Source organism: Eublepharis macularius, chromosome 5, assembly GCF_028583425.1.
Source record: "Eublepharis macularius isolate TG4126 chromosome 5, MPM_Emac_v1.0, whole genome shotgun sequence".
Classification (NCBI taxonomy): domain Eukaryota; kingdom Metazoa; phylum Chordata; class Lepidosauria; order Squamata; family Eublepharidae; genus Eublepharis; species Eublepharis macularius.
The window spans coordinates 41,014,990-41,130,681 of record NC_072794.1 but is presented as its reverse complement, the minus strand read 5'-3'; the positions used below and the strand labels follow the sequence as shown (position 1 = coordinate 41,130,681).

The 115,692-nt window shown below is 43.2% G+C and overlaps 2 protein-coding genes and 1 non-coding gene across 3 annotated transcripts; 2 read left to right on the top strand and 1 right to left on the bottom strand.

Annotated features, from left to right (window-relative positions):
* Positions 1 to 2,916: 2,916 nt before the first annotated feature.
* LOC129330316 (coagulation factor XIII B chain-like) lies at positions 2,917 to 77,914 on the top strand. The gene is made up of 20 exons (XM_054980348.1): positions 2,917 to 2,994; positions 13,249 to 13,449; positions 15,506 to 15,703; positions 18,132 to 18,308; positions 18,412 to 18,588; positions 21,165 to 21,383; positions 22,422 to 22,646; positions 24,029 to 24,235; positions 26,366 to 26,548; positions 27,533 to 27,740; positions 42,841 to 42,920; positions 46,770 to 46,952; positions 56,799 to 56,969; positions 59,427 to 59,615; positions 60,678 to 60,860; positions 61,998 to 62,174; positions 62,662 to 62,838; positions 67,013 to 67,195; positions 67,557 to 67,753; positions 77,440 to 77,914. The coding sequence occupies exons 1-20, from the start codon at positions 2,928 to 2,930 to the stop codon at positions 77,446 to 77,448; spliced, it is 3,411 nt and encodes a 1,136-aa protein (XP_054836323.1). The 5' UTR covers positions 2,917 to 2,927; the 3' UTR covers positions 77,449 to 77,914.
* On the bottom strand, positions 42,605 to 42,790 carry LOC129331505 (U2 spliceosomal RNA). The gene has a single exon (XR_008597164.1). It is a non-coding gene; the product is annotated as a U2 spliceosomal RNA (small nuclear RNA).
* A 1,511-nt stretch (positions 77,915 to 79,425) lies between the features above and the next one.
* LOC129331461 (complement factor H-related protein 1-like) lies at positions 79,426 to 92,257 on the top strand. The gene is made up of 9 exons (XM_054982028.1): positions 79,426 to 80,272; positions 80,643 to 80,813; positions 83,143 to 83,331; positions 84,630 to 84,812; positions 85,993 to 86,205; positions 87,325 to 87,495; positions 89,601 to 89,783; positions 91,249 to 91,446; positions 91,996 to 92,257. Coding segments are annotated over exons 1-9 (1,371 nt in total). The 5' UTR covers positions 79,426 to 80,211; the 3' UTR covers positions 91,998 to 92,257.
* The last annotated feature ends 23,435 nt before the right edge of the window (positions 92,258 to 115,692 follow it).

Here is a 115,692-nt window from a genome sequence, read left to right as displayed (position 1 = left end):
TTGGACAACGAAAAAAGCTGATGGGAAGAAAATTGATTCATTTGAAGCATGGTATTGAATGAGAGTTCTATAGATACCATTGACCAACAAAAAGGTGATTGTGTTCTAGATCAAGCCTGAGTTCTCCCTAGAAGCCTAAAATAAACTGAGGCTATCGTACTATGGTCATGAGAAGATATGACTGACTGACTGGAAAAGACAATAATGCTAGGAAAAGTTGAAGGCAACAGGAAAACAGAAAGACCTAACATAAGATGGATTAACTCAATAAAGGAAGCCTCCTATTTGCAAAATCTGAGCAAGGCTGTCAATGATAAGACATTTTGGAGGTCTTTCATTCGTAGGGTCACCATAAGTTAGAAGCTACTTGATGGCACATAACACAAAGGTAATCTAGAAACGACTCTAAAAAGAATGCACAAGTGTCACCATTGATGTTGTATGTTGCCTGCCTTTGCTTTTGGGGGAGTCATCTTCAATTGATATTAAATTAAATATCTTCCTTAGTTTCAATAGGATGGGTTCAAAGTACCATTAGTAGAAGGCAAGGAAAACTTACTGGTTTTCTGCCAATGGAAACACTACTGGAAGTCTATAGGGAAATTGTAGTGGGACTTGCTGTAATGTGAAGCTGGATTCCCTGCCAATAGCAGGGTGTCCAGCTGGAGCCATCATGAATGAGGCGGAGGAAGGCTTGGTGGTAAGCTGCCAGTGGGTCTTGCCAGCTTCAGTGGAAGCAAAGATTGCTGAAGTCTTTGAGCTTTTAGCCTGCTTGTGCTGCTGGGTGTTCTGCCATTAGGAGGCAGCAGAGCCTTTCTAAGATTTAAGACCATTTCCCCCCAAGTAAAAAAATACATTGATTGCTTTTTGGTGTCACCCACTTTCCAGCAAACATTCCTGTATTATCAAGATGCAGGCGTGCTTTCCAGCAATCAGTTGGTGAAGAAGCCTTCCGGTACAGACAGGAATGGGAAGCAATAGGAGTTGGAAGTAGTGTAGGTCTTGATGTTACCAACTGTCCCGATAGATCAGAGCAAAGCATAAAGCATTATGATTAAAATGTTAATTTTTAGGAAGAGAGATGCTTTGTGCTAATGGTAAATATACTTAACACAGTTGCTGATCTCTTTAGAAATACCTCAGAAGGTCATGGTCATTGGCCTTCAACACTGCTTATTTGTATGCATAGGCTCTTGTACCTCACTTTCTACATTACTTGCTCTAAAATAATTAGCTGTCCTGCTGTTAACCATTCTGTCAAATCCCTGCCTCGTTCAGATTTCTTCTCAGTTGCCACGCTTGTATTGCTGAAACCGGCCTGAGTCTCCGTCCCCCTTTCCAAGTTCTGCATTTTTCAATGCCTAGAATCGAAAGGTGACAATCATAGTACTGTGACCACCCATGTGTCCCGATGCAGACTCACACTGGCAGCAGGCAAGGGATAACTCCCAAGTTGTCCGAGCAGGGCAGCACCCAGTTCCAAGGTTCAGGCACCAACTGGGCACACTCACGGCTTCAAGTCCAAAGGGGGATTCCAAAAACACATCCACAGGAACAGGCCAAGGTCAGGGACAAGAGAATCAGTTCCAAACAGCAGCAAGGTCAGTAGTGAGCGGACTCGTTGCTTCCACGCAGCCACTCCCTCTTCGGCTGCTTTTAAGCCTCACAGTGCTCAGCTCCTTGTGCTACAGCAAGCACCTGCCGGCTGTCTCAGTCCTGCTCCTGCGAGCACTCATCATCACTAATGATGCTGGGCCGGTGCTGTGCTGCTAGCCTGGCACTGCGCCTTCTGGCTTGGAGGGCTCTTCTAGCCCTCCTCTGGCAGCGCTCCCGAGGCTCTGGTGATGAAGGGGGAGAGCTGGCCTGCCCCTGGCTTTCTGTTGCCAGCCCAGGGCTGGGAAGCTGAGGAACCGATGTGCTGGGACCTGGCTGTGGATCAGTATCTGAGCCTTCAGGGCCTGCCTCCTCCTGCAGTGCCTCTGCCACTGGCTGTGGATCTGGGTCAGGTTCACCAGCTGCCTCCTCCTCAGAAGAGTCCTCTGAGTCTCTCTGCTCCACTGGGCCAGGTTGGTCCATGACACCATGTGTCTCACCACTTTATCCTTTTCTGTCTTAGTCTTTGCCTCTCATCCAGAGTTGTTCCTAATCATGGCTACAAGTTGTGTCTCATCCAGGAATTTTACCAACCAGACCAAGAGATTGATTAAATCAAGGAAGAAAAATACTTAGGATATTTGATCCCCATCAATCACAAATCTCACTAGATAGGACAGTTTGGGGTGGGTATGTTGGTCTGCAGTGGAACAGTAGGATTTGAGTCTTGTGGCACCTTAGAGACCAACACAATTTTCAAGGTATAAGCTTTTTTGTGTCGGAGCTCCCTTCCCTGAAAATCTGGATAGGACAGTCACTCTCAGCCTAGCTCACAGATATATTCTGAGGATAAAGTAGAGGAAATAACCAACGAGGCTGCCATGAGGTCTTTGGGGGAGGTATGGAATCTAAATAAAGTTTAAAAGGAATGAATTTGTGCTGGCCCATTATTCAAGTACTTACTTGAACCTGTGAACATAATTGGCATCTAACTGATTCTCTAATGCATGAGGAGAACATGTGCATGCACACATCCATGTGTAGGCCTGGTTGACAGATTCTGATGCGGATGAAGGTATGTGGTGTGGCCAACAAGCACTATCCCACTCCTCTCTTTTCCCCTCCCCCCATGTTAAATTTTACAAGAATAAATGCATGAACTGACCTATTGCATGCTAGAGCTTAGGTGTAAGTACATAATCAGTTAAAGGAATAAACTTGAACACACTGGAAACGAGCTTATGTGGAAGTTTGGCCTATAAATGATTAACAGGATTTCTATGGGAAACAGTAAATCAGCAATTGGAAGAATACAAACTTGCCAGTTGGTGCTCATGATGGGTTATAAAGGCTGGATTTTGGCTTTTATGCTAGTGGCACCTGGGGACCTCTTTGTAGAAGGTAAAGTGGTTTTATTTTTGTTCTGTATGTAGCATATATGAAGGACAGTCTGAGAAGGAATAAAACTAGTCTCTCAAGTGCTCTTTTGCTTCATTTATCAAATCCTTTTTGCATGCATCCATTTTGTTTTAAACACACACACTAACTCCTCTTCAGCATTTACATGGCAGTTCCCATATTTTTTATAGCACTTCCTGTATTCAAAGCCCTTCATGTATGTTCTATCGTAATTCTTAAAACTTATTCCAGACCACTGATAAGCTGAAAATGACTATTGGGCATATCTGTTCAGATGGGCTGGTAAGTTTTGTAGTCTGATCTTGGAAGGCTAGTATAAAAATTTGCTTGCTTTCATCTGAAAGGCAAATGGAGGATGCCAGTTTCAAGTCCTCTTATCCTTGTGTGTGTATCTGGATGTGTTTGCTACAAAGCTATCCTCCACTTAAGTTCTTGTTTTTAGTGTTCACAGTGGAAGTTAACAGCGTGGGTTAGGACAGCAAGTTCTAGCGTTATCTGATAGTCTATCTTCTCCTTTAACCAAAGATAATTTTAAAAATGGGCCACCACTAGCTACAATTCTAGTGCCTTAAAAATAGTAGTTACAAAATATTTTTGACATTTTGTAAGCTTTCCCCATAGCTGTGTCTTTACACAAAGTCAGATAACTTATTTTTATTTTGCATGGAAGTAGGTGAAAGGTAAGTCTGGTGCATATTGTTAAGCTACTCTTTCATTATATTGGGATCCAAAGGACAGTTTACTTAGTTTGTTCACATAGGATGCCTCAGATCCTGCACATACTAGAATATGTTATAAACAAATCACTCGTATATAAATTGGACAGTAAAGGAGCCAAGACACATCCCTGATGGACCCCTCTCCACAGAGGAAAAGATCTAGACAAGTGTTCAAGATTGCTCCAGCAGGTACGTGCGCAGGAGGATCATGCTAGAATACATGTTAAAAGCAGCTTTGACAATACTTTTATTTTTAAAAAATTGACGCCAGCAGGAATATGAAACTTTTTTGCAAGGTGTCTTCCCCCAATCAGAACACTACTCACAAAGAAAGAACTAGAACTTCCTAATGGTGTCTTCTGTTAAACACTACATTGGATATCTTCCAGATCTAATTCTAAGTATTGGATTGACTTTCTCAGGAGTAAAAATCAAATTACATAGGAGTAGTTATACAAATTGTACACCCAATCACCACCACTTTCTATTGGCAATGTGAGATTTTTCCCCTTGTTTAACTGATTCCTGTGGAAGGATTTTCTCTGATAGAAGGCTAAATCCAAAGCAGATCCAAAGTGGGAAAAAAATCTTGTGATGAAGGCAAGGGGGGCCATTGTCACAGATTTCTTCCTTAAGCTGCAGCCCTGCATGCTGTATCTTGTTTTGTTCCTGAGGATCCTCCAATCTGCTGGTGCAGCTTCTCAGGTGATAGGAGGTGTTATAGAAGATAGGAGGGTGAAGCCTACAATTCTCTGTGAGGTGAGTGGGGCTGAGAGAGCTCTAAAGAGCTGTGACTTGTGCTGGCAGGCTGGCCACAGAAGTATTTTCAAGGTGTTCCTCCTATGGCTCATTTCCTTCCAAAACGGCATGCGCAATGAGTTCCCTTGCTGCTGTTGAGAGAGGTCCTTCTCTACTTCCAGTTTGGTTTGCCCTCTGATTTGGCTGGGCACTGGTATCTGGTTCTGAGTGGTCCAATCCCATTGCCATTCCACAATCCATCTGATCACTAAGTGTTGTGCTTCCAAGCCTTATGCAATGAAGACCAATATTAAAACTCACCTGAAATGATCCACCTCAACCTCCTCCTGCCACAGCAGAGAAAGGCACCAGGCACCAACACATGCTGTGAGACTGTCATCAGTCTGAGAAGGAAACACTTCCACTCGCTCTCTCGTGATGCCAGGTTATTCATCCATGCCACTTGTACCTTCGGTTCCAAAGCCTCAGTTCCATGCTCTATTGGCAATGTTCTCCTATTCAGCGGAAGAAAAGATTCTCTTGCACTCTGATATAGCTTTGGAACTCTCATTGGATTCATCACTTGAGGAATCTGTAGGAGTAATGACTTCCCGATCCCTGAACAACGACTTTTGGCTCTTTTAAGAGCAAATGATCCAAATAGAACATTGGAGTTGTACATCATCTTGTCCACCCTGAAACCAAACAAAATATTCAAGAACTTTATTCATATTCTCAAGAAGTCTTTCCCTGCAGTTGAAAACCTACTTAGCATTGCCCATGGTGTTTGGGAGAAGTCTGCTCCTACACTGGTCACATCAAGAAAGCTTGAAAATTTCTACAAATTGAAGCAATAGGATTGTGGATTTTTATTTACCCATCCTCCAAACAAACTTCCTCTTTGGTCATAGATGAGGTCCAAAGCTGCCACCAGCATGGCTCCCACTTAGCTCCCGTTGACAGAAAAGGCTGAAAATTTGATGTTTTGAGCCACAAAGTGTACTCATCAGTAGCCCTAAACTTCTGCATTGCAAACTGCCAAGCAATTATGGCATTATACAACCTCTTCCTTTGGGAATGTTTTCCACTTGTCTGTAGGATCGCTTAGAGGATGGCTGAGTCCTCACTAAGATTTCTAAGATGAAGCTACACTCCTAGTCAAACACAGATAAATGCTGGCAAGCATGCTACAGACTGCTTAGCAAGATCCATGGCTTTGGCAGTGATATTGAGCCATTATTCTTGGCTAGGCACCACAGCCCTACCCCAGGAAAAAATTAGCAAAGATAGAGGATTTTCCATTCAAAGGACACTTTTTATTTTCAGAGAAGACCGGCAACTCTCTAATACAAATGAAGAAAAACTAATAAACAGCCAGGTCATTAGGGATTCCTGCACCACTTCATCAGCTGTCTTACAGATACTGCCACTACCAAAGTCACCAGCAGTGGCAACCGTAATGACAGTACTGTTCATCAAGGTATCCATCTCAACCTTACTACGCCCCAAAATTTTACTCTACTCCACACCTTCAGAGTGAAAAGAGGTCTATTAGACTCAAGAGCCAAAACAGATAAGACGCCTGATGTGTGGAGGACACACGTCGGGTTCCTGCAAGGTTCCACAGGAAGTGTAGTGAGAAAGAACTTCTGCCAAGAAGAGGGAGAGAATCCTTCTTCTCCCCGGCAGAGGTTCTTTCTCTAGACATCTTTAGTCTGCTCAGCTCCCTGTTGCCATTCCTTGCTCCCCTAAAAGCCAGAGGAAGTTGATTGCACGAGTGGCAGCCAGAGGGAGCTGGCAGTGGCAATAGGCTCTTATCCCTCTCACTGCCACCAGTGCTCTCTGGCTCCTTCCCAAGTGCATTTAAGGGAGCAAGGGGACCCCGCTGCCTAGGGGTGCTGGTGGGGGTGAGAGGCACAAGGAGCTGATCACTGCTGCAAGCTCCCTCTGACCATCACCTATGCCATTGGCTCCCTTGCACTGCTGCCCACACGCTTGGCTCCCTCTGGCTGCAGAGTGCTTTTAGGGGAGAAAGGAGAGCTGGCAGTGACGAGGGAACCCAGCAGACTAGACAAGATGCCTAGAGAAAGAACCTCTGCTAGAGACAAGAGGGATTCTCTCCCTCTTCTCCCTGACAAAGGTTCTTTCTCACTACACTTACTGTGGAACCTTGCAGGAAACCAACACATGTCCTCCACATGTCAGGCGTCTCCTTTGTTTTGGCTCTGAGACCTAAGCAACCTCAGCCTCAGTCCCCCAAGTCCTCACAGCATGAGAAAAAACCCTGTTCTGACTACCTGAGTCAGAACAGGCTTCCTCCATCTGTTTCAAGGGGAGACAGAGTCCTTTCTACTCAGCTTGGCAGAGTATCACCAACGACTATATAAGCTATACTTCAAAGAACTTCCAAAGTTGAGCCTTCCACCTGCTGCCTTGATGGCTTGCCTAGTGGGACTCGACCAGGCTCTATTGAAACTCTTTTCTAAAGGGTCCTTCAAGAAAGTTTAGGAGTTTAATTCTATTAGGTTTTTATTCCAGGTAGTTCCTGGTGCCTAAGAAGGATGGAGGAGTGAGGCCCATTTTGGACTTCTACCAGTTAAAACAAATTCATTGAAGTTCAAAAATTTTGAATGTTAATTTTGTTCAAAGTCATACAGTTTTTAGAGTTGCATTCATGGTTTGCTGTCTTAGACCCTCAGGATGCATACTTTTGTTTCATCCACCAGCACACAGGAAATGCTTACATATCAAGTGCAGTGGCACCTATTAACAGTGTACAGTAGTACCCTTTTGGCTGGCCAGAGCTCCACAGGTATTTACCAAATGTATCTCTGTGGTAGTTGCATTCCTCAGATACTAGAGATGTTCAGTATACCCTATCAAGGATACCCAGCTGGGGTGCTGTCGTTCTTACTCAGCTCAGAGGCAGAAACGAACAGACACCCAAATCTGGTACCCTGTTTAACAAAAATTACCAAACATGCCACTGAGAGACTAATTCTCACACTAGCCTTGTACGCTGCCACCACTCCCTCTTGTCTATCCCCAGGCTTTAGAGTAGGAGAAACCTCCAAGCCTATAGGGGAACTCAAAACAGAAAAGTTTACCTTGCAAGTTTGAGGTTGCAAGCAGAGTTTCCCAAACTAAGACGATTAGCTTGGTAGGTGGTCCAAAGCAGGGCATGGGGTGTAGCTAGTTCTTTGGGGTATCAGAGTTAAGACTCACACAAGGTAAAAATTTATATTTAATTTATTAGAGTGCAAAAGACAGACAAAATAACACAAGACAGATTGTGGAGATTTTAAAATAACAAAACCTAGAGCAGGTAAGCACTAAATACCCAGTTATCCACAAGAGTTAGGCAGAAACAGAGTCTTTCCAGAGGCACACAGAACTTCAATGGTTCAACAAAACAAAACAAAACAGAAGAATAGTTGCAGGCTGAGCTTCCATCCTACAGAGTCAAACTTAGAGCCGGAAGTGAAGCCATAGCCAGGTCACAGCATAAGCTGGCTGTAACCTAACCAAAGCCCCCTTGCCTTATAGAAGGCAGCAAATGTATGGATCTTGGATTCTCGAATGGTCTGGGCCTGTGACCAATCAAGAATTCAAGAATTAATGACCAATCAAGAATTAATGTTACCAAGTCAAAAGTGCAACCTATGGAAGGAGGAGGGAGGCCAATCTGCAGCTTGACAACAACACCTCTCCCAAGGTCAGGATGGTATGATCAGGCAAGAATGTTAATTTGTAAGAAAAACACTGCACCATGGAAGCTTTAGCTCATTAACCAGATGGTCACCTTATCTCACAAGGTCCCTTCATACCACGAGCCTCTACACTCTGCAAAAGTTTTTCAAGAAGATGTCTGAAGAGGCCTCTGCCTGAACCAAAGATTTTACAAAGGTGGCTGCAGTTTGAACATGCAGTTTCTTCACATACCCATACCTGGATGATTGGCTCCTGGTGGCCCATTCTGAATCTCAATTGCGATCTCAAATTGACCTCACTGTTCACATGGTCTGTCAGTTAGGACTACTTGTTAATTGGAAAATGTCTAACCTCAAACACATGCAGTGCTAAACTAGACTCCCTATCAGATAGAGCCTTCCTCCCAGATTACCATGCTCAAATATTACATGCCTTGGACCTGCTGTTCCTTTCAGTATGGCTTCAGTCAGTCTTAATGATACAGAAACTATTGGGACTCCAGAATTGGTTTGTTAGAAAATGTAGTCCATCTCAACATTCCCAGGACAGCAAGTTTTCTATCCCAAGATCTGTCATCAGATCTCTGATATGGTAGACAAATAGAGATAATCTGGATAAGGATGTTCCTTTTGGTATTTAGTAATCTGAGATAGATATCACACCTGATGCTTTTTACCAGAGATGGGGAGCTCGCTGCGCGGATATCTCAGTTCAGGGTACATGGTGTCCCTCTGACTCTATCATTATCTTTCAGTTGAAAGCCATCCGTTTTGCCCGTCTCCTTTGCAGTTTTGCTATACAGCAAGAGGGTGCAGGTCCGCACAGACAATACCATGGCCCTCTAATACTTGAACAAACAAGGGAGAATGTCAAGCTCTGTGTTGAGGCAGAAGCCATTTGGGAATGGGCATTGGGCAACACAAAACTGTGTGTTCCTCCATGCCATCCACATAGCAGGCATAAGCAACTTGAAAGAAGATCCCCCTAATGCATCACGAATGGGCACATCTTCCAGCAGTGGGCATTCCCCAGGGTAAACTTCTTTGCTTCAGCCTCCAATGCCAAGACCAAGAGTTTCTGTTCGTTAGCAGGCAGCAACCCCAAATCTCTAGGGGATGCATTCCAAATCCCATGGAACTGAGGGCTCTCGTAAGCCCATCCATCCCTCTCATGACCAGGTTTCAGGAGTTCAGGACATGCTGCGTCCTTGTCACACACACCCTTTGACCACAACTGAAATGGTTTCCCATCCTCCTCACCATGTTGGAGGGACACTACATAGGCCAGATCTCCTTTACAGGGACCACATAGTCCACAACGTGATCAAGATCAGATTAATAACCTGGCTACTTAACCCACCACAATCCATTTCTCCAAGGAGGTGACACAGGTCATTCTGAATGCCTGCAAGTTTTCTGCATGCACTTCATATGGTCATGAATTTAACATATTTACTTCCTAGGTCACTTAAAGAGGGGAATTGCCCTTTTGCCCTCTGTCCACTATTCCCAACTACCTACTAACACTGCCCAATGAATGTCATGTTTGCCAAGGTTCACCTGGCAGTCATATCAGCCTTTCACAAAACAACAGATCGTAGAACTGTCCCGCCCCCCATTAGGTTTCTAAACAGTTCTTGAAAGGGTTCTTCAGCATTTTCCCGCCAGTCCCTGTCCCACAGTGGAGCCTGTCCTTGGTGTAGCAAAACTCATGTTTTCCCCATTTGAACCCATGTCCTCTTGCACAAAGGCCCTCCTATCATGGGAAGTGAGCTTCCTAGTTCCCGTCACATCAGCCACATAGGTGGAGGAACTGACCATGCTCATCCAGTTTTATCCCTAAAAAGTGGTATTGTGCACAAGCATGGAATTTTCCCCCAACCTTGTTTTGAAGTTCCACCTGTCTCAGTGCATCACTAACCACTGTTTTTTCCCCTCACCTTTTTTGGACTCTGCTTGTATGATATACAAACTAGATGTTAGAAGAGCTAACATCTGAATAAAACGTTGTTTTATTTGAATAGGACAAATCAACTCAGGAAATTTAAGGGTCTATTTATTTGTTATGCTGGACCTCACAAGGGTCAGACAGTTTCGGCCCAGTCACTCTCAAGATGGATAGCAGCAGCCATCAAACTGTATTATGCACAAGCTGAGGTCTCTTGGCCTGTCGCAATTAAAGCTCACTCCACCAGGGCTCAAGCATCATCTGCTGCTTTCCTCTAAGGTATTCCTCTCCGTGACATCTGTCAAGCTGTGACGTGGTCTTCAGCTGACACTTTTGTCAGACACTACTCTGTTGATACAAAGTCAGTCAGAGAATCAGCAGTTGGAACAGCTATGTTGCATTCCTTATTCAACTGACAGGCTATCCCCTCCTCCATTGGTGAGTAGTTCGTCTTACTCACCACCTTGGTACTGCATAGTTAGATACAACAATGAAAACAGCGTTGCACTTACCTTTAACTGTTCTTCGTTGAGTCTTCTGTGCAGGCACACATTCCCAGGCCCAGTGCGTCCATGGAGGCGGTGCCGGCAGCCACCTCAAGCGCTGAACTCTGAAGGAGGCGCTGTGCCGGCCCGCGACGCCCCCTGACCTGGAAACTGGCCGCATCCCCGCTCGTCTCTCCACCCTTTTGCCACTGCCACCTGCCTTAGCTTGGCCCCTGGTGAGCTGGGAGCCCCGGCAGCACAGCAGTGAGCGGGGATGCAGGCCGTGTCCCCACTCACCTCCCTGCCCCTTCGCCACTGCCGCCCGTCTCAGGTGAGGGGGATGCTCCTGCACAATGATGTCACAAGTGACATCATCATGCATGGCTGGTGCGCAAGCGTGCACGGGGCGAGAGTAGCCACCTCCTGCCCCAGGAGCCCCATGACCATGCTACGCCGCTGCCCCTCCAAATCACCAAGAATACTGAAAGCAGGCTGAAAAAGCTGGAAAAGTTATAATTTTGGAGATGTGTTTAAAATTCATCATTTTTAAGCCTACAGTATCAAGTTGGTTAGTGGGGGGGGGGGCGCAAGTAGGTATCCCACCTCAGGCGCCAGAAACCCTGGCACCAGCCCTGCACATTCCCTCCCGCCTGCCCTACTGTGAGCTCTGTTTTTCACTCATTTATGCTTGACTCCAGGCAGCGACTCGGGAGAACTGACAGAATGGGATGCTCCACCTCTCAAAGTGTGCTGTTTTGGTGGGAAATGAGCCATGTGTGTACCTGAGGTGTGCCAGGGTCCTAGAGTTTGAAAATACATGTCTGTGGCCAGCCTGCACCATCCCAATGTGCACTTGTTCAGAAGACTCTTGATGAACAATAGTTACAGATCAGTGCAAGCCTGTTATATTTTCCAAAACAAGGTTTAGAATTTATTGAGGGGAATATACAAGTATAGGAACTGAAAAGGTACTCAAATATAGGAACAGTGAAATTTTTTTGTTCAGAAGGATATGCGTAGTTAGATGAAAGTGAAAGTGAGCCAAGTGTCTGGCAGAATTCTGTGCCAGAGAATGGCCCTGAAGAGGAGTTGGAAAAAAGGGGGGGGGGATTTAAAGAAGAGGAAAGGAGAGTTTTTAGGAGACAAGTAATGCAAAAACTAAGCCCAGTGAGAGCTAAGAAGTTTCTCCTCACTCTGCTGAGCTTAGAAGAGTATATTGAAGGTAAGAAACTAGGTGGAGCTTCCAATGGTCCTGAGGAAATAATGAGACTAAGGCAGTGGAGGGATGTTCCGACGGGGAGTCCCCCTCCCCCAAATAAGTGGAGTTGTCAGGCAGCTTCTGAGCCAGTGAAGGCGGTGAGTAGGGTTGCCATGTCCCCAGCAGCCAAACTGTGGGTGTGGGGCAGTGGACACTTATCCTCCTTGTATGTGCTCATGTAACTTAGTGTTTAGCGGTGATTTTTAGCAAATCACTCCCCAGCACGACCTGTAGCTTCTGCAACACACTAGAAAATGATATTATTTTCCTGGGCAGCAACAGAGTGCTTTGTGCACATGCCTCCCCCTAGCTCCCTTTCCCATCGCCAGCCAGGTGAGTGAAGGTAGGGGGCAGGGGCTGGGGATCCCCAGCTGTAGGCAGGGGATGGCAATCTAGGGATGAGATGGCAAAACATAGCCTGCTAGAGCAGAGATAGTTATTGGAGCTAACACCAACGAATATTTTAAAAAATGTAAAGTACAGGAATTTGTGGTGAGTTCAGGATGAGACTCTGGGATTTCCTGGATCTGATAAGGAGCGGGGGTTTCCCAGATAGGCAACAAAAGGTGCTTGCATTCAGGCATGGGAATATCCTGGATGAACGAGTGGGTTGGGGTAGGATGGAGGTTTCACTCATGCCTGAGGCAAGCTGGTAGGAGACATCTTGACAACGTCAGTAAAAGGTAATCAAGCCTACCTGGTTGCTTGATAGTAACTAATTAGATTCAGTTCTCAGGATTCGGAAGCCTTGCGTTCGCTGATAAAAGTACAATGATGGTCTAAGGGGAGTTCCCCACTTTGCGAGCCCCTGTGGTAATGTGTAGGCATGCAGATACCCCATTGGTGAATCAGTCTCCTTCCTGTCCAAGGTTTTAGCTGCTTGTTAGCATAGCTTGACTAAGGAAAGCTATAACCCCACCTTCTCCAAAGTGAGACATTGCTAGCTCCTAAAATGGCTGCCAAGGCAAATTTAACTAAAATGGAATCAGGGCAGACAGCACAATCCTCAAAAGGGGGGGCCTTGGTAACTCAGAGCGGAACCACAAGTGACAAAAGACACAGGTTGGACACGTCAGCTTCCCTCAAGTTTTGATGGGAAATGTAGGCATCCTGGTCTTGCAGCTTGGCTCTCTGACTGCTGTCCAATGGACTTTTCAACTGTCACTTGTCCAACATTCCGCCAAGCTGCCTACATTTCCCATCAAACCTTGAGGGAAGCTGACCAGTGTCCAAACTGTGCCCTTTGTCACTTGTGGTTCTGCTCTCACTATCCTAGTTTGCATTAAGGTACATGTACAAAAATCAGTAGAAACTTTAGCTTCCTTTCGCACTTGTACAGAATCAGTTTTCCCACTGAGCATTAACACATTTCTTTTAGACAGGCTTTGTGACTTACCCGACATAGAAAATGGAAGAATTGCTCTGTATTATTATAGCTTTAAAAACTACTATTTTCCAATGAAGAAAGAAGAAACCCTTTCATTTCACTGTCTGGCTGGCTATACAACAGAAAATGGGAGTCAAGAGGCAAGAATAACCTGCGCAATGAGAGGCTGGGTGCCAGCCCCCAAATGTTACAGTAAGTAAGTTTTTATACTTCATATGGTCTTTATTCATTTCAGGATGCAATGCCATAAATAATAAAACAAAGTGTTCCTTACAACTGCAATTTGTAGTTGACTGGATTGATTGAAATTTTTGATCACTTGAACAGGACAACTTTTCTAATTGGGCAGCAGATTACCAAATTCACAGGTAGGAGGTGCCACCTTGAAGACATCCCTCTTCTTTTACAAGGAGGGAATGCTTCTGTTGTCATGGTGCTTGCTGTGATGTGTGGTGTGTGTCATCAGTAAACAATACTTCTCTGCAAATATAATAAATTCACTGTAAAAGTTTAAATCTATAATTTCTTTGAGTGATAGCCTTACTAATATAGACCATACATCATGAATGGAAATACACATTGCGAATTACCTGGGGATGCTCAAGTGCAGGATTTTATGTGTTGTCCTCAATTCATGTGCAGGCTGTTCTTGCTCTGTGCATGTGAATGCTGCTTTCACGGGAGCTCCCTTTGTGTGATCGCATCTGCAAGTGATTCCGGAGGGCAGAGCACCAATTCAGCTCTGTTTTTGCTGTGAGAACAAGTACTACTTTGACTTACCAGTTTGCATTTCTTTAAGATGTGAGAAAGTATCAATATCCGCATTTCAATGAATGGCTGTGGGGGAAACTGGGATACTTTTAGCAGTTGAAGAGGAACTGATATGGAATGTGTGAATGTATTCACATGGAGCAAATTGAAGTGTGAATGTATGACCAAGTGTACGGAAAGTTGGAGGGGGAACATGGGAAATGAGGTTCACTTGAGCATCCCTAGGTGCTTAGTAATGTGTATTTCCACCCTATGTGACAAAGGAAAAAGAGAGATGACTATTTCAGATTAAATGTACAAAGAATCTTGGGTATGATAGCGGTCAGGTATTCTGTTTCTACTTGACCTGACTTATTCTGTATTAAATATTCTGTATTAAAATAATACATGTATCTTTCCTTCAACAAAACATTTCTCTACAGTCAAGCAGACATTTCTTTTTAAAAAATCGGAGTGTCCATTGGGTAGATAAATTTCTGTAATGAGTATCATTTCTGCATATGCAACATTTTATGCAGAGCTCTCTAAGAATGAATCTCCATTACAATCTGAATTCCTCCCATTGACATTTGTGGCGCCTAGTCATCATACTGCAGGCTTATCAAGAGAGGTATATGTGTGCACGTGTGTGTAGAGATGCCTTCTTGGGCAGGGCAGTGGGGTGGGCTAAATGACTACCTACCATGTCCCTTTTGACGCTTTAATTCTTTACCATGTGAGCATTTTGAAGGGTTTTTTTGAAGGATTCATATGCTGCTGTCTTTTTATTTTTTTATTTTTTCTTATATTAAATTTTTAACAGTTAACAATAAAACATTATAACAACAAAGAGCAAATCAATGAGTGGACTTGAGAAATATATCATACAAATCTTACAGTCTTAACATGTTATTACTGTTATTAAAATGTTAGACACCTTTAGCGTTGAAATAACTGAACATTAATTTAGGGTAACCAAAAGAATGATAAATGTTTAGGGGGGTGTATATCCTTGACAATTGAAAATTCAAAAAAAGGAAGCCAAAAGTTGCAAAATTAGAATCTTTAGGGCAGGGTTGTGATTGCCTTGTAATTTCTGAGACCTTTTCTTGGATATAAAAGTCCCATAACTTAATAAGCCCATTTTCAGTAGAGGGGATTTTGGGTGATTTCCAGTTGGATGCTAGTAATGACTTAGCAGCCATCAAAAGGTTGCAAATTAACTCTTTCCTTATTTTAGGTATGTTCACAGTCTCCCATTGGTTCAAAAATATTAGTTTTGGGTCGAGTGGGATAGAATATCCTGTGATATCTTGTATGCTTGTTAAGATCTCCTTCCAAAATTTCTCAACAAATGGGCATGCCCACCAGCAATGTGCGAAAGTACCTACACCTCCGCACCCTTTCCAACAGAGTGGAGAACTCTTTGGGGAAATCAGTGAAAGTTTTTGAGGGGATGCTGCTGTCTTTCTATTCAACGTATCTCATTTTTGTTTAGAGAAATGTACTGTACCTCTCTTGGATCATGGTGTGTTCTCTGATACAAAACCCACCTACATAATATGGGAAAGTCTGCAGTACAGTTGCAATTCAGGCTATTTAACTCCTGGAGGCAGCAGGAATGGAACTGTGCAATGTATTCCAGATGGATGGTCAGCTCAGCCAAGATGCATAGAAGCAAGTGGTATTGCTTTAGGTAATTTTTTTTCTCTAAGGAGTTCATAAGGTTTCAAGCTAACCCCAATTGTCTTGCAAAAGTTTAAATTTAACTCTTTTTGTCTTTGTTTATAATATTCACAACTGGGTTGCATCAAAGAGCCATGAGTAGAGATCTGTTTCTGCAGTCCCTCACGCCGCACCCAAAACTGTTCTGCAGCATTGTAGAGAGTTTGGGGGGTGGTGGTGGTGTGTGGCCAATAGGGAAAAGCTCAAGAATTACAGATTTCTCCCCTTCTGCTGGGCCTCAGCATCCAACCCTGTAGGATGATAGGGTTTTTTTAAAAAAAGTGTACAGCACTGAATTTGGCAAGTTCTTTCCAGAAAACTTAATCAACAAGACTTAAGAAATAATTTTATAAACGAAACTTAACTAAACCTGGGTGTTTCAAAATGAGAAATATCGTACTTGTACTTAATTTTCTATTGCTAATACAAATTACATTTGGAAAAGTTTCATTACAATTTTTTTTTTAATTTAGTTTTACCTTTCAGTATACTTATGAAAGAAAAGTGAGGTGAGTTTAATACGCAGTGAGTTCCTTTGGGGGGAAATTAAAGTTTAACTTAGGGCCAAGCTACAAGTGACAAATGACACAGGTTGGACACTTGTCAGCTTCCCTCAAGTTTTGATGGGAAATGTAGGCGTTCTGCTCTTGCAGCTTGGCTCTCCGACTGCTGTCCAATGGATTTTTCAACTGTCACTTGTCCAACATTCCGCTAAGCTGCCCACATTTCCCATCAAAACTTGAGGGAAGCTGACAAGTGTCCAACCTGTGTCATTTGTCACTTGTGGTTTGGCCCTCAGTATACTCTCCAAATGTAGTTGGGGTTAGTTAATATTTTGATGTACAGTATACTCAATATATTTGCAACCTGACAATCTGTTTTGTAAGGTGGCAGAGTCTCTACTCTCTAGTCAGGATGCTGGCACCCAGACCCTCTTTTGGCAAGCCACTTTTCTGTGGCTTGTCAGAGGAAGGAGCTAATGGCCTGCTTTCTGGTGTGTTAGGCTCTGCCAGTACCGCAAGCCAGAAAATGGGACTCCAGCTACTTGCCTCATCGGCTACTAAATTACTCAAAGGGCCAATAGGATTGCCCTGGCCCTATTACATCTAAAATACTGACCCATTTGACCAAGTCAGTGCTTGTGTCATGGCTAAGCTGTTCTCAGCTATTCATGTATATATTTATTGGCTATTCTGAATATGCCTTTGCCCTGGATAACCTCAGGATGGAGCCTAAAGTTGTCCCAGAATTACAATGATTTCCAGATTACAGAGATCAATTCCTCTGGAAGAAATGGTGGCTTCAGAGGGCAGGTGGGATACTATATAATCTAGGAAAAATGGAAGTGACATCATATTCTCACCAAGCTCCCTTCCTCCCCCAAATTTCACTCTACCCAGGCACTGTCCCCAAATTGCCAGGTATTTCCCTAGCCAGAGTTGGTAACCATATCTAGACTGTTCACTCTAAAACTGTTCAAGATGGACAGCCACGTTAGTCTGTCTGTAGCAGCAGAAAAGAACAAGAGTCCAGTAGCACCTATAAGTCTACAAAATTTGTGATAGGTTATGAGCTTTTGTGAGTCACAGCTCACTTCTTCAGATACAGCTAGAATGTGAGTCCATCTGTCCTTCCTGGACAGCTTTTTTTCAGCTGGAATGCGGTGGAATGGAGTTCTGGCACCTCTTAAAAATGGTCACATGGCCAGTGGCCCTGCTCCCTGATCTCCAGACAGAGGGGAGTTTAGATTGCCCTCTGCGTCACTGGCGCAGAGGGCAATATAAACTCCCCTCTGTCTGGAGATCAGGGGGTGGGGCCACCAGCCATGTGACCATTTTCACCGAGGGTGATTTAAACTTTAAAAAACTCCTCCCTTGTTCCAGCTGACACAAAGTGACATTGTTGTGTGGTCCTGAGTTCCACCACTGAGTTCCACCACCTCTTTTCCCAGAAAAAAGCCCTGGTGATAACAGATGTCAAATGACAATAGCTGGTGAAATACAATAGGAGGTGATTGGATAGGGGTATGCAGAGGGGTAGTTGGTGTGGAGAAATCGGCATTGGTATTTGAAGAATTGAGCTGCGACTCACAAAAGCTTATACCATACCACAAATTTTGTAGGTCTTATAGCTGCTACTGGACTCTTGCTCTTTTCTAAAATTGTTGACATGCAAATGCATTCAGGACACTGGCGCTCACTGGAGTACTGTAACATATAAGGGTTTTTTGATGGTTACCAGTCAGTAGGAGACTACTTAGTAGAGGAAGCATTATGCTTCATTATTCCAAAGTATACTAATATGCTGATTACTGCAAAGGCTCCGCCCTTCCATCCCTCCACCATTCCCTGTTCTGCTCTTCCGTGCAAAAGACATTCACCCACTGCTTGTTATTTAAGAGACCTGTTTAGCACCAAAGTTACTCCATGGCCACTACTCTACAACCCAGAAAGTTTTCAAGTTGAATGCTGTCCTCCAATACGAATGTGATGATGGATACCAGTCAGCAGGAGGCAACACACTGGAGGAAGAACGGTGCGGGCCTGAAGGATGGCTTTTTACTCCAAAGTGTACTAGTATGTGGATTTACAATTTCCTCATGTTGAATAGTCTTTCCTTGCACAATATTTTGCTTGCTTTAACTCTTGCATTGCTTTTTTTTGTGTGTGTGTGTGGAAGAAATCGGATGTTCAGCACTCAGTCCTGTAGAACATGGAGGTCTCCATCCCAGGAAGGAAAGCTACGAAGAAGGAGACGTGGTTCAGTTTTTCTGTTTGAAGGATTATTCTTTAAGAGGTTCAGAGTTAATTCAGTGCTATTACTTTGGCTGGTACCCAAAGCCTCCAGTATGTGAAGGTGAATCTTTTATACTTCCCATGTTGCTCTGTTACCATACTAGGCTGATACAAGTGGAGGGACAGTCTGGCTGAGAGAGTTATAGATGGGAAACCTGAGTGAGAGTCTTATGTCTACATCTCAGTCAAATGGTTCTAAAAGCCATTCCCTCTCTAGGAATCTCTGGAAATTGTTCTAGAAAGGGTTACAACAATTTTCTATAGAGCTACCGTTCCCAAGGTCCCCTAAGAGGAATCCATAAAAGTAAAATGGATTGAAGACATTAGAACTTTTGTAGTGTAGATTTGCCCCCAAAGCTCAGTGGTTTTGATGTCTTTGACATCTTGGTCACAAATATTTGCCACAGAATATTAACTTCTAACACTGGCTTAATACCAGGTTTTGTAATAGGGTTGCCAGTCCTCTGCTGGGGGTGGGGGATGCCCCACTCCCACCCTCCACCTCCCATCCCTGCTTATGTGGCCAGTGGGGGGGGGAAAAGATGGGAATGTGCCTCCTCCAGTGCACTCCCAGGGGGCCCAGCACGCTCCCGCGCACCGCAGTAGGCTGATTACGGCCCCAAACAGGCCAAACCGCGCCTGTTCAGGGCCTAAATTGGCCCGCTGTGAAACACAGGACCTCACCAGAGCCCTCCTGGCAGCACTCTGGTGCTCCACAGCAGGCCGAATTGGGCCCATTCGGGGCCTAAGTTGGGCTGCTGTGAAGTGCAGGAGCTTGCCAGGGCCCTCCTGGCAGTGCTGCTCTGGCAGTCTCCTGCGCTCTGCTGCGGGCCGATTTTGGCCCCAAATGGGCTGAAATCAGCCCACTGCAAAGTGCGTGAGCACTTCAGGGCCTGTCACGCCACCCTGGACACAGTCCTGCACTCTGCAGCGGGCCAATTTCGGCCCCATACAGGCCCAATTCAGCCCCAAATGAGCCAAAATCGTCCTGCTGCGAAGCACAAGAGCATGCCAAGGCCTGTTGTGCTGCCTTGGCAGCACTCCTGCGATCCACAGTAGGCTGATTTCAGCCCCAAATTGGCCCACTGCGGAGCGCAGGAGCGCTTCCAGGGGTGGTACGAGGCCTGGAGTCCGGGAGCACATGCAAGAGTGCAAAGACAACTAAAAAGGTGAGTGCCAGGTCTCCTGCCACCTGCTCGGAGGGTAAGGGGACCTGGCAACCCTATATTATCTTGTGTTGACCAAGCTGCATGGAGAACCCATTCAAAGGTCTTATGTGACACATATGCATCTAAGAGTTACTGTAGCATTGTGGTTAAGAGACTGATCTGTGAACCTGAAATTCCTCTGAATTCCCCTCTGCAGTGTAGTTATTAGCTGGCCTTAAACAAGCCACTGTCTCTGTCTTCAATATGGCAATACTGTAGAGTTGTTACAATGATTTCTTAAAATTTATATGAAGCCCTTAGAGTGTTTAAAAAGTACAATATTAACTAAAAGTATGGTTGCCAGGTCCAAGTTGGGAAATTCCTGGAGATTTTGGAGGTGGAGCATGGAGATGACAGGATTTGGGGAAGGGAGAGGACACAGCAGGGTATACTGCCATACAGTCCACCCTCCAAAGCAGCCATTTTCTCCAGGGGAACTGATCTCTATGGCCAGGAGATCAGTTCTAATTCCAGGAGATCTCCAGCTGGCAACCCTAACTATAAGTATTATTATAATTTAGTTTTTCAAATGAAGTAGTGACAGTTCTAATTCCCAGGTTTACAGAACAAAACCTATAGCGGAAGGCTTCTGCATTAATCATTAAGTTTAGACATTGGGAGAAAAGTCAAAGGTCCTCAGAAAAGCTCTAGGTAGCCAGCTGGCCCAGAGGTCTCTCCAGACCCAGGACCCATCTTTAACTCCTAGGAGAAAGCATGGCACCCATCAAGCTGCAAGCATGTGACAGGAAGTCATGATTCATGTGACATTGTGAGGAAGAGCCAGTTGTGAGCCAACATGCCAAGTGAGCTGGGGACAGGAAACAGAAGTGGAGCACCAGGAGTTGTGCTGTTATGAGGAACAGGCGAGCGCAGGTTTAAAAGCTCTCCCTTGCCTTCTTTTATACTCTTCCCCCACTTCTGATGCACCCCACATTCTTGCTGTTCAGGCAGTGCTTCTTACGTGTGCTTAAAATATAGATCCCCCCTCCCCCCCACGCAAAAATTCAGCTCTTTCAGTGAGAGGGAACATGCTCATGGATAATTGGAGGACTAAATGATGGGGGAAGGCAGAAGCTGTGTTGGGCTGGGAGAGAGAGGGCAAAGGAGCAGTTTCATTGAGGGAGGAGGCCTTCATGCTGCATGAACCATTAAAGGACCAAATTGCGGAGGTAGTTGCTAAGCTGGGTAGAAAGGAGACAAGGGAGAGCTGTTGTAATTTGGAGGACGTGACTCAACCTCCCCAGGCCAAAAAGGAAGTATCTCCATTGCTGAGATACCTCCTCACACAATATTGCAGTATCATTCAAGTGAGGGTATCTGAAGCTATTGGACAGAGGTTTACTTTGAGGTAGAACTGGCATTTCTCAAAGTTTATATGGTGAAGTTTATATAGCACAATCAAATCTGGTGTCTTCCCCCTTTTATTTAGCAAGAAGAAACAAGTGCCCTCCTCCGCCTCAACCCCCCAATACCAAAATACTACCAAACTTAAAAACGTATCAACATGGGGACATGTTGCGTTTGGAATGTGAGCCTCATTTTCAGATCAGAGGAACTGCAGATATCCAGTGTGAAAATGGCAAATGGACTTCCCCTCCCAGATGCATGGGTTACTTACCTCCAAGAACTGACCATCGGAAATTAGAAGGTACTTAAAACATTGGAATGTTGTCAGCTTAAAAGTCTTGAAATTGGAACTAGAATTTATATTTCTGTTAAATAACCCTCTGCTCTGAGTTCCAATGCTAAATTGTGATTCATTCTTGCAATATCAGTAGACAGTTATTGCACATGAGAATGGTCTCTTCTCTGGGACAGGGAAGCCGGTGGAAACTGTCTTATTGGTTCCTGTTTTTTTAACTTGTGGTGCAAAATGCAGCTGGACAATTTAGCAGTAGCTGAAAAATGACATAAGGGGAAATCCCCCATCCCAGGGCAGTCTCGTTTTAGTTTATAGCCTCTACAGCTGCATATTTTTTAAAAAAACCTTAGCAAAAATAGTATCCAGAGCCTTAGGAACTTACATTTGTCACTATCCCAGTCTCCCCTGGCACTCAGCTCCTTCCCTTCTGCCTGCTTGCTTGGCACTGGAGCTAAATTGGTAACTGAGGGATAAGAGAGTAAACTGATGGGAACAAGGAGGTTTCTTTTCCAAAAGTGAGCAAGAACAAGGTCTAGTCAGAAACACACAACTGAGGTAAATATTAACGATCACCCAGGAGATGTGGGATGTTAAGTTTTAAAGAGTACATTCCCAAGGTGGGGAAGAACCTCTCAGGCAGATTTGCAACATATATAAATACAGCATTCTGCTGCAGCAAACCCTGCTGGTGTACTGTAATGCCTGTTTACACTCAGTTATTCAAACGGGAACTTAATCCAAAGAGTTTTTTAATTTACACTCTTGATAGAACAACCCTTCTCACGGTCAGACCTCTACCCCAGTGGTCACTATCCCAGAACACAGTTCCTGTTGGCATATTCAGAGTGCTCTCTCATGAGTTCTTTTGTTACTTGGGGACATTTTTGGGCTCCCTGTCACTGAAAGGTGAGATAAAGCAACTAGGTAACTGTGCAATGTGACAAAAGGCAAACTATTAAGTAATCATATCAGTTGCACATTTTCAGAAGTACAAAGATATCACTGGAGGGTGTTCCTTTGCACAAATTTCTTTTTGTATCTTAGATGTGGGTGAAAAAACAAGCAGTGATGTCAGTCTCAGTTGGGAAACCAATGGGAGTTGTGGAGTTCCTCCTGCAGTGGAAAACAGTCTCATTCTTGGTTTGTTGTTGACAAGCTACGAAACTGGCTCCTCAGTTGAATATCGATGTCCCCGGTATCACCTATTAAGGGGATCCAGTACAGTTCGCTGTGTGCAGGGGAACTGGACAGAGCCACCAGTTTGTTTAGGTAAGGATTGTAGTTGAGTAAATTAAGAAAAAATGGGAAGGGTGCTCTGGGAGTGGCTTTTGTAGTAATTTTTGCTGTTGTGTGAAATCCTGCATTTGTTTAGGCATAACCAAACCAAGTTCCAGAAATCCATAAAATTATTCCTTGCCTTGATTTTGGGGGCTATATTCTCATCTGCTGTCCCTTTGAGCAGAGACCTTGGAGAGACTGCTTACATAAGGAGATGTTTGCAAAGGTAAACTAGATGTCCCTAAAGGGCATTAGTAAATGTGATCACTTTCAGATGACATTGGTATAATAGGGTTGCCATCTTTAACCCTGCATGGTCTAGCCATTTATTTACTACATCAGCAGAGCAAAACAAATTAAGCATTTATTGCCACAAGACAGTAATCATAGTATCTGCTTGTATTGTGGTTGTCTAGTCACATCATACATATATGAAATCACTACTGCCTAACAGGTATAACAATGCTGTGGAAACAGCAGTCACAACCTAAGTGCACTCTACAAAGAACTACTTATTTACAAAAAGTATTTGTAAGATCCAGGGCAGAACTTGTATTAGTTCAGTCGATAACAACAAACTTGCCTTTTGGGCGTAGCTCCTCCTTTGTCTTTTACATGAAATAAAGCAACTAGCTATTCCTGACAGTGCTGCAAAATGGCTGTAAAAATGTCATAAAACGCATTGTTAAAAACGCAGTAATGTTCAGAGCCTGACAAATTATATACATCATATTTCCATAAAACAGACTTCCCTTATTTTTGTTGTTGTTAAAAAGCACATTTGTGGTTGCCTTCCAGGAGCTATTTTCTTCTCAAGCACATGTTGTTGAAAGTACAGGCAGGATTAATTGAAGGCAGGAATGATTCTGCCTTTATGAGTAATATACACACTTTCAGCCTAATCTACCTACAGGGATGTTGTGAAGATAAAGTGGAGGAGAGGAGAATGATGTAAACTGCTTCAGGTCCTCATTGGGAAGAAAGATCAAGTATAAATAAAGTAAATCAATACTCACTGTGTTCTATATTCACAAGAGTAATAAGATGGAAAGCTTCACCCATAACACACTTGCCTCTTATGAAACAAGCTTCTAAAATTATGAATAATCCATTAGATTTATGAATCATTCATTTCTGTTATATCTGCCCAAGGTGCTGGCCTTGCAGAGGATGTTTCACATCCTTTACGGTCATACCAGTTTTGATTACTACTAAGCCCAGCTGCCTGACAGCAAACAAATTACATTTCGGGACCCCACTACTCTACACACAAGGCCTTTGCTTAGTGTCTTGGGTGGAAAATGATTGGGCACCAGATTGTTCAGTCTTTGTGCCTGGCATCAGCCACTTAATTATTGATCTTTGTTCTTTAGAGCCATGCTTTGTGGATGAAGAAAACATAAGAGATTTCCACATAAAGATGAAATGGAGGTTGGATGAAGAACTGATTTTCTTACACGGTGATGTCATTGAATTTGTGTGTGAGCCAGGGCATGTTCTGCCACCCTTTGTTGGACAGCAGCAGTTGCTGGTGCAATGTAAGCGTGGAGAACTGAAATATCCAAAGTGTATTTCCAAAGGTAAAACATTTCCAAAAATAAAACATTATTCAGTTTTATATCCACTGACAAAGCTATTTATTATACATTTTTTATCCTGCTTATCCATTGAAAAGAAAATTTCCTAAGTGGCTAACATATAGTATTTAAAACAGTATGGGTTAGATCCGGTGACTTTCTTTCACTAAGTAGAAGCATCAGCAGTTTTCAAAGACAGCCCCACATGAGGTATATTATGGTAATCAGGGCTTTTTTTCAGGGGGAATGTGGGGGAACAGAGTTCTGGAACCTCTTGAAAATGGTCACATGGCTGGTGGCCCCGCCCCCTGATCTCCAGACAGAGGGGAGTTGAGATTGCCCTCCGCGCCGCTCAGCGGTGTGGAGGGCAATGTAAACTCCCCTCTGTCTGGAGATCAGGGGCGGGCCCACCAGCCATATGGCCATTTTCTTCAAGGGCAACCCACTGAGTTCCACCACCTCTTTTCCCAGAAAAAAGCCCTGATGGTAATCTATCCTGAATGTGGAGCATGGATCCTAGTGGCCAGATCATTTTTGAGGAATGGCTGTAACTGGCATACTAGCTGAAGCTGAAGCTGATAAAAGGTGCTTGAACCTCCAACCATATGCCAGCATTCTCAAGCTACCTGCTCCAAGGGAGTGCAGCCAAGTGGTCAGCCTCCACTGAAAGCAAGTAATTCTGTTTGTGCCTTTGTATTTGAAATGATAGGATCCTTCAGGTACCCAATGGAGAAATCTGGCCGTACTACTTGTCTCTAGTGGAAGGTGATTGAATCACGCAGAGGTATAGAAGCAACCTCCTCTAGGGGCCAAGCTACAAGTGACAAATGACACTTGAACGGCAAGTGAACACACTCGACCACGTGATCAGGGAGGAATACATGTGAGTCTGTTCATTTGCCGTTCAAGTATCATTCGTCACTTGTAGCTTGGCCCTAGGTGGGGAGGGACTTTGAGTTTCCGGGATTTTTTGTCTCTTGCATGAACTTGTGATTCTCTCATGGTGCACCAGTTAACTAGTTAAGACTGTGCCAATAGCCTCCCCCATGGAAATGGGAGTGGGTGAGTGCTAAATATAAACTAGATTGTTGATTAAAGATTACTGATATGAAACTTTAAGTATAAGCAACTAAGGAGAGGAGAAATATTTCATAATTTAGTTGTGTTACCACATATATTGAATATACTTTTCTGTTGTAATTTAAATTGAGCATTCTGTATTTTGTATAATTCTATGCACTTTCAATTGCTATTTGTATTTTTCTTTTCAAATAAAATTTTAAAACATTTTTTTAAAAATAAGGGATTGTTTCATTTATATAGTTCACAATTGCTTCTTTCCACAATCGATAACTTAGCTGCCATTTAAAAAACAAACATCGCAGAAATATGGTAATCTTAAGACAGTCCTATCCAATTGTAGGAAATGTGATGACTTGATTCTGGTACACAGCTAATGAGTCTTGTCTTCCTAATGGTATCTAAATAAGGGCAAAGCTCTTTGGTCCTTATGCTGAACAGGCAAATATTTTCAACTCATTTTGTAGATATCAGAACTAGGGTGGTATACTGTAAGATATCTAGTGGCTGGGAGTGGGGGTTTGAAATGTGTTTCATTTGGTTAAACTCTAGTCTTGGTACACCGTTTGAGAATCATGTTAATATATCCAGATGGGTATCTGTGTTACTCTGTAGTAGCAAAATTACATAGGATTCTAGTATCAATTGAGAAATCGGTTCACAAAGAAAAGGTATGAGCCACTTTCAACCATTTTTTCTCAGTAGAGTAGAATGAACATCACCACTATCTTGCTTCTTCCATTCGATTTGATGTTTCTTTGACTCTGCAGTTAATGGTTGAAAGTGGCTCACACCTATTGTTGGTGAACTGACTTCTCTTTTGATTGGACCTTATTTTACACCAGCCTTCCTCAGCCCTTCTTCTGAGTATTCAGCCCAGCCTTGTGGATGTATAATGCTGTGCATTGAAGGCCGAGAACTCTGACTTACAAAAGCTCATGGTGAGAAACTTTGTTAGTTTTTAAGGTGCTACTAGCCTCTAGTATAGTTTGGGAATCAGGTTAATTTCTCCTATGTCTTCTTTATTTTTTATGCAATTTTCTTCTTTTTCAGACTCAAATGAAAACTGTGCGTCCCCGCCAGTCATAGAGAATGGAGTTGCTATGGAATCATTGACAACAGACTCTGCCCATCGCTCAGCAGTAGAATACAGTTGCCACGAACACCATGTTTTGCAAGGCTCTAGGGCAGTGTTCTGTTTAAATGGCCAATGGACTACCCCACCAGTTTGCATAGGTACTGTATAATACATGAAAAATGAATAGGTGTTTACAGTAAAGGAACTATAAAATGTCCATCTGTGTGTGTGTGTGTGTGTGCGTGTGCGTGTGCGCGTGCTACTTTGAATGAGGAGATGGCAGTTTTTTCTCCCCCTGGATTTTCTCTTAAAGAGTAGTGAATAATTGAATTAGGACAGGGAATAAATTTGTGCACTCAGATACATCAGTGGCTAAATCTGCACCCTACTCCATTGACTTTTGTGTCTTGGACAGTCTCCGGTAACAGGGTTCCGAGTGGCAGCTTATTTACTTTATCCTGGAGAGCCAATGACAGCTTAGTTATCCCTTATCTAAATAACTGCACCCGTCATTTGTGTACCTTTGCTCTGGGTTCAGTTTCTTTGTAATGGAAGCCTAGGAGTTGGGTTATGTACAGATGAATAGTATGTGGTGTTACCACAATTATTGTCATAATTTTCTGTCTTTTAATATAGAGAATGTGACTGTTAAAAGAATATACTGTTCAAAGAATAAATGGTTTGTTGCTTGTCCAAATAGTATGTCTGTTCAATCTTTTACAAATATAAGCAAGTGTTACAGTACCATGTATTTTAATTCCAATTTTTGCAATTATCTGATCAATTAACAGGCATCACAACTAAAGAGTAAGGGCCAAGCTTTAAATGATGAATGACACTTGCCCGGCAAGAGAACAGTATTCCTCCCTATTCACTTGCCATTCACTTGATCAAGTGGAGTGCAAGTGAATGGCAAGTGAACAGGGAGGAATACACGTGAGTCTGTTCACTTGCCGGGCAAGTGTCATTCGTCACTTGTAGCTTGACCCTAAGACATGGACAAGGTTTACAGCTCCAATGTACTTTTTTGTAGGAAATACTACTAAAGATACAATGTCAACAAAAGTGTGATTCTTCTTAATGTACTACTAAATTATATTGTAGGATCAGAAAAGCATAATATTTCATTTGTTTTTCTAAAGAGCCATGTACTTTATCATGGGATGAGATGGCAGAAAAGAATTTGGAATTAGTATGGAGTTTTGACAATCGACCTTATTTCCTCCATGGAGAATTCATTCAGTTTAAATGCAAACCACGTTATTTTAGTCCATCAAATTCACAATCTGATTTTAGAGTAAAGTGTTGGAATGGACATCTGTCATATCCAGTATGCATTGAAAGGAACAGGTAAGCGATGAAGTCAGCAAAAGGTTATTGATGCTTACTCGGTGTATACTTTTTAATCCCTCATTCCTGTGTGACTTAGGGCAGGCTAGTGTGCAGAGAGAGCATATTCTTTGCTGCCCCTCTCTTCTGTAGACACTATGGGGGTAATGAGGTGAGCCAGGCATTCAGCAAGATGTTGTGTGTTTTATCACAGAGGCACATAGGTAGGGAGGGGGCTAACATGTTTGCCCGGAAAGGGAGATTTTGATCTGGGGACACTTTCAACATTGTTATGTCAGGGAAGGCTAGGACACAAACCTCCCCAAAGTGCTAGCATTCACAGGGATATTTTATCTTGGGAGACTTTATCTTCAGACATGACTCCCCCCCACAAGCCTATATGAGGTAATATTAAATGTTAAATTGATCCCATCTTGGGACAGTTGTTATCTGTTTGTTGATTTTATGATGAACTGTTGTTTTATGAATTGTTTTTATATTTGTATTATATTTTTATAACTGCTGTACCTCTCCCTGAGCCTGCTTGCAGGAAGGGCAGGTTAGAAATAATAATAATAATAATAATAATAATAATAATAATAATAATAATAATATGTTTGAATCAGGTTTTTTTAGACTTTCATTTTTATGTAGCAGAGGATAAAGATGCGGTATTACAATCTAAAGTTGGTAAATCTTGCACCTAAGCACAGATTTTGGAAGTATAAGCTATTCCTGGCTATGTTAGAGTGATGTTGGATGAATTTTGCTTTTTAGTTAAAAGAGATATGAAGAAATTATGCTTGCGTGACTCATTGAAAAAGATGGATGCTGCAAGATGGAAGTTTGTTTCAGATGAGTGTTTTTGTTTGTTTTGCCAGAAGACCATTTTTAACATCAGACTATTAAGACAACCGCTGACTTCGATCTAGAATACAATTTGGAGATTTTTATTTAAATGAAATGTCTCTACAATCTGTTGGACTTTGAAATAAAAGATTTTAACACTGTTCATAAAATATCCTGAGGGATTTTTTTCCCGTCTCAAGTTACCTGAAATAGTGCTGTCTTCCCTGGTTGTCCTCCTAATTTTTAATCAGTATTGTGCTCATTAGAAGCACGGGGAGTGTTGTTGGAATCTAATCCAGGTACTTAGAAATTGGAATTTAATTTGAAAAGCAATCTGAGGAAGTAAGGATGCTGTTTTGATTGTGGATCAGATCTAATCAGTCTTCATAATTATTCCTACATGAAGCTCACTGAATGGCCCTGGGCCAGTCTCCATCTACTGGATAGGGTTCTTGTGAGGATAAAATAGAAGAAATGAGAACTGTGTTCTTTTTCCTGAGGTCTTCTATGAAAGGTGAGAGGCATAAAAATATTTTTCCTAAACTTTTCTGGAAAACAGAGATGAGAGTTTTGTCCTATAAGCTTATAGAACTGAAATTAAGAATAAACACTTTTTTTGATTGTGTTGATTCTCTACACTATCCAGGTATTTATTTATTTAAAATATTTATATGCCACTTTTCCACCCAGAATAGGGTCTGCAAGGCTGTAAACACTAGATAATTAAAACATTTTAAATAACATTTAAAATGCATATAAACAAACACACAACCAGAGAGGAGGGCCAGTTAGAGTTTACTGGGGGTATGCCAAATGAAACAAAAAGTCTTCACCCACTGGTGGAAGACAATGATGGAGACAGGTGAATCTCTTTGGGGAGGGAGTTCCCCAGTTTCAGTGACATGACTAAGAGCTGAGGTCTATTCTTGGGTTGCAATCTGTCTAGCCCCTCCAAAAAGACTGGAATTGATGGGTACGTTCATATGTGAAAAGGTGGTCCTTAAAGTATGCTGGGCCCAAACCATACAGGGCATTAAAGGTCAATACTAGCAACATGAATTGGGCCTGGAAGCAAATTGAGAGCCATTGTGGGTGGGAAAAGGCTGGAGTGATCTGGTTCCTATGATCTGCTTCAGTCCGTATTCTGGCTGCAGCATTCTGTACCAATTGTGGCTTCAAATCATATTCATAACGTGGTAAATTGTTCTGATGACTTAGCAGATTTGATTCTTTAGAAACTCCTCTCTGTCAGTTAAAATGGAAATCATCTGACTTCTTAAATTTTAGGGGGAGGGAAATGATAGACAAATACCTCTTCTCCCTTTGCCCAGAAATTATCGTAAATGCTACTTGCATTGGAAGATCAATAATCCAGCCAGTACTGTAGCAGTTATTGGTCAAAAACTGTTCTAAAATTTGTTTTTTCTAGGGTAAAGCTTGGTTCCCTTGCTGTTACCTTCCTTCCAAGTAACCTTAAAATTGAAAAGTTTCACCGTCAACCAGATATTATGGGCCATTCAGTTCTACTTGCTGTTGTGTAGACAACAACTGATGGAGAAAGGGCATCACCAATGTTTTATATTGGCCCAGCAGCAGCAGCCGCCCAGAAAGTTGTTTTGGGGTGTTTTTTGCTCTGGCTGTAATCTGAGCTAGAGAAGAACCAGCTCAGAATTACACATCATATGGAAATCCTTCCATCCATGGATATTTTAAGGAGAATCCAAATGCTGAGCTCTTTAGAGAAAGGGCAAGATAAAATGTAAGTACAGGTTCACTGTCGGTTCCAGTGCAGGCACACATGGCCTGCTGAATTTGGAAATATTTTAGCTCAAATCCATCAGGGGTGCCCCTGCCCCTCAGTGTGCATGTGCAGCTGTCTTCCTGCCGAAATAACACCTAAAGGGGGGGGGCGCCCCCCTTCACCCTCAGTGCCTTTTTGCCGCCGTTGGGTATGGAGGTTCCAAGCTCAATGTCGTCTCTGGAAGAGAAAGATTACAATAGCTATTAGAAAGATGTCTGAAAAGGCTCTCTTAAAGTAATGTGCCTCATGCAATCACAAGATGACCTGCTCGGATGGACACTTGAACTGCTTGTTCTGCCTTAGTGAGATGCATAACACCCAAGCGTGCAAGTTTTGCCACAATTTTACCCCAAAGGCGATGGCCGAAAGAGCTGGCAGACTGCAGGCCTCCCTCTGGCAAACAGCCATGGCAGCAACTGATCCACCTGCTAAGGCACTTTCATCTGTCTGTGCCTCGGAGCAGTCCATCCTTAAACATAGCAGATCGAGAACACCCTGTTCCAAGGCTGTCTCTGCTGGAACCAACCAGTCAAAGCACCTCGAAACTGACGTTACCTGCTCTGTTGGATCCAATCCCATTGGGTTACAAGACCCCTCAGAGTGGCACCCCCTTGACATCGGTTGTGCCTCCATCGACTCAGACGCCACGTTGACCCATCTCGTCGCCTTCCCCTCGGACTCGACTCGACCAGCCTTCAAAGTCGAAGGATCAAAGTGGACCTTCAGATATGATGCCTCCATCCGAGCCTGTGGGGAAGAAGAAGAAGAAGAAGAAGAAGAAGAAGAAGAAGAAGAAGAAGAAGAAGAAGAAGAGACAACATACCTCAAAGGAGGAAAAGGCTGCACTGGAGAAAGTGTTATCCCCCTGCATACCTGAGAGCAACCGGGATGCAGGGCTTGGTTCCGAGCCTCCTCGTAAAAACAGGAAGGAACCCAAATGCCAGAAATCATCTATAGGTATTTCTGTCTCTGTCCGGGAAGGGATGGAAGATGAAGTTATTTTAGTAGAGAGGCCTCTAACGCCCACTGGTCGACACAGATCCCTGACACCCAGATCATGGATGCCACAGTCCTCTAGAGAAGAAGGGTAATTATCAGGGCGGCGCTCAACACCCCACGAGTACCACAGGGATAGCCCCTACATGAGAGGCTCATGGTGAAGAGATTTTACCCCACCCCATTGTTTGGATCATAAACGGTCCTGTTACTCAGATGCTTGTTCCAGATATTCCCTATCATCTGATAGAGTCCGTTATGGCTCCAGATACAGGGCGACATCTTGCCTTTCCGATGAGGGATTAGAGAGGGAACCTTACCAGAGGCCCTATGATTCTCCTCCTTCGGATCCGTCCCCTGATGACACTTTAGGGGTGACAGAGGAAGCTTCACCTACCGACGATTTCTGAGCCTACACTGAGTTACTCCCACATATGGCCAGGGCTCTGGAAATTAATATAACATCGTCGGAACGAAGCATATCTACTCGTGTTCGACCTCCAGCATCACTTTCCTGGTGATCGAGGGCTTAATGGATATGTTCAAAACTTTGAACTTGAAATCTGCCTCTACTCCTGCTACTAATAAGAAATTTGAGAGCTTGTATAAGTTTCGGGATAAACTGTGTCCATACATTTCCCTTCATCCTCCTCCTTCATCCCTCGTGATGGAGGAGATGCAAAGCAAGTCTTGGCAGGGTACACACTCCTTCCAATAAGGAAGGGAGACATCTTGGCACCATGAGACAGAAGGTCTACACCTCAGCAGTATTCAACATAAAAATAGCCAACTATTCTGCCATGATGGCAGCTTATCAGCTGCTACTGTGGAACAAGATTGCCACATTTATTCCTAAGTTGCCAGAGGACCAACATCTTTACCTGCGGGTAATTCAGGAGGAAGCAGTTAGGCTGTCCCAACACCAAATCAACATGGGTCAGAACATAGCTGACACTTCGGCCAGGACCCTCTTGTAGGCGGTAGTCCTCCGTCGTTATGCATGGCTCTGAACTATGGCGCTCCCTCACGAGACTCGAAATAAGGTAGAGGATCTCCCTTTTGAAGAGAATACTCTGTTCTCTGAGAAAACCGATGAGTACCTATCTCAAAAGAGAAAGCATAGATTGAATGCCTATGGAGTTTTTCCGCAACTTCCTTCTGGGAGGGCCCCAGATTGATCCTTCTCTCAAAACTGCTCTCAGTGTTTCCAACCCCATCAAGGGTATGCCTATCAGGCACAATGATCTTTCCAAGGCTCTCAATCCTCTTTTTTGAAGAGGAAACCAAATCACAGGAATAAACATTGAGCTCACCAGCAACCTGCTAAAGAGACAATTACAGGGCCAAGATCCCAAGATTGGGGACAGGCTGAGTTTTTTCTTTCATGCATGGTGCAAGATTACCTCTGATTCTTGGGTTCTTGAAATTATCCATTCTGGTTATAAAGTTGAGTTTATAACCATGTGCTCACAGGGGCAGGGGTGCCCCCTGGTGGATTTGAGCTAAAACCTCTCCGAATTCAGCAGGCCATGTGTGCCTGCACGGAAGACCTTGATGAACAACAGTTACAGGCAAGTGCAACACTGTTTTTTCTTTACAGAGGTGGCCTTTATTTAGCCAACTATGCATGGAATGCAGAGTTTTACCACTTTACTCTTCATTCCTGTAGAAAGATCCCTGTATTGTAGCACCTGTACAGAAACACAGTCCCAAAAGAGTGGAGACTGAAGAAAGACAAAGGGGTGAAATTGTATCTCTTTTTACCCAGCTAAACTGCATTCTCCCTGCAACAACTGGCAAATAATACTGTGTGTAATTGAGGTGGAACGCTGGTGGAGTTAAGAAGCTGAGTGACATCAAAATGCACAAAAGCTCTTCATTATTTACTGGATATTAATCCCAGAGGGCTACCCACTGCAGCAAAATAAAACAGAATTCCAGTAGGACCTAGTCAAACCAATAGGTCACCACCTCCCCTCAGTCTTAGGAAATAGCTGTTCCAGTCATTATTAGTCCATTATTGTACTAATGTTTCATGAATATGTATACAACAATTTATTACTTTTGGGAAAGCTCTTTTATATGTGCTGATACTATCATTTTAAAGCAAAGGAAACATCAAAACTCTATTTTCCTTCGTTTTTTAAAATGTTAAAATTCATAGCATTGCCCATTTTGTAGTAATCACTGAGAAAACTGTTTTATGAACGCTGAAAATGTTTTCCATAAAATGTATTATGATTCTCTATACAGAAACACCACCCTATTCAGACAAATAAGAAAACAAGCAGAGGGGTATTTACATGAAATTTCACTGTGATTGCTATGGTTTGATTACTATCAGGAAGCAATGCTTTTACAATGACCACTGAGACCATATTTTGGACATATCTTATACTCGCTATCAGCAAAGTTGATAAGCCACAAAGAACTGCATAGCATATCAGCAGCTCCATTTTCACTACCTGAAAATATTGAATGTCATAGTTTGCACAACAAAGTTATACATGCATACGAAAAGAAGAAAGCTGAGTGCTCACTCTCTCCCTCCAATTAATAGGGGGGGAATCTGGCAACTCAAGCAGCTATAGGGGAACAAAGCGATGGCCAACTGAGAGCGGGACCACAAGTGACGCCTGACACAGGTTGGACCCTTGCCAGCTTCCCTCAAGTTTTGATGGGAAATGTAGGCAGCTTGGCGGAATGTTGGACAAGTGACAGTTGAAAAGTCCATTGGACAGCAGTCAGAGAGTCAGGCTGCAAGACCAGGATGCCTACATTTCCCATCAAAACTTGAGGGAAGCTGACTAGTGTCCAACCTGTGTCAGGCGTCACTTGTGGTCCTGCTCTGAGTGCCATGGAACAATCATAATACCAAATTTAGAATTATTTCAGATGTCCAGTGCATATTTGTGGCATTTCCGAGCTACATCATGTAGTAATGGCTAGCCAATAACTTAACGTAGTTTTAAAAAGGGATTAGATAAATTAATGTTGTACAGGGGTCCACCAGCAGCTGTTAGCCATGATGTCTACATGAAACCTTTCTTTCTGAGCAAGGTTTGCTCTACCTATGTAAGTAAAAAGGAGAATCATCCTAGAATGTTCATTAATGATGCTTGTTGAAGAGAAACTGTATTCATTGAAAATTTGAAATTTAAATTAAAGAATCTATAGATAGGAAATATTTGACTTGTACTTAACTTGAGAAACAGCTTTGCTTACTGACTGAGATGCTTTGAAACAGGGAAAAGTGATCAATGATTAGGGTGATGCCAAATATAGTTTCAGAGTGCAAAGAACCCGACATTGATTTTGGAGAGATTGTAACTGCTGGGAAAGCCAGGTATAAAAGACAAGACCGAATACAGTACAAGTGCAACCTTGGCTACACATTGGAAGGCTCTGACTGGATAGAATGCAAAGAGCAAACATGGACTCCTCCACCTAAGTGTCTGGGTAAGAAGACATATTCTGTTTTCATATTACACATTTTAAATGGGGAACGTCCAAGATAAATTCTGTGATCGGTGTTCTTCTGAACACAAAGTTGCTTTGTCCAGATCAGAAACAGCTACATGTATTTCCCCCCCTACCAATTCCTGCTTTGCATAAATATAAGTCCTGTTTTTGTAAAGCAGTGTAGGTTTGGAGCTACATATTGAATACAGCAAAGTGGGATAGCTGCCATAGTTGTGGAATAAACTATGAAAAATAGGGATTTTATGCAGTAAGGTATAGAGTGCCTGAATCATTCTATTGTTAGATTGCCTCTGCTAAGTTACAGGCTTTGCTGGATAGCCCAATACCTGTCATTATTTTTCAACACCTATACCTGAAGAATACAGGAGATAATGGCTGTTGCATGAATGGCCAACATGGTAAGAGTCATGCACTGTTATATGAATGACTGTAAAAAACCTCATATAACCAAAGAAGTTGTCCATAAACTTTTGGACAGATCCCTTTTCATTTCCTCCCTTTTAGACTATAGCTCTGACTACAGAGCAGAGTTATACCATTTTTTTCTTAACGAGGCCTTGTAGAAGCATAATAGGACTCAAGCCTGGTATATGAATTTTAAGTATGATATTTGAGTAAATGAGCTAGCATAGACTGAACACAGATATGTGAGCAATGCTTGTGAACCCAAATAAACTGGTCTGAAGTAAAACCTAGCAACCCTGCAAGATATGTAAAAAATAAAGTCTAAGGTTTTCTTTCTTTTTCAGCACCCTGCAGTATCCCAAAAAAACAGCTGGATGGAAAAAATCTGCTTTTGTCTGGTGGACACAGCTGTTCGCAATTGGTTAAAAGTGACAACACAGTGGAATTCTTATGTAAACAAGGATATGTCCTAGTAACCCCTTCAGTCAGAAAGTGCGTTGATGGGAAAATGGATTTGCCTTTGTGTATCCCAACTGGTAAATTTTCTATTAAAGTTGATCAATTTCATTTGGGTTTGTTTACTTGAAAAGGTTGTGAGCTTGTTTTCTGCTGTGTCTGAGCTGGTCTACGGGTAATCTTCAGTGTAGGCTAAACTTCTGCCTGCCCCTAAGCAAAAAAGGTATTTATGTCACTAGATAATAACAAAATGCCCCACAAGGTCTGTGTCACCTCATCTTCCAGTGTAAAAGTAAGGACTTCCAAGGTTTTCCTTCATTTGCTCAGGAAGCACTACTTCTCTTTGAATTACCACACAAAACAATTCATATCCCTCTGGGATTTCCATATCTGTCTTATCTGGGATGGGTCACATTTTTTACCATTATTGCTGCATTTCCTCACACAGGCTTGCCTACGTGAGATAAAAATTTGAAGAGATGACACTTTCACACAATAATTGCGTCATGAATTGATGAGTTGGTGTGATGTAACAGTTAAAGTGTAGGACTTGGTGGCAGTGGGGAACACAGTTCAAACCTCCTCTCAATCAAGAAATCATTTGTTGACCTGGGGTTGCCCAATCTCTCTCAGCCCAACAAATCTCCAAGGGTTATTTGGGAGGATAATATTGAGGAGGAAGAAATATACACAGCATCTTGAGCTTCCTGAAGGAAAGGCAGGATAAAAATATGATTTGATAGCTAAGTTTTAGCACAGTTTCAATGAGGTTACTATTTTTCCATTTCAAATATTACAAGGGACATATTGTGTCATATCCTTTTTCTAGGATGTAACACAGAAAGGATTTTTTGGGGCAGCCTTATGCTACCTTCTCGGCATGGATTCATACGCCATAGAGTTACATCCAGGTCAGGCCTAGGAATACTGATTAAATTAATGCTGGGTAAACATAAATATATTGGTTTTATATATTGGGTTTATTTAGCAAATGCAGCTACAGTCTTTTTAAAGCTGGCTGGCTGCTCCTACAAACCCTGTTCCTTCTGTTTCCCAACTTTCCAAGGCTTTCCAGGGATTTTATTACCCAGGGGAGGGGGGGAGTGAGAAAGGTGCAAGGGGTTGTGAGTGAGTGAGGTTCCCTCCTCTTTGCAGGCTTCCCAGATTTGTCTGGTTTGGTGTTGGTTCTGTTTGGCTTGCAGCAATGTCCTTGCCTCAGTTTGGTTCTCTTTTTTGCCTTTGGTTCTGATGGGATTCTCTAGTTTGGTATTGGTTCTGTTGTGCTTGCATTGGCCCTGGGTTCTGCCCGCCTAGGTTCTTTGAGTGGCACTGGTTCTGTTGAGATTGCCACAGTGTCCTTCCTTGCTTAAGTTTGGTTCTGCTGAGATTCTCTTGGTTGACATTGGTTCTGATGGGATTTTCTGGTTTGACATTTGCTGTGATGGGATTTTCTGGTTTGTTGTTGGCTCCCTTTGCTTTAGTTGTGGTGGGATTCTCTGGTTTGACATTGGTTCTGGTGGGATTCTCTGGTTTGATGTTGTTCTGGTGGGATTGGTTCCCTTGCTTCAGTTTTGTTCTGTACCATATACAATAAGATTTAATCTAAATGGGAGGAATGAATGTCATAGGAGTGAGTAGACCTGCTGGTTGTGTTCTGCCTTGTCTCTGGATTGATGTTAGTTGTTCCCTTGCTTCAGTTTAATTGTGGTAGGACTACCTTGCATCAGTTTGGTTCTGTTGGGCTTTGTTGGTTCAGCTTGCATTGAAACTGACTTTTGGCCAGGGGGTTGCCCATTTGCTTAAGGTTTCTTTGACTGGAAAGCCTTGGAAATGCCTCCCCCCATATGCCTCCCCCCATATGAAACAATGGAGAGTGGCTGGGGGCACCTTGTTCAAAGGCCCATAGAGTTGAACCCTGGGTCTAAATTTCATGAAACTTGGCTGGGGGGTCTTTAGTGGACAGGAAAGACTAGGGTTCCTGCAAATTTGGTTTGCTTGAAAAATGCCCCCCAGCCTTCCTGGATAGTTTCCCCCATAGAGAAAAATGGTTGAATATATTTGGCATTCTCGATTATATTTAGAGGAGCTAGCCATGTTAGTCTGTAGTAGCAAAATCAAAAAGAGTCCAGTAGCACCTTTAAGACTAACCAATTTTATTGTAGCATAAGCTTTCGAGAATCAAGTTCTCTTCGTATTGTCGAAGGCTTTCACGGCCGGAGAACGATGGTTGTTGTGGGTTTTCCGGGCTGTATTGCCATGGTCTTGGCATTGTAGTTCCTGACGTTTCGCCAGCAGCTGTGGCTGGCATCTTCAGAGGTGTAGCACCAAAAGACAGAGTAACACTGTGACACTGAGAGATCTCTGTCTTTTGGTGCTACACCTCTGAAGATGCCAGCCACAGCTGCTGGCGAAACGTCAGGAACTACAATGCCAAGACCACGGCAATACAGCCCGGAAAACCCACAACAACCAAGTTCTCTTCGTCAGATGCATGATCCAAACTGGTCAAATACAGAAGAGGAGGGGAGAGAGGGGAAAGAAGAAGACATATATCAGAAGGGGACAGGATGCAATTAGCGGGGAGGCAACCAAAACATTCCTTTGCTAGTAAATGTAAACATCTCCTTTTGGTGTGGAGTCAGTTTGCCGTGTTAGTTTGCAGCAGCAAAAGCATCCAATTCCTATGTAGTATAAGCCTTCAATAACCACAGCTCTCCCTGCCAGATGACAGAAACCTTTCAAAAACAAAATCCAACGGGAGGCTGCTGAATTGGAATTCATATGCAAATTTGACTCTGTCAAGCTGGGACTGAATAGAGACTATGAATGGTTATCACATATCACAGGTAACAGATTTCCTTTACAGAGGCGTGGTCTGGGGGAGCCCAGTGACGCCTGGTGTGGGCTTTCGGGGACCACAGTTCTCTTTGTCAGATGCATCTGGCAGGGAGAGCTGTGGTTATCGAAGGCTTATACTACATAGGAATTGGATGCTTTTACTGCTGCAAACTAACACGGCAAACTGACTCCACACCAAAAGGAGATGTTTACATTTACTAGCAAAGGAATGTTTTGGTTGCCTCCCCGCTCATTGCATCCTGTCCCCTTCTGATATATGTCTCCTTCTTTCCCCTCTCTCCCCTCCTCTTCTGTATTTGACCAGTTTGGATTATGCATCTGACGAAGAGAACTTGATTCTCGAAAGCTTATGCTACAATAAAATTGGTTAGTCTTAAAGGTGCTACTGGACTCTTTTCAATTATATTTGGATCTAACATGGATATCAGGAATACCAAATGTTTATGGTATCCCTGATATCTGGATTCAAATTAAAGTGAAATTTTTTTGCCACATACCCCTAGGCTCTACCCCCGAATCTCCAAGAATTTCCCAGTACATAGCTGGTAACCCTATTATGACATATAGTCATAAATAGGAATTAAGCTTTTTATTTTGCTGTTGGCAAGGGGACTGGTGAGCACCCTCGGCACATCCCCATTGGTGGGGAAATGGAATTTGTCAGGGATTGGCTGGCAGGCTTCACAGCCACCAGCTGTGAGGGCAGACTGCCTGTGGGATCCCCTGTACAAGTCTTTCCCTCAGGCTCCATGGCTTGGGGTGCTTGGAGCTTTAAGGGGGGATTGTTTGCCTGGTTGGCTGGGTTACAGACATGCACATGGATGGCTCATGCCTGGGGCAGTGGGTGCTTGCCCAGACAGATCAAAGAGGAGGTCCAGGGAAGACCCCTTGGCTTTACCTGTATTGCTAGTATGCCCTTGCCATTATTAAGTTTGTTGATCAATAACTCTCCTAGATTTATACCCCTTGTGTCTGTCTCTTCATTTTGAATGGGGGGGGCAATAACTGTTCTATTTAAAATATTACTTATTTGGAGTGCATATACACAACCATTTCCCAAGTTGAAAGCCAGAGCTGATCTGAACATTGCACCATTGACAGGGTTAACTCGTATCACTTCAGTCTGCTGGTATGTTTTGGGGAGAGGTGTTGTATATTTTAATGTTCCCTGATATGTTCCCTCACATAAGCTTCTTCCATGTAGTAAACTACTATAACCAGAAGAAGTCTCTGTGAAACCTTTATCAGTGATTTTCTATATTTAGGGAATTTTAGTTTGATGAGGCAGAGACCATGAGCTCTACCAGTTTATTCTGGCTTGGATCTAAATAACCACAAGTGGAGCACATTTTAGAGAGCAGGGCTTTTCCATCTCCCCATCTTGTTCCAGCCTATTGAGCGCCCCAAATTCTGTTGCTGCAGTTCAGGGACCCTTTGGAAGAGTGGGGTGTGAGGTGGGGATGTGTCGTGGATGGGGGAGGATAACGAAACATTGTTTCCCACTCCTCCACCAAAGGAAGTCACATTATGCTAGCTTAAATGCTGTTTTGCCTGGGGAATTATATCTTTGGCTTCCTCTACTTTTCTGTAAATAAATGTTCCTTTAATGGACTGTGAGCTTCTGTATCTGAAGTTCTGGAGGTATTTGTTTATTTATCTAATTCCTGCCTTCTTGTTTCAGGGCAGCTTATGTGGCAACTTGTATGGTTCTGAACTACATGTGTAACAGACAACTTCTAAAACTGATCAGTGTTACCACCAAGATAAGTTGTGCTTGGAACCACATGAATTGCTTGAATCAAAGATTCTATACTCACCTTCACAATACAGGAGTAACCAAAGGAATGACAATTCCCATGATATCAAGGCAGCAATGATAAAAGACCTTGTAGGACAGGTCTAGCGTTAAACAAATCTGTTTACTCTGGGAGTCTCCGTTTTCTCACTGGCTGACATTTTAAAAACAAAAAATGAGGGCGACATAAAAACACATTTTGAAATCTGTTCTCTTGACATTTATTTTACTGTAAATGAGGATATGCCTTTGCAACAAATGTTATGCAATCTGCTGTTATAGTCGGGTGCAATGGAAGGCCAGGGTGCTTTGTGACTGCATCGGTGGCTCAAACTGGGCTAGTGAGAATGTTTCCGTTACTCCACTTTACTCTGAAGTTTCTTTGGCTGTAATGAGAGGAATGCAAGCTTTCAGATGAGAATGCAATGACATGTTACCAACATTATGTTGCTGCAGAGGGGCCTCTGCATAACAACTTGGCTCTGCTTCTGACATTGCGAGACCTGGAATGTGCTCCCGTTTTCAGGAGACAGATACTGCTGGCATGGGAGATCTTCACATCAGGCACCGGAATGATATGACAGCCAGTGCTTAGGGTTGCCAGCCTCTAGGTAAGGCCTGGAGATCTCCCAGATTTACAACTGATCTCCAAGTAACACAGATTAGTTTCCCTGGAGAAAATAGCTGCTTTGGATGGTGGACTCTATGGAATTATACCCTGCTGCGGTTCCCGCTCTCCTCAAGTTCGGCCCCAAATCTCCAGGAATTTCCCAACCTTGAGCTGGCAAGTTGCTACATATTAGGCTAGAGACAGGCAGTGATTTTTGAAATTGATGTCCAGTGATCAAGCTATTGTTACCCTTTCATTTCTTTTGCCCCACTGTCAACTCTAGTCCAACAGAACTGTAGATTTTGAAAGCATCACAAAAAAGTGTAAAACATTTGTATGTAGGTGGCAGTGGCCTGGATGTGCATACTTCAAGTAGTGGTGTTTGTCACACTATATTAAGCTCTCTTAAGAACCCTCTAGATAGATAGATATTAGCTATATTAGATTTATATCCCACCCTTCCCGCAAGTGAGCTCAGAGCGGGTCACAACATCATAACAATAATATAGCAATATATAAAACAATACCAAAACTATAAAATACAGCACAAAGCAGTATAAAACAGGAAAATACAAGTCCAACAGGGCTTCCAAGATGCAGCTTTCAGAGCAATAACTTCAGGCATAGTTCCTGCAGGCAGGTATGGCAGGTCTAATTAAATCAAAGCAGCAGAAGCAAAGCAGACCAGGCAAGAGACCGGCAGGATAATTTGCCAGCTCTACAACTTATGGGGTTCAGCTTCTCTTTCCATTCATTACAAACAACATTCAGCACAGTTTAAATACATATATAGATTTTGTATTTATAGCCTCATTTACCCTAATTTTGGTAAAGCTACTTAATAAAAGTTTTGAACATCTGCTTTCTTATTAAGCAAGCTGAAAAACAGAATTTAGCCATTTAGAGTGGTTTCATTAAAGCAGTCTGAAAGGAGAAGGGATGTATAAAAATTGTTGGAGCTGTCCGGGAACTTAGATAGAATAGGGGTGATATATCTTGAATGAATATCCTTATAAGATAGGCAATATAATAAGACATTACTCATTGTTTCATTTCCGTTCAGCTGGCAAAGACAAAGTTATTGAGAGTAGGGATTATATGAATATCTCTCTTCCAAAGAATTGAGGACAAAATGTTAAAGCGGGCCAAAGTGAAGGCTTTGTAGTATTTGCGGAATTCTAAAATGTAAAGATACTTAGCTGCCCCAAAATTTTGGTTGTAATTCCCTACCACTAGATAGAGTGATTGCATAAAGTTGTACATCTTATGGATAAATTAATTAGATGAAATTCCTTCCGTTCTTTATATATTTTATGACAAATAAGTTACATTGTAAAATTTGGTTTAAGAATATTTGGATAGAGACCTTGGCTGCTATCCTGCTCAAAGTTATATCCTCTGGGATATAAAAATCAATCTGTATGATAAGTGGGAAATCCATAAGTGGACCTCCCAACATTTTTTTAAGTGAAATGCAGCTGCAGGGGCAGCCAGCTTGGAAAGACACCTGATTTCAGTGGTAGAGCTCATAGTATGTGTTCAGATGGTCCCAGGTTCAGCTCTTGGTATCTCCAGTTAAAGGATTTCAGGGTAACACACTTTGGAGATTATCTTTCTCTGCACATGATCCTAGAAAGACAATCCCAGTTAGATCTGAACTGGACATCGGATTTATATTAAGGCAGCTTCCCCTAAATTTTAATCCAGTTCCAAAAACCCATTTAATAGACAGTCCTCAACTAGAAGACGCATCAGATATTAAACTGATAAGAACAGATATTACTACTATATATGGTCTATTCAAATGGAAAGGCAGTGCTGTGAAACAGGGAAAAGGTTGCTTAACCTGTCCCTGTTATGTTTTCAGTTCAGAATTGCCATCCTCCCAGGCTACTGTTTGTCCTTCAGTGGAAAACCTATATCCCTCTCCCCCTGCACAGAGGATCAGTAAGTCAATCAATTTATTAATACAGTCAAAGACCAGCACAACACGTCCAAAACAGTACCCTCAAACTGAACACAAATTTCAGACATAAAACATCAAAACATAAAATTCTTACAAAATAAAGAAAACTTTTAAAATAAATAAAAATTGGCCCCAGGGAACAATTTTGAGAAAACTATGCTGGGAAGAAAGGGCTAAGCACTCTCTTCTTCAGCACTACTGTTTCAATCATCGAATCATAAGGTTGGAAGGGACCTCCAGGGTCATCTAGTCCAACCCTCTGCACAGTGCAGGAAACACAACTACCCCCCTGACAATCAAATTGGCAGCCCAGTTTTTCATAAAAGAAGGAAATGCTGGAATATGAATTGTAGTAGTAGTAGTTTGGTCTAAGTATATGTAAGAGGATGGCAACCACTGTTGATTGTTCAAACTAGAACATGTGTTCTTGAAAATCTTGTAATCGCATGGTGATATTGTAAATATAGGTAAGCAAGGAATACCTTTGCTGTTATTAACCACAACTCCTTTTCTGTACCTTATTGCAAGTGATATGCAGTGCCCCCAGCATAGGCAATGGTAACTTCCATCCTGTACAGAGTCAATACAGATTTGAGGACATTATCCAAATATATCGTAACCCAGGATATGAACCTGAAAGCAATGCTACAACTTCTAAATGCACCAAGTATGGTTGGTTACCATCTCCAAAGTGTATACGTGAGTAACTTTTATGTTGTACTACAACAGTTGTAGTATTCTTTTTGCTATCAAAGCTTAATGGATGTAGATAGTTTTGTATTTTTGACTGCTTCCTGCCACTTTTTCTTTTGCTAGGTTTAATCATTGTTTCATTGTGTGTGTGTGGAAACTTTTTGAGTAAAACATGTCTCAGTAGCTGAGGAGATTGAAGGAGGGGCAGGATGGAAGTGTGAAAAATAGGTAGACTTTGACATTGTATGGGCTGTCGCCAAAGACAATATGATGTCAGTGAGGAGCATTGTTATGACTAGTATTATCAGCTGGCACCAATAGGATGGATGAACACTTCTCCATTGTTCATAGGGACCTTCTGAAGATATGAGGCCGACTTTCATAGACAGAAATAGGTCTGAGAAGTAAAGGGTTTATTTTGGTTTGAATATACGAAACAGTGATATGAATCTGTTCTTTTTGATTAAAAACACCTGAGATGATTTCCAGTATTAAACACAAAATAATCCAATAGACGGTTTGATAAAACCCATGAATAAAAAACTCAGCAGCATAAAACATACAGCAGCTCAAAAAGAAGTATTCAGCCAAAAGTATCTCAATGAAAAATCATAAAAAAACTTAAAATGTCAGTGAATTTAAACCCAGTAAGAGGTATAACAACACTGATTAAAATGCCTGGCAAAATAAAAATTTTGTTTAGCCTCAGTTATAACACTCCATAAGTGAGAGAAATAACAGTTATTAAAAGCACATGATAGCACATCGCCAACCCTGATAGAAGTATTGTTGGATATATATAAATGAAGTAAATAAATATCCCAGGCAAGAAAATAGTAGTAGATCTAAATAGTCAGCACTATGGCACATTAGCCTTTCTATATGCTAATTCAAGATGAATTGTACACAATTAAATGCATACAGTTGCTGTTTTGTGTTTTACCACTAAACGGTTAGGAACATCAGTGCAATGCATAATTTAGGTAAATTAATCTGCCTTCATTGCAAATAGAAGGGAGAGATAATAGCCCACACACAAAATAATCAGGACCACTTTTCTGTGGATAGTTAGCTTGGACTTTCTAACACTATATACCATTGCATTCTGCACAGGGAGAATATTGAAGGGTAGGATGTACAACTACATTGCCATCCATTTATTTGGATAATCCAAGAAATATGTCATGTCAAGACTCTGTGCAATTCATGGGTGCATATACTAGGAAAGCCTGGTCTATTTATTACTTTTTACATGTAACCCTAAATTATGAGTGATCATGGAAATATTGTCCATATCACCACGAGGGGGGTACCAAAAAAGTTAGTAAAACATGGGCAAACCATGACATTCTTTCAGTGGGTTCCTCCTTGTAAACCCTGGACTGAATTAAGACTTAGACTTCATGCACTGGAAACTGCTTTTTATGTGATGCAGTTGCATGGAGCCTGCACCCACTGATGCAATCATGGGAGACATCTTCATACGGCTAGCTAAAAAATTATGGAAAAACAACCTCCAAGCACTGCAGCCACTTTGATAGTCACCATGTGAAAGTCTTAACATTGGATTCAGCCTTGAGGTTGCAATCCTAAACCTTCCTGCTTGGAAGTCACAGAAATTAATGTGAGAACTTTAGAAATGAATTTATATAGATACACACAGAGACACGTGTGTGTGTGTGCGTGTGCATGTGTGTTATGTGTCTTGACCTTTTGCCTTAACATCTTCTCTCTTCTCTGCCAAAGCAAAGAGCTGTTTCTATCCCAGTATAGAAAATGGAGTACTGTCTTGGTCTGATATATACTACAGGGAGGAATACTTCCCCAAAAAGGAGGGGCAAACAATAGATTTCTGATGCTATCATGGCTTTCTGCCAGAAAATAGAAAGCAGTGGTATAGAGTTACTTGCACCAAACTTGGCTGAGATCCAGAACCACAATGCTTTAGTAAGTGCACATTTTCCCACCCCTTTACACATTTTTCTTTTATCTAGAAGGGAATGGTGGAGCAATGGCACATTGGTTAGCAGCATCACATACCTCTGCTATTCCCTTTGCATTTTGTTTGACAAAATTTGTGAGCATTCCATGTGCTGTACAAGTTCTATCAAGGCTGTACACGTGCCATGGATCTACAGGTATACATGAAGGGGGGGAAATGTTGTTCAGGGCACAGCATTCAACATCCACAGAATCTCAGTTCTTTTGTTTTTTTAAAAAAATGAAAGGAAGATAAAATGAAGTGAAGAAATGCTTGAAAAATATGTGGGCAATCAGCAGGCATTGCTCACATATTTTTCAGGCAAATCTTCATTTCATTTGTTTGGTTTTTTAAAATGATCTGAGCAGGAAGAGGAGTGGGAACTGGAAACATTTGAGCCAGATGAATAAGGCCAGTTCTGAGCACCTGCTCCTCCCTTTTTCCTCCTTGGACTTGGCCAAAATGAAAAGAAGAGCCAAAGGGCTTTTGGCCCTTGGCTGTTACCCTGTGCACACTGTGCAGATTGGCCTTGTGGTTGTAGTTGACCAGCCTGGTTGGCTGGTCTGGGATCACCTTATGGCTTATCACATCACCCCTTACTGGGGACATGTTGTCTCATGTGTCTTTCTTTATATTATACATCTGTGTACCTTATTTTGTAAGCCATTTTGAGTCCTCAGAGTTGGAGAAAACTGGGGTTTGAATGTTTAAATAAATAGGCAGTGGAACTTGCACCTCTCCAGGAAACGTCTAGCATGCTACCTACTTCATCACACTCTCCTTTAACGTACCACAAAAGAGCTAATTGGTGGTTGTGAGGATCTCCACATACGAGCTAAGTGGTGCTGTTGTGTCAATGCTGATCAGACATGGAGGGGCAGCGCCTGGATTCAGTGCCCTTAAAAATTCGAACATGTGATCAACACAATCAAAGCTGACAGCACCACCCGTCTATCTGGTAGTGCTCCTTTGAGAGCTGGATGGAGGAATATTTGAGGTGTGAAGGTCCAGCTTTGTATATGGATTGTCCTTGCTGAATGGTGGGATTGAATTTTGCATTGTGTATTCATTCGAACTGAACTGTAGCTTGTGAATAATTTGTTTATCATCTTGACCCCCTTTTTTACTCATAAGTATTTATTTATTTGATTTTTAGAACAATGCATTCCACCTAAACAACTACCGCATGGTCATGTAATTTATACCTCTAAGAGTGCCTTCATAGAGGGTGATGATATGTCATTTCAGTGTGATGCAGGATATCATCCTGAGCAACAGGAAGCAAGAGCCAAATGTACAAAAAATGGCTGGTCACCCATGCCAAGATGTGCTGTCACAGGTAAGCTCCTTGTGTATCTTATTATTTCAGGGATATATCTGAGAAGTTGGATGCAACCTATCTGGTTCTACCTTAAGCAAGTCACCAACAACTCACTCCTGCCTGCCACCACCTTACTGTCCTTAGGAAACAGTCAAGGATTCACAGGGTGTTAGCATAGTCAGTCTGTGTCTTGTCTTTGTTTAACTCATCACTGCAAGCAAGTTCCTCTTGACACAGACAGGGACTATTTCTCCCTTTAAATCAGACACATCCACATTGTGGGGGGGAGGGGGGAGGTAGCTGTCCTTAAGGTACTCTCTGAGTTCCTGATTGGTTAATAGTTCCATAATAATCCATTGCCCAGGCCGGTCAATTTTTCTTCTTCCAAGGAAGGAGGATGGGGAGCTGACCAATCAGAGACTCTTTCAGATAGATAAATTTGATGGCCACCAAAGCTCCAATGAGGAGGCAGTGCTTGTCTTTTAGTAAGTGGGAAAAACCAGGAGAGGACAATTCACTAAGATATATGTCTACGATTGCCAGGAGATTTGGGGACAGGGATGGACATACTGGCATCATGTTAGTACACAATGTCACTTTCAGTGAAAAATGGAAGTGATAACATGACATGGGAAGGATGCTTTAAAATTTCCAAAAACGATATGGTTAAACCACAGAGTTTTTGGCAGATCCTAGAGTGTCCTCCTAACATCATGACACCACCCTATTTTTTCCTGATTTTCCTTCCCCCAGTGTTTGAAGTTCTGGAGGGTAACTGTGGGGGGAGGTATTGCTGGGAGGTCTTCTGCCATAGGGGGGCCCCTGGCATCACTATCAAAATGTGTGCCACAATGAAGTTTTGCTGCTTTAAAATGAAACGTGAAACTTCTCTCTTAGTATAAGAGGAACAATATTGTCCTTAAGCAGTTTCCCTGACTCTGACATTAAAGAAGGAGGGGAATGGTGATAGCTAGAGATGGGCACGGACCAACATTTGCCTATGGACCGCCGGTTCGGGGTTTGTGGGCTTCCATGGACCACGGTCCATGAACTTTTAACGGACCAGGCCCGGTTCGAGAACCAGTTCGAGAACCGGTTCGAGTCAGAAAAGGCCTTGGTTTTCCCACAGATTTTCACTTCAGTCAACTTTCCCCACCAAAGGTTCTCATGTAACGCTCCTCGATTATCACTTTTCCAAAGAGACAAACAACAACTTCCCCTCCCCTATTCTGACTGACCCTTACCCACCCTTGGGGGAAGGAGAGAGACTTGTGTTCCTGTCCAGGAGAGGTGGCTGCCCACAAAATCCAACTACATGGGGCTGCATCAACAAGAGATGCCCTCCCCGGGGGCGGGGAGACCAACTCTCCATGATGGGAAATGAATGGATGTACTTGAGTGAAAGCCAACTTCGCAACAGGATCATGTAGCAATTCAAAGGCCCCTTGCTGGAATGGAAGGCACGGGAGGGATGGAAAGGATGTCTTCCACACCTTGAGGGAAGGAAACATATGTTACCCTGTTCAGAGGGAGCCTCTTTGGGCAGTGGACAACGAGTCCCACCTTAGTGACGTGGTGTGTCAGCTTGCTTGCTATCAAGCAAGCTGACCTGGGCCACTGTCCTACTTCTCACTGGACTTTGGGGATTAACCCTCAGAGGGGCCCTTGCGCTCGCAAGAGCAGGATGGTCGCCGACAAAACCCACTTCACCGAACGTGATGCAGTCCATCAAGGAAGCTCATCATGTGCCTTAGACTGTTTTGTCAGCATACAAATCATATCAAGAAAATGAAGAGGTACTTAGAAGGTGCCAGGGAAAGGGCTTGTTGTCGGGAGGAGGATAATATATGTTTGTAAAGCTCAGTCATCATGTGCCTTACACTGTTTCGTCAATATACAGATACAAATCCACTATTTAGGGAGTGAAAAAGGCTTAGAAAGAAGTGAAGCAGACAGAGCCCCCCAAAACATGCTGCCAGTGGTTCTAGGGTGGGTGTTTCACAGAGGCCAGTAGCAGTCTTCCCCCTGCACCTCAAAAGCCAGGCTGGAAATATCCCCCAAGTCACCCACTATTTAAGGAGTGAAAAAGGCATAGAAAGAAGTGAAGCAGACAGAGCCCCCCAAAACGTGCTGCCAGTGGTTCTAGGGTGGGTGTTTCACAGAGGCCAGTAACAGTCTTTCCCCTGCACCTCAAAAGCCAGGCTGGAAATATCCCCCCAAGTCACCCACTATTTAGGGAGTGAAAAGGCTTTGAAAGAAGTGAAGCAGACAGAGCCCCCAAAAACCTGCTGCCAGTGGTCCTAGTGTTGGTGTTTCACAGAGGCCAGTAGCAGTCTTTCCCTTGCACCTCAAAAGCCAGACTGGAAATATCCCCCCAAGTCACCCACTATTTAGGGAGTGAAAAAGCCTTAGAAAGAAGTGAAGCAGACAGAGCCCCCCAAAACATGCTGCCAGTGGTCCTAGGGTGGGTGTTTCACAGAGGTCAGTAGCAGTCTTTCCCCTGCACCTCAAAAGCCAGGCTGGAAATATCCCCCCAAGTCACCCACTATTTAAGGAGTGAAAAAGGCTTAGAAAGAAGTGAAGCAGACAGAGCCCCCCAAAACCTGCTGCCGGTCATCAGAGAGTGGGTGTTTCACAGAGCCTAATAGCACTCTCCCTCCGCTTGCATCTCATCAGCAGACAAGAAAGAACATGGGGGAAAGAAGGCAAGAACTCAGGCAGACAACGCCCAAAGCTGCCTTGCACCCACTGTGGGTCTGTGCGTGGATTGGCATCAGATAGAACCCACCGGCAACACAGAAAAAAGGAAGAGATTTTTTGGGGGGAGGGGGGATTAAGTCCAAGAAGAACCCAAGGACTCAAAACACAGAAAGAAATCAGAGTAACCCAATAGTGCGGTAAAAGGATTTTTTGGAAAGTGTTCTCGAGAAAACTAGAATAGAAAGGAGAAAAAAATTAAACAGGAATGGAGAAAAGAGTAAGCTCTCTTGCAACTGAAGCCCCAAAGCCCCAAGGCACAAGCCGCGCTCTCACAAAAAAAAAACCCCTTCCCCACAGCAAGCAGTTGCTAAGCTAAGTCGTGTCCCCGCGCCAACAAAGCAGAGCGGAGCTTCGGGCGCTTTGTCTTTTATGCAGAAAGGCTGGTGATCTCTGTTTGGCTGACAGAGCTGCCAATCAAGGTTTTCTGGGCTAAGATTGGTGTGTTCCAAACGGGGAAGGTGGCTCCACACCGCTGCCGAGGAAATTGTTTGAGCTGGAATCCTGGCATGATGGGCCAACGGACACACGGACAGAAAGCCCCAATGTTCGGCGGTTTCATGAGAAAAACACGCGCCCACGGGCCACGTGTTCATGAAGGACGAACTGGGTAAGTTCGTGATGAAATTAGGTCCGTTATGCGGACCGTGCCCATCTCTAGTGATAGCAGGTTCAGCAGCTCTGTTTCGGAACAGAAAGCTGGAACTTTACCCTCCCCCCTTCCATATAAACTTCCTTGTCTGAAGAAAACAAAACCTCTCTCTTATCTAAGAGTGAATCCTATTGAATATAAATAGAAAACAGTAGAATTTACTGCTGATGAAACTTGCATACAATGGCTTCATTAGTACTAGAATGCTTCATAAAGGTTTAACATGCCATATTTGCTTTATTCCCATTGCAGTTGCATCCTGGAGAGATGACTTCAATAGGTAAAATTTCTTCTGCACCTTGTAAACTGAACCAATGTCCATATCTGCAAGCCCTTATATGTATTTTTGTAATTTTTCCTTTGCATTACATATGCATTATTGGTTTTTTGTACGCAAAAGCATTTCTTCTTCGATATAATTTGAAACAGCATATGTTAGGCAACATACGAAAAAAATGCAAGCATTCACTGAAAATTTAAATAAAACTTTGTAAGGAACTTATGATGTCTGTTTATTTACTTTTAAAATGGATTGAGAGTAATACAGAGTAAAGGATCTAGGTATAAACAAAGATCATCCATTGCCAGTAATCAGGTATGCCTTTGTACCTCTCTTGCAGCACTGGACAGGTGAGACTTAAACCAACATCTTAAAACTCATTGGCTAGCAGGGACCAGGAATAGATCTGCAGCTGTGTTGAAAACAAAGGCATACAGGCTTTAAAGGGGGATTGGTAAGGCTGCTAGGTCCCATTGGCACTCCTTAAAGTGTATAAGGAATGGAAAGTTCTGAAATCGGAGCAAGAGTGGAGGTCACCAAACTGAGAGAAACAGCAGAAGATAATTCCTAAATTCTCTGTTTATCTGAACTGGGGAATGGGGAGGAAACCATTACATGGGTTAGTACTTCAATTGCACATCAGACCTTTAATAAAGCTATGTCTTGGGTTACCCTAATGATGACATCCTGTGTTTTTTTTATTCTGAGGAAACCTGCTTCCTTGCATGCACAGTCCTCTATTGGATCTATAGAAAGATGTTTTTAAACACCTGTTTAAAAAGAGAATATGACAAAGACACTGCCAGTTATTTTGTGTTCTTCTTTCCTTTAGCCCTCACAGAGCAGTGTATATTGGGTTCCCCCCAATTTTATCCTCACAACAGCACTCAAAGCCATCTGAGTGTAAATTATTGACTAAAGATTATGGCCAAACATGGATTTGAACGAAAGGAGTTTATGTCCTATATACCAGCCTCTACAGAATAATGCCATGCCTCTACAATTAGGTGTACCATTCAGCTACTCTCACCTAGGAGAAAAATAGTAGCCATGCTCTCTGTGGTAGCACATCCAAGTTTCACATAATTATTTGCCAGAGGATGCACATGTATAGAATTAACAGTTTGTCTTAATCTTGGGCTGAACCCCAAGAAGTCCAAAACACAATGGGATTTTCTACCATAATGTTGATAAATCTTTTCACAGCATCATTTTATTCTTAACTTCATAAATTTGATCCTATCATTTATTGAAATCCAGCATAGGGTAAAGAGGAAAGGTTGGGTTTAGGAGATCAAACTCCAGATTGGACAGGGATTACACAGATTCATGGCAGATAGGTCCATTAGTGATTCCAAACCATGGTGAATACAGAGAACCTCCATATTCAGATGCTGTATGGCTCTGAATGCCGTGATCTGGCTAGCCCAGGGTAGCCCAGTCTCATCAGCTCTTGGAAGCTTAAGCAGGGGCAGCCTGGGCTGGTACTTGGATGAGAGATCACCATTATAGGGTTCCTATGCAGAAGCAGGCAACGGCAAACCATCTCTGTATGTGTCTCTTGAAAACTCTATGTGATCGCCATAAGTTGGCTGCAACTTGGCGGCATTAAAGAAAAAACCTTTGAATGGGGGGGGGGCGCAAAATTAAGCCGATGTTGTGGCCTTTATAGCTTGCTTGTTTGCCCTCTATGGCAACTGAGATGACCATAAATTTGTTAAAACCATAGAGCACTAATTTTATACAATGCCCAATCCAGGACTATCCTGCTCAGTACAAAACAGATCATAAATATTTCTATAAACAAGCAGGAAATTTGTGCACATCTTCTCTGTTCATTTACTAAAATCTCTAAACATTCAAGATTCTTTTCACCAGTCCTGCTATTCCACCCTTTGTATGACAGAATTGCATGTCATAGGAGATGGGAGAAAATGATGGATGAAGAGGACCATGTTAACTAGGGGACAGAGGTTGCAGCTGCCTTCTTATGGTATGGGAGAGCATTCAAAGAGTCAGATACCATCTCTGGTTGAAATCTGGCAATTCTAGAACATCCAAGGCTAGTTTCAATCTCAGTCAAAGGCAAATTACCCAATATGAACACTATTGACGCAGTTTACCATTGACAAACATTCTCTCTTAATATTTTCTGCATATTAATGGATCCTTGCACCTTTACAAGATGCTGGCATCCAGCATCCTTGAAGTTTCCTTGAAGTTCTCCCAACAGCGGGATTTCAGCGAAATTGATCTGGACTAGTAGAAAAGAGCAAGTCCAGTAGCACCTATAAGACTAACAAAATTTGTGGCAGGGTATGAGCTTTCGTGCACCACAGCTTATTACTTCAGATACAGCTAGAATGTGAGTTCATCTGTCATTATATCTTGGAGAATGGAGTGATTGCGGAAGCTGAATGATAATAGCTGGTGAATGACAATGGCAGGCGTGATTGACTAGGGTGGAGTATGCGGAGGTGGTGTGGTGTGGAGAAATTAGCACTGTTAATGAGACAGGAAGCCAATGTCTCAATTCAGTCCAGATGGATTGGGGCTTATTTTTCTAAATGACAGAGCTTGTGTTTTTCATTAAATGGCAGGCATGATTAACAAGGGTGGGGTATGCAGAGGCGGGGTGGTGTGGAGAAATTAGCACGGGTAATGAGACAAGAAGCCAATGTCTCAATTCAGTCCAGATGAATCTGGGTTTATTTTCATTAAATGGCAAATTTGTGCTCGCCCGTGGAGACTTATGGATCCAATCGGTTTCCAGAATGCTCTGTGGGAACCAATGCTCCACGGCGGTTCATTGGATGAGCTGGTAGAGGACTGGCAGGGCCAGCTGTCTGTAGCCATCAATGAAATCACTCCCCGTTGTCCTCTTCGCCCCTGTAATCACTGAGCCCCCTGGTATACAGAGGAGCTAAGGCAACAAAAGTGGGAACTAAGACAACTTGAGGACGTGTGGCAGCAATCCCGTGACAAGGAAACAAGAACATCTTATAGATTGCTTATGAAATCTTACAATATGGTAGTGAAGGATGCAAAGAAGGAATTTTATGCAGCCTCCATTGCATCAGCTAGCTCGTGCCCGGCTAAACTATTTAATGTGGTTTGTTCATTGGTCTCCCTTCCAGGTAGAAACCACAAAAATTTGAATTCAGCCATAAGCTGTGAGGTTTTTACGAGCTTTTTTGCTGATAAAATCTTATCTCTCCACCATGATTTACCGGCCACAGTTGACACAGTATGTGAACTAGAGGCCCCTTGGCCATCTCTGGGGGTGATATTTGATCACTTCAGCCCCCTTTCTGGGGAAGAGGTGGACAGGATTCTGCGGGGAATGAGGCCTACCACATGTCTCCTGGACCCGTGTCCATCATGGCTGGTGAAAGCCAGTGTTGACGGATTACGAGATTCCTTGGAGGCCATTGTCAACTTGTCCCTGGGCTCTGGAGTTTTTCCCAGAGCACTTAAGGGGGCTGTGGTGAGGCCTCTTTTAAAGAAACCATCGTTGGATCCAGCCAACCTGCTTAGTTACCACCTGGTCTCGAACCTCCTGTTTCTGGGTAAGGTGATTGAGTGGGCGGCAGAGAACCAACTGCAGAATTTCCTGAAGGAGACCTTGGCCCTAGATTCCTCCCAGTCTGGGTTTCGCTCGGGATACGGGGTGGAGACATTGCTGGTCACCTTCACAGACAATCTCTGCAGACACCTGGATTGAGGTGAATCAGCGCTGCTGATTTTATTAGACCTTTCAGCGGCGTTCGATACAGTCGATTATGATCTTTTGACCCACTGCCTCGCCAATGTGGGAATTCAGGGAACAACACTACAGTGGCTTGTCTTCTTTCTTCACGGTCAGGGACAGAGGATGACGCTAGGGGATAAGTTATTGTCCTGTCGGCCAGTAGTATGTGGTGTGCCGCAGGGGGCGATACTTTTCCTGCTACTGTTTAACATCTATATGCGCCCCCTTGCCCAGTTGCTGTGGAGTTTCAGGCTTGGGTGCCACCAATATGCGGATGACACCTTGATGGATGGACAGCCTGGATCTGCCCCAGATGTCCTGGAGCATGCTTTTGAAGCCGTGGCTGGATGGTTGAGACAAAGTCGGTTGAAGTTAAACCCTGCGAGGACAGAGATCCTGTACTTGAGTCGTGGAAACGTGGATTCGGGACCCTGGCTTCCTGCACTCAATGGGGCGGTGCTTATGCCGGCCCCGAGAGTCAGGACCCTGGGGGTGATCTTGGATGCCTCCTTGACAATGGAGGCCCAGATCACGGTGGTTGCCAGGTCCTTGTTTTTCTATCTTCCACAGGCCAGGCAGCTTGTCCCCTATCTTTTGTCCCGTGACTTGACTACAGTGGTCCAGGCAACAGTCACCCCTAGGTTAGACTACTGTAACGTGCTCTGCACAGGGCTTCCCTTGAACCTGATTCGGCGGGTACAGGTGGTGCAGAATGCGGTGGCGTGGGTCATCACAGGATTGCCGATGCGTGAGCATATAATGCCGGCACTGCATCAGCTGCACTGGCTACTGGTGGAGTACAGAATCAGGTTCAAGGTTTTGGTATTAACCTATAAAGCCCTATGTGGACTGGGACCGGTGTATCTGTGGGACCGCCTCTCCCCATATGAACCCCAGAGGACTCTCTGCTCCAGTGAGAAACATCTGCTAAAGGTCCCTGGCCCCAGGGAGGCTCACCTGGCATCAACCAGGGCCAGGGCCTTTTCAGTCCTGGCCCCAGCCTGGTGGAACACTCTGTCTAATGAGACTAAGGCCCGGCAAGATTTGTTATCTTTTTGCCGGGCCTGCAAGACGGAGCTGTTCAGCCAGGCATATGGGTGGTGCTAGGCAGAGCCCCCCTGGCCAGTTGATGATGGATTGGGCCCTCCCCACCACCAATACCTCCATTTAAAAATCTTTAACTGAAAAGATGCTCTGACGATGATTTAAATCTGGTCAGTGGAATTTTATGCTGTTATGGTGATGTTTATATATGTATTTTAAACTATGTAAATTTGGATGTTTTTATGGTTGCTAATTTATAATAACTGTTTTATATATTTTAACCTCTATGTATCTGTAATCCGCCCTGAGCCTGCTGGAAATGTGTGGAGGGCGAAATAAAAATTGAAAATAAATAAATAACACGACTAGTTCTGTTTGTTTATACATGAAATAATGATATGGGTTTTTCTGTTAATATGTTTCTTTGTTGATCTTATTTTTGAGAAAATTAAAAATTTAAGAAATTGGGACTGTCATTTTCCATGTTCACATACAATCCTTTTAGCAAACGAGGTCCCTTTCGTTTCAAGTTCCTTTTGTTTTACTTTGAGGAGAAACAACACTGTGTGTGTCACACCAACGTCCCACAGCTAAGAGGGTAGTCACTAGTTGGATGTAATTCATGTAAAAGTGGTTGAAAATACTTACGTTTTCTCGAAAAGAAGAAAATTTTGTTTTCATTTTGAACAGCCCTGCCGTCAGCATTATAACACTAAGTTCAATGACCTTTCCGGTAACAGTATTGTTTAGATTGAGAAATTTGTCTGCCTTATTTCATGCTTCTGATTGGCGCTACACCAATCAAAGAAGGTATGTCTCAAATGTAGCAGTGAGCAACTGGGATTAAAGTTCATAGATGGCACCACAGGAGGGGAAATATCTTGGCTGTGTTGCTCTTTAAAGCAGTTACTAGCTAGAAAGAACGAGTGTATTACAGTAAATCTGTAAATTGCTTGACGTACTGAAATGATTTGGGTGAAATATATTCTTCCATTGCTCCTATGGACATGTTGTAATTGTCAAAATGGTAAGTTAAAGGAAATATTTAAGCCAAGGAAATGGATATTTTTCGTTATAGGTAGAGTTAAATGCTGCAAAATTAAAATTTGTGATAGAAAGGATTTCAGTTTTGTGTTTTGGTCCATTAAATAGTGGAACCTAAGAACAGTCAGCTTAGGAACAAAATCATTGGCTTCTTTAATAACTGGCAAGGGAAACAAAGTTAGGTATACAAGATAAAAATACATTTGCACAAAGTAACCAAGAATATCATTGAAAGAATAAAATTTTTGCAAAATGTGAGCAGCTTTCAAAGATGAAAAATAATCCAGAAAAAGAATTAACCAAAGTTGATGATGAGTTTGCTGAATATCATTCTAGTTTGTGAAGAACCACCTGAAGTTGATTTTGGAGAGATGGTAAGTGACGAAAGGGCTATGTATTGGAAAGGTGATAGAGTACAATACAGATGTAACCTTGGATATACCTTGGAAGGGCCTGAATGGATAACATGCAACGGACCTAAATGGACATCTCTACCAAAATGTTTGGGTAAGAGGACATGTTCTATTTGCTTTTTACAAGCCCAGTATTGGAACAGGATTGTTTAGGATTGCTTCTGAAAGTTTCTCAGCAATATATGAAAGTTATGGTTACCAACTCAACTTACAGTTTTAACACAACAAGAATTCTTACCTACATATAAGGCTCTAGAGCCTTGGTAGAAGATATGAAACATTTAAACTCTTCTATACAAATATACAAGAATTTATGATTAATGGAGGAGAGAGCCCAGCAAATATTATAATCCATCTCAAGCTGTTTCAATTTTTATCTTAAATACATGACATATTACTAAATTGTGGGTCATTTTGCAGTGGCTTCTTATATACAGGATGAGGGGTAGTGGAGGGGAGGTCACTTTCATATACCAGTGCATATTAGTGTAATTTTGGGCTCCATCTGGGAATGGGCCATATTCACACAGGGTGTACATGTCTTCTGACCAAGCACAGTAATTGCTACTGTTGGATTTGTATTGTTTGACATCGCTGTTCTTTTTCAAAAGTCCCTTGACACAGAAGCTCGGTACAGATGCCTGCCATATTGACTCATTGCATGGGTGAGGGTGTTAGCAGTCAGAGCCCTTTCTTACACTGAAAGGGCACCTTATGGATATGAAATATCATAAGCCCCTTTTCCTTATGTACTGTAAGCACAGAACACTGCCTGGCTAGGCAGAACAGACGCCAACCCCAGCCGAAAATTACCAGAAGGTGTGTTAGATTGACTAGCTGCCCCTCCAACCCCGGAGATGTGCAAGAAAAGACAAAAGAGGTCTTCCAAGAGTTCCTGAGTTAATCTCATACACCCCCCTCTGACTTTCCCTCACTCACCTTCCCAATCTGGGCTATTCAGGGACCTGAGTCCTTCCAGTCTGGCATTCACTGGTCATCAAGCACTTTTCTCACCTATAGTTCCTCCCAGATAGTCACAATCAAGCCTTTCCCAGTTTATTTCACCTCCGGAGACAACCATTAAATATTGTTTTTAGGAGAGAAGACATAATTCTGCCCTGGGGTATGTTTTACACTATAACTGGGCTGCTCTCAGCCATAGCCATATGTGTGTGTTCTTGGATTCACATGCACACCCTCAGACACGTGTCTGAGCCTTCTTCTTCCTGCTGTGAAGTGCTGGTCACTCAAGCGGCTACTCTATGAATGTCCTCTTTCTCCTAGACTGGTAAATATCACCCTACCCTGAATCTCTCTCCCATTTTCTCACTGATTTCCTAGTTAGCCTTGTGTGTGTTGTGTGCAATTGCTCTTTTACTGCTCCATTAATAAAAAACTTTTCCTGTTAAACACCCACCTGTTTATTTGAGAGTTCTCTAAGGGAACAATCCTGGTATATATAGGTGGAGAGATCTCATAGTTACTCCCTCTCTCTGTGTCTCCTTGTATGCTAATTCCCCCAACTCACAGGGAGACGTCCATTTGGGTAACAAGGGAGAGTGGACACAAGTGTGCAGGTCCCGCCCTCTGCCTCCACACAACTTCCTGGTTGCCAGTAGAGTGTGATCATGCCAAGGAAGTCACGTCACACACCCCCTCTTCCCATAATCAGCAACGTTCTGAAATCAGCAAGTATACATGCAGCCACTTCCTCTATGCGGTTGCACTCTGCAGATGACCAGGCGACAGTGTGAGGCAGGAGGTGGGACCAGAACACTTGTGCCTCATTTCCCTCCCTGCACAGTGAATCAACATTAGAGGAGGGTTATCTTTACCAGGCTAGAAAGATAGTGTATGAAAAGCAAATTGCCATTCAAATGTGACTTGCTAAGGGTTAACCAGACTTGGCAAAAGTATTACATGAATCTTAGTTAAGATATTGATTTAAAATAGGGAATCAGTAATCTGGCAACATGTGGGCAAAGAGCAGTATTTGCAGAACAAACAGAAGCTATTTATTCCCAGAAGTACACAAGAGGCTAGTCCCTGTTCATTTCCAGGCCTGGAAGAATAAACTCCAATCAGAGTTTGCTGATAATATTAATGGAATGTTCACATTGGGAGATTTGTCTGTAACAGAATGAGGTTTTGCATATCTCTCTTAAATGAAGTAAAATGTTTATTGACTATACAAAAAACATTGACTTTAAGTATTTCTCAGATATAATAAAATAAAATGCTAAAGATGATGGTTACTTTTCATCTGAATCATAAAACTGACATGATGTGTTTGGGCATTTTGACTGAATAGTCTGCTACAATTTCTGTCATTAGTAGTGCCCCACTGGTGCCCCATTTTTCAGTTCCAGTTAAAAAATATGATGTTTCTAAATAAGCAGGATTATTGCATGGCCGCAATAAGACTTATTATGACTCCTTATTCTCCCCCAGCCCACCCCCCAGTGTTTTGAATGGCTGGGCTGCCCAGAATCTACCAGATTCAAAGGCAGAAACAGTAATTTGAGTGACAATGTGCCCTTTTTTCTTTTAGCTCCTTGTAGTATTACAAGACAGCAGCTGGAAGCCAAACACCTCCTTTTGCCTGGTGGCCGAAGACGTTCACTTGTGATTCAAAATAATCAGACACTGCACTTCCTGTGCAGGGAAGGATATGTACTTGCAGCACCTTCATTTACGAAATGTATTGATGGGCTCATGAATTTGCCATCCTGTATCTCTGGTAAATGTGTTAGTAGTTCTCCTGATAAATTTATGTTGTATTATTTAAGAGCCTCAAGGACTCTTTGACTTTCCCATTTGAATGCCAGTGGTGGTCACCAGGCCTCCCCTCTTCACATCCTCCTAGATACTCCAGCCCTCATGAAAGTGCTTCTTCACTCAACAGAACACCTGACACACCTCCATGTGAGACAGATTGGCTTTCACACCCCTCTCCTTGCTATCTGCCCACATTGAATGAAAAGGCAATGCTTGGACAGCAAAATGTGATGAAAGTATCAGTTTTTGCAAGGCTCACATTATTGCATTAAGTCGTTGAATGACATGCTTGTCCTCCTGACTAGCTGCCAAGTTACTATAGATGAACGTCAGGTGGTTGTTTTTTCATGGAAAGCAGAAGCTCTACCACTGACCCACGGCCTCATTTACATGTGATTTATGTGCACATCAGTGACTGCACATGAAACAAAAACATCCTGTTGAAAGCAATGGCGCTTATGCATTCAGAGGCACATTCAGTTCGTTGTTTCTGGTTTACATCTCCATTTCCTAATAGCCTTCGTGGCTTGACTGGGGTAGAGTATTATTTATTTATTACTTACTTAGAATATTTCTATGCTGCCATTTCAGAGTCCTGCTCAAGGAGGATTACAATTAAAATAATATAATAATAGAAATAAAATATAACAATAGAAATATAATACTCCAAGTAGGACATAGAGGCAGGTGATGGCAAACTACCTCTGTTAGTCTCTTGCCATAAAACCCCCACCAGGGGTTGTCATAAGTCAGCGATGACTTGAGGGCACTCTCCACCATCACCAAGTAGGACATACTCATTTTATTTTGTATTTTTTACAACCTTAGATCAGCCAGTGAAAATATTATTAACTACCTGCCAAACTCATTTGATGTGTTTAGCTCTCTGTGTTCAACTCTACTCCCTGGCCACTGCGATCAATTTTCTTTTGTGTTTCTATGGGAAACATGAAAATGAATTTTTTAATGTGCAATACTAATGTTTTAAGGACATGGCTAAACCATCATTCTTATTGCTTATTAGAAAGAGGAAAAACCTGTAGCCGCCCACCAACTGTTGCGAATGGGGACATTATAACTTTACCTCAGGAACAATACACATCTGGCTCTTCGGTAGAATTCAAATGCCAACAATATTATGCAATGGAAGGACACAGCAGATCCTTTTGTGACAATGGGAGCTGGACAAAAACACCTGTCTGCTTAGGTAAGAAAAGAGATAGGGGCTTTTTGATTTGAGAGAGACCTTTAAAATATCACTGGAATTAATTCTTTACTTTCTTTTGCTCACCTGTCTTGCAAATGGGATAGATTCAATAATATTACAACTACCAGTGCTTTTCTGTGTTTGGGGAAGGGTCAAATCATTCCGAGGAGTGGGGAAGACTTGCATTGATGGATCACATAGTCACAGATAGAGCTGTCTCAAACACTGCATGCTCATGAGTGAGAATGTAAGATTAGAAGAAGAACTGTGCTGGATCGGAGATCCATCTAGTCTAGCAAACTGTTTCACACAACAAACAGGCAAACAGTTACCCTGGAGGACCAACAAATAGGCCATACAGGCCAAGGCCTTCCCCTGGTGTTGCCTCCTAGCATTGGCTTTCAGGTGTTTCTCCTCAGGAGGCTTTGTTTTTCTTAATGCGCCTAATAATTCTATTTTTAACAAGAGTCTCTGCTAATTTACCTGAGACAGAGGTCAGGCTAACCTGCCTGTAATTTCCTAGATCCCCCCTCCTCTTTTTAAATATTAGTGTAACATTTGCTGCTTTCCATTCCTCTGGTACAGAGGCCGATTTTAGTGACAAATCACATATACTGCTTAACAATTTCACATTTTGAGCTCTCTAAGAACTCTCAAGGACATGCCACCTAGACCGGGAGATGTATGTATTTGTAACTGCACTACTTTGACAGATGGCTGGAAAATCTGTCAGTCTGGTATTCACACTGAAAATTTTACATAATTGAAAACACACAAAAATGTTTTGTTGGCAGGCAACAAAAATATGTCTGGAGGCAGACATCTCATGCACGGGATATTTTGACTGTACCTAATAAATACCCCCCTCCCCGTGTATTTGAGATTCTTCTTGACAATCAATGTGGCATTGATACTTTGCCCTCATTGCCCCTTTCATCTTGTCTAACTGGTTTTCTCAGGCCGCTATTGGCAAACCAGTTGTAATTAGTACTCAGATGAGGGAGAGGAGAGAATTGTATGCTTCCAGTGGCAAAATATGGCAGGTTGAATGATGAGAAGATGCAGCATCTTTGCAAAAGATACATTTTCCCTTTATGACACATGAGTAACAATGGAATATCATTTCCCTGTTAAAAGAGGCAGTCTGCGGAGAACCCCCAACAGTTAGCAATGCTGACATCATAAGGAGAAGAAAAGAGGTTTACCGTCTTGGCCACCATGTGCAGTATCGATGCCGTGCAGGGTTTGAAATGTCCGGATCAGATTCTGTAACATGTGGAATTAAGGTGTGGTCAGAACCACCCACATGTAAAGGTAAGTGCTGAAAATGATCCCAGAGAAGCCATGCTGGTCCCCGCCCCCCAATATGTCTAGTTCTTCTAAATATGCTTCATCATTTGTTTTATAATGGTTTCTACTAGTTTGCCTGGCATAGATATTTAGGATAATTGAGCTACAATTTTCTGAATTGCCCTGGATCACCTGACATTATTTTTAGTATCTATCAGTCCTTTGGTAGGGGGATGCATTTTTACAATGTTACATATTATTTTCATGAAGTATCACCATTTCATCCAAGGATTGAGATTTCTGGCTTTTTAGATGTTCTTGCACATGGAAAAGAAGTTCTGAAAATGCCACCTTAGAAATCCTGGACCTGCCTCTCTTTTTCTTTTGCCTTTTCCAGAGGCTTTGTCATTTGGCTTCTCTCACACTGGAGGAAAACATTCACATTTTTTTCAGGTACTGGAATATTTTTTAACCACCCAACATGCGTGTGCGTGTGTATTTATCATTGCAGATGTCACATGTTCTCCACCAAGTGAAATTGCTCATGGTGAATTAACTGGTCAACTCAAGGAAAGATATATGCCTAATGATACAATGCGTTATCAGTGTGATGATGGCTGGAGGCTTTTTGGACCAGTGGTAGTAACATGCTTGAACAAGCAATGGACAAAACCACCAAGATGCATAGGTAATTCGATGCTCACATTTTATAATCTTCTAAAAGAAGGGTTAGAACTGTTATGGCTTGCTCTTAGACATTCTGATGTGTCCCTCAAGGAAGTGGCCTCCTTGAGAATGGCCAGCGCACACCAGCATAATTTACAACCCACCAAGGTGAACATAGGAAACCAGCCATGTATTGCTGCTATCCACTGGTTTGCTAAAAATCCATCCCCGTCGTATAAAAAATAAAGATTCTGTTTATAGAACACTGGAATACAAAATTCTGTTACTCTGCAAATCAGTATGTTCTTTTGCCCCAGCACCCCCAAATAGGACACGAGACAACAAAGACAAAGACAACTGAATGTGGGCTCAACTAGTTTTTCTTATTTAAATTCATTTAAATGGCTGGTCTAGAGCGCTGCTTTTTTAAAGAAGCAGACTATTTTGAGGGTGTGTGTGTGCTCTAGGCAACTGCTTGAGGTGCCCACCAGGCAGGTCTATGCTGGTTCCAAACTCGGCCAACGATTATCGCTAGCTTTGTTTATGCCAGCCTGTACTGCCGTTCTGTGCCGAGAGGTGCTCAGCTTCGTCCGCTTCCCCTGATGGGATGCAAGGCATCTACTAGATTCAAGAGATGCCACTCAGCACTCGGGGTGCTCCTTCATAGAGCCTCCCAGCCTCATGGCATGTGATGGTCTATTCCAAATTAATCCCCCCCTCTCCATCACCATGATGCTTTAGGATGTTTGCAGGTGGAGAGAGGGCAGGTGCTGGCCTCATAACACTCCACACTTGCCACACCACTGGATGCTCGCAAGAGGGAGAAAAGGCCCAGCTGGTCCCTCTGGTGCTGACTTCTTCCCTTCTTTTTGTCAAGAACACCATGTGATTGCCCAAGATGGGGACCCTGACTGGGCTGCATGATATGCCTGCATCTGTAAGAAAAGACAATTTATAATGTGTTACTCACATGACTGTTTTGCTACGAACCCCTCACCAGGCAGGCCTCTAATATAGCTGCCCCAGATCACCACCTGGCTGATCCATCATGTCACTTGGCCTGACAAGGCACAAACTTGCTGATCTGCTGTATTGATAAACAAAAACAAACAAGCCGTGAAATCTAACTAATGAGTGTCTCTATTATAAATCAATCAAATTAAAGCAACATTATAGTCAAATTAAGCAAGATACAGAGAATATATGTATGCACAGTGTAGGTGATTACAGAAGGCAAAGCATCATATATAAATAATTAAAATATAATTCAACAGGATTTCCTATACAGTATTAAAGTGCTATGTGCTTAGAATTGACCAGAGGTCTGAACAGTAATCACCAAAGTCCCAGTAAGTATATGATGAAACAATGCCTGAAGGTCTTCAGTGCAGTAAGTTTCTATTGGAGAAACAGTGGCCGTTTCCACACAACTCGCCTTCATCCGGAACGCTGCGGAACATTGTGAAAAAAATGCGGAAGATAGCATCTTCTCGCACGAGTTTTGAGCGACGTCGCACAAAACTCGCGCGAGAAGATGCTATCTTCTGCGGGTTTTTCACAACGTTCCGGATGAAGGTGAGTCATGTGGAAACGGCCAGTGTATAAGATCTCATATGAAGACATATATGATAATAGTACCAGCAAGCTGCCCCTCAGATGATTTATCACCAGACTGCAGCCCCAGTTCAGTTCAGACTATGGTATTTCATTCTGTCTGCTCATTTGCAAGTGTGACAATGATGTACAGTCCTAGAGGTAAATGGATTTCTTGTTTGTTTGTTTCATCTTCTTTGATTTGGGTGTGTGCATGTGCATGTATGGGTACCAACAAGGTGCGCCAGCTGTCCTTTCCTTGGCCATTTCCGCACGGCTTACCTCAACCCAGAACGCTGCGCAACATGCCGAAAAAATGCGGAAGATCGCGTTTTCTTGCACAAGTTTTGCGCGATGTTGTGCAACATCGCACAAGAAAATATGATCTTCCGCATTTTTTCGGCATGTTGTGCAGCATTCCAGGTTGAGGTAAGCTGTGTGGAAACGGCCCTTGTGTGCTCAGAGCTCAGCCAGGGGTGAGCTTCTTTGCTGCTGTCCCTGATGCTTTGCACAGAGGAGAAGGAGCCCCCTCCTTGCAAAATGACAGGAGCAACCACTCTGAGCCATGGAGACCTCTCTGGCTGCTTTCCTCTCCCTCTCCCTCTTCTTTCTTCCTTTCTCTTCCCTCCCCCCTTTTCTTGTTTGTGTATTTGAAGCAAAACTGATCCATGATAGCTGGCAGGGAACAAAGGGAGGAATGAGGGTAAGGATGGGTGGGGGGAAGCCCACAGACACCATCGTGAATTCCTATGTTGTCAAGGCGTCTGGGTGCTCTTGCCCCCCTCCCTCCATTCTGCCCAAGCTAAAGTAAAAGCAACAAACATATCCCTCTTGCTGCCCCTCGCCTTACCCTCTTCCTTGCTCCTCCCTCCCTTTTTTCTGGCCTTCTCTCTTTGCTTCCAACCAAGATCAGTGTGAGGCAAGCCAGGAGAAGGGTAAAGCATGGGCTACAGTAAGAAAAGTAAATATGCGCCCCAGCCACCCAGGTCACACACAAGTAGCCCTAATAACCACACCTGGAGCTTAGACTCTGAAAGGCTCATACCTTGTAAATCTAGCTTGTCTTTAATGTATTGTAGAACCTATACCTCTCTCTTGCGTAGTGATCAAGTGGAGTGCAAGTGGAGTGCAAGTGAACAGGGAGGAATACACATGAGTCTGTTCACTTGCCATTCAAGTGTAATTCATCACTTCTAGCTTGGCCCTCAGTCGCTGTGGCAAAATGCCTGTTGAGGAGAAGGCAAAATAAGGAAATAGCTTCCTGTTGCTTTCCCCCAGTTGGCTGAGACCCTTTAGCCCCCACCAGTAATATCTCGTCCCATTTGCTTTGATGTGGGGCCATGGCAAATTGAATTCATGGCATAGTGCCATAAATGTTCTCTTTGATTATAATAAAAGCTATTTTTAAAATTAGGAAAAAAGAAATTGGTAAGCAACTTGCGCCTAGTGCTCTGTGTTCCACCTGGTACATCATCAAAGGTAGTGAAGGAGTGACTTAATTCAATGGTCTGCTCCAGGGCTTTCTTTTTGGGAAAAGAGGTGGTGGAACTCAGTGGTGGAACTCAGGACCGCACGATGACATCACTTTGAGTTAGCTGGAACAAGGGGGGAGTTTTTTAAAGTTTAAATTGCCCTTGGCAAAAATGGTCACATGGCCGGTGGCCTCGCCCCCTGATCTCCAGACAGAGGGGAGTTTAGATTGCCCTCCGTGTCAGCGGCATGGAGGGCAATCTAAACTCCCCTCTGTCTGGAGATCAGGGGGTGGGGCCACCGGCCATGTGACCATTTTCAAGAGGTGCCGGAACTCCGTTCCACCGCGTTCCCGCTGCAAAAAAGCCCTGGTCTGCTCTCTTTCTTAGGTCCACCAGTATATATTTAAATGCATACCCGGAATCTTATAACCTTTGAAACTTAACTGTTAGTTTATTTTCAGTGATCCTGAGTAAATGGATCCTGAGGAAACAGGTACCCCAAAAGGGGCACAGTATTTTATTTGTTTTTATGATTGATTTTAAGTTGTATTTTAATCAATGTTGTACCTCACCCTGAGCCTACTTGTGGGGAGGGTGGGTTAAAAATAAAATAAATAAAAATAAAAATAAAATAAATAATCTTTAGAACCCAAGAAGTGTCTTTCTGAATAAAATCACATTCTTTTTGTCCAGAATGTTTTCCAAGACTCCCAGCAACTGGCAGTTGACAGGCAATTAACTGGAAGCACGGGGGGGGGGATGGGGATGGAGAGACAAACGTTTACAATTTCTGTGTTTAACTAGACCCTGCAGCTAACTATACTTGCAAATTATACTTTGAAAACTGACAGGCTTAAGAAAAATGTTGATAGTAAACAGCTGTGCCAGATTTAGAAACTTGATCAATGAGTTCTGGTCCATGCCAAATTAGATACTATTTACATATGCCTAAAAAGTTTCTAAGGTGCCATCCATGCATGTGACGGCAATAACAATGGAAAGTTAACTATTATTCTTTTTCTTGTTACACAACATTGATCAGACTTATAGAGCTGGATATGTACATCATAATGATTGTAGTTACAGCACCATCTAATACATTTATTCTCTGATTCTCTGATGTCGTTGCAGATGCTGCAGGAAACTGTGGTCGCCCTCCTCCTATTCAAAATGGAGATGTGCTTAACCCTGTCCAGGAGCTCTATTCGCCGGGTACAACGTTGCAATACAAATGTCAAAACTTGTATGTAATGAACGGATCTTCAGAAGTACGTTGTGAAAATGGTCAGTGGACAGAGACTCCAACATGCATAGGTACTGGAACGTTTATAATTATACACTGGATACTTTGAAGCTGATGCTTTAAGTGTATTATAAGAACCATAGCTCAAATCCTGGTTAAGTTTGTACAGCTGTTAATGGCTGTTTCTTGGGGAAGAATCAGCTAGTAGGGCAGGGACGGAACCTCTGGCTAGGGCTTGGAGTGTGGCTGGCTGCTATTTGGAGTAGACAGTTGAGGCAACAGTGATGAACACATCAGCTTCATATGTTGCTTGCCAGTTTATGTGGTGTTCTGGTTCTTACATTTTGCTTTTCACACAACATACTTTTGTCAAAGGAACTCTTCAGAATCAAACTAATATCACAAATTTGCACTGTTTTGTTCTTTCTGCAGAGCCTTGTACAGTAACGGAAGAAGATATGGCACTAAACAATATTCAGTTGAAGTGGATAAATGATTCAAAATTATATACACAATCTGGAGATATAACGGAATTTACTTGTAAACAGAACTATCGGAAGGACCCATCTTCCCCTCCCTTCAGAGCACGATGTATAGAAGGCAGGCTGGAATATCCAAGATGTATCCCTGTACGTATGCTACTTTTAAATCCCAATAGCAGAAAATTTCCCTTGTGCAAATCAGTTGATTGCATTTTCAGATATACGTCAGAATTCTCCAAATTTTTCTGATCTGGCTGCCACCTAGAACCCCAATCTGCAACATTTATTATTTAAATACTAACTCGCATAACTACTCCATTTACACATACCTCTTTGCCCAGGCATTTAGGCAGTTTACAATATAAAACATTAAAATACAAAATAAGAGATCCAAACAATAAAACAGTAGAATTCTTGTAGGCCCTTGGAGAGCTCTTCTGGAGCGGATGACCTGGGCTTTAACTCTCCTGCCTTCTCTTAAGGCTGTCATGAGATGTACCTTAATTTTTTCCACCATTTCCAACCCCTTTTGGAGCTGATTAGAGCTGCTACACTCTCACAGCATATTGCTGCTCCGTTGCTGAATTTTCTTTTCTCTCAAGTTCCCAAGGAGATCCAGAGACTCCTTGTGACCCCAGGATCACCTCCTCTAGTGCCCCCTCACCAGACGCCACACAGGAATATCCCCTTCTGGGAGACGTGGCAGCAGTTTGTATTGGTGAAATAGCAGCAATACCAATCATGTGTCATCCTGATAACCTGGATAAATACTAGTGCAAAGACTCCCTATACACCACAGAGCCTGTGCCTCTGCACAGAAACAAAAGCACAACACACAACTTCAGGAGGGGGAAATGTGAATGAATGATAGGAAAGAGCTGGAGAGTACAGACATGTGCTGTTACAGTCTGATGGGGAAATGGAGGAAAAGGTCAGGTTTTCCTTTCTTCCACAGAGGCTCTCTTAATGTGAATGTGCACAAATGCAGAGAGACAGACTAGGAACAACCTAGAGAAAACACAATATATCATTGGCCAGCAAGGATCTGAGATCTCTCCACCTGCAAAGTCTTGGTCCTTTTTAGAGTTTGCTGTTTTTGCCCACGCACTTTCTGTGAATCCTGCTGCTTGCTGTAACTAGACGCGGCATCTCACCTTTTTTTCCAGCTCTCCTCCCTGCCCCCAGGAGCAGCTTTTGGGCAAATGTAAGGGGTTGGGACGGAAAGTGCTGGGAATGGGAAGCTGAGAAAACTCCTTTTATGAACTCACTAGTTCACGGAAGCACAGGATCCAATCCTTTGTTTACCAGTTAATTATCAAATTTAAAATCAATCTATTAGCAGAGTTGCATAGTTTGCAGAGAAACATGGGGGTGTAGGTGCTTGTGCGTCTGAGTGTACACTGAGTGTGCAAACTTACACTTAACGTCTAACAACACAATCCCAAGGCCTGTTGTGTTGCTGGTACATTCCTGTAGCACCCCTCATCCGCTCCCTACAGACCTTCATGGGAGAGCTAGGCTAGTGGCTGAGCCCAGCGAGGCAAGGTGTGGCTGCAGCAAGAAGCACACATCCCGCCATTTCCCCAATAACCCCACCAGCATCCCCTAATGGCCATGCTGCCCCATGACAGGCCCATGAGTGGCCAGCAAAGGCACAGCCAATGTGCGGGCCACAATCCCCACTGCCTATCAACACCCCCATCCCCCCCCATCAGATAGCAGGCATCTAGGGATATGACCACGACACCCACATCAAGGGCCTTGACCGGGGTGGGGGGGAGCCATCTGGGGAAGAGTCCATCACTGATCAGGCAGGTCATGGGCTTGTGGCCCCCCAGCACTGCTGAGCATGCTGAGCCACCTGATGAGGCCTGGGTTGCTGAACCCTCCCTGCATGTGTGGGAGCTGTTTTTCCAGCCATGTCACCCATGGACATGTGATACCCTCTTGTGCTGGTATCACATATCCAGCTGGACAGGGCTGGCCTCCCCCATCTGGCCATGCACACGTAGATGTGAAGGAGGTAACCCACTGCCCGACCCCCTGGTTGCCTCAAAGGATTTCTCTATGCAGATAAGGGGGGCATCCTGGCAAAAACTGCTCTTGAGCATGCCCTGCTGGGTGATCCCGGGGATCTTACTGTGTGTCCTCCCATAGCTGCTGGCTGGTCTCCCCACACTGGGGCAAAAGTGTTGCTTGCTGGATGGAAAGAACCCTCTGGAAATGGTGGGTGGGGAGACCAGGAGTGGGAGGCTCATCCAGTCCGGGGAGCTCTCGAGCAAGCTACAGCCAGGTCTGCCATGTCCTGGGAGGATGTCTATGGCCAGTAGCAGCTGCTCCATCATCATGGATGATGCCAGCAACCAGATGATGGATGCCCCTTTGGCAGGAAAGTGATCCTCATCTGCACCTGGATGTTTTGCTCTTGTAGATGCTTGGAATGCTCGTCCTATGAGGAAGACAGTCAAAGTGTGGTGTGCCCGCCATTGTGGGGGAGTTACAAGAGCAAATTCCCAGTCACCCCAATCCATGGTCACACTCTCTCCTCTTCCCATGGGGGGTAGCCCAGCTGAGGGCTGTATGCTAGAAGCTCTTCCCCACAAAACAGCTGCATCAAGCATGGCTCCCTGGGCGACTTCTTCTTTGACAGGCATGGACTGAATGCACACACACCTGCCAGCAAACCTCAACTGCAGAGGCAAGGATGGGGGTGAGGTGCAGAGCTGGCAGAGGGGAGCCCAGTGTGAATGAGCAAGCCAGGTCCCCTTCTTACCTGTGGGTGTGCCTTCATCCCTACCAAAACTGGAACTCAGGAGACAGGAAACCTGTAAGGCAACTTGGGTGCAGGTTGTTAGTTAAACATTTTGGACTCAGCTCTCCTCCTGTATGTGAGTGCAAGGTACAACCCGGTTTTCTCAAAGTTCCCACTGTGCATTCTTGCCCTGCTACCAGGTACACTTTTTCTTGCTTCATGCTCTAAATCCCCACAACAGAGGGCTCTTGGACAGAGTCTTTGGCCACAGCCCACTGGGAAGTTACAGTATGTAAAGTGGGTGAGAGGACTGATTGGCCATTGTGGGGGCACTTGGTGGGAGCACAAGCAAATTGGTTGCTGTAGTAGTTGGCATCCTGTGCTCTGCTGGACTGCTTGGTTGTGGCCAGAGGGGAGGCGACTTTTCCCCAAAATGGGAGCCTATGGGCTACGCTGTCATTTTTCATGGCATAACTTTCTGCCGCTGCAGGGGCATTCTCGTGCCTGGGACAGCTTAGAGAGTGGACTAACTTGCCCCCCTGCCACCTGGCCCACCCCAGAACTGCTGGCACAAGGATAAATGTCCCAGTTATGACTGTGCTCAGCCACCATGGCCGGGCGCCAGTTGAGGACCTGGGTGAAGTGGTGCCGGGCTGCTGCACTGTTGTAGGGGTTTGTGTGTGGGTGACAGCGTAAGTCTGGGATACACCATCATAACTCTTAGTTGGCTTCCAGGGTGCTTTCAGTACAACCCCCCCAACCTTTAGGATTGTCCTGCCCATCAAGGTTTAGAAAAGAAATAAATACTTGGCGTGGCAATTAAAAAAAAGGAAGGAGATGAAAATAATTAGCAAAATTCGAGAAGATGATAAGATACTTATGGATCAAGCAGCCATCAGTGGAGCCTTTTTTAAATTTTATACAAAATTATACCAAAAAAAAGAGGTGAACAAAGAATCAATAGTAGAATATTTGGAGAAGATGAAGTTACCGGCAATCTCTGAAGCATGGAAAGAGAAACTAAATGGGGAAGTTACGGAAGAGGAAATAAAGGAAGCTATCCAATCAATGAAATTAGGGAAGGCTCCAGGACCAGATGGATTAACAGCCAAATTTTATAAAGTGATGGCTAATGAACTATCACCTTTTCTGAAAGAAGTAATGAATGGAGCCATGCAAGATCAAAGTATTCCCGAATCGTGGAATGAAGCTAACATTTCACTGATTCCAAAGGATGGACAAGATGTGACCAATGTAAAAAATTACAGACCAATTTCATTACTGAATAATGACTATAAAATGTTTGCAAAAGTATTGGCAGAGAGGATAAAAGGTTGGTTGTCGGAATTCATCGCAGAAGAACAGGCTGGCTTTTTACCTAATAGACAAATTAAAGATAATTTGAGGACAGTAGTAAATGCTATTGAATATTATGATAAGCACTGTGACAGGGAGGTGGGTTTCTTCTTTGTGGATGCGGAAAAAGCATTTGACAATTTGAACTGGGACGTTATGTTTGCCACCTTGGAAAGGCTGCAATTGGGAGGAAAGTTCATAAAAGCGGTGAAAAAAATTTACAAAGACCAAAGTGCAGCGATTGTAGTAAATGACGATTTGACTAAGAAATTGAAAATAAGTAAAGGCACAAGACAGGGCTGCCCTTTGTCTCCATTGTTGTTTATTTTGATTTTGGAAATACTGATGATTCAAATAAGAGAGGACGACATGATCCGAGGCATAAACATAAAGGAATATTCCTACAAGATCAGAGCATTTGCGGATGATATAATGTTAATAGTAGAGGATCCAATTGATAACATGCCAAAGGTAATAAAGAAAATAAAGGAATTTGGAGATTTGGCTGGATTTTATGTGAATAAAAGGAAGTCGAAGATACTATGTAAGAATATGACTAAACAAAAACAACAAGAACTGATGGAAATAACGGATTGTGAGGTAACAAATAAAGTTAAATATCATGGTGTGGAGTTGACTGCCAAAAATATAGACTTATTTAAAAACAACTATGAGAAATTGTGGATACAAATAGACAGAGACCTGATAAAATGGAATAAATTGAACTTACCATGGTTGGGAAGAATAGCGGCAGTAAAGATGAACGTTTTACCGCGAGTGATGTTCTTGTTGCAAACAATTCCAATTATCCGAGACTCTAAACAATTTGATAAATGGCAAAGGAAAATTTCAGACTTTGTGTGGGCAGGTAAGAAACCACGCGTAAAAATGAAAGTACTGCAAGATGCCAAGGAAAGAGGTGGTTTACAACTGCCCAATATAAGACTATACTATGAAGCAGTATGTCTGACGTGGCTAAAAGATTGGATAACGTTAAAAAACCGCAAGCTACTGGCCTTGGAGGGACACAAAAAAATATTTGGATGGCATGCATATTTGTGGTATGATAAAATAAAAGCGGACTCTATGTTTTTGCACCACTATATTCGGGGAAGCCTCTTTACAATCTGGAAGAAATATAAAATCCACATGGGAGATGGAATTCCTTCATGGGTAGTTCCGTATGAAGTAATAGATCCAAGAACAGTTGACAATGAACAGCAACGGCTAACCTACAAGGAGATAATACAGATACAGTATTCTACATTAAAAATAAAGTCAGAGGAAGAGTTGTCTCCTACTTACGGTTGGTTTCAATATAGGCAGATTAGAGATCTTTACAACTTGGACTGCTTAAAAAAAGGAATAAGGATGGAAAATTCGGAACTAGAGGAAGTAATCTTACAAGAGGGCAAGAAAGAAATTTCCAAGATTTATAAAATACTCTTAAAATGGCATACCGAAGATGAAACAGTGAAAGTCCAGATGGTGAAGTGGGCAATAAATTTTCATAAAGAGATAACAATGGAAGCTTGGGATCACCTGTGGAAAAATACGTTGAAGATTTCAACATGTACAAATACAGATGGTATCTAACACCAAAGAAAATTGCGCTAGGAAATACCTGTCAGGGCTTGCCGCGGCTGCCGCTGGGCATGGCACTGGGCGGTCTGCTCCTGACGTCACAGGGGGGCCAGGGACTCTGCAGGACCCTGCTCTGTGGAAGGAGGGGCGGTATACCTCACCCAGACTCCCTCTCAGTCCACTCGCTGGCCTGCTCAACCTGGCCTGCTTACCCTCTGTGTCCTCCATCTTCTCCTTCCAGAACTCTCCTCCAAGCCTCCACCCTTGCATCCTACTGCTCTCATTCCACATCATCACTTCTCACTCACACCCACCACCTCAGAGCTCTTCCCAGCCATCCTTTATAGGGCTTCCTATCTCCACCCCGCCCTCCTTCCAGGCTTGTTCCCTCTCCTGACCGGGCCCAGCTGTGCGTTCCCCCAGGTGTTTCCCTCCAACCACTAATCCCTTCTGGGCTCCTTTGCCTAGCTGGCAGGGTGGGGTTGAGTGTGAGCCATCCCCAGCTGAGGGCTCCTTGGCCTTGCTCACGAGGGGCTGCCCCAGCCAGCCTCTGAGCTACTGAGCTTGCCTGGCCTTGCTCACGAGGAGCTGCCTTAGCCAGCTTCCGTGCTGCCTGCTTGGCAATGCTGGGCGGGGCTACCCATCTCCTCCCGCAGAATGCCTGTGGCAGCCCCCCCTGTAGAGGCTTGGCTTCTAGCAACTCCTGAGCCAGGCTGCTGTCTTCTAGCCCTGGCGTGGCCATGGGCTGTCTCAAGCTGCTGCAGCAGGGGTAGCTGGCTGGGCTGCCGGGATCAGCCACAGCTGCACCATGTTGGCTGGCTACCGGGCTTCTCTGGCTGAGCTGATTAGGGAAGGTGGGCCCAGCTGCGGCCCCTTGGCTGGCTGCCCAGCTCTTCCCACAGAGTGCCCTCAGCAGCTCTACCCGGAGGGGCTGGCTTCTGAGCACCTCCTGAGTCAGGTTGCCATCTTCAAGCTGGGGTGGATGCTGGGGCGTGGCTCTGAGTTGCTGTGGCTGCTTCTCCCCCTTTGCAGGTAAGGGCCCTGCTTGGGCTGCTGCTGGGTCCCAATTCTTCCTGCCTCTGCCCTCTCCCTTTGGTGTAGGCAGGTTCTGGCCCTGGCTGCTGGCTGAGGTGGCAGGACTGCTGTCTCCTGGCTGCCTCCCCCTGCTTCCTCTTGTTGAGGCCGGGGGCTGTGCCTCAGACCCCGGACAATACCAACATGTCAGACAAATGCTGGAAGTGTAAAAAGCATGAAGGATCATTGTATCATATGTGGTGGACTTGTGAGGTAGCCAAGCAATTCTGGGGAGATATAATTGAAGTAATCAATGAAATTTTACAAGTTCAAATAAATAAGAACCCAGAACTGTTGCTACTGAACTTGGGAATGGAAAATGTTCCAATACAGTATAGAACATTGTTATTCTATATGACTACGGCGGCAAGACTTTTGTATGCGCAGAAATGGAAAGTGCAAGAAGTACCAACTGTAGAAGATTGGATTTACAAATTGCTGTACATGGCAGAGATGGATAAAATGACAAGAAAGCTTAAGGATCTTGATCCAGGACAATATATTGCTGATTGGGGGAAATTGAAACAATACTTAGAAAAAAAAAATGGGATGTGAAAGGAGAACTGTGGCAGTTTGAGAATTACTAAAATAAGTTGTTGTAAATGGAAGAGAGTAGTGACTTTACCATGAAGGGGGAAATTTAACTATTAATCTAAGCTAGTACTATGTTTAAGAAAATTTTATTTTGAACACATAGTTTAATTAAAGAGGGGCAAAATGAATATATTAGCGGATATAATATAGTATGTATAGTATATAGTATGTATACAAAAGAATTTGACTATGCTTAGGGTAAGAGATATTATGATATATGTATTGTAAAAGAACAATCTAAGCTAGCAGTATGTTTATGGAAATGATATCCAGAATATAAAGTTTAATTAATGAAAAGCAAAATATACTTATTTGAGGATTTAATATAGTATGTGTACGCAGGAATTTGATTATGCTTAGAGTAAGAGATATGATATATGTGTTAGAGAAGAATTTAAGTGAAATTTAATGGAGTAATAAAAAGGGTTAAGGGTTGGAAAGCTGTTGGAAGTCGATAAGGAGGGGGGGAGGAAAGGGTGGGGGCTATAGTAAATTAGGTAGGGGTTTGTTTGTATGTATTTGACTTTGAATTTGAACTCACCAATAAAAATTGTTAAAAAAAAGGTTTAGAAAAGAAATAAATTCTTTTTTTTTTTAGAAAATTTTTATTGGTGAGTATACTTTTCAAATTCAATACATACATTCCCTCAATATCTAATTAACCCTATCCCCCACCCTTTTCCTCCCCCCTCTCTATCGACTTCCAACAGCTTTCCAACCCTTACCCCCTCTTATTACATGATAATTCCCTTAGTCTAAGCACATTCTAATTTTTTTCCCAGGTATTCTATCATATATATCAAATATCCTATCAATATAGCATGCTTCTATCAATTATACTATCAAATATTCTATCAGTAAAATATACATCTATCAATTATACTATCAATATAGTATAAATCTTATACCCCTCAATATAGCAGACCAGTATAATATAATATAATATAATATAATATAATATAATATAATATAATATAATATAATATAATATAATATAATATAATATAATATAATATAATATAATATAATATAATATAATATAATATAATATAATATAATATAATATATAACAAAAGTCTTAGTTTAAACATATTCTATTTCTTTTAAACATATATTCTCTCAAATATACTATTGTCATTATAATATGTATTAACATCCCTACTGTGCACCCTGCCACCAATGTGGCACCGCACACAGCACCATACTGCACATTCATTATATAACATACAATCTGATCTACCAACATAATAATATATATAGTATGCCCCATCAGTATATTTGTTTAACTATTCCCTTATTCATATACTCTGATAAAGGTATTACTTATCGTAACCTCCCTATCTTATTCTTTAAAAATCAGTTCTAAATTTCACCCCTCTTCTGCTATATTATAATCCAAGCTTAGATTAAAATAGATATAAATTCTTAATGGTAAAGTCACTTCTCTCTTCTGTTTAAAATGTCTTATTTCAAAAGTTCTCAAACTGCCACAATTCTCCTTTCACATCCCATTTTTTTTCCAAAAATTGTTTCAGTTTCACCCAGTCCGCCAAATACTGTCCCGGATCCAGGTCTTTAAGTTTTCTTGTCATTTTATCCATCTCTGCCATGTACAGCAATTTGTAAATCCAGTCCTCTACAGTAGGTACTTCTTGCACTTTCCATTTCTGCGCATACAGTAATCTTGCTGCAGCTGTCATATAAAATAACAATGTTCTATTTTGCACTGGAACATTCTCCATTCCCAAGTTTAGCAGCAGCAGTTCTGGGTTCTTATTTATTTGGGTTTGTAACACCTCATTAATTACTTCTATTATATCTCCCCAGTACTGCTTCGCTACTTCACAAGTCCACCACATATGGTATAATGAAAAGAAATAAATTCTTTATTGTAGGAACTCCATACTGAATAGTAAAGATAGTAAAGAGGAGCAATAGAAAGAAGTGAGTGGATTTCAGGGTGATTCCTGCATCCATGGTGCAAGATGGAGAGGATAGATGGAGCTAATGAGGAAAAGAGGAAGATGAAGTGTCATGAGGAGGAAATTCTGAGAATAGCAAGCTACACATCAAAGGATAACATAAGATGGTAAAGAGTAAGGGGTTAACAGATCCCTGACTTCTCTGTAATTCAATCTATCCGTTTTTTCCCCTTTGAAACCTGAGCAAGGAACACTGTTAGTCTTCCTCTTCCAATACTGTCTTAGTCATTTACAAAAGGGGGCTGAATTTTCCTGACAAATTTCAGGTATGAATTTATTCCATGTCCTGTTCGGTAGGGATGCCATCCCCCCAGTGGGGGTCCCCAGCCCCTGCCCCCCATCTCTCACCTGGCCAGGGGGAAAGGCACCATGGGGGAAGGCACATGCACGAAGCATGTTCTATGTCACCTGGGAAAATGATGTTCTTTTTCAGCACAGCAGGAAAATGCATGCTATTTTGTTCTTCTGAATGTTTACTTTGTTTTTAACAGGGTTATTAAAACGAATGGAAAGATGGAAGCAACTGTTGATTTTAATCAAGATTTTCTCTCCAGAAATCATCGTTTGTATCTTTCAAACATTGTCATATCAAGCTGCTTTTGTAATCATATTTTTGGTAAGTAAGGTCTATAGTTCTTCACAATGGATCAAAATTGGAAACTTCATGGAAGCCACACCTTCAGCTTTTATAATGAGGATAAAATAGTGGTAGATTTACATCCAAGCCAGTCTCAAGCCCATATGCCAAGGAAACATTACAAGTATGATACTATAAAAAGAAGAAACTAAATCTGAAATCAACAAAGCAGAAATAAGTTTCTTGTTCCATAAACTGAAATATCGATGAGAATTAGTCCTTTATTTTCAGTGTGTGCTCTAAATGCAAAAGATTTTTTTTTTGTTTAGCTTGCAGGGCTTTTGTGTGTATATTTGTCCAAAACAAATAAAAAGCACTTGTTTATAAAATACTTGTCTTTATTGCCAAACTAAGTGTATATTTTAAAAATAAATTTGAAAATGGCTCTGCTGGAGAGCTTTTTCGTTGCTGATATACACACTTTTACTGCTCTGCATACTAATCCTTTATGTAATCATCTCAATACCAAAGGTGGTTAGCAGAGTTTGCAAACAAAAACCGGTGGTGTTTGATCTCAGCTGTATATCCTCTCCAATTGAATGAAATCATACCCTCAAGTCATAGTGGACTTATGGCGACCCCTAGGGGGTGGTTATATTTCCCCCTACATTCATATTTCCATTATTTAAATTAAACAAATTCCCTATTTGTTTTACTAGCCTATCTTTGTTTCTCCAGTTAAGCAGCATTTCTTCATCTTTCTACCCAGTTTCCCGCTTGGTTCTACTTTCTTTGCAGTCTCCTGCCCAGTGGCCACACCTCTTTCTTTGACTGATTAGGTTATGTCTCTTCCGCAGTCTTCCAGTTTAGCAGAAATGGTTCCTCTATGCATGACCCCTAATCAACTTAAGGAAAATAATGGTTAAGTGGCTGTGAGGAGGGACTGTGCACGCAAAGCTGTAGACATAATGGTGGCGTACTTCCCTTTCCCAACAGGAAGGGCCTCAGGTTTGGAGGGAAGGGAATTCAGGCTCACCACCACCTCTTCTGCCTCCTCTCGTTGACTGCCTCCCTCTTTTCTCTGAGCAGCAGCTGTGCAGTGATGAAACAAGCCAACCACCACTTATTTTAGCCTTTGTAGGAAAGATGATCCAACCCTTTAATCATCTTCATTGCTCTGTTCTCTACTTTTTCCAGCTGTACAGTGACCATGAATACACACAGTATTCCAAATGAAGCCATGCCACATATCCATCACTATAATAGTGGCCATTTTATCTCCAATCCCTTTCCTAATAAACCCTAGCATGAAGTTTACCATTTTCATTGCTGTTGGACACAGAGTCGACATTTTGTCCAGCTCTTCAATATAACCCCAAGATCTTTTTCCCTCTTAGTTTTGGCAAGTTGAGAGGTTCACAATGGGAAATTTATAGCAATAAGGAGTTAAGCAGGGGGGTCACTTCAGCCAATGAAACCACAAGGTTTTAAAATTTGAAAAAGTCACACAGACTTTGTTAAGTGTTCTCCATGTGCTGAATATTTGCTCCAGCTCAAATTACCACAAAAAGAAAGAGAATCATGGAAGGACGAACCAGGGGAAAAAAAGCTCACAGAGCACCGTGAAAACTAACTACAAAAAATCAATCAAGTGAAACAGTCTCAAGAATATAATATATACAGTGAAATATAATTCAAGGTCCAAACATAGTTAAGATACAAAACAACTATACAAAACAAGGTGGCTGCCAGATAATGCTTCTAAGCACAGAGTCAAAAGGAAATTTACCATAAAGTGCAAATTGCAAAGGGTAATAAATAACAGTATACAAAATGTTAACGTGACCGTGCCTGTCTCAATGTTTTCTGTATATTAATACATAAAACCGGATTTTTGAATCTTTCCAAGGAGCTGAACATCTACAAATAACTTGTACTGAAGTTCTCCCATCTGTGGGATTTCACAGAAACTAATTTGGACTAATATTTCTAAATGGCAGGAGTTGTGTTTTTTCATCAAATAGGTAAATAAAGCTATCGCTAGTTCCCTTTCTTTATCTATGAAATAATGATGTGAGATTTTATGTTAATATGTTTCTCTGGTTGACCTTATTTTTATGAAAGGAAAAAAATTAAAAGAAAGAAGGGGAGAAAGATATTCAGCAGAAGAAATTGGAACTATTTGCCACTTTCTATATTTGCATACAATCACTTTAGCAAAAAGAGATTACTTTCGTTTCACACCCTTTTTGTTTTCCTGACATTGAGGAGACGCTACACGATATGTGTCACATCAGCCTCCCATAACCAAGATGTTGGTCAGTATTTAGATATAATTCAAGTAAAAGTGATTGAAAAGGCTTTTGTTTTCTCAAAAAAAGAGGAATGTTTGTTTTCATTTTACACAGTCCTGCTGTCAGCACTGTTAACACAAAATTCAGTGACCTTTCTGGTGACAATGTTATTTCAATTGAGAAATCTGTGTCTGCCTTATTTCCTCCTCCTGACAGGCTCTACACCAATCAAAGAAGGCATAGCTCAAATGTAGGAGTGAACAACCGGAATTAAAGTTCAGGTTGGCATCAGAGGAGGAGAAAAAGCTTGACTTTTTTGTTCTTTAAAGCAGTTACTAGCAGGAAAGGAAGACTGTATTACTGAAGATCAGTAAATTGCCTGAAATATTGAGATGATTTGGGTGAAATATATCATTCTAGTGCTCCTATGGACATGTTGTAATTCCCAAAATGGTAAGTTATAGGAAATGTTTAGATCAAGGAAATGGATATTTGATGCTTCTTTTGTTATAGGCAGGCTTAGTGGTGCAAAACTAAAGTTTATGATAGGAAAGATTTCAGTTTTGTCTTTTGGTTTGTTTAATTGTGGAAACTGAGAACAGTCAGCTTAGGGACAAAACCATTGGCTTCTTTAATAGTTGGCAAGGAAAATAAAGTTAGATATACAAAATAAAAATAAATTTGCATGACTGAGTAACCAAGAATATCACTGAAAGAACATAACTAAAAACTTTGTAAAATGTGAGCAGTTTTCAAAGATCAAAATAATCCGGAATCGGAATTCAACCCAAGCTGATGATGAGTTTGCTAAATTTCATTCTAGTGTGTGAAGAACCACCTGAAGTTGATTTTGGAGAGATGGTAAGTGACGAAAAAGTTGCGTATCAGAAAAGTGATAGAGTACAATATAGGTGCTACCCTGGATATGCCTTGGAAGGGCCTGATTGGATAACATGTGAAGGACCACAGTGGACCTCTCCACCAAAGTGTTTGGGTAAGAGGATTTATTCTGTTTGAATGGGATTCTTCACAATCGCTTCTGAAAGTGTGTCTGTAATGTATGAGAGATGTGGTTACCAAGTCACAATTTGGAGGTAATGCCTACAGTTTCCATACAGCAAGAATTTTTGCCTCTGTATAAGGCTCTAGAGTCTCAGTAGAAGATATGAAACATTTATACTCTTCTATACAAATACACAAGAATTTAGAATTAATGGAGGGGGGGGGAGTGCCCAACAAGCATTTCAATCCCTCTCTTCTTAAGCTGTTTCAATTTTTAATTTATTTAGATTAGTAATAAGATCACATATTACTAAACTGTGGGTCATTTTTGTCGAGTTGGTATTTATTTTATTTTGCCAGTATAAACACTGAAGCCGGCAGCTGCTTAGACATAGAAGCGAGGGGTCAAAGAGGTGGTGGAAGAGAAGTCCCTTTCATTTATCAGGGTATATTCATGTAATTTTGCACTCCATCTGGAAAGTGGGCCATATTCACATAGGCATATGTTTAGGATGTACATGTCTTCTGAGCAAACACAGTAACTGCTATGTGGATCATGCCGTGGAAGTCACCTTGCACACACCTTGTTCCCATGATCAATAATATTTTAGAGCAGTATTGCTGATCAAAGGAAGAGGGTGTCTGTGCAGCCACTTCCTCTGCACATTTGCACTCTGCAGATGACCAGGCAATGGGTGGAGGCAGGGTGACCAGACCACTTTTGCCTGCTCTCCCTGCCCATGCAGTGAGCTGACATGTGGAGGGTGGTGGTGGTCATGTTTTCCAGGCAGTGTTTGAAAAGCAAATTGTCATTCAGTTGTGATCAGCTAATGGTTAACCATGCACGGAAAAAACCATTACAGGAACGAACGTTATGATACTGATTTGCAATAGGGAATCAGTAATCCAGCAACATGTAGGCAAACATTAGTATTTACAAATCAAACAGAAGCTACTTATTGCGAGAAATCACAAGAGGCTAGTTCCTGTTCAGTCCCAGACTTGGAAGAATGAACTTCAATCAGAGTTGCCTCTGCTGATAGTATTAATGGAGTGTTCATATTTGGGAGATTTGTCCATAGTCCAATGAGGTTGTGCATGTATCTCTTAACTGACTGAAAATGTTGGTTGGATATTTTAACAACGACTTCAGCTATTTCTCCCATGAAATAAAACCCTAATAATGATGATTATATTTCATGAGAATCACAAAACTGACATGACGTGTTTGGCTGTTTTGACTGAATGGACTGCTGTGACCTCTGCTATTAGTAATAACCAGTTTCCAGTTACAGATTTAATATTTTAACAAATTAACATGGTTTCTAAATTAGCGTTTCTCCCCTGCTCTAATCAAGCTGGTTAAGTTTTGCATTGCACCCTTGCATCCCATCTCCCTTCCGGGTATATGGGATCAGGACTAGACATGGGCACGAATGGAAAAAAAAACCTGAAGAAGTTGTTTGTTGTTCGTTGTCATCCACGAACAACAAACGAACAGTAACAAACATGACCCTGTTCACAAACATATTTGTTGTTCGTGGCCCTTTAAAGATCCCTAAAACAGCAAAGTGGGGGGAACCATGCATCATGCATTTCCCAGGGTGCACTCTCTCTGAAACTTGGGGGGTCTTTGGAGGACAGTGAGGACTATGTCCCCTGCAAATTTGATGGGTATTTGACATTGGGACGGTCAGTTTGTGGGGTGTTTAAAGGGCCCTGCCCCTTGCACGTGGCAGGAAAGGGCCCTTTAAACTATCAGCTGGCAGGTGGCAGGGGGAATTCTCTGCTGGAAGTACTTTGAAGGGTTAAAGCCAGAAAGAAAGCCAGAAGGAGTTCAGACAGAGTTCAGTCCCTCCCTCCGGTTGACAAGAGAATGGATTGCAGGTGCCAGACTGTCTGGCTAGATGAATGGCTGATGAAGGCAATGAACGATGCTTGCAACAACCACTTATTCATTTACAATGGGGCCTCACAAATGGCTTGTTTGCGACTAACAGGCTGTTCATGGGGTTTTTCCGTTCGTAATGCTGTTCGTGCCCGTGTCTAATCAGGACTCTCCATGAAAGGAGCTTTGATTCTTCTGTAATTTTTGTTGATCTTTGAAATCTTTGACTCAAATCTTGGTCTTTTACGATGGACCAGTATGGCTACCTATCTGAAACTAAATACACATGGTTATTGTATAAGGCTTATGGTATCCTATTTGCCACTTCCCCACCTACCCCACCAATGCTTTGAATGGCTGGGCTACCATGAATCTGCCAGGTTCAAAGGCAGAAACTCTCATTTGAGTGACAATGTGCTCTTTTTTCTTTTAGCATCTTGTAGTATCACAAGGCAGCAGCTGGAAGCCAAAAACCTCCTTTTGTCTGGTGGCCGAAGACGTTCCCATGTGATTGGAAATAATCAGACGCTAGAGTTCTTGTGCAGGGAAGGATATATCCTCTCAGCTCCTTCAGTTAGGAAATGTATTGATGGGAACATGGATTTGCCATCCTGTATCTCTGGTAAATGTGTTGAGAGAGCACTGATAAAATCCTGTTGGATTATTGAAAAGCCTCAGCAGTCCTTTGACTATCTCACTCTCCAATTTGGATGCCAGTGTTTGCCAGGCTTCCTCTGTTCACATCCTCTAAGATTCTCCAGCCCTCTAGAAAGGGCTTCTTCCATCAACAGAACAGTTCACACTCTCCATCAATTTCCTGGCCCTTCCCACACGAGAAAGATTAGCTTTCACACCTCTCTCCTTGATATCTCCCCACACTTAATGAAAAGGCAATGCTTACACAGCAAAATATTATGAAAGTTTCAGACTTTGAAGGGCTGATATGATTGTCTTAAGGAGATGAGTAACATGATTTTCCTGAGTAGGGGACTATGATGTAATAGGCATTACTAAAACTTGGTGATGAGGCTCTCCATTGGAATATTGGGATTGAGGAGTATACCTTGTTTCAAAGTAATAGACTTGGATGAAGGAATAGAGAGGATGCTCATTAAATTTGCAGATGGTACTACATTGGGAGGGCTAGCAAATACAGTAGAAGATAGAATCAGAATACAAGATCTGAACAGACTGAAAAACTAGGCTAAAACCGACAAAATGAATATCAACAGAGATAAATGTCAAATTCTGCATTTAGGTAAAAAAATAATCAAATGCATAATTATAGGATAGGTGAGGCTTGTCATGGCCGTAGTCCATGTGAAAAGGATTTAGGGATCTTAGTAGACCATGTACTGGCCATAAGTCAGCAGTGTGATGTGGTAGCTAAAAAGACAAGTGTGATCTTGGGCTGCATCAACAGAAGTATAGTGTCCAGATGATGTGAACTGAAGGTGTTACTGTACTGTGCTCTGGTTAGACCTCATTTGGAATGTGTCCAAAGGAATGCTACAATGGTGGAGACCAAGTCCTTTGAGGAAAAGTTGAAGAAATTGTGTATGTTTAGCCTGGAGAGGAGATGCTGAGAGAGGATACGATTGCCATCTTCAAATATCTGAAATGCTGTCACAGAGGATAGAGCAGAGTTGTTTTCTCAGGGGTTAGACTTGAACCAATGAGTTAAATTAAACCAAAATAGTTTTCAGTTAAACCTTAGGAAAAACTTCCTGACACAGTTGTCCCTCTGTGGAAGAGGCTTCCTTGGGAGGTGGTGGGCTCCCCTTTGAAGGTTTTTAAGAAGAGGCTAGATGGCCATCTGACATCAATGCTGATTCTATGACTCAGTATGAATTTAGCCACATTATGAGAGGGAGAGCATTTTGATTACACGGACAAATCATCTCTCTTATTACTTATTAGAAAGAGGGAAAAAATGTAGCCGCCCACCAAGTGTTGCGAATGGGGACACCATAACTTTATCTCAGAAAGAGTACACATCTGGATCTTCGGTAGAATTCAGATGCCAACGATATTATGCAATGGAAGGACATAGCAGATCTTTCTGTGACAACGGGAACTGGACAAAAGTGCCTGTCTGCTTAGGTAAGAAGGAAGATACTGGTTGTTCGAGAGATATACCTTTAAAATATCACTTGAACTAATTCTTTGCTTTCTTTTCCTCATTTGGTTTGCATGTGAGGTAGATTCAATGATGTTACAGCTCCCTGTGCTTTTCTGTGTTTGGTGAAGGGTCACATCCTTTTTGAAGAGGGGTCATGCGAACCCTCTAATGGCTTCTTTTTACCTTACCATGAACTCAAGCCTATTCCTGTTGGTCCAGGGTAATGATATGAGTCTGTAGAGGGGTGACATGACCCTCTTAGGGGCTTCTCAGGAGTGGTGGTGGTGGATAGTGCCCTCAAGTCATATCTGACTTATGGCAACCGCTGGCAGATTCTCATGGCAAGACACTAACAGGAGTAGTTTGCCATTGCCTGCATCTGCAATGCTGGTCTTCGTTGGACGTCTCCCATCCAAATACTATCCAAGGCTGACCCTGCTTAGCTTTTGAGATCTGACAAGATCAGGCTCCCCGGGGCTGATCTCCGGAAGGGAGTATACTATTACACCTGAACTTCTCACCTGTGCACCCAACAACCTCAAAACCCTTCCTACATGGATCACATGACTCTCTTTGGGTCACAAGAATCAGGGGAATCATTTCTTATCATGTGGGATCCAAGTTCTGGGGGCAAAATGGAAGCAGGACTTCTGTTCAGAAAAGAAGCAGCACCTCTGTCATTTTTTGTAACGAGGGTAGGCAAACCCTATATTCTTTTCTCATCTTACTCCCTTTACTCAAATAGTAGCGTTTAGGAATTAATTTCCCAAGCATTACAAGTGCCCCGATTTAGATTGGCATCATGGTGCGTGGAGGGGAAAGGACTTCAGCCTTGCCCTCCATAGTGTGATCCTGATCTGAATGAGGGTCCCCCCGTGCTGGGGAAATTAGTTCTTAGCAGCTGCCATTTGACTGAGAGCAACGAAGCTTGAGTTGGGGTTCCGACTAAAACACATTGAAAATGTAATGTCTTCTTTGATCCACTGAAGTCTCATTATCATAGCATCCGTTTTTCCTCTTTTCTCTATGCTTGTGAGGTGGGGTTCAGAAAGAGGACTGCCCACTTTATTTTCCACATTATTTCAGTTTTCCAAGAAGGCATAGTGGTGAATCCATACAAGACGATCTTCATTAACAAGTCATTTTCTTTTCTTATCACAGAGCCCTGTGTTATTTCATTGGCTGAACTAGAAAGGCGGAAAATGGGTGTGAAACTGAGGTCAAACGAGGATGAGTTTCAAACTCTGTACCTTCCACACGGTGATTCTGTTGAATTTAATTGTAAACCTGGACATAGCTTGGCAACAAATCTTTCCCAGTCTGCTTTTGAAATCCAGTGCAGAGGAGGGCCAATTGTGTATCCTGAATGTAAAGGTAACTCAAGATGGGGATGAAGTAAATATTTTGGCTGCCTCACCTATTCCAGTAGTTGCTGTGCCAGAGGGAACATAAGCGTTCAGATGGAACCTCTCATAACATGGTGATCAGTGCTCTGTCTTGGCCTTGGATTTCTGTAATGAACTCTCTGCTTTTGAAAACAGTCTGGAAAATTCAGCTGGTCCAAAATGCTACATGGCTAAAAGACATGCATTTGTAATTAAACTAAATGTATAAAGGTGACAAACATCTCTTGAAATACTCTGCATAGTTTCCATACCGCGATGATTTGATCATCATTCCTGATGATGTTTGGATGGAGACGCTGTTGCATTTTGTATACTTTTGGGGGGGGGGGGGTAATTATCCATGATGGGGTTTTTGTTCCACTATGATTTGCTCTCCTAGTTTCATTTTATATTCTTATGTATGATATGATGAAAGTCTCTTTATCCACTATCCATATAACACATAATTTTACATATCATTATCCCCCGCCTTCACTCCTGTCTTCTGAACCTAGGAAGCCTCATATTCTTTAGCCTTTACTCATAGGTTCCAACTCTTTGATAATTTTGTTTATTTTGTTTGTCTTTTAATACCATTTTTAGCTGTCTGCATGCCTATTCTTCTACCAGCCCCCATCCCATGGCATTCTGACCCTTGGGTCTACCTTTCTTTTCGAAACCTAGATCATAAGCTCTTGGGGGAGGCACTTGTCCCTCTTGCTTGTTTTACTCAACAAATGTCCTGTATGGTATACATAATAATAAAGGTGAAGAATTTTTTGTATCATTTGGCATTCTCCCAGTGATCCTTCCTTCCTGCCTGCCCAAAGTTTTAATAGTTTTAACATCTATGTATGTGTATTTTTGCTCTGATTTTAATTGTTTTAGTGGGTTTTTGTTAGTTTTAATGGTTTTTAAGGTGTAGTTTTATTATGTATGTTTTTAATTCGCTAGCCTAGTTGGTGGACCTTATGAGGTCAGAAAGTCAAGGTATACATTTTGTAAATAAATAAATAACAGTAATATTTCTGCCCGCAGACAAACATTTAGAGGAATTATACTACCAATTTTTCTCTTCCCTTTTGTACAACGTTTGTTTTACTTCCAGCAATTAAATGTGATCCTCCAAGATTGGCTAATGGTACTTTCAGACCCGAGAGGACAGTTTACCAGGATGGGGATCTAATTAAGATTGAGTGTGACCATAGAGTGCAAACAGCTGAGACGCAAACGATTGCAGAATGTACAAGGAATGGATGGTCTCCACCACCACAATGCAGTAAGTGTGATTTATGTGACTTACCATCCTTATAGAAGGGTAGCATGATATGATACTTTGCCTTGTTTTATGCAAAAGTATTTTTAAGTAGTCAATGCTGGCCTCAAGTGGAGGAGCAGAGAATCAAACCCGGCTCTCCAGTTTAGAGTCCTCTTGCTCTTTACCACAACATCAAACTGGCTTTCAAGATTTCAAGCAAAAAGGCATCTCCCTTGTAGAGTAATCAAGTAAGCTGGACAAGTAGCTGATGCCAGAACCAGCAGGATTAGAACAGAAGGTGGAACCAATGTCAGATTTGATATTGGATCATCTGCTGAGTGCAGCCCCTCTTCCCCTCCATGGGGTATGAGGTGGGGATAGTGCATAAAGGAGGAGAGTGCTGTCCTCTTCCCAAATAGATATAAACAAGCTCATGGAGGAAGTCTGGTGATGGTCTCCTCTGTGGTGGGATAAAGTTGAAGAAGACCTTTAGAGATGCTTCATCTTAGATTGAGCATTATTAGCAGGATCATTGTCCATGTTGATCCAGGATTAGAACCAGTAGAACCAAGGACTGGGGCTGGAAAGATCTGGAAACAGAACCAATGATGTAGTATCAGTTCTGGGAATGGGCTCCTATGCAACAAATTACTTTGATGCCATGGTATCTGAGACAGAGAGTACTTTTTCTCATTGGACAGCTTTGAACTGCTACACCCTTTCCCTTCTCGCCTTGGGTGTGAACTGTTGGCAATGTCAACACCCAGCCACATTATGGGAGTTGCCCACAAGAAAAACACGGCTCAAGTTCATCAGTGTGCAGCATTTTTGCATCTCACAACATTCCTTAAAAAGTGATATTTGCATCTACTTCCCAAACCTCCTTGCCAACTTTCCCAGTTCTCCTGCCAGTATGGAAACTGCTCTCCATTAGGACTTCTTCTCCCAACATGCGATCTCTCTCAGCTAGAACTAAAAACAGACCCTCTTCTTTCTAGCTCATGCTACCTCATCAGATGCCTTTGAGTGGCCTGTCACTCAAAGCTCTTTGATTCTGACAGGGATTAACCCTTCACAGTCCTGCGAATGTATATGTACAGCTCTTCTGGGATTCTTTAAGAACATGCAAATTGCCACATATTCCACCCTTGGAGATCATTGCTTCATGGGAGGTTCTCACAAGCCTCTCTTGTGCTATGGGTGAAGCATGCGGTGTATATTATCTTTCTATTTATAGTCATACCACTATTTAAACATCTTATATCAATATATATACAACATACAATAGGCATACCATTAGTTAAACATTTTATACCAACATATACACAATGAAATTAGAAGAACGATTAAACCTAGGATAAATCAAACAACTAAGGAAAAACAGTCTCTTACGGGAAAAGTGTTTTTGCCATATATCAAAGGAATCACTGATCAGATGGGAAAGCTTATGAGAAAGCACAGCCTACAAACAGTATTCAGATCCACCAGAAAAATTCAACAAATGCTGTTCTGATTTCATTTCTGGAGTAGCCATTTGCTTGAAGTGCATGGTTTAGATGATTAATTTCCTTGTTGAGAAAGTGCGGTTCACATATCCGTCTTGTACGGTCTACTAATGTTTTTATTATGCCTCTTTTCTGTCGAGGGTGGTGATTGGAGTTTTTGTGTAAGTACCGATCTGAATATGGTCCGGATGGTTTCTAGTCCTGCAAAACACCAGGCTAACGAAATACTCTACATCCCACAATAGCCCTGCAGAGAAGATTAGCATATCAAGCACCAATCCATATGCAAAAGAACCTCCTCAGGATACAGTGAAGCCTCCCTCCATTAGCATTCCACACCCTGGGAAACTCTTACAGGATGACTCAGCCCAAACCCACTTTCCTGAGTAGATATAAATTACCTGCCAACATCTTCTCCACACTGCGACACTGAGAGATCTCTGTCTTTTGGTGCTACACCTCTGAAGATGCCAGCCACAGCTGCTGGCGAAACATCAGGAACTACAATGACAAGACCACGGCGATACAGCCCGGAAAATATACAACAACCATTCCTGAAGAAGTTTCTAAGATACTATTCATGCTTCTACATTTATTCTCACATTCAATATATCATTACAGATGCTGGAGGAAACTGTGGCCATCCTCCCTCTATTCAAAATGGAGATGTCCTCAACCCTCTTCAAGCACAGTATGCACCGGGCACAACATTACAATATAAATGCCAATTCTTGTATGTAATGAATGGAAACTCTCAAGTACGTTGTGAAAATGGTCATTGGACAGAAGCTCCAACATGCATAGGTATGTAAAAGTTTATAATTACACACGTGATACTTTGAGGTACTGTAGCTCAAATTCTGCTTAAGTCCACATGGCCAGGGAATAATGGTTATTCTTTGGGTACAGAATCAGGTGGTAGAGCTGGGAAAATACCTCTAGCCAGGGCTTGGCATGTGGCTGCTACTTGCAGTAGACATATGATGGAACAGTGGAGAATACAGCAGCTTCTGCCAATTTATGTGGTGGATTGGTTTTTGCTTGTTGCTTTTCACATCTGACTGCCAACATACTTTTGTCAAATGAACTCTTCAGTGTCAACATATTCTTAAAAATGTACTGTGTTTTGTGGTAGAGCTGGGAAAATACCTCTAGCCAGGGCTTGGCATACAGATGCTACTTGCAGTAGACATTTGAGGGAACAGTGATGAATAGACATGGGCACGAACCAAAAAAATTTAACGAACCAGTGGTTTGTGGTTTGGTGCTGACGACGATCCCAAGGTTGCGAACTGCAATGAACATTTTCTGTTACCGAACCGGTTTGCGGTTTGCAGTTCGTGGGGCATGGAACGGCCCCCATGGCACTTAGAGAGCCCGTATTCCTGGGGAGTCTTTTGCAGGCTCTCCTTCAGCCATCACCCAAGTTTGGAAAAGGGATCTTAGAGTTATACCTTCTCCAATCCAAGGCCCCCAGGAAACTCCCACTCGACACAATTAGAGCCACCGGTTGATGTTGGCCCAGTGTACAGAAGGTGGGTGCTGACGCAGTCTCTCTCCCCAAAGGCTAGCAAGTGGCAAGCAAGAGCTCTGTCCTACTCCACTGCTCGCTGAAAGTGAAACCCAGCCTGGGAGTCCATGGCTATTTATAAGCACAGGTCCCATTGAGCAATGCAGGAGGTCTGTGTTTGGCCATCAGAGCTGCCTATCAGGGTTTGCAGGGATGAGATTGGAGTGCCCATGGCTACAGAACACCCCCTTCCCGCTCCCTCCCCTGGGTGTCTTCTTCCAACTTGTAACCGCTTTGCAGCTCCGTGGTTGGAAGGAAGACTTGCCGATCAAGGTAAGCTGGGCTTCCATTTGGGTTTCCAGGGCGACAGAAGGAGCGCAGACAGAGTTCAGGCATTCCCCTGGCTCCATTTCCAGGGGAATTGATTGCTGGTGCCTGACTGTCTGGCTTCCCGAACCGCGGCTGAACGCACCGAACCAGGCCTCTCCCAAGCACTGGTTTGTTTGCCGTGGACAATAATGAACCGTTGGATTGTGATCGCGCGATTGCCAACTTCGTGGGTTTTTGAAGTTCGTAATGCAGTTTGTGCCCATCTCTAGTGATGAATACAGCACCTGCATATATTGTCTGCCAATTTTATGTGGTGGTCAGGTTTTTGCTTCTTGCTTTTTATATCTATCTGCCAACATACTTTTGTCAAATGAACTCTTCAGTGTCAAAATATTCTCAAAAATATGCAATGTTTTGTCCTTTCTGTAGATGCAACATGTACAATATCTGAAGTAGATATGGCACAAAACAACATTCAGTTGAAGTGGACAAATGATAAAAAACTATATTCAGAATCAGGAGATGCAGTGGAATTTATATGTAAATGGCACTATCGGAAGGACCCATCTTCCCCTCCCTTCAGAACACAATGTATAGAAGGCAAGGTGACATATCCAAGATGTATCTGTAAGTACATCCATTGAAGTCACTGAGTTTAGAAAGGTTTGATACTGTTTAGGATTATATCTTTTACTGGTGAAGTATGGAAATAAAGATGGGTTTTATTTTTCTTTTACCAGAAGAAAATTAACTTTGTGATTTACTGGTACAGTTAAAATTGTACCCTGAAATGTTTACTATATGGGCCCCACCACTTCATACAAATTTCATGAGACCTCTTCAGTACATCCATGGTTCCTGACTTATGATATACTACCTTTTTAAAAAAAACTAATAAGTAAAACAAAGTCACTGAGAATGGATCTCAACAGGATAGGCTGATCTTTGTCTGCTGGGTCACTTTGACATAATTAGATGATTGACTAAACATACGATGATGCAAACATTAGTTTGTACTTGTATACTTATATTTGTGTATTGAACTATTCTAAGGCTATATGTATATTTTTAAAAAGCTACAGTTCACTTCAGACCAATTATAAATACATGAGTAACAGTGTCACAAAATCTATGCCTGCTATTTTTATTTCTGAAAGTTTACTTTGTATTTAACAGAGGTTTTTTTCTGGAAAAAGAGGTGGCAGAACTCTCAAGAGGGAAATGAGGAAGAATATTTTCAAGAGGTGCCAGAACTCGTTCTACCGCATTCCTCCGCATTCCATTTCCTGCTGAAAAAAGAGCCCTGAACAGGGTTATTATGATGAAGGAAAAGAAGGATGCAACCAATGTTTTAAAGCAAGATTTGGCCTTCAAAAGTCATAATTTGCTTCTTTCAAAGTTGTCCTATCAAGCAGCCTTTATTATCATATCTTTGGCAAATTATTTGGCAAATTATCTTTGTACTTCTTCACAACAGAATAAAAATGGGAAACATCAAAGAAACCACACCTTTAACTTTTAAATGTAATAATAAAATGGTTGTAGACCAATATCTGTTCCAACTTTTAAAGCCATACACTTGGAAACATTAAAAATGTAAAACTATAAAAGGAAGAAATTAAATAAGCAGTCAAGAAAGCAGTGTCTTACCAATAAATTTCTGTCTTTATAAAGAAAAATATCAATGAGAACTAGGCCCTTTTTCAAAATATGCTGGCTATGTATAAATGCAATGGAGTTTAACTATTTAACCTGCAGAGTTTGCTCATTCATTTAAAATAAATGATAGACATGCACAAAATGCTTGTCTTTATTGCTAAATAAAAAATGTATAAGATTGTTGTTGTTGATAAAGTTTACAAAATGACCATAATAGAAAGTTTTTTACGTGTGCATACACATACTTTGAGTCCTCTGCCTATTAATACATCATGCAATTACATCAACATGACACTTCCTCTGGCTATTGGAATTTGTGAACGAAGACCTCTAGCTTATAATCGCAACTGTATATCCTCATGATGTGGGTTGAATATTGTAAAAAGATTATCAGCAGAGGAGAGTGACATAGCAATAACATTCTGTAGCTGGTCTTGGACACATTCAGGATTATTCTGCAAAAAAAAATGTCCATAAGGGAATCCTTCAAGCATATTTGTTGTATTTTCTTTTTATACGTTACTTCTGAGAAGTAATCAAGTGTAATTTCATTGCAGGATGGGATGGACTTATGGCTAGAGATGGGCATGAACCGCATTACGAACTTCAAAAACCCACGAAATGGGCGATTGCGCGATCTCGATCCGGCGGTTTGTTATTGTCCACAGCAAATGAACCAGTGTTCAGGAGAGGCCTGGTTCGGTGCGTTTGGCCGTGGTTTGGGAAGCCAGACAGTCAGTCACCAGCAATCAATTCCCCTGGAAATGGAGCCGGGGGAATGCCTGAATTCTGTCTGCGCTCCTTCTGTCGCCCTGGAAACCCAAATGGAAGCCCAGCTTACCTTGATTGACATGTCTTCCTTCCAACCACGGAGCTGCAAAGCGGTTACAATTTGGGAGAAGACCCCCAGTGGAGGGAGGGGGAAGGAGGTGTTCTGTAGCCATGGGCACTCCAATCTCATCCCTGCAAACCCTGATAGGCAGCTCTGAAGGCCAAACACAGACCTCCTGCATTGCTCAATGGGACCTGTGCTTATAAATAGCCGTGGGCTCCCAGGCTGGGTTTCACTTTCAGAGAGCAGTGGAGTAGGACAGAGCTCTTGCTTGCCACTTGCTAGCCTTTGGGGAGAGAGACTGACTTTCCTGGGGGCCTTGGATTGGAGAGGGTATAACTCCAAGATCCCTTTTGCAATCTTGTCCAAACTTGGGTGATGGCTGTAGGAGAGCCTGCAAAAGACTCCTCGGGAATATGGGCTCTCTAAGTGCCATGGGGGCTGTTCCGCGGCCCACAAACCACAAACCGTGAACCGGTTTGGCAATGGGAAATGTCTGTTGCGGTCTGCAACCTCAGGATCATCGCTGGCACCGAACCGCGAACCACTGGTTCGTTAATTTTTTTGGTTCGTGCCCATGTCTACTTATGGCTGCCAGCACCAAACTGATGCCCCAATCCTCTGATAGAAAACCTAGATACTCTGTTTAGTCCAGAGATAGCTCATTTTTCTGTGAAAAAATAGCTCAAAATAATCAAACTTACCATGTTTACAATGTCCATCATTTTCTTAACTTGAACCCCTCACTCTGATGGTTTGTTCTCAATTTAAAACAAGCAGTATTTTGCGTAGCTTTGTGTCTGCACAGTGGTGGCATCCAGCATGGCAGCTAGCCTGTCCTTGTAGAATCGCATGCACAATGTATTGCCTTGTTGGCCTTACCTATGTCCCAGAGTCATTCTGAACAGGACATTTAGCCTTATGAAATGGCATTTTGAATGGATGTGATGCGTTTGTTTTTGTACAGACCCACCCTTAATCAGTTGGAGGCACTCGCTGTGTTGGTGAATTCTCAAAATTTATCTAGATAGAACTGCACTTCCCAGGTGGCATTGTAAGAAATGAGCAAGGTATTTGTAATCCAGTTGGGAACACTGAATTAGCACAGCCACACTAGGAGTCAGGGAGGAAAGGTATAGATGCAATACAAGGCAGAAAAGCCACACATCTTTTATTCCCAGATAGGCTTGAGATCAGTGGTGCTATCAAAATTAAAGAAAAGCCATTTCTGTTCAAAAATACCAGTTGTTGATGCATTTTCTAGTATTGGATGAAACTGGACCATTTTTCTTTCATGTCCAAACCAATGAAATTTGAAAATACTGATAAAATTTACTCCTATTTTTGCATTAGTTGTGTACAAATGATATAAAACTAGGATTAAAATATGATAAAATGGGAAAACTAGCAAAGAAAATAAGTAGAATGCGAACACAATAAGTATGAAAAAAAGAATAAACTGAAAATGACATATCAATACATTGATACTGAAACCTACCAAAGAAAGCACCTATTTTGTAAGTTGCTTTTTTTCTATCAGGTGAATTCAGCAAACATTGGAAGAAAGAGTGTGCAGTGTCAGATCATGGATCTGCAGAATAGTTGTAATTAGGGGTGTGCAGTTCGGGTTTCAGGAACCCGAAAAAAACTTGTTTCGGGTTGTTTCGGGTTATCTGAAACGTTTCAGGAAACCCGAAACGTTTCGGGTCACCCAAAACAACAAAACCCGAAACGTTTCGGGTTGTTTCGGGTTTTGTTTCAGGTTCCGAGAATCGCCATTTTGTTTTTGCTAGGCGTTTGCATTTGCAAGCGTCTAGCAAAATCCTTCTGGAAGCTAAAGCTTCCTGCAGGCTCTTAGAAGAGGGGAGGGGGGGAGAAGGAGTGAGTGACTCACTCCTTCTTTCACCCCTCACCCCTCTTGCATAGGAGGGAATCATTTGCTTTGCAAATGCAAGGTGCATTAGCATTGCACTTTGCATTTGCAAAGCAATATGCCAGCAATCTGAGATTCCAGCCAAAATTAACAGGCAAGGGAGGGGGGACTTTAGGAGTCACCAATCCCACTGCTGCATCCTTCTGCCAGCCAATAGATTCAAATATTTGGCTGAGGCTGCAGCAGGGGATTTAAATTTGGGGCAAGACTGGTTTGGAACAGTTCTGTTGCTGCTGCTGACCGAGAGAGGAGAGAGACTGCACCTGGAGGACATCTGCCTGGAGGATCAACTGTGCTGGACATCCTGAGAGGAGACCTGGTAGGCCTTTTTTAATTTTTGTAAATTTATTGATGCTGGGCAATGTGCTGCTGTGGCCTGCCTCTGCAAAAAGATGCTTCAGTTTAGTCTTTCTTGGCATGGCCTGGTGGGACAGGTTGGGCAGAAGAGGACAATGTTTGGGGGTGGGGGTGGGGTTCAGCATTGGTTGTTGTGCTTGCCTTCTTTAATGTTTCCTTATGCTTGAGTGTGGGGTGGGCTTGATCTACTGTTTCCCAGGCCTAAAAAATGAGTGTGCCAGCTTTGGGCCTACACAGGCCAGAAGCTCTGCTGGGTGGCTTTGGTGCTTTTCTGCTGGCTGGCTCTCACAATTATGCTTCACAAACTGGATTGGTGTGTCTTGCTTTGCTGTTTCTGGTCCCCTTCATCCAATGCTTCCCACCAGGCTCTCAAACAAGTGTGCCAGCCTCTGGCCTACACACAGGCCTGCTGCTCTGGCTTTGGTGCCTTTTTGCTGGCTGGCCTGGCACTCACACGCAGCACGGGGTGCAGTCCAGACCTCTTCTGGACTGGACTGCACTTGGAGGACATCGGCCTGGAGACCTCTGCATGTGGAGGATCAACTTTGCTGCTGGACATCTGGAGAGGAGGACTGGTAGGGTTTTTTAAAAAAATTGTTTTTTGAATTTATTACTGCTGCTGTGGCAATCTGCTAGCATATGCTTTACTTTGGTCTTTATGGCTTGGGCTAGGGGGGCATTTTCTTGTATGGGGGTTGGGGGGGTTCAGTATTGATTGTTGTGCTTCCTTTCTTTAATGTTTCCTTTGTTATGCTTGAGTGTGGGGTGGGCTTGATCTACTGTTTCCCAGGACTAAAAAATGAGTGTGCCAGCTTCAGGCCTACGCACAGGCCTGCTCTGCAGGGTGGATGTGTTGTGTTTTACCACTGCTTGGCCCTAGTTTTTCTGGGGGGGGGGTCCTCCATGCCACGTGACTTTTAACTCTGGCACTGCTTCCTCACAATGGCTTCATGACTGTCTAGGCCCAAAGCAGATCAGGGCCTTGACTTTTGGGGGTTGTGTGTGCAGCGTGTGTTATTGACTCTGTTAACATTCCACCTTTCTTGACAGCATCGCGGAGGAGAGGAGGACCAGCTGCAAGACCGCCTGAACATCGCTGGACTGCCGGACTGGTGAGTGAGTCTGGGTTTACATTTGGGTGGGCTTAGGGGTGGGTTCTTGCTAGCTTGGGAGGGGGGAGGCACATTTTCAGACCATCACATCCACACCCCATACCGACACACCACAGAAACATTGTTCCCACTAAATAGTGTCTTAGGTAGGTAGGCCAGTTGGTAGGTATTCAGTGGCTAATTGCCCTCAACGTAATCGATAGGGAAACCAAGCGTAGTTTAAAAAAAAAAAAACTAAATAGGGACTCAGCAGGAAAAGCATTAGTGAGTGAGAGTTAGGTTTGAATTCTATATATATACAAATTTGGAATAGCTGTCAATAGGCTTCCCATTAGTGCCCCCATAACTAGGGTTCCACTGCCCATCTCTGGCACCCATGGTGGTGCCAGGCCAGCCCAGGCATACTAGTGTGTGAGTGTCTAAAGCTGTCACCTGTTATTGGGGTTTAGGGCCAGCTCAATTCCAGAGGAATTCAGCTGTTTGGCAGGCTCAGGTTCCCTGACATAAATAGGGTCGCTTAAAAAGGCTCTTGTTTGTTCATCTCCAAGTCACAGAGCCACTAGAAGCACAGATTTAGAGCAGGTAACTTAGGTCTCGAAAACAAAGTTGACCTTTGTTTTCCCAAGGTTTTCTGATTAGTTAGTGTAGATTTCGGGAGGGGAAAGTATGTCAGAGAGGAAAGCAGAGAGGGGCCCCGGGGGAAAGGCTAGGGAGAAATCTAGACGGGAGGAGGGGAGGGAGAGGGGGACTGCTGCGGCAGCCCCCCCATCTGAGCAGAGGAGGCCCTCCCCTGCGCTGCTGCCGTTCACCAGCCTGGCTTCTGGTGACAGGAAGAGGGTTCGCAAGGCTCTCTTTCCTGAGGCAGCTGCTGGAGGGCCACCCCAAACCCAGGTGCGTGAGGCAGGGGCTGGCACTGGGCAGGGGCCTGCTGCTGAGGCTCCTCCTCCTCCAGTGGTTGCGAGCCAGCTGCTGGAGGAGGGGGAAGCATGTGGTGTCTCCTGGGATGGACGTGGAGCATGTGACTTTTCCATCCCTCACAATCACCCCAGGAACCCGGAGGATGTTGGAGGAACTGCCCGTGAGACTCCCCCCCCCTGGGGCGGTCCACCCCAGTTTCCTCTGAGGATCGTTTTCCATAGTAGAAGACTTTGGCTTTTCAGGGCTGCTGCACGATTTCTTTCCCTGGTACGCTGTCCCTGCTCGCATGACGTTGAGCAGATCGGTGGTGCCCTCGTTTTACAGGGCTGCCAGGGACCATGTGAAGGCACAGCTGTCCCGCGTTGCCAGGAGAACTGTGTACTTCACATCTGACATCTAGACCTGCCCAAGTGTGCAGCAAGCGTACCTCTCGCTTACTGCTCACTGGTGGGAACCTGAAGTGGTTCTGGGTGGGGGCCCGGGGGGAGGTGCCTAGCACAGCTAGCCAGGGAAGGATGGGAGACCGCCGGGCCAGCTACTGTAAGGCCTTGCTTCACGCCGAGGTGCTCGACGTGTCCCACATGGCGGAGAACATCGCTGCCACCTTGAGGAGACAGTTGGAAGAGTGGGTAGGCCAGGGACCCGCCACCATGGGATGCATGGTGACGGACGGTGGCAAGAACATGAGGGCAGTGGCACATCTAGTGAGCTGAGAGTGCGTCTACTGTGCGGCTCACAAACTTCACCTAGTGGGGAGAGAGGCGCTGGGGTTGGGCTCCTTGAAGGAACCCCTTGATACCCGGACTCATGAACTCCAGTTACTGATCCAGAAATGTCAGAGGCTCACGAGTCACTTCTCGCGCAGCGTGAAAGCCACGCACGAAGTGCGCCAGACACAGGTCAGGACAGGTGTGCCGGAGCACGCTCTGATCACTGACGTAAGCACTCGCTGGAACTCCACCTGTGCCATGCTTGAGCGCTTGGTGGAGCAGCAGGCCGCACTCCACACGTGGCTCTCCGAGAACCGCGGTGCGAGTCAGGTGGGTGAGTTCAGCCGGGAGGATTGGCTCACCGTCACCCAGACAGTGGAGGTCCTGAAGCCCTTCAAGGACTTCACTGGGGCGGTCTCGTCAGACACGGCGACCCTCCGTCTGGTCATTCCCCCGGTGCACACGCTCCAGAGGAATCTGGCCACCCTTGCAGACCAGGTCGCACCCCGTGCTGACCTTGTTCCAGCGGTGAGCGCACTGGTGAGAAGGCTGCATCATGGCATAGTTGCCAGGCTAACTTCTCTCACGCAGATCGAGTCATACATGTTGGCGACCATGTGTGACCCACGCATAAAGGGCAATTTCGCCGTGCGGGACGGGAACCTCACCCGAGCCAGAGACGGGCTCTGCTCTTGGGTGAGGTGCAGGCAGGCCGAGAGGGGACACCTGTCAACAGGGGGGACGCAAGAGGGGCCCTGCTGTGCGGGTCCCTCTGACGCCCCCCTCTGCGCAGGCCCCCTCCCCCGCAGCCACCACCGGAGTGCTGATGGAGATGGAGCTGCTCCGGTGGGCCCTTGTCCCCTCTGGGGTCGTGAGGACCATGAGAGAGGATCTGGCGGAGGCAATGGTCAGGGACTACCTCGCGGAGCCCTGCGAGCCGCTCTCCACCGATCCGCTCAGCTACTGGGCCAAGAAGGAGTCGGTCTGGCCGGACCTCTCCCTCGAGGCGCAGCGGCTGCTCTCATGCCCTCCAATGAGCATGGAGAGCGAGCACGTGTTTTCTCATGCGGGCGACATTGTCGGCCCACATCACACTCGCCTTCTCCCACGGAGAGTCGAGCAGTTGAAGGTCAACTCTCGCCTCTTCGATTTCTCAGGACTGGACTTCCAGAGTGACTGAGGTGAGCCCAACTTGTGGCCTGCATCCTCTGCGAGTCCAATCCTTTGGAATCGCGCTCTCCCCTGCATAAAAACCTGTAGATGCAGTTAAAACCGGCCAGTAGAGGGAGGGTGGTTAGGAACCAGTGGCAAAGGGAATCCACCCAGAAATTTGAAAGCCCCCCCCCAAGGGAATTCAAAATATCTCCCAGCACTGAGACAGACCCTGTGGGACCAAATTTATTCTGAAAAATAATGCCCCAGAAACATGGATTGCCACTGGAGGGAGGAAATAGTTTAGATAGGGATTGCTTAGGTGGGGATTAGGGAATGGGAAAATGTCAGATCCTGCTGTTTGGAATGTTTAAAATGTTTTACACAGTTGAAATGTTTATTTAAAAAAAAGTTATAATAATGTTTTTTCAAAGTTGAAATGTTCATTTAAAAAAAAAACCAAAAAAAATTGTAATCATGTTTTTTCAAAGTTTAAATATTCATTTATAAAAAAAAACCAAAAAAAGTTATAATAATGTTTTTTCAAAGTTGAAATGTTCATTTAAAAAAAGAAAAAAAACCCCAAAAAATTGTAATAATGTTTTTTCAAAGTTGAAATGTTCATTTATAAAAAAAAACACCAAAAAAAAAAAGTTGAAATGTTACTGTTTGGTTTGCTTGGGGGGGGGGGGGAGAATGCGGGAAGAGTTGGGGCTGGGCACCAGCCAATGACGATCTCTCGTAGATGTTTCCAGGTAAATGCTGAGGCTGGTGTGGGGGTGGGGGGAAACCTCTGCAACAGTGCTCCAGAAATACCACTGTGCAGTGCCTTGGCAGTGCCCAGTCCAGCTTTTTGTGGCTGAACTGAAAGCATAGCTGCAGGAAATGACATTGGTTCTGCTGGACCTTGTTGCAGTGGTTTCCCCCCATTAAGTTTGGTTATGGAGGTATGGTTGGGAGATGGGCTCACGCGCATAGAGATAAAGAAATTTTGAAACAGAAAAAGTCTTTGTATGGTTTTTTGTTGTTATGGCGGAGGTGTTGAGGGGTTAAGCAAATAAGTTTTTTATTTCATGATAGTTGTGTTGTTTTCTGACCAAGACAATGCTGACCTGCCTGTGGGTGTGCCCTGCTACTGTGTAACCTAAATCTGTTCAAGAACGAAAGTGTTTTTGACCCATTTTGCCCTCCTGCTGTGTTACACACATCTTGTACAGATGTTTTGAAGCTTTGGTGATTGTCTGATATTTATTGAGTTGTGTTATGTTTGGGTAGTGTGACTCACTGCAAGCATGCTGTTATCATGCCCTTTTGTGCCCTACTGCTGTGTAAATTTAAGCTGTTCATGAGGAGTTTTTGAAAGGTCTTGTGGTTTTGCTGTATGAAGCTAGTAGTTATGTTAATTTTGTCTAGTGGACTTCTTTTTCCATGCCCTGTTGTGCCCTCCTACTATGTAACCTGAATCCGTTCAAAAATTTAGAGTTTGTTAAAAAAAATTTTTTTTAAAGATTCTCTGATGTGTAGTGAATTGTGTTGTCCTTGTGTGGGGGACGGTTAGTGTGATTTGCCGTGATGTGTTGACCTATTGTACTTTGAAAGTGAGAAAATAAAGTTTTTTAAACTTGAATCATTGTGTGTGTGTGTGCTTCATTCTTTGCTGTGAGGTTGGTTCCCAGCATAGGGAACAATGGTGGAGGCTGGCCAGCCTTCTCTGTAGGTGGTGGGAGTGTCAGGGGGTGGTTGTCTGTGTGTCAGGTGCTCTTTCCCAGGGACAAGTTGGCACTCAGAAGTGTGCCCACCATTGTGGCACCCCTGGGCTGTGCGGAATTGCCCTGGGAAAGAGAGTTTTGAAGTTCCCAGCATAGGGAACAAAGGGGGAGGGCTGGCCAGCCTGTTCCTGGGGTTATGGGTGTGGGGCAGCTGGGGGTGGATTTGGGTCAGTGAGGGGCTAATGTGGGGATTTGGGTCTGTGTGTGGCTGCTGGGGGGAAATTTGGTTTGTGTGGGGCTGTAGGGGGTGGACTTTGGGGGATGAGAGCACCTACTTGGGGAGGCCATGAAATGCCCCCCCAAGTGGGAGCAGGCTGAGCCTTGATGGGGGGTGGGAGTAGAGGTCGGAGAAGGACCCCAGAGGGTTGGGGGGCATTTTGCATGCAAAATGCCACCCCTGGCAAGACAAGCCTCCCCCAGGTGGAATTGGTGGAGAAAAGAGCACCTACTTGGGGAGGCCATGAAATGACCCCCCCTAGTGGGAGCAGGCTGAGCCTTGGTGGGGGTGGGAGTAGAGGTGGAAGAAGGGCCCCAGAGGGTTCGGGGGCATTTTGCATGCAAAATGCCGCCCCTGGCAAGACAAGCCTGCCTCTTCATTTTTCCCCATAGGAAATAATGAAGAAGATTAGCAGCAGCAAGCTAAAAATACGCTCACTTTCCCCTTTCTTAGGCGAGGATAGGGGGACCTGGTTTGGGGGGCCATAACATGGCCCCCCAAAGTCCAATCGGTCTGAAACTTGGGGGGTTGTTAGAGAGGAGTTATAGGAAGGTCCCCACCAATTGTGACTTGATTCAGTGGGAAAATGCCTCCTCCAGGCGTCCGGGAAGACGGAGGCATTTTCCCATTGAAAACCCGAAACAACCCGAAACAACCCGAATCGATATCCGAAACGCTAAACCCGAAACAGCTAGCCGTTTCGGGTTTTGCTGTTTCCGAAATGGAAACCCGAAACGGTGTGCCTTTGCACACCCCTAGTTGTAATACAATTTAAAACAACTTCACAATTTTTTTTAAAGTGCTTTCAAAATTTATATCCCTCCTTTCTGCCCTCACCGGCCACCAGGGCAGCTAACAAATTAAAACAATCATATTAAATCTACTTTATAAAAATTAAACACATCGTTAAATCAGATAAACCCAGAGCTTGAAAGCATGTAAAGACATAAAAAACAACAATTAAAACATTTCTAACAAGTAAAATATTGGGCACTTATAAAATTGTTTTGATTCTGTATCATAATTTCAGAAAAGCAAGGAGTATTGTTTTCATTAAACGTCATGAGTGTTGGTTGTTGTGGGTTTTCCGGGCTGTATTGCTGTGGTCTTGGCACTGTAGTTCCTGACCTTTCGCCAGCAGCTGTGACTGGCATCTTCAGAGGTGTGGCACCGAAAGACAGGGATCTCTCAGTGTCAAACTGTGGAGATGTTTGCAGGTGATTTATATCTACTCAGAAAGGTGGGTTGGGTTGTGTCATCCTGTAAGGGTTTCCCAGGGTGTGAAATGCTAATGGAGTGCTAATGCTTCACTGTATCCTGAGGAGGTTCTTTTGCATATGGATTGGTGCTTGATATGCTAATCTTCTCTGCACGGCTATTGTGGGTTGTAGAGTCTTTTGTTAGCCTGGTGTTTTTCAGAATTGGAAACCATGCTCTATTCATTCTTAAAGTCTCTTCTTTCCTGTTGAAGTTTTGCTTATGCTTGTGAATTTCAATGGCTTCCCTGTGCAATCTGACATAGTAGTTGGAAGTGTTATCCAGTATTTTGGTGTCCTGGAATAAGATACTGTGTCCTGTTTGAGTTAGGCTATGTTCAGCCACTGCTGATTTTTCAGGTTGGCCAAGTCTGCAGTGTCTTTCGTGTTCTTTTATTCTTGTCTGGATGCTGCTCTGTGTGGTCCCAATGGAAACTTGTCCACAGCTGCAGGGTATGCGGTACACTCCTGCAGAGGTGAGAGGGTCTCTACTATCTTTTGCTGATCGTAGCATCTGCTGTATTTTTCTGGTGGGTCAGAATACTGTTTGTAGGTTGTACTTTTTCATAAGCTTTCCCATCTGGTCAGTGATTCCTTTGATATATGGCAAAAACACTTTTCCTGTGGGAGACTGTTTTTCCTTAGTTGTTTGATTTATCCTGGGTTTAATTGCTCTTCTGATTTCATTTCTGGAGTAGCCATTTGGTTTAGATGATTAATTTCCTTGTTGAGAAAGTGCGGCTCACATATCCATCTTGCACGGTCTACTAATGTTTTCATTATGCCTCTTTTCTGTCGAGGGTGGTGATTGGAGTTTTTGTGTAAGTACCTATCCATGTGAGTTGGTTTCCTGTAGAGCTTGTGATCTAAGTGAAAGTTTGCTTTGCGGATGACCAAGGTATCCAGAAATGGGAGTTTACCCTCGATTTTTTTCTCCATTGTGAATTGTATGTTCAGGTGGTTGTTGTTGAAGTGGTTTAAAAACTCCGTCAATTCTTCCTCACCATGGCACCAAATGCTAAATGTACAGAAACTGGAACCAGACACTAGGTTTGTGGGGTGCTGTTTCTAGAGCTGTTTTTTCAAAATGTTCCATGTAGAAGTTTGCTATAACTGGGCTGAGAGGGCTTCCCATGGCCACCCCATCCATCTGTTCATAGTGTCATGAGTGTGTTTATCACATTGGAAAGTCATGTTGGGTCAGATGTCTGGCCGTTATATCCTATGGTGGGGGGTTCTAAGAGGTTTCTGGAATAGCAGTTTTTTTCACTAAATAACACCAAGCTTCCTCTCCGCTAAATACCACCCACCATTTCAAGTGAATTGGAAAATGGGGTGCAATTTTATGGCCCCCTGAAGAAGGTGCTCCTAGTAAGGTTGCCATTCTCCCAGTGGAGGCAGGGGATTCCCTACTCCCAGCCTCTCCCCCATTCACTTGAAATGTGCTTCCAGTGCAGTGCAGCAACAACACTCTCAAGAGTGATGTCATTGTGTAGGCCCCAGGAGTGCTCCTGAGCTTCACAGCAGGCTGATTCAGCCCATTTAGGGGTCTAGATTGGCCAGGCGCGAATCCCAGGAGCACTTCCTGGGCCTGCATAATGTTATCACTTGAGTCCCATCTTCCCCTCCCTTCAGAGCATGATGTATAGAAGGCAGGCTGGAATATCCAAGATGTATCCCTGTACGTATGCTACTTTTAAATCCCAATAGCAGAAAAATTCCCTTGTGTAAATCAATTGATTGCATTTTCAGATTTATGTCAGAATTCTCCAAATTTTTCTGATCTGGCTGCCACCTAGAACCCCAATCTGCAACATTTATTATTTAAATACTAACTCGCATAACTACTCCATTTACACATACCTCTTTGCCCAGGCATTTAGGCAGTTTACAATATAAAGCATTAAAATACAAAATAAGAGATCCAAACAATAAAACAGTAGAATTCTTGTAGGCCCTTGGAGAGCTCTTCTGGAGCGGATGACCTGGGCTTTAACTCTCCTGCCTTCTCTTAAGGCTGTCATGAGATGCACCTTAATTTTTTTCCATCATTTTTTCCCTTTTTGTAGCTGATTAGAGCTGCTACACTCTCACAGCATATTGCTACCCCGTTGCTGAATTTTCTTTTCTCTCAAGTTCTCAAGGAGATTCAGAGCCTCCTTGTGACCCCAGGATCACCTCCACTAGCGCCCCCTCACCAGACATCACACAGGAATATCCCCTTCTGGGAGATGTGGCAGCAGTTTGTATCAGTGAAATAGCAGCAACACCAATCATGTGTCTATCAGTGTACGTGCATCCCAGCACCAAGGCTGCAGGCGAGCAAAGCAGAGTCACACACACCAGTAAAGGCTAGTGCAAAAACTATTTACATTTGATGGTTGTTGTGGGTTTTCCGGGCTGTATTGCCGTGGTCTTGGCATTGTAGTTCCTGACGTTTCGCCAGCAGCTGTGGCTGGCATCTTCAGAGGTGTAGCACCAAAAGACAGAGATCTCTCTGTTTCCGGCTGGGAAAGCCTTCGACAATACTATTTACATTTATTTACAGAACATACAGTCCACAGTCATCCAATACTTTGTTCTATCAGACAAAGTGCTGCACCGGCCAGTCTGTTTTTAAAGCAGAGAGAGACTATACAGAGCATACACACTTATATACATATCAGCAGTGACGATTATCCAATCAGTAGTCATGCTGAGTCATCTATCCCCTCCTGTATTGCATCATCCAGGCAGGGGAGGAACCAGACCTAACTAGTTCAGTCAGGCACATGCAGCTATCAGGAAGCCTCAGAGATCATGCTGTATTGCATCATCCACTAAGTGCCTGTAGTCTTATAGCAATGTAATGCTGACAGCGTCATCCTGATAACCTGGATAAATACTAGTGCAAAGACGCCTACACATCACAGAGCCTGTGCTTCTGCACAGAAGCAAAAACACAACACACAACTTCAGGAGGGGGAAATGTGAATGAATGATAGGAAAGAGCTGGAGAGTATAGACATGTGCTGTTACAGTCTGATGGGGAAATGGAGGGAAAGGTCAGGTTTTCCTTTCTTCCACAGAGGCTCTCTTAATGTGAATGTGCACAAATGCAGAGAGACAGACTAGGAACAACCTAGAGAAAACACAATATATCATTGGCCAGCAAGGATCTGAGATCTCTCCACCTGCAAAGTCTTGGTCCTTTTTAGAGTTTGCTGTTTTTGCCCACGCACTTTCTGTGAATCCTGCTGCTTGCTGTAACTAGACGCGGCATCTCACCCTTTTTTCCAGCTCTCCTCCCTGCCCCCAGGAGCAGCTTTTGGGCAAATGTAAGGGGTTGGGATGGAAAGTGCTGGGAATGGGAAGCTGAAAAAACTCCTTTTATGAACTCACTAGTTCACGGAAGCACAGGATCCAATCCTTTGTTTACCAGTTAATTATCAAATTTAAAATCAATCTATTAGCAGAGTTGCATAGTTTGCAGAGAAACATGGGGGTGTAGGTGCTTGTGCGTCTGAGTGTACACTGAGTGTGCAAACTTACACTTAACGTCTAACAACACAATCCCAAGGCCTGTTGTGTTGCTGGTACGTTCCTGTAGCACCCCTCATCTGCTCCCTACAGACCTTCATGGGAGAGCTAGGCTAGTGGCTGAGTCCAGTAAAGACAAATGTCCCCGTATGGGAAAGTAAACAAATTAAACCACTATTTATGTCAGGTGTGAAAACACCAACGAGATCAAAGTGTCGTAATACATAAACACAAATTATGCCTGTATTTGGCATGCAATGGAACTGTAAGGATGGATACACTCTCCTCCAATTACAGATTAACCAGTCCATAAACACAAAACACCATAATTAGTCCTGGTGTGACTTCTTTTGTGGTGGAATTAGTCCTGGTGTAATTTCTTTTGTAGTGGAAAATATTTGAATGGTGATCCCCACAGAAGCAGGATGAAAATAAATGATGATAATCTCCCAACAGGATTCCGGATGTTTTCCTGTTTCACTGCATTCTTGTTCACGGGAATTGCTTCTCTGTAATAAACATCAAGAACATAATGACCCCTATCTGCCACCTATTTACAACAGGATTCTAAGCATGTGTTTACTCACTCGGTTCCAGCTGGCAAATTTCACGACCGCATCTCATGCTTGGTCAAAGGCTGGTGCAGAAACGCTCTACAAGCCGAGTATTTAACATAAATCATAAGGTGAAATCTTAAAGCTACAGTTCCCATTTGCCACGGCTCCAATGACTTACACTGTTGCAATTCTCAAGTCATTAACAGCAATAGCTCAAAATGATATTACTACACAAACCCTGAATAGTCAATGAGAGTATTCAGACCAAAAGGTCCTAAACAGTCTAGCTCAAAGGTCCAGTACGCCTCCCTTCTCATTAGTCCCTTATTGAAGTCCCTGAATCTTTCCTTTTGAATGACCTGTAGAACTGAGAATCTGAACTGTCTTTCTGTGTTGTGATGGTCCACAAAATGTTGGGTGAGGGGTGCATCAAAACATTTGTTCCTTATCCTAGAGATGTGCTCTTGTATGCACACTTTAATCTGCCTGCTTGTGCTACCGACATAAATGCGTGGGCAGCTGCATTCAATAATGTACACTACCCCACTAGTACTACACGTGGAGAAATGATTTAAAGGTATCTCTCGACCCGATGTGGAGACCCTAAAGGTCGCCCCCACAGCCACCAGATTACATACATTGCACCTCCCACACTGGAAGTGCCCTTTAGGGCAGGATTCTGTGGTGCTGATATTTGTAAAACGGGAATGGACCAACCTATCTTTCAAATTGGCTGTGCGACGAAAACCTACTGATTGTGGGTCCAAGCACCCAGGTAATGAATTGCAAATTTTTGATAAATACAACTCCACGTGTCCCTTGCTTCTACATCCTACCAAAAATTCATAAAGGGGGTTTCTCCCCCACAGGTAGGCCTGTTATATCTGGAAGCAATTCAGTCTTGGAGCCACCGGCACAGTTTGTGGACCATTATTTACAGCCTGTGGTCCTGAGTATGGACACCTACATCAAGGACACAAGAGAGTTCATTAAATTAGTGGAGGGCAAATAGCTACCTCCTGGTGCCATGATGTTAACCATGGATGTGACAGCCCTATACACATCCATTCCACATGGTGACATTAAAAACGTGGTGGTGTTAGCATTACATCAGGGAGATCTTGAGAATGATTTGGTGATGTTTCTTTTGTCTCTTGTAGACATTTGCATTGAAAAGAATTATTTTGAATTCCAGCAAGAATATTTTTACCAAATCAAGGGGGTGGCAATGGAGTGCATTGCAGCACCATCCATTGCAAATATATTTATGGCCAAATTAGAAGCGGATAGCATTTTGAACCCGCATGTCAACCCCTTCTACTCTCAAATTCATCTCTTTAAGAGGTACATTAATGATGTGTACTACATATATTTAGATTGCACGTCCATCGACATATTCACCGAATGGATGAACAATGTTCACCCTCATATCAAATTTACATCCAGCAGTAGTATCAACTCCATCAATTTTTTGGATGTGGTCACTTACAGAACTGATTCTGACCACATAGGTATTCGTCCCTTTAAGAAGGTCACGGATCGCAATTCATACCTGCATTTCTCTTCCCATCATCCTCATCATTTGAGACACAATTTACCATATGGCCAGTACCTTCATTTGAAAAGGAATTCCACTAGACCAGCAGATTATTATAAAGCTAGAGACTCCTTGAGCCGAGAATTACAAATGAAGGGTTATCCGGAACAAGTGATCAACACGGCAATACATAGGGCAGCCCACAGGCAGCGACCAGAATTATTCAGGGAGAAACACAAACAAATGGAATCTTCCATCAAATGGGGAGTTGATTATACACATTTGGCTAGGGACATCAGTAGGATCGTCAAGAGACATTGGCACCTGGTGTGTCATTTACTTGGGTGCTTGGACCAACAATCGGTAGGTTTTCGTCGCACAGCCAATTTGAAAGATAGGTTGGTCCATTCCCGTTTTACAAATATCAGCACCACAGAATCCTGTCCTAAAGGGCACTTCCAGTGCGGGAGGTGCAATGTATGTAATCTGGTGGCTGTGGGGGCGACCTTTAGGGTCTCCACATCGGGTCGAGAGATACCTTTAAATCATTTCTCCACCTGTAGTACTAGTGGGGTAGTGTACATTATTGAATGCAGCTGCCCACGCATTTATGTCGGTAGCACAAGCAGGCAGATTAAAGTGCACATACAAGAGCACATCTCTAGGATAAGGAACAAATGTTTTGATGCACCCCTCATACAACATTTTGTGGACCATCACAACACAGAAAGACAGTTCAGATTCTCAGTTCTACAGGTCATTCAAAAGGAAAGATTCAGGGACTTCAATAAGGGACTAATGAGAAGGGAGGCATACTGGACCTTTGAGCTAGACTGTTTAGGACCTTTCGGTCTGAATACTCTCATTGACTATTCAGGGTTTGTGTAGTAATATCATTTTGAGCTATTGCTGTTAATGACTTGAGAATTGCAACAGTGTAAGTCATTGGAGCCGTGGCAAATGGGAACTGTGCAAATGGGAACTGTAACTTTAAGATTTCACCTTATGATTTATGTTAAATACTCAGCTTGTAGAGCGTTTCTGCACCAGCCTTTGACCAAGCATGAGATGCGGTCGTGAAATTTGCCAGCTGGAACCGAGTGAGTAAACACATGCTTAGAATCCTGTTGTAAATAGGTGGCAGATAGAGGTCATTATGTTCTTGATGTTTATTACAGAGAAGCAATTCCCGTGAACAAGAATGCAGTGAAACAGGAAAACATCCGGAATCCTGTTGGGAGATTATCATCATTTATTTTCATCCCGCTTCTGTGGGGATCACCATTCAAATATTTTCCACTACAAAAGAAATTACACCAGGACTAATTCCACCACAAAAGAAGTCACACCAGGACTAATTATGGTGTTTTGTGTTTATGGACTGGTTAATCTGTAATTGGAGGAGAGTGTATCCATCCTTACAGTTCCATTGCATGCCAAATACAGGCATAATTTGTGTTTATGTATTACGACACTTTGATCTCGTTGGTGTTTTCACACCTGACATAAATAGTGGTTTAATTTGTTTACTTTCCCATACGGGGACGTTTGTCTTTATTGGTAACTTTATCCGTATTTGCCCTTTGTTATTGCACAAGTTAGTGGCTGAGTCCAGCAAGGCAAGGTGTGGCTGCAGCAAGAAGCATACATCCTGCCATTTCCCTGTTAACCCCACCAACATCCCCTAATGGCCACTCTGCCCCATGATAGGCCCATGAGTGGCCACCAAAGGCACAGCCAATGTGCGGGCCACAATCCCTACTGCCTATCAACACCCCCACCCCACCCCCACCCCCAGATAGCAGGCATCTAGGGGCCACATGACAACAACACCCACATCAAGGGCCTTGGCCGGGGGGGGGAGCCATCTGGGGCAGAGCCCATCACTGATCATGGGCCTGTGGCCTTCCGGTACTGCTGAGCATGCTGAGCCACCTGATGAGGCCTGGGTTGCTGAACCCTCCCTGCATGTGTGGGAGCCGTTTTTCCAGCCATATCACCCATGGACGTGTGATACCCTCTTGTGCTGGTATCACATGTCCAGCTGGACAGGGCTGGCCTCCCCCATCTGGCCATGCACATGTAGATGTGAAGGGGTTAACCCACTGCCCGACCCCCTGGTTGCCTCAAAGGATTTCTCTATGCAGATAAGGGGAGCATCCTGGCAAAAACTGCTCTTGAGCTTGCCCTGCTGGGTGATCACTGTGTGTCCTCTCATAGCTGCTGGCTGGTCTCCCCACACTGGGGCAAAAATGTTGCTTGCTGGATGGAAAGGACCCTCTGGAGATGGTGGATGGGGAGAGCAGGAGTCGGAGGCTCATCCAGTTTGAGGTGCTCTCGAGCAAGCCACAGCCTGGTCTGCCATGTCCTGGGAAGATGTCTATGGCCAGCAGCAGCTGGTCCATCGTCATGGATGACACCAGCAACCAGATGATGGATGCCCCTTTGGCAAGAAAGTGATCCTCATCTACACCTGGACGTTTGGCTCCCATAGCTGCTTGGAACGCTGGTCCTATGAGGAAGACAGTCAAAGTGTGGTGTGCCCGCCATTGCAGGGGAGTTACAAGAGCAAGTTCCCAGTCACCTCAACCCATGGCCGCACTCTCTCCTCTTCCCATGGGGGGTAGCCCAGCTGAGGGCTGGATGCTAGAAGCTCTTCCCCACAAAACAGCTGCATCAAGTATGGCTCCCTGGGCGACTTCTTCTTTGACAGGCATGGGCCGAATGCACACACACCTGCCAGCAAACCTCAACTGCAGTAGCAAGGATGGGGGTGGAGTGCAGAGCAGGCAGAGGGTAGCCTGGTGTGAATAAGCAAACCAGGGCCCCTTCTTACCTGTGGGTGTGCCTTCATCCCTACCGAAACTGGAACTCAGGAGACAGGAAACCTGTAAGGCAACTTGGGTGCAGGTTGTTAGTTAAACATTTTGGACTCAGTTCTCCTCCTGTATGTGAGTGCAAGTTACAACCCGGTTTTCACAAAGTTCCCCCTGTGCATTCTTGCCCTGCTACCAGGTACACTTTTTCCTGCTTCGTGCTCTAAATCCCCACAGCAGAGGGCTCTTGGACAGAGCCTTTGGCCACATCCCACTGGGAAGTTACAGTATGTAAAGTGGGTGGTGGGGCTGATTGGCCTTTGTGGAGGGGACTTGGTGGTGGCATAAGCAAATTGGTTGCTGTAGTAGTTGGCATCCTGTGCTCTGCTGGACTGCTTGGTTGTGGCCAGAGGGGAGGCGACTTTTCCCCAAAATGGGAGCCTATGGGCTACGCTGTCATTTTTCATGGCATAACTTTCTGCCGCTGCAGGGGCATTCTCGTGCCTGGGACAGCTTAGAGAGTGGACTAACTTGCCCCCTGGCCCACCCCAGGACTGCTGGCGCAAGGATAAATGTCCCAGTTATGACCGTGCCCAGCCACCATGGCTGGGCGCCAGTTGAGGACCTGGATGGAGTGGCGCCGGGCTGCTGCACTGTTGTAGGGGTGTGTCTCTCTGTGTGAGAAAGCATAATTCTGGGACACACCATCATAACTCTTAGTTGGCTTCCAGGGTGCTTTCAGTACAACCCCCCAACCTTTAGGATTGTCCTGCCCATCAAGGTTTACAAAAGAAATGAATTCTTTATTGTAGGAACTCCATACTGAATAGTAAAGAGGAGCAATAGAAAGATGTCAGTGGATTTCAGGGTGATTCCTGTATCCATGGTGCAAGATGGAGAGGATAGATGGAGCTAGTGAGGAAAAGAGGAAGATGAGGTGTCATGAAGAGGAAATTCTGAGAATAGCAAGCTACACATCAAAGGATAACATAAGATGGTAAAGAGTAAGGGGTTAACAGATCCCTGACTTCTCTGTAATTCAATCTATCCGTTTTTTTCCCCTTTGAAACCTGAGCAAGGAACACTGTTAGTCTTCCTCTTCCAATACTGTCTTAGTCATTTACCAAAGGGGGCTGAATTTTCCTGACAAATTTCAGGTATGAGTTTATTCCATGTCCTGTTCGGTAGGGATACCATCCCCCCAATGGGGGTCCCCATCCCCTGCCCCCCATCTCTCACCTGGCCAGGGGGAAAGGCACCATGGGGGAAGGCACATGCACGAAGCATGTTCTATGTCACCTGGGGAAATGATGTTCTTTTCCAGCACAGCAGGAAAATGCATGCTATTTTGTTCTTCTGAATGTTTACTTTGTTTTTAACAGGGTTATTAAAACGAATGGAAAGATGGAAGCAACTGTTGATTTTAATCAAGATTTTCTCTCCAGAAATCATCGTTTGTATCTTTCAAACATTGTCATATCAAGCTGCTTTTGTAATCATATTTTTGGTAAGTAAGGTCTATAGTTCTTCACAATGGATCAAAATCGGAAACTTCATGGAAGCCACACCTGCAACTTTTATATTGAGGATAAAATGGTGGTAGATTTACATCCAATCCAGTCTTAAGCCCATATGCTTAAGTGTTGCTTAAGCACCAAGTGTTGCTAATTTGTTTATGGGACTATTAGAATCTGATTTCTACTGCAATCGGGATGCCAATCCTCATTTTGATTCTATTATAATTTTTAAAAGATTTATTGATGATCTCTTCTTGATTATCTCGGATAAATCTAGTGCGGAACTGTTATGTCAGTGGATGAGTTCCGGCAATACTAATATCCAATTCACTTGGAAAATTGAGGAGCAGGCTACAGACTACTTAGACCTGACGGTCTATAGAATGAATGACAACACTCTAGCTGTTCGTCCCTTTCATAAGGCTACAGATAGAAATACTTAACTATTATATCAATCATTCCATCCTGCACATCTTAGAAATAATTTGCCCTATAGCCAATTTCTGAGAATGAAACAGAACAGTTTGCAACAGATTTCCAAATTAATTCTGCACAAATGTATAGGGATTTTCAAAGGAGGGGATATCCAGATAGAATAGTAGCTGTGTGCAAACAGAGAGTTATAAATAGAACTAGGCAAGAAGTTTTGTCATCAGGACACAAAGATCAACCCTATAGAATGACCTTTGCAATGGATTACATGCCCATGACCAATATGATTAAAAGAGCAGTTTTGAAATATTGACCATTAATACAGGATTTGCCAGGTTGCACTTTACCACCTAGAATAGCATATAGAAGGACACGCCACCTGAAGGACATCCTAGTGAGGACGGATGTTTGTGAACCTCCAACTTCGGTAACTTCTTTGCCGAAAGTTTTTTTTCCGTGTGGCCATTGCTCAGTGTGCAATCTGGTCATGGATCAGCGTACTACCAGAGACTTTAATATCCCACTCACTGACTTTTCTACATGTAACACAGATAAAGTTGCCTATTAAATTAAACGCCAATGTAATTTATTTTATGTGGGCAGTACCACCCGTGTGATTAGGCTAAGAATTCAGGAGCATCTCTCCCACATTCGACACAGAGTGGTTGAGGCTCCCCTGGTGTCTCATTTTTGCCAGGTGGGACATGGCATAAGGGATTTGTTGTTTACTGTGTTGTACGTGAGTAAAGCCACAAATGTGGAATTTGTTAAGAGGGATCTACTCAGGAAGGAAGCAATGTGGACTTATAAACTTGATACTGTGTCTCCTAAAGGGCTTAATGTAAATATGGATTTAACTTGTTTTTTGGCTTGTTTTCTGTGGAGGTATGTGGTACATTCTCTTTAATGGACTGAATTGTTACTGTGGATTTCCACAGCTGTTGGTCTTTATAAGCAACTGATAAGACATTACATGCAGCTGCCGCTGTTCTTACTGGAGAAGGAGAGGATATGTTCTGTAATTTGCATAGGAAATATTGCTGTAAGTTACTCAACTGTTTCTAAACCTTTAAGACATTGTATATGATTTATTTCAATGTTATTTATTGTTGTATATAGCATGGTAACTGCCAGGAAGAAGAAAGACAGAAACGGGTGGGCATACTGGTGCCTCCGTCGCAGTTACTCCTTGATGGATTGCTTCATGGATTTCTTCAGCTTCACTTGGGAACTTTCCTTGCAATGAATATCATGTCTGTTGAACATCTCCTATTGATTGGGTTATAAATGCTTTGTTGCTCTAGGCATGGTCACGTTAACATTTTGTATACTGTTATTTATTACCCTTTGCAATTTGCACTTTATGGTAAATTTCCTTTTGACTCTGTGCTTAGAAGCATTATCTGGCAGCCACCTTGTTTTGTATAGTTGTTTTGTATCTTAACTATGTTTGGACCTTGAATTATATTTCACTGTATATATTATATTCTTGAGACTGTTTCACTTGATTGATTTTTTGTAGTTAGTTTTCACGGTGCTCTGTGAGCTTTTTTTTGCCCAGCTCAAATTACAGCCATGGATAAGGTTCTGGTGGTGACACAGGTATGCAGAAGCCCCAGAGAGACCTCAGTCTCTAACCAATCCAGCACCACCCCAAGATATTAACCTGCTCCTTTAGGAGGAGTTCAACTCCCTTCAGAACAAGAGGATTCCTCAGTTCTCAAGCAGCTTTCTCATTGACCTCAGTCTTGTCTGGAATGAGCTTCAGTTTACTGGCCCTCATCAAATCTGTTCCCTTTTCCAGGCATCTTTTCAGGACTTCCACAGACCCACCTGATTCAGCTTGTAAAGAGGTAGAGTTGGGTGTCATCCACGTATTTGTGATATCTCATACTAACCCCCTGGATGATTTTTTCCTGTGTTTCCATGTAGATGTGAAACAACATTGGGGGAAAAGACAGATTCGTGCAAGACCACTTAGCATAAATGTCACAGGTCTCAGCAGCAGTCCCCTGGTATCACTTGTGTATTTTTAAATCTAAAATGGATCGTGGCAGCATAGCAAGTCCCCTGATATTAAAGGTACTTCCATTTTTCCCTTCCCATTTTTTTTGGTCTGGAGGGCAGAAAACCCTTCCAGGTTATCATCACACGTACAGTGAGAGGTTTGAAGTGGGGAAACAGCAAGAAATGTTGTACATGGGAATAAAGAAAGATTTGTGTAAGAAGGACATTGAAGAAGCACACAAAAATATAGGGCTTTTCTGCATACTTGACTTACTCTTGATTTTCTTGGCAGCCAATCACAAGCACTGGAATTGATTAAGGCATGGATATTTGGCACATCTGCCCTCCCTCTGCATTTGTACAATTGTAGAGTCAGTTAATTTTCTTCTGCACATGCCTAAATAATCAGCATTTTCAAGGGAGGGTTCTGTCATCATTGGTGGCATGGTTGATGGCAGCACAGAATCCCACCCCTATGTATTTTTAGTGCACGCTTATATTGATACATTTGTTTATTTTTTATTATACTGAATATGTAACCCATCCTCCCTGCAAGCAGACTTAGGGTGGGTT

Coding starts and splice junctions, on each gene's coding strand:
- LOC129331461 (XM_054982028.1), top strand. CDS start 80,212: ATGATTTGGGTGAAATATATCATTCTAGTGCTCCTATGGACATGTTGT. Junction 80,814..83,142: donor CTCTCCACCAAAGTGTTTGG/GTAAGAGGATTT, acceptor TTTTTCTTTTAG/CATCTTGTAGTATCACAAGG. Junction 86,206..87,324: donor TGTGTATCCTGAATGTAAAG/GTAACTCAAGAT, acceptor TTTTACTTCCAG/CAATTAAATGTGATCCTCCA.
- LOC129330316 (XM_054980348.1), top strand. CDS start 2,928: ATGATGGGTTATAAAGGCTGGATTTTGGCTTTTATGCTAGTGGCACCT. Junction 42,921..46,769: donor TCCCCCTGCACAGAGGATCA/GTAAGTCAATCA, acceptor TTTGATTTTTAG/AACAATGCATTCCACCTAAA. Junction 60,861..61,997: donor AAAAACACCTGTCTGCTTAG/GTAAGAAAAGAG, acceptor CCCTGTTAAAAG/AGGCAGTCTGCGGAGAACCC.